Genomic DNA, 144179 nt, shown 5'->3' with positions numbered 1-144179 from the left:
GTGCAGCTTGCCATTCTCAGACTCTCATAGCTGGGAGTATTAAGTAGCCCAAGTACAGCAGAGACTTCAATGAGATTAATTGTGGGTTACGAGAGGTATGGCTTCAACATCCGAATGGATGATCTTTCCTTCAAAATTATCATTGCTCAAATGAAATTGAAAACAATTTTGTCACTTTCAATATCAGGTTTCTAGCCACCTGGTCTAGCATTATCAGAGTAGATTAAAACTGGTAAGAGGCATCCATAAAAGAAAAGTAGCTACTGCATTTATAGCCAGCTTGAAAGCATCTTGCCTTTGGCCCTGGAATTTCAGGGAAAGTTAGCAGCCTTCATTCAGTTTAACAGGAACGCTACCTTATTTGGTACAGCAAGCATGTATTTTTCTGAAAAGTCAATTATGTCCGGAAAAACCATTAAGTTGAATCGTATTGGTAACATGATCCATATTTTCAGCAAAACAGACTCTGCTTTTTCCATCAGGAGTGGTTATTGTTTCCTTACCTAACAAGAGACATTGTAAGTCAGTTCGCTTGTGCTGCAGTGGTTTTTATTGCACATAAACCAATGACATACAGTAGTAAACTGCACCCAGAGTATATAAATACATTACAAAACACATACACATACACACACACACACAGAGGAGTAGATGGGGAATTACAATGAAATGCTGAAGTCATAACAGGTTCACAGGGGTTCCTAGGCATAAAAAAGTAACTCATTAAAAATCGGTTTACTATAGATTTCTCTATAGTAAGAATATACTTACAGTACCTCAATTAAATAATATAAAATGCTTTAAAAATAAAAAAGTAGCATATCTACCAGCCAAAGAAATCCAGTCAGGGCTTGATGCTTTTAAAATCTCCTCATTTCCCAATGTGTGCGTGCGTGCATGTGTGTATGGAGGGGGCCTACAGAGAGAGAGAGCAACAAACTCTGATAACACTGCAAAAGAAAAACTTGTCTCGGTCTTTTCAAACATGCAGTAACATTTCTTGTGTTCCTGGCCATTTCCTTTTCATCTTTCAATGTGAACAAACTGCCTACAGAGGATCAAGCTCCCACCTCTGTTTATAAAACTAAAAACAGAACCCTAACAATACATAAATAAGCGGTTTAATATAAACACATTTTTCCTGTACAATATGCACAGCTTGAGGTAGATGTTTGTAGCCTGAATTGTCTCCTAGATCAATACGAATATCCCCCACCCACAGTCCCACAATGTCAATGGGAAAGGATCAAAACTAGGAGAGATTTGATTAAAACACAGACATGTCGAATTACAATATTACTTATCTAACCTTTTTGTCCAGATATTAAGGGGAGTGCGAACATTAGGTTATTAAGGCTACAAGTTAATGCACACTTGAGAGTAAGTTTAAACTCACTTTTTCAAAAGTGTAGGATCATATTAACATACTAAAACTCATCAGAATATTTTCCCCCATTGGCTATTAGAATAGGCTTTAGCATGGTCGTCAAGTGCCTGAAATTTATGCTAATTTCAGTGAAGATATGTGAGTGACCAGCACTTCCTTAAAAAACAAACAGACTACTTTTTGTGCCACTGAAGCTCCTGGAAGGAGTAAAAACAACAAAAGACTTATCTTCAGCTCTCAAGTCAAATTACCAGGGGCTTCATCTGTTTCCTTCAATATCAGGAAAGGACACTCCTGCCCCAGGCCTTTTAAAATAATTTTTAGGCTAATTGTCTGTCATAACTTCAGCTCTTCCTGAAACACTTCTTTTTCAAACTCCTGCAAACTTTTTTCTCCCCCTTCCTGGCACACCAGCACATGCAACCCGCCAATTTGGACAAAATGGATAGTTAATTGCCTTTGTTCTGTGGTCATTTGCTCTCCGTTTGCTTCAGTTTCAGATGAGTCAGAAGAGGTACTTAGGCTACATTCAAATTCACCTGCTGTTCACCTTGAGTAAATGCAATCTTCTCCCCATTTAGGCAGGCCAGTCTGGTGTGTGTGTGTGTGTATGCCAGCCAGTCTCCTGGTGGATTTATTTTTTCATTGTCCTGCCTAGTTTGGGAAGGAGGATCCCTTTCTTGAGCCACATTATTCAATATGCCCTCCCATTGCTTTGATCCTTCCCACCAACTGCCCTTATACCTTAGATTCTGAGTAGGAAGTTTTACTGTTCCTTTCCTCTAGGCTGGAATCACTACCATCCTGTGCACCACCATTGTAATCAGACCACGTCACTCCAAGGGTACATGGAGGAGCATTTTCTAGAGTACTGATGAAGCCCTCAGGGTAACGAGAAAGTTCCCCAGTACTGGCATGCAGCCTCCGGTCTGCTTTCCTAGGACAACATAACATCCTCTTGAAAGCCTTCCGAAAATCAGGGCTCCTGCAGTAAATGATGGGATTGAAGGCAGAGTTGGCATAGCCCAACCAGTTGAAGAAGACAAACAGCTGGTCTGGTACAAGCCCTCTGTTAAAGACCTTGACCACATTAACCAAGAAAAAGGGTAACCAGCAAAGAGTAAAGACCCCCATGATGATGCCCAAAGTCTTGAGGGCCTTCTGTTCCCTTAGAGCGAGGATTCGGGAAGTTTTCCTCCTACTGACTTGACCATTGCCCAAGATGGGCAGGTGCTGGGCAACCGGCTGAAGCTGATGCTGGTGACTATTGTAGAACCTTCCCTCACACCTGTCGATCTTCTTCATTTGCTCCTTCGCTTCTCTGTAGACCCTGATGTAGACAAAAATCATCACAAACAGGGGTATGTAGAAGGAGATGATGGAGGAAGCAATGGCGTAAGCTCTGTTCGTGACAAAGTCGCAGCAGCCAGGGTCATCATAACACTCCTTGGCCTTGGGCCCCCTGTCCCTCCACCAGTGCATCATGATGGGCAGGAAGGACACCAAGGCTGAGATGGCCCAGACGACGCAGACGATGCCTTTGGCTCGCTTTTTAGTCATGAGGCTCTGATAGCGGAAGGGTGAGGTGATGGCCAGGTAGCGGTCAATAGCGATGACGCACAGGGTCTCGATGCTGGCCGTGACACACAGGACGTCCACTGAGGTCCAGCACTCACACAGGAAGGAGCCCCACAGCCATGAGTCCCGCACCACCAGCGTGGCCCCAAAGGGCACCACCACGGAGCCCATGACCAAGTCGGCGCAAGCCAGGGAGGTGATGAAGACATTAGTGAGGGTCTGCAGTCTCTGCGTCCGGCTGATGGCGGCAATCACCAGCCCGTTGCCCACCACGATGAAGGTCACCATCAGAGACATCAGCAGGCTCATGCCCACCACCCACTCCTGGGATAGCTCCTCCGAAGGTAGGGGCTGGCTGCCAGGGGGGTGCGACCCAGCGGAGCTGTTCCCGCTGCTGCTGGTGACAAGCTGAGCCGTGGAGTTGGACCGGTTGCTGTAGAAAGAAGAGATCCAACCATCTCCCATGGCTGTCCGGCGAGGCGAAAGGGGGTCAAATTAGGGCATCCAGGCTGGAGGCATGAAGACGAAGCCGCGCTCCGTCCTCGCTCGCGCCGCCGCCGCCGCCGCCGCAGGAGGAGGAGGAACGGCGATGGACTTTCCGCAGCCGCCGCCGCCGCCGCCGCCGCCGCCGCAAGCGCCGCCACTCGCGCCGGGCTCCAGCATGTTTGTGAGCGCTCTCCGGCGGGCTCCTGCGCCCAGGACGCCACCCCGCGGGCCCTACGTCAGGTGCTCAGCAGCCAATGGGGAGCCGAGACCGCCTCGGCCATTCCGCCGGAGATCCGAAGGGGGGACTCGTCTGGTAGCAGTGACAGAGCGGGCCGGACGGGAGGACTTTCGGCTGCTCCCGGCATGGGGCAGCCGTGGGTGGGGGCAGCTCACCCCTGCCGAGCTCCTGGAGAGATGGCCCTGCTTGCGCAGAGTCTCTTTCCCTCCCCGAGGGCTCCTTTCGTGCCTCTCCCCGGGCGCCCCGTCTGTGGGGCACGAGACGCGCGTGGGGAAACGCGCGCCTCTGGGGAGGGCACCTTGCCCTCGCCGCGCCCGGCCGCCTCTGGAAGGTCAAGCGCAAGAACCCCGGTCGAAGCGGAGGGCAGTGGCGCTTCCGGCTTCCGAGGGGGCTCCCACCAAAGCGTCCTTGGCGTCCCTCGCTTAGAAGTCTGTGCCGCTCCTTCCTGCGCAAATGCGGCGCTGCGGCCAAGCCTCGTCCTGCCCGGAAACGGAGCGGAGGTGGGCACGGTGGCCGGCTTGACGCCGGAGAGCGGGTCTTCCGAGCGGAGCGGAGGGCGACGTGGCGAAGACTTGCCCCGCAGCGCCGCTCGACTAGCTCCGGGCGGGCCGTCGCTCGGACGGAGCCCGGCTGGCCGGAGTGGGAGTGGGCGAAGAGGGGAGGACGATGGTGTAGAGAAAGCGCCCGCTGCTCCGCTTTGCTCACCTGAGCGGGCGCAGCAAGGAGCACTTGGCATCTCGTCCGGGCGGTGCGGCAAGGCCAAGCGCCCGCCTGCCGCACGGTCCAGAGGGAGGGTAAGCGAGCTCCTGGCGGCCAGCCCACCCCGGGCCTCTCGGAGGGAGAGGGGTGGCCCAGGAGCAGCTGTTTCCCACCCCCAGGCAGCACGGAGGTCAGTCCTTTCTGCCGCGCTGCCCGGGGGGAGGAAGACGAGGGCAAAGTGCTTGTCGGCACAGGTGGAGGGCCGCTCTCAGCCCGAGACCCGCTTTGGAGACGCGCTCAGGAGCGCATTCCAGCGGCCGGTGGGGCCAGAGGCGAGGGGATGGGCCAAAAATAGAAAGGATAGCGGTCTATTGTGCTTGGAAGCGCTCCCTGCCAGTAACTAAGCCTTGAGCGACATTTCAAGCGTTTAGAATTGGGGGGGGGGGGGCAAATAAGCTGGGAAATATATGGTGCATGGGGAAAAGAGAGTGGGATCAGAGAAGGGGTAGGACCATGGGGAACCCTAGTTGGGCCAAATTGAGGTTTCCCACCTGGGCTGGGTGGGAAGCCCACCAGCAGGTTATGAAAGCCGTAGACTGGCCCTGCTACTAAAGGTCCAGTGAGGGGCTGCTTCAGGCAGCAAAATGGCCGTCCTGAAAGAGCAGCAAATTAGTCATTTGTTGTTGCTATACTGCCAGGGAAGGAGTGATTTTCTGCCTTGGGTGCTGCAGTCTAGACACGTTGATTTGGGTGGGGGATGCCATGTGTTTAGCTTTGCATGGAGGGCAGGTCCTCTCCCACTGTTACTCTTTGGCAACTTCTAGTCAGAGACGTCTTGCCTGCTTCTGATCTAGAGGCAGTAGTCTATTGGTATGGTTAGTCCATGAAGTTGTCTAATACTCTCTTCAGGTTGTATAAATTGGTGGCAATCACAACATCTAGAAGTGAATTCTATAATGGGCATTTTGTAAATAAACACTTTTGTCTGCCTTGACTCTTCCCATCATTCAGCTTCCTTGGATCACCCTGGGTTTCAGTATCATAGAAGGCACCGCAAAATGTTTCTCCACTTTCAACAAATCATGCATAGTTTTATAAGACTGCTATGTCTTGTCCTCTCTTACCGAGGTTGTGAGAAGAGTTTGCTTGCCTTGAGTTCAAGGGGTGCTATTTTGGTAGATAAGCAGGGTACAAAATAAATAACCCTGTACAATGTTTCCAGAGGGAAAAACATATTGTAAGAAAATGTCAGCTTTCTCCTTCTTCCTTCCCTCTGACCTTTGGGCCAGCAAGTGCTGTTCCTTACACTGGACAGTCATATAAATGGACCTGCAGATATTGCTAGACTATGTGAATAAGCAATAAAGTAAATCTTTACAGACAGAATTATGAGCAAATAGTGCATTTAATAAGAGATGAGGTAGGAGGAGGGAATGCTGCAGGTTTTAGCTGGTAAAGCAAAAAAAAAATAGAGTTGAAAAAAGGAAAGAGAAGGATTATGTTTAATTGCTGCTTTTATTTACTTCAAACTGAACTTCAGCAGTTGCATGAATCAGAGTAACAATATCTGCATCGTTTATTTCCCCCTTCTTTGCACGCAACCAGCTTAGTAGAAATGTGGCGATACTCCTTTCTGACACCTTAACACAAAGAAAGCAGATTGTGGTTTCTTTGACATTCTTTACAGCAACGAATCTATTCAAAAGTTCATAGATGCTGAGTAAAGATTTTCCTCTTAGCTTCAGAAGTTTTAATATCCTCTAGCATCTTCTATCCATATACATGGACAAGATGAAAAAGATTTTTAGTTCATTCAAGTGAACTGTCTTTCTTCTTTGTCCCATCCTATGAACCCAAGAGATTATTATAGAGTCATCACAATTTATGAGCACATGGAGTGCATCAGTTAAGAATCAATGATTCCCTACAGATTATTTTATAATCAGTTATGACCCCCTCCCCCCGAAACAAAACAGCAACAACCATTTCCTGGTGATGTTACCAGATGGTTATTGATGACTGAAGATAAACTAAGTTTTAGAAGAAGTGTTTGATTACATTTCAAATGTTCTAATTTTTTTTAAGTGGGAGCGCAGTGTAGGGGAAAAGATTAACCACCTTCCTGTGCACCGCAGTACCACTTGTGATAACATCCCACTGTGCCTGCCAGTTCTTTTAACAGACAAGACGTGTGACTTGGGTTGTGCATTTCCCATAGCATCACTTAAGGGGCAAACTCAACACGACGGTATTCGTTCCATTAGTGACTGCATAATTTTATAAAGAAAAGACATTTCCCCTTTCCTGATCTGAATTAGGACCAGGATTATGAGATGATTGGGAACTTGAGCTCTTTGGCTCCATAGTGGTCCTTACCTTTATGGTGTAGCAGACTTACCATTTGTGTTAGAAATAAACTCCCATTTAAACCAAAGAAACTTTTCATTCCAATGCAAAGAGCAGTTGCCTCCCCCCCCCCCCCCCCAAAAAAATCTGGATTGTGATCTTAGCAGGGAGCAAAGGGTTAAGCATCCCCTACTGTCCCTCAAGTCCCAGTATGGATCACCCCCCCCCTTTTTTTTTAATCTTGTAGTGAGATTCATACAATCATTTCTAGTTTGGCCCACATTTAATTTGTGGCATACATCCACATGGGGATATTGCTTATTTGAAGCATCTGTCCAACAAGCTGGGGAGAATTTACCAGAACATTTGAACTTGATCAGTAAGCTGCTTGAGCTGGGAGTTGTAGAACTATTTGCCACATGAGAAATTACTTCCACATTACTATATGCTCACTGTGATAAGTACCACTAGGTTACCACTCCTGAAGAGGAAAGACGGGTTTCACCATCTGGCTTATGCTTAAATAAGAAGTATGTGTGCAAACAATGGTTTTAAGGGTTTTTGGCAGTCTGTGAGTGCAAAATTCTAACAGTCAAATCCAGCGATCAGTTAAGCATGCTGTTTGGTTGAATTAATATGATTTAATGTGATTTACCACCACTGAAGTCAATTAGACTTGGAAATACAAGTACCCTGACCCAGTTGGCTTGAGGATTTCAAGAATGCCAAACATTTAATACAATTTAAATTGTTCTCTAATGACTGGACATGTTTTCATCATAGGTTCATTTGGACTCAATAAGCTCAAGTACTGCAGTGAGAATAATATTAGCAGCTGTGACTGATGTGTAATGAAACTGTAACTGTGTAGAGCCAGATTAAAGCTCATAAGTGATCTAGGCTTCCTGGTCCAAGCTCTAAACTCAGGAGTTTTGAGATCTGAGCCACCCCTGCCAGAAGCTTCTTCTGTCCTTCTTAAGGTGTATGCAAATCCACCCGAATGAGAGTTCACAGCTTAGAGAGCTGTAAAATCAGCACTGCAAGCGGTTTGGTGTGCAAAGGGCAAGAAAACTGCCCAAAAGACTGACTTTACCGCACCATTTTGCCTGCTGCTGTTTTTGCTACTTGCAAAATGCTGCTGTGGCTGATTTGAGAATATCAGTAAACACATGCCTCTTGATGAACATACGGCAGTAAGTTTTCACTACACAGGACTTCAGGAGAAATTTCACATCTAGAGCTGATTTTCACTCCCTGTGTACTCAGTAAAGAGGCAGCAACTAAGCAGCAGAATTAATTTCGTGGTATGTAGATATGGTGTATTGCAAAGGAACTGATCAATAGCCTACATCTTTCATGTTCTCTTTTACTATTTTTGCCATATTTGGTGCATACTGTGTGTCAAATGAAATCAGTCTAGTATGGATAGCCTGTGGGAGCAGCAGTGTTTATGACCTACCAAGTAGCTTGTCTGTGTTTGTTGATGGATAAGCCTAATCAGATACCAGGCCACTGAGTCTCAACAGCTCAGTGTTTAAGGATATATTCCAGTCTATTTAATATTCAGGTTGAGACCATTCCTGAAAGACTTTTTTTCATAAAAGATTAAGGAGGCAATCCTAGGCACACTCACTTGGGATTAAAACAAAGAACTGGAGCCGTCAACATTTTGTCACAAATACCTTATATAGTAAGACCATTCACTGAATTCAGTGAGCAAAGATATCTGTAATTGATTCATGTTGGAAGATAAAGCTGTGAACAGCTACCACTGACCATTATGGTTATGAATTACTTCCAGTATGAGAGGCAATATGCTGAGGATCTGGTTCTGTTGCCCTAACGGTCTGTTGTTGACTTCTCATAGACCTCTGGTTTGCTGCCCTGTAAGCAGAATGCTGGATTAGATAGAGTGGAGCTATCGCCTTCTGACACGACAGCCCTAGCGCGCTTTGCCCGCACAACAGCCCTGTGGGATAGATTGTGCTGTGTGGTTATGACAGCCCTGAACGCCTAATGAAAATGAGACTCTCGGTTTGACAATTGCAACAAGCTGTACGTGGGGCTGCCTTGGCAGACAGTTTGGAAATTACAGCGGGCTCAGGATAACCCTGCCAGGCTGTTGGCAGAGACCTGTTATTTGGAGCATGCAGTTATGTTGCTGTTTAATCTTCATTGCCTGACCCAGAGCAAAGTGCCAGTTATAACTTTTAAAGATATATATGGTTTCAACTTGGCATTTTTAAAGAGCTGTCTGCTCCTACTTCTCTATGCACCCCTTTTAGATCTTTTAATAGCACACTAATGTTTGAGGTGATTGTGGTACTGAGGCTCTGGATTTCTGTGCATGCAAAACTCCTTTATCCTTTTCTCAGTTTTCAAACAGGTGATTAAAAGTTGCAATCTTATTTATTTATTTAAAACTTTTGTATACCGTCATATCACAGATGTCTTGGGACAGTTCACAATCTTACACATGTTGAGATGGGAGGAGTCCTACAGTTCCCAGCATTCTCCAGTCAACTGTGCATACGATTGCACTGTAGAACAGTTTTGTTTCTCTAGAATTTCAGTGTTTTGTTTATGCTACTCCTATTTTAGGTCATTTGTTTTAAAACTGGTTTAATTGCAGTTGTGAGACACTTGGGAGGGCATGGGGACTGAAAAGCTGCATATAAATATTTATATAAACAAATGAGTGGGAATTTGACCCTGGATCTCTGTGATTCTAACCCAGCATTCTAGCATTATTTTAGCCCTACACAGTCTTGGGAAGTCACCATCTCCCTTGATCCCTCTGTCATTGTCAGCTTGTGGAAGTGACAGTCTAAAGAGGAGAACCTCTGTCCTTGGAGGCTGTCCTCATTAGCCAGAAAAACATGGAAAAATCTGTATTCTGGCTCATATGGAGGGCCTCCATCGATTGGGCCAGACCGATTGGGCCAGACACTTTTGTCACTTGTTAGAAACATACACACACACATACACATACAGCAGGAGTCTCAAAACTTTCTTGGTCCATAGGCACATTTGGGAATTTGAAAAACTGCTGTGGGCACTTCCACTGAATGCCTAATCAGTGGATCACACTTGGATGTCTACCTGACACATCTATGGATTTTAGGCTGCATTTTATTCAGCAAAAAATGTTTGTTTTATATTTAGTGGCCACTACAACATAAAAGGGATCATCTAACTCAACTAATTGCTAGCAGCGTTATGCAGCTAATGCTTCTTTTAAACATTGCTGCTTCTAAACAGTGCTGTATATCTAATGCTTCTTTAAAAGATACTTTTTTGCAATGTATGCTAATTGCTTCTTTTTGGGAAGAGGTTATTGCACAGATAAAATCTGTACTGGAGCAGTCTTTAATATTCACTAATGTGCACCCTTTTAAAATTCTTAAATTATTATTTATTTTAAATTAAAATGGAAGGGAAACTGATTTTTTGCACCTTTCTGACACCTAAAAGACTTATTAAAGAGTGGAAGGATAAACACTCACTTTTTATAATACTGGACTGAGGACCTTACAACATTTCAGATGCATGAATGGGTCGTTTATAGATGCCAGCTTCAAGTGGATATATGGTCAACTTTTATTGAAGCCTATGTATAATGGCTAGGAAGTTGTATACCTTTCACATGTATTCACTGCTATGGATATATAGAAATCCATGTATGTGGAATAAGGAAAAAAAATGGGGGAAATTTAAAAGCATTTTTTAAAATATTGGGAGCCCATGGGCACCATGTTGGGGACCTTAGCATGCAGTATGTCTCTTAACTGCAGCATGGTATTTGGATAACAGCTCAGATAGGACCACTCTTAGAGATGGAAGCCTCTGAAATTACAGTACCAGCTGTCATCACTAAAGTCCCTGCTGCTCCGAACAAAAGCAGGACACCTGTGGCTCCCCAGTTGCTCTTGGCCACTAATGTCCACCAGTGCCAGCTAGCATAACCAGTGGGTAGGATGATGGGAGCTGTAATCCAGTAACTTCTGAAGGGCCACTGGTTCTTCCTTGCATACAATATCCTTAATGTGTGATATATCATTGTTGTGAGACACTAATGGTACAGTCAATTAATTTGTGATTGGTTCATCTCGACGACAGAAATGGCCCCAGAGCTCAGCCTTGCTATACAGTGTTGCAACCTACTGGTGAATAATTTCTCTGTTTTTACTCACTATTTATCTAACCCTGACTCAAGGCCAGTGACCTTTTGCTGTTTGGCAATCTCAGTTCTCCCAGTGGACCTGTGAACTTCAACACTGTTCCATCTTCCCATGGCAGTATGAGACCATAAGCAAAGCCATGCTGGATCAGACCAGTTGTCTGTGTAGTCCAGCATGCCATTCACATGGTGGCAAACCAGCTGCCTACAGGATCACTCAGGATGGGTGCAAGTTCTCAGTTCTACCTGCCCAAATTCGACCTGCCCAAGCTGGCATATGCAGGCATGGTCCCTCTCCTCTGATAATGGAGACAGCACACAGCAAAAAAGGCTAGTAGCCATTGATAACTTCTTCTTCACAAATTTGTCCAATTGCTTTTAATACCCTGTAAATCACTGGCCATCACTACTTCCTGCAGCAGTGAATTCTATTGTTTATGTGTTGGATGAAGAAAACTTTTTATCTGTGCTGAATCTTCCGCTCATTAGCTTCATGGGATGATCCTGGCTTCTACTAATCATTTATGTATAGGTGGAAAAGCATTGGTTCTAATACAGAACCCTGTTGGATCCCACTTTTTATCTCTCTCTATTGGGAGAAATTGCCAATTTATCCCCACTCTCTGTCTTCTGTTCTTCAACCAGTTGCTGAGTCATAAGAGGACCCCTCTCTCCATATATTCCATGATTGGTAAGCATGCTTAAGCTTCTTTGATAAGGTGCTTTGTCAAAAACCTTTTGGAATTCCAAGTAAACAATGTTTACCAGATCACTCCTGTCCATGCGCTGATTGATACGCTGAGAGAATGCTGTTTAGGTTAGTGAGACAGGACTCACCTTTGCAGAAGCCATGTTGATTCATTTTCAGCAGGGTCTACCCTCTACATGTTTACTGATTTTATCTTTAATATATTCAACCAGTTTAATATATTCAACCAGTTTACCCAGAGCAGACATTAAGCTAATTGGTATGTAATTCCCTGAATCCCCCTGGATACCTTTTTTAAATATTGGTGTTACATTGTCCATTCTTTGGGCCTATTTACAGAAACTGATCTTGGGGACATATGTACCATTCACTTTGCAGTATGTAATATGCATGTAATAATATGTATGTAAAATATGTAAGAAGGTAAGCAATTTCATATTACATGGATTAACCTTGGATGGGCCTGGTGATCTATTTTTAGTTTGTCAAGAAGGTTAAGAATTTCATTGCACTACAGAATTTCTCTACTATCTGAGTGCATAAGTTCAGGAACAGGTTTCTGTTCTGTATTCTTAGCTATGAACACAGATGAAAAGAATTCAAGTCAGCTTCTCTACAATCTCCTTATCTTGCTTTATTCTCCAGTGGTCTAACTTTCTCTCTGGCTGGCTTCTTTCTTCTGAAGTGAAATAACATAAATAAGCTTAAAGAATTCTGTATTGTTGGCCTTGAGTCTTTAGCAATACATTCCTCAAAATGTTTCTTTGCTTTCTATTGTCTGCTTGTGTCTCCCTTACACAAGCTTGTTAACACTTTTGTTTTCCTGATTTGGGCAGTATATCCATTTCTTGAGGGAACACTTCTCTCTAACAGGTTCCATGACTCTGCTTGTTAACCATGCTGGTATGTTCCCCGCTCCCCACTTGTGGCATGCTGGTACAAACTGACTTGGGATGAGATTTTAATAATGCTTATTTTTCATATAGTAGACAGGTTTGGATGTCATATGTGCATCCCTGTGTAGCAACTTCCATGTCAGTCTGTTTTAGCAAAAGCAACAAAAAGTCATGTAGCACATCAGAGACTTACACATTTTTATGGAACAAACTAGCCTTCCCCAACCTGATGCCTTCCAAATGTTTTGGACAACAACACCTAGCATCCCCAGTGAGCATAGCCGTCGAGGCATAAGTTTTAGGGACTAGAGGCTGGTTCATCAAAAGAATCCACTGAAGTGGATTTTAGTCCATGAAAGTTTGTCATAATCATTTGCTAAGTCTTTATGGTGCAACCAGATATTTTTTGTTACATGTGCAACAGGTTTTCTTAAAATGATATATTGGCTGCCTACTTTTTGGTGAATGAGGCAAACAAACACTGTTAATTTCATCAGCAATAATTACTAGCTTGTTAGTATCCATCTGGAACTCTTTTGTCATCTTAGCTTGAGATCAAATGTGCAACATTAGCTTGTCACACTACACGATAAAGTAAAACAGATACAACCTTTTGCAAGTAAGAATCAATCTCAAACTGCTTTGAAGTCATGAGATATTTTTTTTTCCTGTGGAGGGTGTGGAAGGAAACATAGACTAGATCCATCAATTGCACATTGTAATCGGTGTTAACATTAAAGATGTTCTTAAATTATATGTTAAATTCTATGTTAAGTTTTGATACTGTTACCTAGCAATCCCAAAACATGCCTATTTGGGGGAATCTTATAATCTCACCCAAACAAAGATTTTTCACTCCTGATTACTCACCCCTAACCTCTCACACTGTGGTGAGGAAAACTTTCTTATGAAATAGCTTTAAAAATAACTTTATTAAAATTTGCATTGTGCACAAGTGGCCTCTAAGAATTTTTGAGATTATTTGGGGACAGAAAAATATTCACCGAATTTCTCCTAAGGAAAGATAAATTATCTAACAGTTTCTCACAAACAATACTCACAATTAGCAGGGGTCTTCCACAGCCCTGTTTTTATGTAAAGCTTTTTGGGTTGATGCTGCCATTTTTCTGCATTGTTCTCAGGGCATTTTATAATTTATTTTGAATTATTTTGCTGATGTTTTTGTGCTTAGCTAGCCACTGCAAGGTGACAAAAGGTCCTGCGTGTGTTTGTTTCAATTACATGACTCTCCTAGGTTGCTTGCATTTCTTGACCTGAAAAGGCCCCGTGGGAGAAATTAGCTCATAATGTCCTAACCCTGGGCTTGAACTGAAGTGTGGGTAGCTACACCCTGCCAGTTTATTGCAAAATGAAAGCCAGAACACTTGTGCACACTTCCTAGTCACCTCTGAAGTCAGATAATATAAGAACCCTGAACCCAACCCCTGAGAATTTCTCTGAAATTTCTTCTTTGATTTTTTAAAAGGCAATTTCTTTTCTATCAGTGGTCAGGGTGAAGCAGAAGGGTTTTTTTTTTCTGTGCAGTCCTAGTTGATATGTGTGAACAGGAGGGAATATGCAGGGTAGAGCAAATGTAGAAAGTGACAAAATAAGTGGGTATATCCAGTACGTTCTTTTATATTGAAAAATTGAGTAAGGTGACTAGAAATGTATGTGCTAGTCCAACACTGCCATGTGTTTTTGCCCATGATGGTGACCATTTGCAATGGATTTATCCCAGTCAACCATGTATTTGTCTGATGTACGTCAGGCTGTATGCTTAGTTTCAGTTTTCATGGTTACAAACCAGGAAGTTTAATAAACAGATAAAATAGCAGTAGAAAAACTAAAGCATAGTTTAAAGAAGAACAATTTATGCAGTAATTTCACTCAAGCAGGTGACCACACTTTTCCTAATCTGCAGTCATAAAAAATTTGGCAACATTTCCAATAACATAAGAAGATACATCCCTTGAACAAGGAGATACCAGCGTGGAAGAATTATTCCCATAAAGATCTGTTATTAATGGTTTAATCAATTTCTCTCCTCATTCCTTATAAAAGCTGCAATGTAAGAGAACATGCTTTGCTGTTTCTACTGCTCCAGGACCACAGGAACATATTTGATCATTGACAAGACCTTGTTAAATCATCCTTTAATAATGCTGGTGGCAGCTCATAAAAATGGTCAAGAGTAAATGCTGTTCTGTACCTTGGGAAGTTCGTGTGTACTGCTACGGGGCTGGAGTAAATGTATCATTATAGCAGTTCCTACAGTTAAGATGAAATAGTGAGGAACAAGTTTTACTAGCAGCAGTTCTCAAATATTGTTGATTCAGGCCTATTAATATTTGAGCAACAAGAAAGTGGGACTTCTCCAGGTTGGTCTGCATGTACAACTGAGATGAGCACTTAGGCCACCTCCAGCCAGCGGGAAATCCATTCCATTCAGGATTCCCTCTCTTGTGAAAGGGCTCCACATGTGTATGTTGATATGAGCATGGCTCTCTCACATGGTGGTCAAATATGTGGTGGTTGGGGCTAGCCAGTGCAACTGTGGAGCGACCTCTTTCATTCATTCTCAGTGTGTATTTCTGCATCTGGTGAAGCCCCTTACACAAGTTGATTGAGTGTGTGTGCGTGTGTGTGTCCAGGAATGTAAAGACGGGCCTTTCCACCAAGGCTCAAACATCATGAAACATGAGCTGAATATCAAGAAGGGCTATGATTTCTAAAATGGAAAGTGGTGGGACTAAAAACTACCTCAAAAGCACCTCTTGTAGTATTTTTATACTACCAAATAAACTAAGTTCCCTGTATTAATGATGTGAGCCGCCCCGAGGCTTCGGCGAATGGGGCAGCATAAAAATGTTTTAATAAAATAATAAAATTAATAAAATTAATATCCCACATACTACAGAGCAATGAAAATAAATCCTGCTTAGCTTCAGCCCTGCCCAGCCCCAACCTTTGTTCAAATTCAGGCCTGAAACAAAAGCTCATCTTTGTAATAAGAGGAAAATAAGGGAAGGATTGAGTGAGTGACCATAGCCCCTTTCATGAATACAGCCTTAGAGGTCTGACCTTTGAGTCGAACTGTGTGATATTTGCACATTTGAGCCCAAGCCCCTTGCTTCAGAATGGGGGGGGGGGTTGGGAAGCCTGGGACATTTTCGACCCTCAGGACTCCTCTTCGCTGAGCAGGGCTCCTGCCCTTGCTGCTGCGCCACTGTGCTGACCAGCTTCGGCTGCAAAAAGGGGATATACCACAGATTTTTGCTGGCAAACTGCTATGGAACACTCAAATGGCCAAATTTAGCAAGCTGCTGGGGATTTCAGCACCTTACATTTCAGGACAGGAGTGTCTGGAGGCAGCAGTGATCACATGGTGCCCGCAGGCCAGGGGTTGCTCACCCCTGCTTTTGGGGTTCACTGGTGCACATGGCTTTAAGCGCTCTGTCAGTGAGCACAGAGAAGACCCTTTTGTGGACAGTGGTATGGGAAGGCCCACACCACCTGACATGCAGCCTCTTGGCAGACGGTCAGCAAGAGATCTTGCTGGCAATGTAACTTATGGAGAAAGACGGTAAGCAAATTAACTGTGGTAAAGTGTATATTGTGTGGAATGGCCTTCTAGCCAGGAATGTTGTGGGGAACTTCTAACCATTGCATAACAGGGCAGAAAGACATGTAGGTAATCTGATATGTTCAAAACATCCATTTATTTGTATTAAATAGTAATAAAATGAGATTCAGTGTCAAAACAAGGGCCAGTACTTAGAATAAAATAATCTAGTTTGCAAACAAAGTTTGCAATAATTGTTACTTAGAACAAACATTTAAATCATTCCACCTGCCTTTCCTTTGCCAGGACTTGTTTCTTTTTCACATCTGCCTTGTATTTTCTACAGTGTCTTTACATAGTAGTATGACCTTGACCCAGTAATCTGTCATGAGGCCACTTGGCACAAACCAATCAGAAATGACATCAATCCCTCTCAGTCTGTTTATGTATTTACATCCATAATAGTATTATTCAGGGTACTGCAGATTTCATGTTTGCAACGAGAATAACAACAATACAACACTCTGCATATTAGATTTATGGCCCTAAAAATCACTCACTGTTCAAGGTATTCAAGCCTAGATATGATAAATTGGAGAATCAGTGGTTTTCTTTGTTTCTTTACATATTTATTCCTGTACCACTTCCTGTATTAACACTATACACTTTTAGCTAGAGTGTGCAAACACGCAGTTTCCTGCTTTTGTCTTTCGTGTTAAGAACAATCCCAAGTGAAAGACATATGGGATACACCCTTAACAGTTCTTGGTCATTTGCCAAATGCTAATCTCTGGTTTTAGGACGGTATGTATGGAGGAGAGGAAAGTTTTGAGCAAGTTTTATGTAGATTGGTAGAGAGATGGTACATCCTAGCAGCCAAAGGAACTGAGCTATAATTGAATCAGGGAACTATCAGTTTGAATCTCATCCCGCATTTACTGTGAGCTCCTTAACGAGCTCTTATGCAAACCCTTCTCTCTCTCTCTCTAAGATGCTGTATGAGGGTGGGTGGGTAATAACACTGACTTGTCTTATCCCACTGTCACAGGGATTGCAACTAATAAAGCATTTGAACTGTTGAAACCCCTATACAAATTCTAAAACATTCTTTGAAGGACTATTTTATATGAGCAAGCTATATGACATGGTGCTCCCCTTTGTATGCATGCTTTTCTCACCAACTGATACAGATTTTGGGAGTATATAAAAGGGGTTGGGAAAAGTTTGCCAAAGGAAGGTTACTTTCATAACAAATTTCCCTGTTTTCCCCCATATTCTAGAATATTGTTATCCACGAGCATAAAATATTTGATTTTTTTAATGTACTCACATAGCCCTTGCTTTGGGACAAGATGTGCTTTTAGAATTTATCATTTTGTAATACGCACATTCACAAACACATGTAGTATGGATCTCATTGTGCATTAATTCCTCCCCCCTCCTTCCCCGCTTTCGCTCAGCTGATGGACACTATGGGAGCAGTGTGAGCTGTTTCATCTGTATAGGTAGTTTTATAGTTTGAGTGAAAAAGGTGCGTCCCATTTCTCGGAACATTTCTGAGTCTCCTGGTTGTGTGTTTCATCATGCAACTTGACACGCAGTCGGCTCCAAGTTGGTCAGGATCGAAAAGCATTCTAGCAATATGTTAATGATTTAATTACCACCAAAAGCTAAAAATTAATGTGGTGCTAAAAATCGCGATGCTGTGCCAGCATTTTATTTATTTATAAGTTTTACATCCCACCTTCTTTTCTCACAAAGAACTCAAGACAGCTTACATCATTTTCCTCCTGCTGCTCTCAATCTTATCCCCACAACAACAACCCTGTGAGGCAGGTTGGGCTGAAAGTCTGTGTATGGCCCAAAGTCACCCGGTTGGCTCCATGGCCGAGTGAGGACTAGAACCCAGATTGCCTGAGCCCCAGTCTTGCACTCTTAATTACTATACCACAGTTGAAGCATTCTTGCCCCACTGCACCCCAATATGATTAAGAAGAGCAACTTCCTTTTCTAGCTGCTCATTCTTTTTCCTCCTGCAGACCAAGTTAAAATAAGTGATGAACCATAAAACAACTGACGCCACAGTTTTCTATTGCTTATTATGTCAAGCAAAAATTAAATTTGATCATGAACTTCAGTCCTAGTCCTGCCTGCAAGTAAAGAACGGAAAGGCAGTAAACAGTCCTGATTTGGTTTTAGATACAAAGCGATTTCATAAATTGACTTTCATTTTATTTATTAATTAATTAGGTTTCCATCCTACCCACCAGCCTATTCTCACTTTCCTGCAAGTAAATCCCTTTAAAAACAGGCCCTAATCCTACACAGGCACATGTAGGATGTGCTGCCAGTGAACGGCTTATGGATATTCTCAGATCTATAGGTGCCCTTATGTTGTCAGAGTTTTCTTTTGACTCTTTCATCTACAGATGATTTAACATTTGAATTCAGGGCAATTACTGTATCCATTACATGGGAAATTATATGCTCCTGAACTTCTTAGTGGTAAGACCATTTAGTATGAGACCTTGACTATGGGTTTGTTCAGATTTGGGATATAATCCTAGGCAAGTTTATAGTTCCCAGCATCTTGGGAGTTGTAGGACTTCTTTTCTAATGAAACCTACATAAGATTATATACTAGGCTGGATTCTCTTCAAAATCAATGGGATTTAAAGCTTCATTAACTTTCCACATGTATTTCAATGGGACTTAGGTGCAGCTAACTTATTCTGAAAGTCTGGCTGTCTATACCTGTGTGAACATTTACATTTGGTGTGTTAATAGAAATTGCTGAGTAGAAAAATACTAATTGTTATTGGTAAAACCTTCAGATTAACAGAACTGTAGTTGCATGTTCAAGCTCAGATATAGCACCATATTGGAAAATGAACAGATTCTGATATGGCAGTCACCCAAAGTTGGAAGGTTCCCTCCCCCTCCCACAACAAATTTATTTAAAGCTTTCCATATCAAATACAGTGACATTTCTCAGCCTTTTGAGCTTGATGAATCCAATTTTAGACATTGAAATGTATTCTCAATGGGGGCAACCATGTGCTTAATATACAGGCAGTTTTCCCACACATCTTGCTGGTTCCTCTGACCTGTCACTCAGTACTGGAGGTAAAGTATTTGAAGAAAAGCAATGTCTGTGTCAATACAGACCCTAAGGGCTCAATGCCTACAACTCCCAGCATGCCCCAGCAAGCCCAGTAAAAACACTAGGCCTTTTAACTGGCTAAAATTTATACAATTATGCCTTAAAAGTGTCTGTCTTCAGCTGCCTCCATGTTGTGTTTGTATAGCTGATCTTTTTATTGATATACTGAACAGACACAAACATTTTTTCCCTGTGGGTCAAACAAGGTACAGCTCCTGTTAACAAGCCATTCATCAACTGAGTACTTGTACATGTTTTTACTTATTTTTCCTGAGTAAATCCGTATTTCAACAAGTTTTATGTTGTCTGCGATGACCCTGCTGTCAATAACTCTTACATGGCCTTGGCTGTTTCCATGAATGAATTGCCAGATGCAGTTCTGATGCTTTCACTTAAAAACAAAAACAAAACACCCCCCACTAGAAATTAGTTGGATTGTTCAGTGATGAATATTTCTCTGCGACTGATGTAACATCAACTTCAGCTTGGTGATGCATGTCTAGACCACTCACTGTCCGATATCTTGGTAGTGATGGAAATATTTGCAGCCCTGTCATTTCACTATCACCTTTGGCTGTGGCATCACCTTATCACTTCAGCGTAGTCTAAACTTATTGCTTAGGAAACATGCTTTGGTTTGTGAATAACAAACTGACATGGGCTGATGCATAATGGGTCCCTAACCATTCGCCCATTTCTTCTGAGTTTGGTCTACAGTTCCCATGATCTCTTACCACTGGCTATATTGGCTAGGGCTCATGGGAGTTGTAGGCCAAAATACCTGAAAGCCCCAGGTTATTCATCCCTGGTTTAGATGAACCTCACAATATACTCTGAAGATGTTTTGACCTACCATTCCTGTCACCCTTAGACCCTCAAGATTATTTGGGCTACAAATTACATCATCTCTGACTACTGATCATGATGGCTGGGACTGATAGGAATTGAAGTCCTATAACATCCATGGGCAACAGGTTCCAATACCTCTTGGTTTATAGAATCATAAAGACATTGGATAAATTTCTGGCCATGGTCTTAGAAATGTACAAATTCTTCTGGACCTACAAGCCATACTGGGAATGAAGTGCTTCATGTGAAAAGGCTTAGCATTCCAGGAATCTATTAGTAGGTCAATAATTTTGTTTTCTAAACATTGTAGTGAAATATATATACACCCACATATATCACAGACAATGAATGGCATTTGATGTCTTATGCTTCTCACCAGTAATTCCTATCTCTTTCCACTGATTTGCCAAGTTTCAGACAGGTACATTTTTCTTTCCCAATTTCTTCCTCCATTTGGTATCTGGAAAATCAAGCCATGTTTTTTTTTTTTTTTTTTTTTTTGCTTTATGAACCTTACCATACAAGAAATCTCCCAGAATCACTTAGAAGAGAGCTTAGTGGAGCAACTGTTGCCACAGCAAGAAAAGTGCTTGAAATGCATCAGAGAAATGACAGCCACTTCTGTGTCTATCACCCAAGTGGTACTATAGATCCAGGTCTGTTTGGTGAGATTCTCTTGCGTTACTTGCAATGTCAGTAGAGAGGCTGAAATCATCACAATCTCACTGCGTGTTAAGCAGAGTATCGATAGGGGGCTTTCTAACATGGTGCTTAGAGCAAAGCTTTTACTGTACCATCAGTTTGCCTCATTTATGGAATTTTATGGGAGAGCCGGATGCTGTCATCTTTCGCTCATACTCCCCACGCCCCCATGCTTTCCTATTGCTTCTTTTGTCTTACAGCAGAAAATATGTTAAGACCACAAAATAAAAGGAATCGCTGCCTCTTGCCTTCTGATTGGTGGCACAAAGAGCCTCTGTCTGGAAACACTCTGATTCATGTCAGGAATCTGCAATAGAAATTCAGCTTTCTGCATTTTGAGTAAGGTCTATTATTTATGGATTTTATCTAGCCAACATTACACATTTTATGTACTTCATATTTCCAGCAGATTCAGTGGGGCTAAAAGAATAAACAAGTCAATGCACAGCCTTAAAGGCTATAGCGAAAATGTACAGAAGAACATCTCTGTGTTTTATGGCCAGGGCAAACCATGGGAGGTAGCTCAGTGGGATGTGCTTTGTGTGGGTTCAAGTTCACAGGTTCAGTGCTCAGCATCTTGCGGTGGGGCTAGGAAAGAACCCTGTCTGAAACCCTAGAGAACTGCTGCCAGTCAGTGTAGACAATACGGGCCCAGAGGGACCAATGGTTTGACTCTGCATTAGGCAGTTTCACGTGCTTACATGTCTCTAGAGTCAAACTTAATGTGTTGTCGCTGCAGCATAGGGAAAGGTTTCCGTGCATGTACAATAGGTCAAAACCAAGGAGGCACCCAGGTACCCTCCAGATGTGTTGGACTTCAGCTGCCACAGTCCCTTGCCATTGGCCATGCTAGTTGGAGCTGATGGGAGGTGCAGTCCAAAACATCTGGAGGACATTGTATTGCCTACCCCTGTTCCAGATGAAGGATGTAATTAACAGGTAATTGCTATGTCGGTCTCGTGGTATCTAATAAATTCATAGTGCCATTAGTGTTTGTTGCCTGCAGTCTACTTTGTGCTATCTAGAATTGCATGTGATATGTGCACACGTGAGTTGTGTGTGCACACATGAAAATATATCTATACACAGAGAGCTAGGTCCAGGATCTGCCTTTCATTGATAAAAAAAGTTCCACTCATGAAAGGTGCTATTGCACATTTTGGTAGATCCCCCTTCCCCAAAATATGGATTTTTCCAGTCAGGAAAGTCCCTACTATGTGTAGCAATTTTATGTAGTTGAAGAATGCCATGTGTGGATGAGGAAGCGAGGAATTCCACCTCTGCTGACTCATTTGCATGCACCTAAATGTAGTTCCAGTACATTGTTCCAGGGGGAGGGATTGTGTACAGCAAGATCAGCTTGGGATTTTTATTATCCTGAATTTGCTGGCCTTCTGTTATCCATGTCATCTCAACTAGAAATATCAATTTTTCTACATTAGGCAAATTATACTATACTACATTTGATCTTTTTCTTATTTTATTCTAAGGCTCAGGAAAATATATTCATATTATATGATTTCATTTGATCTTCAAAAGAACCCTATAAATTAAATTAGATTTTGAATTAGTAGCATTATTCCTCCTGCTCTCCCAAACAGATAATAATGATTTTCTGCTTTTGCATTTTTTGTTCTTGTTCCTTCAAGAAATTTATAGGATTATGTATGTATATGTGCATGTGCAGGACTTATACGAGATGGTTAGGTTTTATTATTGTTTTAGAATCCCATGTTGTTATAAAAGGGTGAACCAGGCAAATTCCTGAAGTTCATTCCAGTTCAATGCATTTATGTATTTGGTTCTATAAATATATCTTTGGCCATTGAGGGAACATCTCCTTTTCTTGAGTGTGTATAATGACATTTAAAGTGAAAGCAAACATGACCAGTGTTCTGACATGGCCTTTTAAGAGTGATCCTTTCATAACGGAGGAACCTTTTGTAACAATGCCTAAACTTTTACAACGGATTGAAGAATATGGTGAGGTTACGGGAATGAAAATAAATAGAGAAAAAACAAAACTATTAGTTAAAAACCTTACGCGAGAACAAAAAGAAAGACTCCAGGAACAAGTAGATTTGCAGATTGTTAAAAAGGTTAAACACTTGGGAATCTATCTTACAGCTAAATGTACTACTTTGAAAGAAGATAATTATGATAAATTATTGAAGGATATTAAAGGTGATTTGGAAAAATGGGCCAATTTACAATTGTCTTTGATGGGAAGAATGGCACTTGTTAAAATGAATATATTACCTAAACTTCTGTTTCAGTTTCAAATGATTCCTATAAAAATTGATAAAAAATTCTTTGATGATCTAAATTTTCAAATTTCGAGATTTATCTGGAGAAAAAAGAAACCAAGGATTAAATTAAAAATGCTTCAGGAAGCTAAAAGGAATGGAGGTTTTGGTCTTCCCGATTGGATGTTGTATTATCAAGCATCTATTTTAATGTGGTTAAAAGAATGGATAACTTTGCGAAATAGGAGAATTTTGTATCTTGAAGTTCATGACTTGCAGATGGGTTGGCCTGCTTATATGTGGTATGAAAAAACTAAGTCACATGGGTCTTTTCTGAGTCATTTTATTAGAAGATCTCTAATGTCAGTGTGGGAAAAACTAAAGCCAAAAGTGTATAATAAATTACCAAGATGGCTCTCACCTATGGAAGTTTTTGTATATCCAAATGTATTGAACTTTGAAAAGATCATAAGATATGACGATATCTTGGATAAGGATGGTGGCCTGAAACTGGAGCAAGAAATACAAGAACAGGGACTTAATATTTCCTGGTGGTATAAGGTGCAGATGCAATCGAGATATGCTAAAGACTGTAAAACATGGGGGTTTTATAAAGACCTAACAGAATTTGATCAAGTAATGTAAAACAGATGAGAAAATTATTAAAAGACTATATGATTTTTTACTTGACAGGAAAATGGAAGGGGAACAGGTTAAGGAAACTATGATAACATGGGCATAAAACTTTGGATTTAATATTGAATTAGAAAAGTGGCAAAAACTATGGGAAAGAAACATTAAAGTAACTTTAGCAACTTCGTATAAAGAAAATTTATATACAGTGTACTATAGATGGTATTTGTCACCAAGTTGATTAGCTAAGATGTTTCCAAATATGTCAAATAGATGTTGGAAATGTAAACAAAAAGTGGGTACCATAGGATGATGCCAGTTCCCAACCCAAGGCTACAGACACTGTTCTGACCTTGCAGATAGGGATCAAAATGTACATTTTTCCACATCCACCCTTGCAGTCACTACCAAATCAATCAGTTAAAAAATTTCTTCCAAGGATGCAATTGTGAGGAAGAAGGGAAGCAGGATAGTGGGTTGGCAGGCTTGGATCTGCTCTGTTCAAGGATGTCTCTGTTGCTGTTCCTGCTCCCGGGAAGATAAGCCAACTGGATAGGCTGTAAAAGTCTCCTCCCATCCTTGGGGCCATTGGTCTGTTGGGTTTCCATGGTTTAGGAGTGCACTCTTACTTGCAAAACCTAAGCAGTTTGCTCTGAATCCAGTACTTGAGCATCATGCATCCCCTTCCATATGCATTGCTGTGCACTCCCAGCTTCTCCAAGTGGCGAGAGGACTATTACCTAGTCTAGGGGTTTTTTTACATGCATGACTGCTGGAAGCTTAAAGTAGGTTGGTAATGCAAGCAGCAGAGCATAAGTGGAGTTCAAATGAGCAGTCCTCCAAGGCAGCAGCTTTTAGGGTGGACATGTTTCCTATCTTACAGAGGGCAGTTCCCCGTTTGAAGGGCTGCCAGAGCTCCTTCCTCTATGTTGAAGGTATCCTTTGTTTGAAGGGCTGTCCAGTCCAAGTCAGGTTTAAAGTCAAAGAACCACTGGAAGGAGATGCTGGTCCTTTAAACTGCCCACCAGCAGAACCTGGACAGCAGATTGTCCAGGTGAAGCACGAGGCACACAGGCCACCTGGCTGCAGGCTTCCATACTATAGTGAGATATGCAGTATTTGCTTATTTATCTGGCCAGGGTGACTTCTTTTATATTATTATTTATTTTATATTGTTAATTTTATATTGTTATTTTTGTATTTTATTTCTGCTGTGAGCCGCCCCAAGGCTTTGGCAAGGGGCGGCATAGAAATGTTTTAATAAATAAATAAATAAATAAATAAATAAATATTTCTATTCAAATTCAAATTATTCTTTCTAAATATGCATGATTTAGCATATGGAAGTGTTATGCAAATTGTGTTCCACTTTGAGATGCATGCAGTGGTGATGCCATTGCCCCCAGCAGTGAGCCTGAGGGCCACCTGAGGATGGGAAGCTATTCATGGGGCAGCTGATCCTGATTCCCATGAATCAGAAAGCTAACTCATAACTGCAGTTGCAATTATTCCTCTGTTCAAAGTTACAGATCAAAGCTTTTGTCCATAGGATGCATCCTCGCCCCCGCCCCAGGTTTATGGCCATATACAATTGACCCTTGCATGAGTGATACTGATCAGCAATCATGGATTCCTTCTTCTTCCCTGATTCGATGCCCTTGCTCGTTTTCTGGAGTGTTGCATACAATCCCCTTCTCTTGTGGTGACCCTTGTTGTCATGACAACACAGCCATGTTTTGTGGCATGGCACTTCACCATGCCCTTGAAACGGAGGCAACTGAACCTCCATTTCAGTTCTCATGATATTCAACATTTCATTCAAATATCATAAGAACTGCAGGGTAACAATCCTCGGACTTGAGCTGTTTGCTGTGATTCAAATAGTTAACCGCCCCATTGCAGTCCCATTTCCCAGTCCCTACACTGTGGGAAAGAGGTGAAGTGGTCACTTAGTCAAAACATGCAGAGCCGGCAAAGGCCAAAGAGGAACCAGAATAAAACAGGAAATGGCAATGAAGGGACAGAGGTTGGGATTACCCTCGGAAAACAGGGACAACTTCTTGAAGTTCAGTTTAGTTCTCCATACTCTTCTCCCCCAAATATGTGCTTGTTTTGTTGACTCTCTGATTGTTGACAGTTTATTTCCAGTGTGGTGTGTTCAAGCATCACATCACACACCCCTTAATTCATTTCATTTTAGCCTTCAGAATACTGAAGACAGAAATTACACATTGCATCCAGTCATGAACCAGAACAAGGATGGCTGGTTTTGGAAAAGTGCTGGACAGCAGACTCCACTCTTGGGTAGTCATGCGCCCTGCCTTACAGAGGACAGTTGCTTCTCTGAGGGATGCTCAGAAGGCAGTCCTCTAGCTGAAGGGTTAAACAGTCAAAGCTCAGTCTAGAGATTATATCCATAAAAAGACCCCCAACGGGCCTTAAAGTTGCCCATGAAAACAGCTGGGTGAGCGTAGTCTTTCTCACTGTGAAAGGAAGTATTATGTTTCTATTTAAGTTAGCATCCGTGCATATCATTAGCATATGGACATTCTATGTACCTTCTTTTGGCCTCTTATTTTGCTGATGTGAATCTGCTACCCAGCTGCATTCTCGTGTTCTCACCATTATAACCCTGCTTTCCAGATTTGGCCATTCTACTGATTTTAGTAATATAACCACGCATCTTGTCTTAACTGATCTCCCTGATGGGTCTACCAAATGAAAAATTACTGAGCAGCTCATTCTACAAGTTATGAGCTCCATATCTGTTATGCATTTTCCTTTAAGCCCCCTCCCTTGCTGCTGCTGCTTCCTCTTCCTCTTCCTCCTCTTAAACTGGGATACTGTTCAGACCTGATCATTCAACATGCAAGCATAGATCATGTTGATGAGAGTGAACAAGCTTCAAGCTGTGTGTCTAGTCCAGTCTTGTTTTCTCATCTTTCTCCACTGTTGCAGAAAGGCTAAATGCTGATATTCTTTGTAGCTGCAAAAGTTCCCAGTTTTACCCAATGGTTGCTGATACAAGGACTTCTCACTTCCATCCTTTCTGCAAAGAGAACACAATATGTTCGGAGGGGGAAGGGGCAATTTTTCATCTTCAGACCCCCAAGTCTTGGGAGGGATATGAAGGAAGTGATGTGAAGTCACTCTAACCTTTCAGCAGCATATCTTGCAATGTTGGAGAACTGAATTAGGAAGATCCTTATATAGCAGACTTTCCCAGTGCAGGGAACTCAAAATGTGTGCAAGCAGTTGCCATGCCAGATTTGATGGTAATTGTAGTCCAACACATCTAGAGTTTACTAGGTTGTGCAAAGCCTTTAAATAGATTATTGCCTCCAAAAGAAGGTACACTTTGGCACGAGCAAAATGGGGGAATATTCTAATACACCAAGATCCCGTTGGGATATTCTAATACACCAAGATCCAGGTTTTTCTGCCCACTGCTTGAAAAGGACCAGGGTTTATGAAGAGAACAAATGCTAATGGTGAGTGGAGGGGATTGGAATGTGAGTGTTCAAGGCCCAAAAGCCCTGTGGCAGTTAAGTGACCCCTGGTGCTTGCATTTTAGCCATGCCTCAGTGGTAGTGAGGGGATGTATGGCAAAACCTCATGGGAGAGTGTAGGGTTGAGTGGATATACCTTTTGCACACCAAGCTGAGATAATTAAATGATGGCAAAACAATGGATTATCACATATAGGGTGCAATGGAAGACTGGTTCTGCAACTTAATCCTGGAGTTCAGTACATGGAACTTCATAAGTTACGATTCCTGTTACTGCATTTGTGCTGTGATTCTGGAGTCTCCACATCTCTCTGTACTTTTGCCACTCTTTGAAGAGACTAAATGCAAGCATGACTGTTCAATCAAAGGCAGTTCAGGAAGATGTTCTGCGTTAGGTGCCCTCAGGTGAATGTCTTCTCTGATTAGGTCCAGCAGAGGAAAGGGTTACTATTGTAATTGTGCAGGAGAGATCCTTCTGGTGGGTTAAGCCTGCCATGAAAAGGTTGCACTTCCCCTTCCTTATTTAGCTGTCCAGAATCTATAGACTACAGTACACTGTCTCCTTAAAATGTAAAAAAGAATTACAAATGTAGACTATATGCCATATGTACATTCCATACTTTCCCTTTGCCAATGTAATCTTCAGTCCAAGAACAAAGCAAATATGAAGCCAGACCTGTATAATATATGGGATCTGCTTCACATTTGTTTTACTCTTGGATTGAATTCAGACATGCCAATGGTCATTCTGCAAGCAAAGCCTATGTTGCAAACACATCTGCTCAGACTTAGAAGAAAAGAGAACTGAGAGAAATATGTCAAAACAAAAAGGAATTTGCCATTCACAGACAAGATAGCATTGTTTTGACCCTTAATAGGGGTCAGAATGAAACCTGCAACATTCTTCCGCACTCATGATAAAAGTCATACATACCAAAATGTGCCTATTTACTTTGAGGCATCAGGGTTTTTTTTTTAAGATGAAAAAAGAAAAAGCATTACAAAGGGTGGCAAGGGGTAATTTATCCTTTTCTGTTCACTGCTTCCTGGTGTTTCCCCATTTCCAGTGCAGATATCTTCACCTGGAGAAAAACACATTTACCTGGGAGTTAGAGCCAGTGAACCCTTGAGGTTTACATCTGAGCAGGAGCACTGAAAGTTATCAGGCATATATATGATATACTTGGCACTTTGTGAAAAGTCAATTTATGGAAATAATCCTATTTGCAGAAATACTACTAGAAATGAAGTGTTAGATTATTGTAAGCCATCCTGAGAGGTTTGTAGGGGGCGGGATAGAAAAGCTTTAAATAAATAAATAAATAAATAAATAAATAAATAAATAAGAATTACTTAGGAACTGGCACTCCATGTTATTCACAGGTTTTAAGCTTTCTATAGGCTCTAATGAATTGATAACTATAGGGGCATCTTGAACATATTTTGCCATTTGCCTTGGGAAACTATTGAACTGCTTCTGCTTTGACAAGAGCTACCTAGGGAAGATTGGGATACAAATGTAACAAATGAATATACTATCAGATATTCCATAGAGAAATGTTGAAAGAAGGGAGAAAAAAGAACCCATGAATGTCAAACTGGCCAGAACTGAAAGCAGCCTTAAAGCAGTCTTCTCCAACTTGATGCTCTTCAGAATTTTTGGACTACAACTTGCACATTTTCTGAACCTTGGTGATCTGGCTGGGGTTGATGGGAGTCCAGATCCAAAAACATCTGGAAGGCACTAATTTTGAGCAAGACTGCTTTAAAGTGTGTGCAGGGTGAGAAAGAAAGCTTGGTGCTTGTTCACTAACCCTCTCCCTGCAGAAAAAACAAAAAAGGTAAGGAATTCAGAGACGTATCTTAGCTTTGAGGGCTCACAACCACCCTCTGATGTAGGCCAGTTTGAGTAATTGAGTTTTACACCCATTGCTGACTTTCTTGCATGTATCCAACACTGTGACCATGACTCCACACTGACTGCTACTCAAGCAAGGGATTATGGAGAAGGAAACAAATTGTAAACTCATATGTAAATAATATTGCATACTTACCGCAAAAAGAAAAAAGAGGAGAGGAAGGAATGAACAAAATGAAAAAAAAAAAGGTTTTATTCTGAATAAATTTAGCTCTCCGAAGTCTCAAAGCCTCAAACTTTTTATATTTGAGATATTATATTTCTTTCCCCGCCCATCAAGGGAAATATAGTTGCACTTTAGTAGTCCCTTAGAAATCAATTAGACAGTTTTGCTCCATTGCTGACAATTTCAATGGAAAAATATGATTCTTCAGATTGGACCCATGAAGCTTACAGGTTACTTAAACTAATCCTTGAACAATTAAACAATCCAATCCCCCTAAGTATAGAGCCAAACTACTGCAATTCCTGTGATTCAGTCAATCAGTCAAAAACTGATTAATGCACCTCTGATACTTTCAAGGAACAAATCATTTTCTAAATACACCCAGTCCCCCAGTTATGAACATCTGAGTGAAGAACAACAGCTGGTTAAGAATGAGTAAACCCAGAAGTCCTGCCCCATCCTTGAGGTGCCTGCGGGTGGCGGGCACTGAGTAGTGGGCAGCAAGCAGAGACCCAGGGGCATCGGGTGGCAAGGAGAGGGAGGAAAGAGAAAGGAAGGGAAGAAGAGGGAGGCAGGGAGGAGGGAAAGGGAAAGAGGAGGTGAAAAGCAGTAGGTGGCAAAGTTGGAACTAGAAAGTGACTCCAGGGGTAACCCCCATTCCCAGCAGCTCAGTCAAACCCTGTCTTTCCAGCATGAGGTCCATCCTCTCCTACACCTGTCCCATCTCCATCATCATCCAGTTAATGTTTGGCTTAATGTTAGTTCAAAAATTGCTAACCTTTAATAATCTTATTACTTTTTTTCTATCTTTCTATAGAAACTGGTTTAAGAACAGTGCTGTATGCCTACACACAAACATACAAATTCTCATTCTCTCTGTCTCTCTCAATTTACTTCCTGTAGTTACTCTATTATTGCTGTATTATCATCATTATTACACTGCTGTATTAGGTTTAGCATTTTTTAGTGTTTACAAAAGTGTTTCTTAAGTGCTTTATGTGTTTTTATATACGTGATCCGACTTACATACACATTTGACTTAAGGACAGTCTCAGGAACAGAACTCGTTCTTAATCTGGGGACTGGGTGTAATCAGGATCACATGATTTTTTCCCCCACTCATGAGGGATAGAAACCCTCAGCAGGTCTTGGCTGAATGCAACCAATCTATCTTTCCTCCTTGCAATGTAGTTCTGTGTCAGCATGCATACAATCAGGCTCTTAGGAAAGTAAATCTTAATTCCAGAATTCACTTTTTGATGTAAGTGATGGAATCATGTCTCTGAAGGCAGAAGCACTGTTGCCCCAGTGTCCCACTTGTGGGTTTGTGTGATCAGCTCGTTGGCCACTGTGTAGAACACATGGACCTTGGTCTGACCCAGCAGCACTCTTCTGTAAAGTGTAACATCAAGCCCAAGATTAGATAAGGAAGGGTGTCAGAAAAGAAGCTAACCTGATTTTATAGAAGATTTTGAGCACTAGTCCAATATTTCTTTGTTCATGTCCTGATCCTCAGGAAATCTGACACTGCCCGCCTAATAAAGCACTCAAAGCCTGGGAGCAAATAAGACATCAATGGGCCCAGGAAATGATGTCCAGAGATCCTGGAACCAGAAGGGTGTGGGCCAGCTTTGTCAACATCCAGGATTGGCATCAAGTAATATAGACAAGAGCTATGAGTCATTAACCAAACAAACATGACACTTGAATATTTTGAATCTGTTTGAAAAGATTCTCTGCACTAGTTATGATCCCATTGGAGAAGTGCTACTAGCCTTGCATAGACAAGGAACCTTCGGGTGTCCAATTACACTGCCTTATACAGTAGGTGACCTTCCATACCACTTTCGTTGCAATACCATGGAAGGACATCATTTTACTTATTATCGTTTTAACTATGATACAAATAAACACAAAATCCATGTATGCATTATAAGATATGATGAGTGCATGTAGATGCATAAAGGGCCAAAAGAGCTGTAATTGTGATATATTTATTTATTACATTTCTGTACCACCCAATAGCCAAAGCTCTTTGAGCAGTTGCTCCTGGGTGTTTATATAGCAGTATAATCATTAATACTCAGCAGTATTATTACTAGGTGAATTTTATTGCACGTGAGGTGGGCAAATGCAATTGGTTCATCTTCTGATATCAGCAATTCAATGGGTTAAATCATGTCACTGATGCGGATCCTACAAATATGCAACTGGGAAATGCAATAAGCCCTTTTTTGATATGTATGATCTGGAAACAAAATAAGGACGCTTTCATAGAATTAGTATTCTTCTCAATAAGAAAAATATGATGACAGCCAGTAATAGAACAGCATCCTTTGCAATGGCCAGGTGCATTGCCCCAAGGCTTTTTGGACATTCTGGTTAGGATGCCAGCCCTTGCTTGTTGCCTCCTCCCTCTCTCTCTTTACTTCAGTTCACCCCTATGAAGGACAGCAGTTCAGGTGTTTTGAATGTGCAGGGCACATTCTCCCTCTCTCTATCTCGAGCTATTTTGACAGTCAGCCATCTGGAATGTATTGGGTTTGCACAGGTCTGCTCTAAGAGCCACAGCCATCGGTAAGATATGCATGAAAAGTGTCAATCTGTGCACAATCTATAGGCGTTCAACATTTTAGATTCTGTTTGTTTTTCACCTATGTAGATTCTTCACCATAAATATTGAGCAATTCACACAAACAGAGAGGGGGGGAAAGGGTCAGTGCCCCAGCATTCCCCAACCTAAGGCTCTCTAGGCAGTGCGGACTACAGTTCCCATAATCCCTGACACCTGGCCATACTAGTTGGGTGATAGGAGTTGTGGTCTAAAGCACCGAAAGCACACTGGGATGGGAAAGACTGCACTGTCCTCAGGAAAAGCATACAAGAGCAGCAGGTTCATGTTATCTAATGTCTTCTCCTGTTAAATGTTGGCGAGGTCAAGGGACACAAATGAAGGCCTAGCTGTTTTGTTTTTCATCTGTAGACTTTGTTCAGGCTGTTTTATGGTTGCAGCTGGACTTTGAAAACCATACGTCTTGAACAACATGCTGGAGTGTCCTGTGGTAGCCTCCATGAAATAAATCAAAGACCATTTTAGTCCTGTTGCCCATTAACCCAGGCATGGGAAACTTGTGATACCCCAGATGTTGCTGGACTACAACTACCATCAGCCCTAGGGGTGGGGAAGGGAGAGGATGATCAGATCTGAAGGCAGGGGCCTGACAACTTCCCCACACCTCTCCAGGCACTAGATTCCTCTGCCTCCCTCTTCCAAGCAACCTGATGCTGATTTGTTGAAGAATTTATAGCCTAGTATGAGCACAGATATGGATCTTTCTTGTTTCTCATGCTGCATTTATCCTGCAGAAGCTAGATGGTGGTTGTCGTTGTTGTAGACCTGGGTATCTTAGGACAGTCTTTCCCAACTAGGTGCCTTCCAGATGTGTTGGACTTGCATACCCTATTCTTCCTAGCCAGTGAAATGGCTTGCTGGCTAGAAATAACAGGAGTTTCAGTCCAACACAGATACGAAGTTGGGAAATACGTTCTTCTATAGTACCCTCCGTGACATTTCTAATGTCTGTTTTAAGTTATCTATGCTATTTATTATTACAATTAAACCCCTCCTTTTTCTCTTGCAAGGAACCCAAAGGTGGCTCATATAGTCACCTTCCTTTCCAAGGTATCATCACAGCAATGTTTTGAGCAGGATAGTCACCCGGTGAGCTTCATGGACAGGTGGGGACTAAAGTGCAGATAGCCTGAATCCCAGTCCAACACTCTAACCACTACACGAAGCTCCTTACTATTGCAGGGATCTTGCCCAGCTGAAGCAAGGCTGGCATCTGCAGGGAGAGCCAGGGTTCTCAGTGGCAACACCGTCTTTGTGGAATGTTTTCATCACTGAGATCTTCCAGCCTGTAGGAAGCAAATAAATATCATTTTGTTTTGTTTTGTTTCCATCGGTCTTGAAGGATTAAGGTTTTAATTGCTCTGTTATGTTGGTTGGTTGGTTCCAGAGTGGTTCTAAAAATCAATTTGATGTCGGTGGTTATTGTCAGGACCCATGCTGAGCATCTAGGATTAGGTGGAGAGGCAAAATGGAGGGAATGGAATCAGTCATTCCAATGCTCTGCAGCACTGTTCACATGCAGCTCTCTCGCCGGAGCCTGCACGCTCAGTGACTTCAAAGGCATTGTCAATACCTCATAGCCATAATGCAGAAGATTTATGGAGGAGGAAGGATCAAATTTACATAATCCCCCTGGGAATCCTTCAGTTTTGTGGATGACTTCACAGACTGTGAACTCATGGAGTCTAAAACTAAGTGCATAGGTTGGCCGAGGAGCTGTGAGAAATTAGATCTCTTGTGTAACCAACATGTTACCTTTGCAAACCACTTACAGCTCATTTAACTAGGCATTTTCTTTGGAGGTTTTTGAAGAGACGTTCACAAATCTGTGTGGCTTGACAGCTGCTAAAACGACACCAGACCATTTCCTCATGCAGACTGCAGATCTGTTCTTGCAGCTATAAATAATATTGCATAAGTTGCTGCTTGGAGACTCCCAACCAAGCTGCGAGTTACCAGTTAGTTCACCCCCTGACATTGATTGTAGATAGGGGTGTCTAGAGCTCCATGCAAAAATGCCACCAATGCATGCCTAATAGATTTGGACAGGAACATTTGCCAGATGTTCCATCACTTACAGGAAGAAGTCATCACCCTTTGCTGAGTTATTCATTCTAGGTCAAATTATCTGCTGGTGTCATAGAGCAGAAATTGCTTGAGGCCAGTGGAGCTCTGTCTAACTATACCAATGGAAAATTTGACAGTTTGTGCTTGTTTCCTTGCAGCTTGCTAAACATTGCAAAGGTGAGGGCTAACAAAATTGAATGACTTGGAAGGAACAGCCACTGAGAAGCCTAACTAAGATTTATTACATTTACACTGTCCTACTCTTGAGAGGAGAAATTGATGAAAGTTCCTAATGCTTTGTCTGGTGAAATGACAGCATTGTGTATATCTAGGCTCCAAAACTCTGTTCCCCTAGAATTTGTGTCATGATGGTCACAAAAAGGCTATAAAACAAATCTTAACCCATCTGTTTTGGGGAAAAAAAGCTGTAAGTCAAAAGGAAGGCAAATCAGACATTGGTCTGATTTGCACAATCATTTTCAGCTGTGGCAACTACTCTGTGTAATGATTGTGTAAATCAGGCCATTATGGTTTGCTTCACAATTGGCTATTCCATAACCCAATTCCTGCGTGGAGGTTATTATGTCTGCTGAAACCAATGAGGGTGGGTTGTTTCCATGTGTAACAAACTACCCAGAATCTATGGACTGTTTTAAATTTGTACAACAATCCATCTTTGCTGGGTTGAGACAACAGGACAACCTATAAATGGGTTGGGTTATGGAATGAGCTTCTGTAGAAACCAGATATGTGCTGGAAACCATGGTAAATAATTGTGTGAATTTGTCCACTGGGTTGGATCCAGACCTAGTCATGCTTAGAGCAGAACTACAGAAATCAACAGGACTCAAGTTACTTATGACTGTTTTATTTCCAGATGCTTTCAATGGATGCATTCTACCCTAAGCATGACTTAATCTAGGTTCAACTCAGTGTGCTTGAATTTTTAGACACTGGGCTGGTTTGCATAATCAAGCAAGCCTCTGTTGCATAGTAGTGTCAATATCTTTGTCATCAGTCAGTCTCAGAGAAGTGGCTCAGAAAACCTCCCAGTGAGCTTCAGTGGTTGGGTGGTGTAGGAATTAATTAACTGATTGATTGATTAAAAGGGGGAAGGGAACTTTGTGGCATCAGTAGATGGGAAGTCACTGATAAGGAAGAGGAAGGTTGGAGACAGCACTAGCAAGACTGCAAAGAACAGCATGAAATTTTGGCTGCCCTTGTCAGGTGGTTCTGTGGCACCTTAGGCAAACCATATTGACTGGTCTGGAATCACAACAGTCTGCCCCATGAACAAGCTATTCTCAACAAGCCTACTATAAGCGATGGCTTCTCAAGCCTACTATAAGCCATGCTGACATGAACAAGACTCGAAGCCCTTTAGGGTTTATCATGTTCTTCACCCCCAGTAAGTGACCGAGTTGCATGACCTGACCACCCGTCATAAAATGTTACCCACAATTTGTGGTGACATGTGAACTTGAACTTTTCTCCCCAGACAGTGACTGGGGAGAAAAACCCTGGAGAACCACTGCCAATCCATGTTGACAGTACTGAGTTAGGTGGGCCATAGTCTGACTCTAAAAAGGGAAGTTTTCTATGTTCCTAATGGTTCATTCATTTTTAGAATGAATGGAAAATAAGATGAATGAACCAAACTTAAAACTCAAGAAATGAAGACAGAACAAAATGACAGGTGTGTCCATTCTGATTAACTGGAACCAGATACATGGGATGAATTATGAAAAAGTATTTATGGGATCTTCAGGTAGAAACCGCAATAAAAGAATAGCCGGAGCATGCCTTTATTTCCTGTTGCTAGAACCTTTTTGTGTCCCTTTCTGACTCAGCTACATTAAGTGCTAGTCTGGGAAATTTAGCAGTACTTACATTCATTCAGTGCTGAATACCGATACTTCAGAAAAATACGGAGGCAAAGCCAGTGGGGGAAGATAGCTGTGGAAGCTTTCTTTTTCCTTGAACAACTTCTACAAAATGTGTGCTGGGGAAAGTTTTTCTTTATTTCCGTGAGCCTCACAAAATAAATCTTAGTGCTAAAATTGAAGCAAAAGAAAAGTCACGCAGTTCCCTAATGGGTAAGGGCAATAGGAGTATCTCAAGGGGAAAGGAAAGGTAGCTGCTATGTTGTTTCTCTAGGATGCAGTTCCTTCAAGTTTAACTGAATAGCAAATTTATTGTTGACTCCCCAAGGACTTACCCTCACTGCACACAGCCAGGTTTATAGCTAAATCCACATATGCCATTGGATGTCAAAGTTATTGCTGTACTACACTTTTGACGATGCTTCAGCAGAATTCCACTGGCACAAGGACTCAAACAGAGCCAGGTTGGGGTGTGGTGGAGAAGGATAGGGAGTTACAATCCTAAGCTTCCTCACAAGTCAATCCCCCTCCCAGCAATAACACAAAGCTATCACAGCAAAAGAGGCAATGCTATCACAGCAATTGCCCCTGAAGTCAATGGAAGGCCCCCAAGAGCTCCCTTCCTGCCTATTCCTTCTCAGCCCCTTTGCCATGATAATTATTTCCACATTCCATGCACTGCAGTTCTACGCATTGTCCAGGTGCCCCTCATGTGCTCTCTGCATGCCACCTCATATCCAGAATTACTGGCACTCTGTCATTGTTTGGCACGGACAGTGATTTCAAGCTACCAGAACTTCTAGGGTTCTGGGGTGGCATGGAAACCATACCTACCACCCACTCTTGCTGGGTTCAGACAAGTAACCCACTTTCACTGTAGATAACTATGAAATGTGGTGGGATATGACCAGATCATGTAATGGGGTGGAGGCGGGGAGGGGAGGGGGGAGAAACCACCACAGTTTCTTTTTCTCCCCTGATCAGACAAATCCACTCAATGCCTTGCTAAGCAAAATGGCTATTCTAGCCCTCTCTTTCTCATCCATTACAGTAGGATCATTGTTTCAAGAACATTGTGTGTTCCTCTTTTAATGCAGAAGCACCAGGACATAACACTGGTTTCTTTTTGCATGGTGGTGGCACCCTATAATCCTCTCTCTTCCCAATTACATACAAGTCATATCCAGTAATTTCTTTACTCTTCATTTTGTATGATAGCTAAACATTTCATGTGTAGACACACTCTTATATAACAGTCGAGGCAACTTTTATAGTGGATATAGACTAGAATTCATGGGTGCAAAGAAACATTCTTACTATCAGTCTAGCACCAGATTAAGAGAACATTTGCATGGCTAATACTTCCATAATCTAAAAAGAGGATGTGAACAAAGTATAATGAGATTGGTTTCCTTAGCTGGTATGATGGCAAGTCACTGAAAAAAGGCATACCTCTTCATCTTACCACACTAGCCAATGGTAGATATGGTCACCTTTTGGACAATAGTAGTTTTGCCGCTATTGTCCTGGGAGCTTGCAAATCAATATAATAAGAACAGCAGCAATTTTTATATTTAGAAATGTGCTGAGACACTATTATTAACACCACATATTAAACAATACTATGCTATTCTATGCCTTTCTTCTTTGATTCCAACCAAAGCCTTCATTTATTGTTTCTTTGTCAGAAAGGAAGTTATTGAATGGGTGATTAAAGACATAAGTAAAATATGTTTGTACGTCATGCATATTCAACTCACAAATACCATCTGCTGTCTTCCTTGGTTACCTCCATGCACAGTATCCAGTTTGCAATGTATGACAAAAGGGCAAATTCCTTTTTCTCTCATCTCTTTCTTTCATTTCAATTTAACAAATAGCAACAGCAGCACTAGGCTTCACAGTACAGTTTAATTACAGTTTTTTATTAGTGAAAGACAGAGTAGTACAAAATCAGTTCTTTTTTTTATTATTTCCTGGACCTTCAGGAATAGCAGCCCAGCAACTATGAATTACTTTGTTTAGGATAAATGTTTCAATCCTAAGGATGAATCTGGCCATCCAGGGACAAAATCTGAGGATGAAGCCTAAAACAGACATTACTTTGAATCCATATCTAGCAGCCATGCCTTTTTTCTCGCTTTTTTATTCTGGAGTAGGTGGACCAGCCACAAGCAAAGCCTGATATGGGATGGGTGTTTAAGAGCTATTTTAATACTACCTTACTTCTGCATTCCCTTTGCTAAAATGCAGAATTAGATAGAGTTGTTTTTTAAGATGGAGCTTGCAGGAAAATGGCACCTCGTTTGGACATACCTGTTGGAGTGACTGTATCACACTGTTTCATTGTTAAGCCCACCCCTAAAGGAAGAACAGCTACTTTTCAGTACAAATCACAATCTACAAAGCTTTCTCTGTGTCACTGTCTGGATGGTGCCACATTTCAATGAATCCAAGGGAACTGCAGCCAACTGATTATATTTGTACTGAAGGTATCTTACATCTCAGGCTCAAAAGTCAAGGGGAATTGACATACAAAGAACATTCTATAGAGGGGAAAAATCAATCTTCCAGGCGCATACAACTTGTTGCTGACTGTATTCAGTCTAGGCACTCTAAGAACTGAAATAGACGACTAGCTTCCACCCACCCTATACTACGCATTCTTAACAGGATTTATCAGCTTTCATTGCTCTCTTCTATTAAATTACCCTATGGCAGACAATCTACCTAGAATCTTAGATCTTTTCCTTTGATCTGGCTCCCCTAATTCTCAGGAATTCTTTCCCTAAGCTTACATTTGTGCACTTAAGTATGTTCACACCCACAGATATCCTTGGCATCTCTTTTGCTGTTATGCTTTGAAACATCTAATGTAGTACTCTGGGAACGAAACTATACAGAGAACTGATTTCCTTGATATGGCAGCCCATCTAGGTTAAATAATATTTGGAAGGCTGCAGTGCACACTGGCCAACATTGTGAATATGCAGCCCCTGCAGGGATCAGTTGAAGGCTTAACAATCTTTAACTGTTCAGCAGACTATGGGTTATGCGAGGGTTGTGTAGCCTTCAAATAACCCAGGTTCCCTACCCTGGAGTTGTATATACATAAGGGTGGGTGGCATACATCGCAGCTCCTTGAGGGATGGTTAACCACAGAGAAGTACTATGTCATGATGTTCAGGGTGTCCACTTATATCTAAACTAAAAAGAGGAAACATACAGTACCACCAAAAGAGAAGACAAAAGAGGGCAGCATTTCAAATGTGCCAAACAATATGTATACTATCATTCCATTACATTTATATCCTGCTTTTTCTTCTTTTTGCAAGGAACGCAAGGCAGCTTACACAGTCCTGTGCTCCATTTTATGCTCACAAGAACTCTCTGAGGGACATTAGACTGAGAGTAAGAGATTAGCCCAAAGCAACCTCTTGAGCTGCATGGCTGAGTGGGGACTGGAACCCAGATCTCCCAGGTCCCCAGACCAAGAGTGTAACCACCGCACCACAGTGACTTTCCAGTATGGAGGCAAATGTGAAAATAATTAATGTATTTTTGATAGAAATGCAATACAGCTGATCACAGTGGACTTTCTCATGGCCCACCCTTTTCTGCAGGGAGGAAGAACAATTTTCAGGGGTTGACCAAATCTCCATGCGGTACTGAATTGGGGCTGTTGTGCACTCAGAATTGTACTAGTCTTGTGAAGCACACTTTTGTAAAAGTGCGCTTAATCTAACGTGTACTTTGGCCCTGAATGAGACCAGTTTTGCAGTCTTTCTTCCCAGCATGTAATTCATCATATTTTGCCTCACAAATGGACAAGTGCAAGTGGTGAGCCTGCATACATAGATCCTGCCTTTTGCCATGCTATCATGGAAACTTGCCATAAAGGAAGCGCACTCTTATTTCCATATAATGTTAAGTGAAGAGAGCTAATTAAAGTTAGCAATCTGCAGAAAAACAAAATAATTGATTCTCGCTCCCCACATAGCAGCTTAGTGTGCAGGGTGCTAATTTTTGTGTGTCTGTTTGCTTGCTTTGCTACAAATTGGCAATGGAACATACATCATGGCCTCTTTACCTGGTTGCTGCAAAGACACAGCGATGGAAGTGTTGCTTTGAGAACTGAAATTCAAAGGCAGGAAGAAGCTTGGAGCAGAAGATTTAATGTTATGCTGGGTTGTAGAATCACAATCTCTTTTTTCAGTGCAAGAGCTGCTTCATGAAGTTTCAGAATCACATGTTGTATCCAGTAATGTAGAATGGACACCAACAACATTTCAGCCTTCTCTCCATGTGTTAACCTTCCAAATCTAATCCATGTTGGAAGACTCTTTGGAACAGAATTGGGGCTATGAACAGTGGACCACAGGGTGTAGAATGAGAAAGGAAATCCCTGTTCCAGGAACAGAAGTCTGCTCACTGGATTTAGCCATGAACCACAACTCTTAGGCAGATCTTATAGCCGTACAGCAATGGAACCAATGACCTAGGGAAGTTGGGGCCTCTCCCACACTAGAGGCATTCAAGATGCAACTGCACTGTCATCTGAGAGAGATGGTTTAACTTGGGATACTGCACTGAGAGGGAGTTGGACCAGGTGGCCCTCTGGTCCCATCCAACTCTACTATTTTATGATTCTATGAACTGCAGTTCTCCGGGCCCGTTCCCCTTCATTATAGCTGGTACTCCCAGCATGCTCTGAGTACTGCATGGACTGCATCAGAGATTCATTATGCAAAATATCCCATGCTATCTGTCACAGCTAATAGTCATTAATACACTTAATAACCATTGATAGATGTACTCAAGTTAGGCAGATTCTTGGAAGAAAGTTGTATCAATGATGATTAGTTATGTTGGTAAAATTGAGTCTAAAGCCATTAGTGCTAATGTGCAAGGTCTTCTGGCAATGACTTCTGTAAGGTGATATTCTGTCTTATGCACTTGAATTACTTCCCTTTGCTTCTGTACCTAATACCCATTAATTTTACATGAAAGATCATTCTTAGTGTGTGGGGAGGAATTGGGGGAATTAATTTATCTCCATTTGTTCCCTGCACACTTACAATTTTATAAATTTTGTAGCTTTGGTAACCTCTCAAAGTTGAATTTGTAAAATACTTTCAAGACTTCTAGGGGTACAATTGCCTCATATACTATATATTTTGATTAACAAAGCTTAGACTAGTATGAGAAGATAAACCCTTGGCATGCTACAGTTAAGAAATAGAGTCTAGGTTTTAAAAGTTCAGCTGGGATTTGCTGTACAAAGAGCAGAGCTCACTGACTCTCTGATAGCTTGTTAACTGTGTGCTTTATTCTGCGTCAGCAAGCAAGCTATTCCCCGTTTAAGGCATTCACAGGACCTGAACATGAACCAAGCTCGCTCCTAGATAGTGCCCCAAGATTAGGCAATGTTTTGAAATAGAGTTGAACATACGTCTTCCATCCTCTGAGGAGTAAGCTATCATTAGTTCTACAAACAGAAAGGAAGAACATGCATTTCCCAGAGAAAAAGGTCCCTGTTTCAGCATATCAAGTCAAAACATCTTAGCAACCTTGTAGTATGCCTTGTTTGCTTTAGCTGCTTATCTCAGGCTACTGAAGGAATCCCTTTCCACTCAATGTTCAGACCACCAAGTGGCTAATGTAAAGCAACTTGCAATACGTAATATCACACCCATACAAAAACTGGATTTTCCATATGACAGAGTCTGACCTGGAGAGATACAGGGTCAGCCTGGTTCTTTCCTCCTGTGAAAGCCAGTGACAAAGGAGACTGCCCAAGTTTGGTGCTCAGCTAGGGATGGAAGAACACCACAATTTCATTTCTGACCGCATCTTCTTTCTATCACCCTTCTTGAATTTGCTCGTTATTTTTTTCTCCTTGTTCTGAATGATGTAGCACTGTACTCATACCTTTCGTTGTCATCTCATATATAGCTGGTTTGTAAAACTTTGGCATCTAAGTAGCTGTGTTGGCCCTGATGGTTTTGTTTCCTGAGTTTCAGCAATGTCATCAGATCACCTGTCAACAAGTGCTACCACGTGTCCTATACGGCCAGTTGTACAGCCATGCACACACCCACGCATCTAAGGGATCTCTTAACATATGGTTGCACCACATCTAGGCAGATTTGGTCCCAGTGTGCATGCATGCAGGCACTCATATCACACATGCACACAAAGCAGGGATGTTGGTTTATTAAGCATAAATTAAAGTATGCCTATGGGCAGTCATGGAAAATTAGGTCATTGCAATAATCACAGGGAATCTCTTGAACAAATTCTAATTTGGCTGAATTTCTTAAAGCAATAGCGTCATGTAATGCTAAACACTGGGTGAAATACCTCTTCTGCCCTGTGCCAAGCAGATTGGCAACACGTGCGCTTTTCAATAATATTCATTATCCTAAATCATTGGTTGTTTTCAGTAACTATGAAAAGAGCAGAAGGAATCTGATCTATTTTACTAAAAAAAAAGACATTGTCTAGGAGTAGGGCATGTCATTGAGAGCTATGTACCATTTGCTGTATTAACAGCAAAGCTGATGGATTCAGGATGGAGAGTGACCTGATAGTTTGGCATAGAGGTTCTTTTCATTAATCTACAAATATTGAGATTATGTTCCAAAAGGCACTCTTTATTTTTGCAGCTTGAGAGATCATAAACACAGTAGATTGGATCATAGTTAAATACAGTAGATCCTTTCAAATAAATGGGAACTATTTTAGTCGTGATTACTGTAAATCCTAGTGGGCTGGATCAAGATGTAAGAGTTAACCCATTACAATCAATGCAGTTTAATGTAATCATGACTAACTTGTTCCATTGGTTTATACTCCAAGGATGAATGTAAATTTGGACCAAGCCTATAGAATTTTTGCAGATTTATTCACCTATCCATAATAACTTGGATGAAAAATTAGTTCAATCATTACTGGAAGGCAAAAAGAAGACAAGGATCTTTAGATATATGCAGGTTGGATATCACAGAGTGAAATAGATAAAATTGAGGTAAATGCTAAACACAGATATTACGTGTATTCTGAAGTGGACATGCCCCCATGAGAAAAGGGACTTCTGAATGTGATTTTGAAGGTAATTGGTGTCCCTTGAAAAGTTGCCTGCAGGTCTACTCTAGGTACTGCACCAAAGATGCTCCATTCATTCATTACATTTCTGTATCACTTGACATCCAAAGCTTCCTGGATGGTTTACAAAGATTTAAACTACCCAAATAGATATACAGCAATAAAATGAGGCCAACAATTAATTTATAAAACATACTTTATGCATAAAGTCTGTGACTATTACCTTTCATTACAACCATTTCAAGATATCCCAGTTTTGCAGCACGCTCATACTTCTGAGAAACCTGAAGTTGTGCATTTCCCTCCATAAAAACGGAGCACAGCTGTTCATCGCTTTCAAGTTTTCTCACCATGAAATCCTGTGAAATCCATCTAAAAAGTGTTTCCCCCCATTTATTTATTTATTTTAGTGGGGGTGGGGGAGAAAATGTTGCTGCATATTATTTTTAAAGATGTTCCCAAAGTGTAGCTTTTACAGGCAATGAAGTACAGAAACTAATCTTGGGATTTTGTAGACTCTTCTGGTACACATGGATCATGGAGGGAACATCTCTTTCAGCCTGAGGACTGCATTCATTCTAGAAAAGTTCTAGAAGGTCCTATTTTAGTAGTAGATGGAGCCAATAACCAAAGGATGGGGTCACAAACACACCAAGTCCAAGCATATTTAACTTTAAGTGTTTTCTGCTAGTAATTAAGCTTCAAGAAAAGCAGCATTTTGACCATTTAGAATGCAATCCAATTGGGATGCCTATGAAGCCCCCAAACTCAGAAAGCTACAGGCATGGATCAGGAGTTATTTTCAGCTCGCAGTACTCCTACCCTGTATTTTTGCTACATTGGCTTTTTTTGTCTATCTGGCTAAAGCATCTCACTGGGGGTGGGAATGAAGTTGGAGTGACTTCAGGATATCCCAAATCCTGGCTTCCCCAGTCTCTTCCTTTCCCTGCATCCACAAAGCCCCTCTTTTATTTCTCTCTGAAGTAACTTTCCTGACCTTGAAGAGCAGCTGGAGCAGTCCTCGCTACACGAGTTACAAAGCATGGGAGGAGATGGACTTGGAGCTAATTTCCAGCTCAGAGATCAGACTGCTGTGTCCAGTCATGGATCTGGGAATCTGAAAGAATCTGTTGCCCTACAGATGCTGCCTAGGGACCATAGCATCACTGTCTCCAAGTAGGGAAAGGAATGTGAAAAAACTGGAAAATCACATGTTTTATCAGGAAAAAGAAGCATGGTCCTCTGGGGATCCCAAAGGGCCAGATATGACCCTCAGGAGGCCTGAGGTTACCTGGCAAAGACACAGTCTTCAGAGAAAGAGCTTATGAATATAGGCCACTTTGACAGTGTAGGGACCGACAAGAAAGGTGTGGCAACCGTGTCATCTTTGACAGGTATGAAAGAAGACCCAGAACAAATGATGATACAGCAGCGTTTGAGGTTTTGTAACCAACAAGATTCACAGAAAAGTTCTAAACTCTGATCTTGTACATAACTGTAAAAAGGGGGAAAACACAGGATTTTAAGAATATTTATTGTGCATGATTCTGTATTTATTTTTATACTTCACAGTAAGCACAGATATGTAGGCATCTATAGAATAAAGGATATGTGCTTTAGCATACCCTGAGCATTTGTCATGTCTGAAAGCCACCAAGTGCCAGGATATTAACATAATGTATGAAGTGACTTCTGCAAGGATTTGATATGAAGCCTAGGATCCAAGTATGAACCACTTAGCACTTAATTAGAAAGGTGGCAACCGCTCATTTGCCAGGTCTTCTTCAATGGTTCCAGCAAATATCTACTGAAGAGTCTTTCACAAACAGAGAAATGACAACTATCTGAGGAAATGACTGCTGGGATTCATTTTTAGAACCAATTTTTCCCCTCTATTATGTTGTTATTTTACTGATAGTCATTGGCACAGACAGAAAGCTCCCAGGTGTGAGGCTGACAGACAATGCACATTGAGGAGATCAAAGAAAGGTAATAACAAAAGGAATTCAAATTTGGTTGTTACCCTACCCTAACTTCCCACTTTTTGGCATATCAGGCACTTTGAAAAGGTCATTATATACAGTGAATTAGATGCAAATATTTTTTACTGCAAGATGTCTCAGCTGCTACTGTTAACTTGGAAATGAATGGGACAAAAACCTTTCTTGGGAAACTGCTATTATGTAAAGACAACCTTATGTAAAGACAACCCTCTTCTCTTGTGTGCTGTGTGACAGAAGACCTACTCACATGGTTCCTTCAAAGTACATTTTGGCCAAGAAAAAACTTGCTGGTGTTAGTTTCCAGCATCTGATCCAGTTTATGGAGAGGCAGTTACATGCAACCATGTTGGTGCATGAGAGAGGCAGCATTAGGCATGCTACTGCAAACTATGTTGCTGTTATCTGTCATCAGGCCGTTTCTGACTTAGGATAACCCTATGAATGAATGCCCTCAAAAATGTCCTATCATGGGCAGCCCTGCTCAGCTTGTCTAAATTCAGAGCTGTGGCTTCTGTTATAGTCAATTCAACTCATATTTGGTGATGGTCGGTAGAGAAATTATGAAACTTAAATGTGAAGGGTATCTACATTTTGTATGCTTTTGATGGGGCACGTTATGTTATGACCTGTGTCACAAGGACCTCCTCTTGCTCTCCTCCCCTCTCCAGCTCACATGCACCCTCAGAACAGCTCCAGAGGATCCCCCGATGCTCTGGAGCAGATCTGTGGGTCCTTGGGTGGGGGGAATGGAAGCTGAAGGAGCAATGAATTGATTGACAGGGAGAAAATAACTCAGGTGGGCAGCGTGGGCTACAACCCATTGGGATTCTTTTGCACTATTTATTTATATATCACCATCACAGAACATGGTGTCTTAATAAACTGCAAAACGACTGATCCCTGCCCCAAGGCGCATACAGTGAAAATGCAGTCGAGGGACCAAAAGAGAGAACAGGGGAAAGAAGAGATCCAAGCTAAGCAGCAGCACAATGGTAACAACGATGATTAATTGCATGTACCCTTTTCCCTCTTGTGAGAATATATATTCATTGCAGTTCTATGTGCTTAGTTGTAGCCCGCCACAAACCAGATGCCCTACCAATGCTTTTGACTACAACTCCCATGATCCCTGACCATTGGCCATGAGGGGTAGGTCTGTTGGGAGCCAAAGCTCAGAACATCGGAGGCCACTGTGCTAGGCAAGCCTGCTGTGGGGAAGTGGTGCCAAAGGTTTCATAAGATGGTGAGTTCTGAGGAGGAATTCAAACGGATTAATGGCTTGAGCCAGAGCATGTTTAGATTCTAAACATTCCTGCAATTCGCAACATACTTCAGCCAACCATGATTTTTTTCTCTCTCGTCAATAGGATTGCACCATCTGGGAAGTGTCCAGCAAGCCACCTGTTCTGGGAAGCCGTTCCAAGAAGAGAGAGAGGCTGGACTGAGCTGAGGACAGCAGCCAGGTCAGGCAGCGTCCCGCTGGATTCATGGCCCTAAGTGGTGGTTTTCTGCTTCTGCCAGCTACTTTCCCTTTTGTTATTGTCCTCCATGAGTCTTGCCTTCTCGTGATGTGCCCAAAATATGACACTTTCAGTTTTGTCACTGTGCTCTCTGGCTTGATATGATTTAGGACTCACTTGTTCATCTTTCTGACTGTCCAAGGAACTCAAAAAGCTGTCTTCCAGCACTATATTTCAAGTACATCATTTTTTTTCTGCCAGCTTGCTTCGCTGTCCAGCTTTTATGGGAATGCAATAGCATGGATGATCTCGGCCTTGGTCTCCAGTGAAACATCCTTACACTTGATTAGCTTTTCTAGTTGTTTCATCACCGCCTTTCTGAGTCTCAAGTTTTCTAATTTCTTAGCTTTAATCTTGCTCTGAATTGATGACTGGGCCAAGGTAAGTAAAAACTTTTATAATTTTCATTACTTCACTGATGATGGTAAAGTTCTGTAATTCTTCTGTAGCCATGATCTTTATTTGCTTGCTGTTAATCTGCAGTCCTGCTTTTGCACTTTCTTCTTTCACTTTCATCAGGACTTGTTCCAGTTCATTGCTGTTTTCTGCCAGTAGTATGGTATCATTTGCTTATCTTAAATGTTTGATTTATCTTCCACCAATTTCACTCCTGCGTCCTCTGATTCTAATCCAGTTTTCCATATAATATGTTCTGTGTACATACTGAACATATAGGGAGGTAAAATGCACCATTTTCTGATGCCTTTTGCTGTAAGAAACCATTCTGTTTCTCCATATTCTGCCATAACTGTAGCTTCTCGTCCACAGAATAGGTTACATATAAGGGCAATCAAATGCTGAGGCTCACCCATTTTTTTTCCAGGACCATGCCTAGCTTCTTGTGATCCATGCAAAGGATTTGCTGTGGTTTATAAAGCATAGATTGAAATTTTGACATTCTTTGGTGTGCTCCGGTATCCAGCATATTTTTGTGCCCTGAGTGCCTCTTCTTTTTTTGCAATCCAGCTTGAACTTCAGGCATTTCATTCCATATAGGGTCATATTCTTTCAACGCCTTAAGCATCACTTGGCTTACATGGGAGATCAATGCAATGATCTCAGGATTGCTGCACTCCATAGCATCTCCTTTCTTGGGGATTGGAATGTATATTGAATGTTTCCAGTCTGAGGACCATTCTTCTGTTTTTCATATTTCTTGGCATAGTCTTGTTGGGATTTGTACTAATTCAGTCTTTGTGAATTGGAATAATTCTTTGGAAGTCTACCTGCTCTGGGTGCTTTATTCCTTCTAAGTACTTTCAGAGCAACTTTCATTTTTCTTTCTAATATTGCAGGCTCTTCTTCATAAGCTTCCTTTTGAAGGAGTTTCTTATCCTTTTATCTCTTCGGTATAGTTCTTTCCGGTATAATTTCAACCTTCTCTTTATTTTCATTTGACCTTCTAGGATGTTCCCTTTTAGTTTTTTAGCACCCCTCATTTAGGTTCGAATTTCCCTGTGATTTCTTGGGTCTTCTGTAAGAGGTCTCTTGTTTTTTCTCTTTTTTTGTTCTGTTCTACATTTTGCCACATTTTTAGAGCTGCTGAAAAGTTGCATTCAGGATTCTGACTATATTCTTGAAACCTTTTGCCTTTGCTTCATGTTTGTCCATAGTAATTTCAAATTTTTTATCTGTCATTAATCTAGATTTTTCTTTGCTTTTGCTACAATAAGTTTAGTCTTTTTGCATTCTTTCCTAATAATGTCTCTAGTTGCAGTCCAAAATTCTTCTGGCTTCTGATCAATTGAGTTCAGTAATGCAAATCTGTTCTTTATGTGGACTATAAATTTCTCAGGAATGTTATCTCAGCTGTATTTTGGCACTATGTTTGTTTTAGTGATCTTTTCCAGCTTCATTCTGATTTTTTAATATTAAGAGTTCACAGTCACTACCACAATCTGTTCCTGGTCCTGTTTTGGCAGCAAGAATACAGCTTCTCCATCTTCTATTTCCAATTATGTAGTCTATTTGATTCCTGTATTGTCCATCTGGCAATGTCCATATATGCAATTGTCTGATTGGTTGCCTGAAACCAAAATCAGATGGTTGGCTTCTCAGACTTCCGTGAGTCATTTTTCTGCTTTGCTTCTGACTGAAGATCAAATTTCCCTCAAAGAATTGATTCTGCTCCCCCCCACCCCCACTATTACATTCCAGTCACCTAGGATTATATGTGTTGTTCTGGTATATTATCAATTTCTCTTGAATGCTTGCATAACGTTTTTCTATTTCTTCTCAGCATCTGTTTTTGGAGTATAGACTTGAATGATGGTCATGTTGACAGGTGTTCCGAGAATTCTCATTGATAGGAATTGGCCAGACCTTGCATTTTGCTCCTTCCTGCCCATTCAACATCTTGTCTCAGTAGCAGAGTTTCTGCATTTCTTCTGAATTTGTCATTTCCAGAGTAAAATGCTCTGGGTTTGTCTGGCTGAAAATTTCAATTCTGATCCACTTTACTTCACTCACACCAAGCACTGTGATATTTAACAATTCAGTTTCTTGCTTTATGGTCTCCAGATTGCCTTGATTCATATGTCTCAGGTTCCAAGTTGCAATTGTATGTGTTATGCAGCACTGGACTTTTCTTTCACCTCTTTGCATGTCCACCATGGGCATTTCTTTTGACTTTGATCTAAATGCACTGTTAGTGATAGCAGTATTTGTACTGGTCCTTTGCTCTTCGCCAGTAGCTAGTTGAGTGCTTTCTGACCTAGGACTCTCACACTTTGGCACAATCCCTTGTTTAATATTTGGATTGTTTCTTCATATGGTTCACACAGTGAGAATATTCAGAAGTGGGTTATCATTGCTGCCTTTTGTGCAGTACTAACCAGATATAGCTTGAGCATCACTGCCATTGTTGGTCAAAGATCCTCTGCTAGTGTTGCCTTCAACTACCTCTGCTGCCCTGTAATTGTCTCTCAGGAATTTTTCCTGCTGCCATCATTACCAATTCTCTTCTGCTGATGTGACTGCTACTCCAGAAGAGAGTAGATGCACCTAAATCTTGGGTGACCCTGCTAGGAGAACTGCCTAATGAGAGCTCCTGAACTCCTGACTCATGGAGTTCCTCATGTCTTCTCTGACACTTTCAAACCTTCTTATCATACTTCAATGTGTATCCAAGAGGGGGACAGCAAACTATGGGCGTGTATTTAATCGTCTCTTTAAAAGGGAGTTAAAATATGCTCAGCTGGATTAGGCCCATGGCTATTTTGAACCGTTGCTGCTTGGTGTCAAAAGATGAAGTAAATTCCAGCTTCAAGGTTCACGAGCAGGGCCAGGAGCCGTCTTAGTCCAGGCGTTTGCCACAGCCAGATGCTGGGATGAAATATGTCCCAAGAAATCCTACATTGTGGGAAACATTACAGGGGTTCCAAGAGCACCTTCTCTCAGTCTCATATAGTGAATGTAGATGCGCCCTGCATGCTTACCAGAGAATAGCCCTAGAAGCCTTATGGAATGGTAGGATTCTGTTTTTAGTAAACACATCTAGCCGGGGTGGGGAAGGGAAATCTGCAGAGGCACCTCAGGAAGCCTCTCTGTCCATTCTCTCCTCACTTCTGCCAATGGCATGCTCAGCCCCCAACTGCTCGGCTTTGTTCCTTCCCTGTCATCTCTGCTGTGGCCCCTTGTATTGCTAACATGTTGTCTCTGGTGCTTTTCTTGGCCCCCTCCACTTTCAGCTTCTTGGCTTCCTATTGGGCAGGAATGGGCAAGTTCCAGGGCCCTAGAATTCCCCCGGAACTCATTTCCAGCTGGCTCACACCACTGGCCCTGAAGACTCTGGTAACCAACAGGAGAATAGGGCTGTTTTTCCCTTTAAAATAAGGACAAACTGACCTTCTTTTGCTGCCCCACTGCAGAGCGTTCTGTTGTGGGAGGAAGGTACCCACTGCTGGGCAAGCAAGTTTTCACTGTGGGTGCGTTTTCTCCTGCTTTTCTTGCACCCGGCTCCTCCACCTCAAACTAGTTTGCTCTCCCACTCTCCTGCTCTCTTTCATTTTCTTCCTTTTACTGTAAGTCACTTTTAGGAGGCTCATTTTTCCTTTTTGGTCTTGCTGCCCTCTGTTGCTTTCTCATTTCTGAATTTGTGATCTGCCTCTCTGTTCTTTCCCTGCCTGCATCTTCAGCCAACATCACACTTGGCGATTGAATCATGAAATTATGGGCAGATTGAAACTCTGGCTTTGCATCCCAACATTATGCTTGCTTGGGTCAAATACGTAACTTACATGCTTTCCCAAGATTTTACTAGACTGCTGGCTTAGGCTTGATTTAGGAAATATTAAAGCGGCTACCTTTTGTTTTTGAAAAGGGAAAGCAGGGACTTTACACTTTTATTGCTCAAGGCTTTACAGTATTGCAGTAAAATCAAATATGCCTGGTACTACAGCCTCACTTTGAAGATTTCAGAGATCATTTCAGGAACTTCCTGCAGGAAGAAGCAAAGCACCTGGCATTTTCAAGATAAGAAAATAATATTAAATGCAAAATCCTGCCACACAGAATGCAGACTAAATAAATGCATGGGCCACTTTTTATGCATCATGGGCAAGTAAGAACAAGCAGAGAAATGTGCTGCATCTCTCTGTTGAAGACATGCACCAGGTAGAACATTCTGTACTGTGCTTGTTACCATATTCTCACCTGCGGCCTTAAGCGAGTTTCAACTGTTCAGGTTTTGTAAACAGTGACAAACTTTTCCTCAGCAAAAGACTGTGATGAATTTTGGCCTGGGTCCACACTCTGAGGGCACACTCTTCTTTCACGTTGTTTCCTTCAAGACCTTTTGGTGCACAAGTGCCAGCCCTCAAAGGCACAAACATTTTTTGTTCTTCAAAGAAGACAGCACAGTTGTGTCATTTCCTGGCCTGTTGTGGAGCTTGTGGTTTTATAACTTAGCAACCTCAAACAAAGAGGAGTGTGTTAGAATTCACTGCCTCAACTAAAGTCAATAATGGATGCCAATTTGTCCTGTGACCCTAGTGATACAAACAGGTATTGGGTGTACAGAGGGGAAACGGGGAGAGCCCCTCATTCCTGAATCAGCCCCTCAAAACAATAACAGACTCAGCTGCAAAAAAAGAAGATGTCCCATTCATTCTGTTTCCTTTCATAATGATCTTTTCTCTGCCTTTGGAAAGATGGGTGATCAGCTCACATTGCTAAACACTCTGGGATTGCATCCAGATTTAGTCAGAGTAGCCCTTTGGAAAACAAAAGAGCAAAAGTTGGGCACGTCCAAAATCTATCTCCTTTCTTTCTCTTCCTCCCCCCCTCCCACACACACACACACACACACACACACAAACAATTCTAATTGAATAGGGAATTTGAATACCTGAATAGGGCTAGTGTTATTGTAGGCCCCAGATTTCTATTAAACATGGACATTAGTTTCTTAAAGATAAGAGCATCCATCAACAAAACTGAGACCAACCTCTTCAAAGCCAGCAGACTGACTGTGAAGAGACATCCAAGAGCAGCAGAACAAGGTTCTACAGGATCATTTTGAAGTCAGAATTAGTAAAATAAGCAATATTAAAATATTTTGTGTGTGATAATTGGTATTAGATTAATTGCCTACCATATTAAGCATTACAATAAAATGTGTTAAAACCATGAAAAAGTGACTTATGGCTTCATAAATACTAAGGTTAGATCAAGACAGTCAGACTTAGAAAAGACTCATTGAAATCAATAGAACTGAAGTTGTGACTAACTTAAGACCCATTGTTTTTCTACTCTAAGCTTGGGTCCCAGTGGAACCTCCAGTGATGCCTACAAAATTCTCTACTTGCTAACCTCTTCAAAATAAAATAAAATTTAAAACCCTGCAAAATGTTAGGCTAGTCTGTTTTCCTCTCTCTTTATAGCCTATATTCTGTTCTTTATTTCACTTCCACTCCTTTAGCCTCAGTGCTTCTTTTCCCATTTTGCTGTTTCTCCTCCCACCCAGCCTCTGGCTTCCCTATTTCTCTCCCATGTTGCAGCTGAGTTCATGGTCGATTGTAGAGTGAGCTCCACCAGCATCCCACAGCATCCGTTCTGTGTCCAATCATGTCCTCCATGGACTGTATTTTGAGGTCACAGAAGTTCTGCACATTCCCTACAGTGCCCCTTGGTCCAAAAAGGTTGGGGTCTCCTATCCTGCACATGACGAGAGCTGGATTTGATTTTACTCCTCTGAAGTAAATTCCACCAAGCTCCCCACAGGTAAATAGGTATAGGCTTGCAGCTTTACAGTGTGGTAGGTTCTTCTGTGGGTTAGCTGCCAACACAATTCTGAAATTCTACCTGTCTCTGAGAGAGCTGCAAAGAAGATTTAAAAGGACAGAAGCAATGCCTTTACTTCCAGACACATAATAATTCATGTCAAGTGTCACTCAGCATCATTTGTGTGATTATGAAAAAGAGGAGGCATTGGTGAGGCTGGGATGAGAGGCAGAAAGAGGTGCAGCTACACACACACACACTCCCACTCACTCTACATTGGTGATGGGGGCTGGATCCCTGAGAAGATGACACTCTTGTGTTGGTGGGTGGTGGAACCTCTTCCAGTCTGAAGGCCAAATTCATACTAAAGACACTCCTGGGGCTACAGTGCAATGATGGGCCAAAGGCAGCAGGGTCTGTGGCCAGATACTAGGAATACCATGTATTTGGCTTAAAGGTCTTACCTGGGCCTCAAGAATTAAGCCCTTGGCAAGGCATTTCAGCCTGTTAGAACAGAAAAATACCCACAAGAGTTATAAGAAAACCTGGACAACAGGAACAAGCAGGGAAGTCGGCATGGACATCAAAGGGCCATACTGGAACCCAGGATAACTGGATTTGGCAAACTGGCATGAGCTTCCACACCTGTGTTGTGTTTATATTAGTGGTGAGGCATCAAGAACCCATGAAATGTAATTAGATTTCTATAGAGAACTCAAATATAGACAAGAGAAATCATAATGACTGTTCACAAGTAGGCTTACCTTGTATACATTTAGTGTTTGCCTAGAAATGTCACAGACGTTTTCACTTTCATTATCGCCTTATCTTACTGTTTACATTTCCCCTTCTCAGAAGCTGTTATCTCCATCTAGCCATCTTTAATCTGTCAATTGAAGATAACACTTCTTTCAAAGTGGGTTCAGGTCCACCAAATATTATTTGGAATAAATGTGTTACTCTTTCAGAGCCAACAATACACCAATATGTGATAGTATTAGCATATTTTGAATTGTTTTATTTATTTAACATATTTTTCAGCCCACCTTCAAGGGCAGACCCTTCTCAAGTCTATGTACAATATAAAAGCAATACATAAATATGCCAAAAATAAATAGTGCATTAACTATCCAAGAACATAACACAAATAAAACCTGCAGCCCACAGCTTATGGAAATGCTAGCAAAAACTGGCAGGTCTTCAAGCAGATGCAAGGAAGAGGCCTGATGTATCTCTGATGGAAGGTGATTCCAGAAGGATGGTGCCACCACCAAAAGGGCCCTCTCCTTTGTAGTTCCTAAGTTTGGCAGCAATGGAGAGCACCGATTCAGATTGGAAATGGCACGTTGGTGGAGAAAGGCTTAATCCATCCTCTGTGCCATGTCCCACAATGGAACTCCCTCCCACCTTGCTGCTGAGGCTTCTACAAATGCAGACATAAGCTTTGGAGGGAGAGTGATTGTATTCGGAAAAACAGAAAGAGTTAAAAGTTAGCTTATCCCTCCTCTTTGCCACATGATCTAGAACAGGGGTGTCAAACTCGACTTACCTGGGGGCGGCTGGAAGTAGAATCTGGGTGAGGCTGGGCCGCATCAAGTATTCCACCACTGCAGCGGTGGTGGGCCGCTTATCCCGCGGCTGGCCCGGGCACCGCTGGTGCTTTGAAGGCCGCAGGGCCCCTCCCTGTGCCCCGCCCATCCCGGCAATTGGCCTGCGGGCCGCGAGTTTGAGACCCCTGATCTAGAAGCTCCCAGCATGTTAAATAAATAAATATATTTACATATGCAATCATGATAATAAGGTATGCTTGGCCTTAGACTCTTCCTTTGTGATTCATGTAACTGTAGCGGAAGCAACAAGGTGAAGGCTAAAGAATTGCAGCGTGGGGACTATTGCACAAGTAGGAACATATCTACTTCTGCCACCCTTGTGGAAATCCCTGTCCCCATGAAGCTTAACTGCAATCCACACAGTGGCAGGAGGAAACTGCATTTTCCCAGGAGCAATATTTTGGAGTGGCTTGGCGCTGAATGAACAATTAAGACCTATTAGCTTTATAAAGGACCTGCTCCTGTCAGATATAAACTCCCAGAGTGGGTTTGTAGACACGGAGCAACCCAGCTTCCTGCAATCTGCAGGGCATGGCTACCGGGACTTTCAAGCCTAGCAGAAAGACAAATGAATATCCCACCACCCCACTGGATGAGCAACATTCCTGCCATGCTGAACAGGGATAATGACATTGTATCACAAGACATCTCTCCTCCAGCGCCATCACCCACAGCCATCCCTCCGCACTAGATCGTTCCAAGGTGCTGGCCCAGGACACCAACTTTCATATGCTAATTAATATATGCAAACATATGTGCATAATTAGATTTTTATCACCAGCATCATCATTTGCAGGACCCTTAAAAAACCAGGAAAGGTATTTTGCCCCACTAGCTGAAGCTTACGGACCAAGAGGAAAATAAGCTCACCCAGCCACTCTCTGCCCCTCCTCTCTTTCTATGGAACTCCAATGATGCTTAAGCCTTCACTCCCTTCCTATCCTAAATAAGGCAGCTGATCAGTCACTGCCACAAATTATGAACAAGCACTCAGACGGTGGTTCCTTTGCTGATGCTTTCTTTTTTCAGTCTGGCCTTGCATTTCTCCTCTTCTCTGCCCAAAAAAGAAAGGGGGGAACCCTCCCGCAAAAAGATTCAGGGCCGAGTGGCAAAGACTTAGGGCCATGAATCCAGTGGGACACTGCCTGACAAGGCTGCTGTCCTCAGCTCAGTCCAGCCTCTCTCTCTTCTTGGAACGGCTTCCCAGAACAGGTGGCTTGCTGGACACTTCCCAGATGGTGCAATCCTATTGACGAGAGAAAAAAAAAAATCATGGTTGGCTGAAGTATGTTGCGAATTGCAGGAATGTTTAGAATCTAAACATGCTCTGGCTCAAGCCATTAATCCGTTTGAATTCCTCCTCAGAACTCACCATCTTATGAAACCTTTGGCACCACTTCCCCACAGCAGGCTTGCCTAGCACAGTGGCCTCCGATGTTCTGAGCTTTGGCTCCCAACAGACCTACCCCTCATGGCCAATGGTCAGGGATCATGGGAGCTGTAGTCAAAAGCATTGGTAGGGCATCTGGTTTGTGGCGGGCTACAACTAAGCACATAGAACTGCAATGAATATATATTCTCACAAGAGGGAAAAGGGTACATGCAATTAATCATCGTTGTTACCATTGTGCTGCTGCTTAGCTTGGATCTCTTCTTTCCCCTGTTCTCTCTTTTGGTCCCTCGACTGCATTTTCACTGTATGCGCCTTGGGGCAGGGATCAGTCGTTTTGCAGTTTATTAAGACACCATGTTCTGTGATGGTGATATATAAATAAATAGTGCAAAAGAATCCCAATGGGTTGTAGCCCACGCTGCCCACCTGAGTTATTTTCTCCCTGGCAATCAATTCATTGCTCCTTCTGCTTCCATTCCCCCCACCCAAGGACCCACAGATCTGCTGTGGAGCATCGGGGGATCCTCTGGAGCTGTTCTGAGGGTGCATGTGAGCTGGAGAGGGGAGGAGAGCAAGAGGAGGTCCTTGTGACACAGGTCATAACATAACGTTCCCCATCAAAAGCATACAAAATGTAGATATCCTTCACATTTAAGTTTCATAATTTCTCTACTGACCCTGGATCTGACTCTTAAAGAGTATCACGTCTTGGACAATGGCACTTTTCCTGCTATTGTAGCACCTGAGCATTTCTCGGAAGTTCCCAGCCTCTCTTAATTGCCCGCGGAGGAAGGCAGGAAGCCTGTGATTCTACGATGAAGTACTACTTTTACCATGTTTGCTTAACACTTCTCCATTACTGCTGCTGCTTGCTGAAATGTCTTCATCACTGAAAATGAAACGCTTTAGAAAGAGCGAACAGGACAGTGCTATTATTTCCGTTTCTAAGAGCAACCACTTAGCTTTTCCAGTGAGTGGGTGTTGCAAGTATGACAAGAACATGCCAATATTTCATCCAGCAATAAGAGAGGATGATGTGGCAGGTCTACTGGAAGAGTGGAAGCTTGGAATCCTTCCCTACCTGAAGCAGTGGCTGTCACCTCAGGAGGGAGGCTGGCTTTGCCGCATCTGCAGCTCTTGTCTTACTGAAAGATGGTTAATGAATTTATTACTCACAAAAATGAAGGGGATGGTTCTTACGTCAGCCAAGGTGGAGAGGTGCTGGTAGAAAGAGGTTTGTTCATTTTTCTTCAGGCTAGGCAATTAGAACCCTTGCATGACAGATAATTTCCCATTTTTGATTCAAGTCAGCCAACATTGTCTTTCATTGTTACTGTACTTATTTGCCACAAATACTCTGTGTAGGTTTTAATATGGGCTCTTTTATTATCATTATTGTTTGGCTTTGCTTAAATCTTTAATTCTGATGTTTTCTTTAAACATCCTGGGAAAGTGACGTAAATAAATACGTGCACACCAAGGAGCAACATCAAGGCTGCCCTTTAAGGCAGTAATATTTTCACATGTCTAAAGCAGATGCAGGACTGAAGTGCTTGAAATAGCATTTTGCTGCAGTATTGTAAGTGAAACGGGGGCAAATAAAATTCTCAGAAAATTATCTGCTGAGAAACCTCAGCTCAGTTAATACTGAGCAAGGATGAAGCCAAGTGCCCTCTGCTGCAGCTGTGTGTAAGCCTCTGAACATAGAGACTTGCCCAGTGCTTGCAATGAAACATGGTACTGGCAGTCTCTTTCACTTCGTGCTGTGCCTTTAATTTAGACCACAATTTCTGGGCATCTAAAGCACCAGGGAGGGGGAGGGAATATGACTGGGACACTGATGGGAAACACCATCAGCCATCACCTTCCTCCTGCTCCATTCCCCGTTCCTTTTCCCTGATGCCCAGTTGCAGCCTTGGAGAGGCCGGCAGACCAGTTCTTCCTGTGCCATTTGCAAACGGACATGGTGGGATCTCAGCCTTCAGATGAGGGACCTCAGTGCTGCGGCTCCATATAATCCTTTGGCCCACCAGGCAATGTTCGGAGGACATAGGAGGACATTTTTAATATCATGCTGATGACTGAAGAAGGAATAGACCCCTGCTTCAACCCTATGATTGGTTATCTTGGAGTAAGCACCACTGAACTCAATAGGCCATATGGTGAGCATTTGTTCTAGGACTGTTATTAGAGAGGAGGACAGGAAGGTGTACAGGCCAAGCCCGTTGTTTCTTCCAGAATATTTAAATAATATTGAACAATATGTAAACTGAATCTGCAGTCACACCCACATTCCCTGTTATCTTTGTGGTGGTTGAATCTTCCTGAACATGAAAACAAAATTCTCAAATAGTCCAGGGGGGTGTTTTCTAAATAACATCAAGAAAGAATATATACAGAATTTTTTTTCTGAGAAATTTCAGTCCATTTCCAAAATAGATTTTAGGGCAGCATCCAATGGTTTCCTGACATCACCTGGGAGACCACACGCTTGTTTGGCATCTAAGCGCTGAGGACCTCTGACCTTAGTGGCTGGACTCTGAAGGTCGAGCCCTGCCTTGCCCTGTCGAAGCCAGAGAGGAAAGAGGCTGCAGCAACTGCCCCCAAGGTCACTCATGGGCCTCAAGAAGGGGAAAAGAGAGGCATGTCATGGGTGGGGAGGGTGGGATTGAAGAGTTGCACAGAGTCAGCACCCCGGGCTCCTCCTCTGCCTCTCCCTGGTGCTAATCTCGACAACTGAAACTGATAAAAAGCAACCCATGCATGAGGTGCAGAGGTGACAGAAATGGCTACTGCCACACCTTGTACCTTGCTTGGATGCTTGCGTGCCTCTGAGCTTGGAGGGTTATGAGCATCTGCCACGAGTGTGCCAGCATCATCCCTAAATACTAAATATAGCCAAAGGAATGATTCATTCCTATATCATGCATCTATCTATTACCAGTTGGTGGTTGAAATGGTGCTGTGTCCTCTTATGAAACAAATATACACCGAAAGACCAGCTTGTCACACTATGACCAAGGAACATCCTGAAGAAAAGATTTTCAGTATCTTCTATGACTTATGGCATGAACAAGAGCTTGCAGTCAGACAAAAAAGGCAGAGTTTATAGCATCTAGAAATGTCTTGAGTTGATCTGCCCCCTTTATTCATTTTTCTTGTGTATATATTTATTTAAAATGTTTCTATGGCACTTTTCAGGGCAGGAGCTCTCCTAAGGTGGTGTCCTTGCGTTATAAAAATTACTATGGTATTAAAAATGGCAACAACAGCAAGCAGGCCTCTTGACAACAACAAATACCAGCAGGAAAAGGAAGTGGAGTGCATGCAACTAGAGCTGGGCTGCTGGAATAGAATTAGGGGTACAAACATAAGGGACATCCTGCTGGATCAGACCCAGGGGGCCACCAAGTCCCACAGTCTGTTCACACAGTGCCCAACCAGGAACCCGCAGGATCCCACCAGCAGGACTTGGGGGCAACAGCATCCTCTTGCTGAAGTCTTCCAGCGACTGGCGCCTGCAGGCAAGCTGCCTCTGCTACTGGGTGTAGCATAGAGCCACCAGGATGGGTAGCCACTGATGGCCTTCTCCTCCACAAGCAGCCGAGAGTAAAGTAGCAGCTCTGCTCAAGTAGCTGCATTTAAAAATGATTAAACAGACCATGACTGGTATGTTGATCTGGTCTGAAATGTGAAGTATCTGCACCACTTGATTATAATACATGTGGTATCATTTGCTCAGATGCTGTTTATCCAAGTGGCCACCAGAGGGCTTCTATTTGGAAATAATTAGCACACAATATATAGTCGTTATTCTGACTAAAATGTACACGTGGCTTATGTCTAATGAAAGAAATACGTACATGCACAGACACACACATGCACCTCCACATATGCATATAAGTCAACTGAGGTTTGTTCACAAACTGAAAACCTTTGGTAATAAGGAAGGATAAGATCAACATCTTAAATGCTCCAGGCCACAGTCTATCTGCAAAGCGGTTCATCATCATACTGAAGTATAAGTACATATCACTACCTAGGTTCAGGGAAGAACTAAAAGACTAGGCTAGGCTAGACCTTGCACAGTGGCCAATCCCCTAACAATGAAAGAGGCTCCATGTACAAAAATGATATAACAAGAATGAAGGAATGAATGAAGATAAACTTATGAAATAGTATATTATACCTTAGAAAACTGGTTGCCTGTATCATCTGTTAAGGATAGTTTATCATTTCTCTGCTAGTCCAGATTTCTAGCCAGCTTCCAGCATGCTAACATTCTCATTGGGGTTATTCAGGCTTCCAGGACCAGCATCAAGAGTGTCCATGAATGGGCATCTGCAAAGGGCTCATATCTCAGCAGAGGCCTGGTGACAAAAGTCTCCTGGATTTGCTCCTCCCCTCCACTGTTGCAACCTGCCTCTCACTCTGCCCCGGAAGTGATGGTGGAGAGGAGGAGGAACAGTGGGTCGCACTGCCCAAGTGTTCACCGGCCCTCTGTTGGCCAAAGGAGTAAGTGGCAGCAATAAGGAGAATTCGGATGAGGAGTGAGAGCAGCTGCGACAGTGGCTGTGGCAAGGTAGACTCACTGGGAAATAGGATCTATATAAGGTGTCCTGCCCAAGAGCCTTGAGCAGCCTGGAGCTGGCACTGTGGGCTTAGTTCACACGTGTGTCACCATTAGAGATCTCTAGTCAAGATGCAGTGTTTTCAGAAGTTACAAATGTAGTCCTCAGAGCCTCAATTTGGTTTTGTCTGATGCCAAATAAAGATATGCATATACCTGGTTTGTAAATTACCCTGTGTTCACACAAGTTGAACTCTCCAAGCCACTAGACCATCTCTTATGTGTGTGATTATGTGTTACAGTTCCAGAAGAGGACTGTACCGCTTGAGGTCTTGCATCCATGTTTGAATTAGCTCTTATTATCTTGCTGGAAGAAAGACATCATGCTTCTTCCAGTACTGGACATACACTTCTATAGAGGCATCCCTTTGAAGGTACCGCTTGTAGAATGGTGGCTTTTAATTGCACTCTTACTGCTAAGAGCAGCCTTCCCAATGTGTTGGATCGAAGCTCCCATAATTCTCAGCCAGCGTTGCGGCAGTTGAAGTCAAGCACATCTGAATTCCTAATTTGCTGAAGCCTGGATATGCATAAGCCACAGTTCTTGCATTCTTCAGATGGAACAAATGATCAGCTGGTCCAGTCCCAGCTTCTGTGAACTGCGAAAAATGTGACTATTGTTTACATGTCATCAGTTCTGGAGTATGTAGAGACAAAGCCAAACTGCTGCAACTTTGCAAATCCAAAAGATTCACCAGCTGCAAACTCATGGAAAGCAATCCATTCAAATTTGTCATGTATTGGGCAATATTCCATTTTGTTGGATTTGTCTGGAAAGTTGACGAAACTATAATCAACATTAGCACTGCTGTGAAAAGTGCTAATGGAAACCCGTCCTATGCATGTGAGAGGGACAATGAGCATTTCAAAATACCATTGCACTGGGGAGAGCTTTTCTCCTGCAGAGTGGAGCATAATGAGTAGAGCTATTACTCTGTGCCCCAGGAGGGCTTTTTGCTTAAAGTAAAGGCAAGTAAGAGAACCACAGGAAAAGATGAGGGATTTCATGGCTGGAAACCTAGAAGTCTGTGGAATTAATGCATGCTACACTAATACAAGCTATTTACTGCCTTATGGATTTCAAGTTCTTCTAGTCTTAAAAGTATTTTGTGGTATGTTTTAGTATTCCTCAGAAGCAACCCTCCCACCAAGTCTTTCATTGAAATTCCATGCCTTGTTTTATATATATTCATCTCAAGTCTTTATTACAGGTATTACAGGGCAAAACACTTAATACCTGGGTGCTTCCACTACAGCCACCCCCATGGCCAAGAACCTTCTATATTTATTGTAATTCATTCAGCAAAGGTCCTTTCCAGTGCTTTAAAAATATATTTAAACAGGTTTTAATATAAATCCATGAATTTCTAAACATCCATAGCAATAAAAACATATGGAAAATACATTTTCCTATTAATTATACAAAGGCTGCCATGAAAGTGAGCCATATATCTAAACAAGTATCTATTTGTAGGTGGCACCCCAAATCTGCCCTGTGGGTTCTTTGAATGTCCAGAGCAGATGCCGATGACACGAAAGGAGCTGCAAAGGAGGGGCAGTCACCGCTCTCTCCTTCCATCAACAGAAACTGTTCCATTGGCAGGAGGCATTGCTTAGATTCTACGCCTTACTTTCTGGCCCTGGGTGTTTTGTCGCTTCCTGTTGCTCGTGGCTGGAGAATTAGTAAGAAGCAGCCCATTAACTGCCCCTTGAGCAGGTTCTCTTAATTGCAGCAATGTCTATTTCTGCTCGAACAGATGAGGAGAGGAGAGAGAGATTCTTTTGTTCTTGTTATTTCAATAACGAAATAGAGATATTTTGCTAAAATGAACGATTTACAAATAATGCAAGGAAACTAGCAATTAAAGCCTTTCAGCCAGTACAAGGACATAACCAGACACTGGACTATTGAAGAAAGACTGTTGAAGGGGCAATCAATAGTACCCTCACCCTACCCTGGCAAGCTTCAATCCACAGGAAGTCACATAGGAATGAGATCCTGCAAACAAGACTCATAAAGGGTGCACTCCTATCGGACAATGTGGACCTCCCTCTATGTGGGCAGAGAGGTTGGTCCTTCAAGCCTCCTTGTTAGAAAGTTCTGTCACTGTGGCTCCTCTACTTCCACTGGGCCCCTGTTGTGGTATGGACTGAACAAGGGTGGGCCAGGGATGTGCCAGGGAAGGCTTGGATGCAAATAGATTGTGGAGGAAGGTAACTATACCAGTCCTGAAGCTGGCATTTTCAATTTTCCCTCCCCTTAGAAGTAAGGGGAGGGAAAATGTCGATCACCACCAGCAAAAATGTTCAAAGGAAAAGTTGCTCTTCCCACTTTGCCGTCGCTGGTGGTTGCATCTAGATGTTCTCAGTATTTCTTTTCTGTCTCAATAAATGGTCCAAACTGGAAAGGCTGGCATTAGAAGTACAGTGTGTGTGTGTTGCAAAATGAGTGAATAAAATAACCACAAGTTAGGGAGAAAAGCTCAGAAAACACTGCACAGCAACAATCTAGCATTGTCTGGATTTTCATGACAGGTGAGTGAGGAAGGATTATAGAGAAAAAGGGCTTTCACACAAGCAACCATTGGTCAGATTGTTCAGTTTCAATGTGCTAGAGGTAAGAATTAAGATATTTTCTTATTAGTATCTTTAACATTTTTAATGATCACAGAAGACTAATAAAACATATCACTGAACTTTTAGAACAAAATTACAATTACATTCCAGCACATTACATGCTCTGTGAGTCAGCAACTGCATTCACCGTGAATATCTGTCATATGAACAGATTCCCAAGGTAAGACCAATGACCAAATTATTTTTAGAATCTGTTATTTCCTTGACACAATGTTTATTTTCCAGTTATTATGAGATCTCAAGCAATAACTTCCTTGATAGGTCAGACTTGAGAAAAAACCCACAAACAACCCTTGTTGCAGAAGGTACAACTGGGGATTTGTGGTGTGATTGTTGAAAAGAAAGAACTTCTTAAAGGCTGTCAAGCTCCAGGTTTCCAGTCTGTATGGCTGATTGTTGTTCTTCAGAGGTATGAATGGGGCCGAACTGGCTTTTCTAGAAGGCTTGAAAATTTCCTCACCCTTTTAGTGCAGGATGAAAAGAAGAAGAAGAAGAAGAAAAGAATCTCCTGCTAGGCTAGATTTGGAACAAACCATTGCTTTCCATCCTTTCCAAAATGAATAGCGCACATTCATTTTGAATGAATTGAATGCAGATAGCAGGTGGGAAAGAAGACTCCAGAGACTGAAACCTCTTGTTTATTCTCAAAACAGACCACATTTTTCAAGACCCTATACATTTCTCCACATGCAGATTACCACTGGGAGAAATAAAATGCTAAGCTTCTTCACACCTTAGCTGAGACTGGAAATTGTCTGTTTGTGATGGAGGTTGTACAATCTTAGAACTGAAAAGTGGTCAGGCCAGGAAACAGCATTTTTAAAAACATTTCAATTCACAGCTGTCAGTGACCCTCAGTTTACTGCTCCTTAGTAGAGCATTCCTGGTAATTGAACATGAGGCTGAAATACAAAGAATCATGGAATCACAGAATAGTAGAAATGGAAGGGACCATATGAAATTTTATTTTAAAATAAAATAAAATAAAAATGAACTCCTGCTCATTGCAGGACCCCAGGTTAAAGCATCCCTGACAGATGGCTGTCCAGCTGCCTCTTGAATGACTCCAATGTTGGAGAGCCCACAAGCTCCCTAGGCAATTCGTTGGCACTGCCATGCTGTTCTAACAGAAAGTTTCTCCTAATGTCCAGTTGGGAAACTGACTTCCTGTAACTTGAGCTCATTATTCCATATCCTACACTCTGGCACAACTGAGAATAGATCCTATACTCCTCTGTGAAATAACCTTTCAAGTATTTGAAAAGCGGTCTCACATCTCCCCATATTCCAGGCTAAGCACGCTGAGTTCTTTCAATCTCTCCTCATAGGTTTTTGTTTCCAGATCCCTGATCATCCTCCTCACTCTTTTCTGAACACCGCACCCCCCCCCCCCAGGCTTTCTACACCCCGTCCTTCTTGAAGTGTGCTACCCAGACTGGGCACAATACTCAGGACGAGGCCCGGCGCTGTATAGGGGGGAACAAGTATGTCATGAGATATTGTGGCTGCAGTCCTCTGGGGGGTGAGAGTTTGTGCTCTGAACTGAGTTTGTGCTCAAATTCGTGATGGCTAGTAGCAGAGAAATAATACATTCAAGGGTTATTTGTTTAAATCATTGTGGAAAATGCTGATCCATGTGCACGCTTTAAATTTTACTTTTCTAAAAAAACAAATCTTGCTGTTGCACCAGAAATGTGTGCACCATGGATTAAAAATGCATACAAATGAACTTTAGAGAGCTATTCCACTTTATGCATCACATTTACACCTTATGCATGACCTTAATACACGCCTCTCCCGCAACACAGTGGAAATTGCTCTGAATTCATTCACATGCACGTCAGCCGTGATTAATACATCCTGAACAAATACCTCGATCGTGCTCCCTGATTAATGGAAGGAGCTCTAGTGTAGATCCTCCCCAGTGTAACTCCACTCCTTGTACCTATTTTGCTTGGACCTGCTGCTTGTGTACCTTTGAAAGCAGCTGCAGTCTTTATCCAGTTCCTATTCCATGCTAGCAACCTAATGGGACTATATCCAAACGAGAGTGCTCTGGATGCTTTGCTAGGCACCAAAATGTCATTTGGCAATCATTATTTGAGTGCTAAAATGCTTCTGGAATATTTCAGCCTGCAGAATAGGAAACCTGACTAAGATCGTATGGCCTGCATTTTCATAATGTTTGCCAATTCTCAAGAAAACTAATAAGGATTCTGTTTTATTATGGTAGCAATGATTTTCAGAGTCTTCTTACCCTACGATACCGTTTGCTTTCAATATCCTGTGCAGGATGTCTCCTACATCTATGGATGACTAATACTGTTCAGATTTAACATCCAGTTCCCAAAACATTTTTTGGGGGGTGGGTGGTTTCCCTGTTATGGCCATTTGTTCCAAGTATCTCTGCTCTGTTGTATCAACTCAGATTGTAGTGTAAGACATCTCATGCGGGCCAAAGGAGATGAGTCGTGGCCATTTGCTTTTCTAGAACATGAAATCAAACAAGTAACACCTCATTATTTTCCCTGTTATATTACCCTTCTAATAAAGATTAAAGGGCCAGGCATGCTGTGAGTCAATCACTAGTTTTACAAGAGAGAGTGAACAAAATAATAAAAGAACCATTTGAGCATAAGGCATGAGTAAGATGATAGGCTGCATCCAAAAAGGTTATGCATCTAATTTTTTCTTCTTCACAGTCTTAATAAGTGCCTTCATTTTACTCCAAACATCTTTAGCTGTAGCTGTGAAAGGCGCTAAGAAAAGCTATTGAAAATGTTTGACCACGCGTGTCATGCTACCCTTAACAGGCCATGTGCAAAGAGGATAATTTTAATTAGAGAGTTCTAAATGCTCTTAAAAGAGTCTGAGAAGCTATTTGAAGCTTATTCCAGGTTTCAAACAGACTGTAGCTGACCAGTGGAGTACAGGAACTGAAAAATGACTATGATATCTGTTATATTTTGACAGAATAGAGCGGCCTGTTATCCAAAAAGATGTATACCACCTAAGCAGAGCACAGATTTAATGCATAATATCTGCATGTGCCCAAGTATATGCATACATGAGAATTTTGAAACAATAAGCCTAACTTTAATAGAAGTACAGCTCACTGTGATGGGGAAGACTGACCAGGGGACTGGTGCCCTTGCTCCATCTGCTATCTGGGCAACGATGCTTAATGGGCAGCTTCAGGGCCCTAGTCTTCATTCTTAGGGTTCAGCTTTAAGCCAGAGCTGAGCTGGAACAGCAGGCTTCTTCAAATAGAGGATCATCCTCTGTGAAGTGGGAAAACTAGCCATTTTGTTGCAGGGTGGGCCCCTATCAAGAGTTCTACTGATTTCAAATTCTTCCCAATTCTCATTCCAGGTCAGTTGTTGGCTTGTATGGTGAAAAGGAAAGGATTTAAAAGCATGTGAGGAGAGTCTTGCCACTCCAATACTCAGTCTTCTTTTGGGCAAATCTGAGTTCCCACAAATGGTGCTTTTGTTCCTACTATAGACCGATTTACCATCTCCTTTCAAACACAGCCAGACAGTTTAAGCAAGATTTATCACATCAGAGAAGCCCTTGTCTTGTAATGGAGCAATCTCTTCCTTTGTCTTGGCCTTTAGTAAATCTTCTGATAGTTCTGCTGGTTTAGTAAATCCTGTTAAGAGAGGCATTCTTAGACTTTGACCCACACAAAGATAACCCTGAATTATCGTCATTGCAAATCTAGAAATTCAAACACACAACTGCCACATCTGTTGCAAGAGGTTCATTGCAGGGTATGCATTGCTGTTCCCTTCTACCTTAAAACACACAGAAAAGGCAACTAAGGAATGCACTGTGTTTCTGCTGGGGGCCCATGGCTTGGAGGCTGAGCACGTGCATTTCTGGGTTCAGTCTCTGGCATCCATGGATAGGGCTGGAAAGATGCCTGGCTGAAATTTTGGACAGCAGCTGCCTGCCATTGTAGCAGAGCAATACTGAGGTAGGCAGACCAATGTCCTGACACTATATAAGACAGCTCCGTTTCTGGAACATTGACTTTTTTCCAGGTGATGACCCAGCTCCGTTTCTGGAACATTGACCCTTTTTTCCTCATGTTATGGAGGACAATTACAGATGATAGAAGTGTGGGGAACCTTCAAATACAGTCTGACATTTTATAGGTACACCGGAAGTTAAGTAAACTGCGTGTACCTAAAAGGTATGAATTGAATGTGGTCTTTTGATTCATGTACTCGTAATCTCTAGTGCTACCTTCGAGGCCAAGGAAATGATCTATCCCTGGACAAAAAGTCCCCTTTATTGAACAAGTTCCTATTTTTATGTCGGTTGTGCAAAATTTCTAATTTTCTCCACTGTCTTGTAGTCCTAAGGTATGTAGTGATGTTCTTATAATCTTGTCCTGAAGGTTCTATCCAGCTTGTAGTTTCCCCTTTCAAGTTCAAAGGAATTTGAAAAATAAATGTAAGAGTTGGAAAATACAGGAAATCAGGGGTTTACTTTATCCAGGGCCTGAATTAAAGTACGATTAGTTAAAATGTCAGCTTTCTATTTAAAGTTCTGAATATCTAAGTCACAGAACAGCTGCTGAATATGAGAGTAGTTGATATAATGGGTTGATGCTGGTTCTCTGTTGACTGTATTTTCTTGTATAGTGAATGTTGGTGTTCTTGTAAAATATTAAAGTGGCCTGAGAGAAAATACCAAGAATAAATTACTTTCACTGTAAGGAACTGACAACTGCTCCAGGCACCCAAATCCTGTAAAATGAGCTATTACTTTCTTAACATGGAAGTGCGTGTAATTGTTATCATTAATTTTCAAATCTGTGACACAAAGGTTAATCAAAAAGTGTAACTTTTAATTTCCCTTTTTAAAATCTGCATGCTTGTGGGTTGACACTTCATCTGAATTATATGTCAGCTGTGGATGTTCAAGCAGAACACGAGAAGACAGGGACCCTAGTGCTGAATGCTCATTTTATCCCTCTCAGATCATGGAATGTGGGGAGAAAGAGTTTCTACAGTGTAAGTAACACTCCTGGATGCAGCTGATTTAAGAAGTTGCTAGATATGGAGGGATGTCAGGAAGTATGGTTGCGAGAAGTTGTGAAGCATTTATGGACAGAACAATACCTAAAGCTAAAGTCCTGGCTTGCCTTTGTCAATGGATGCCTTCAAAATCATTTCCATTCTGGGACTGTTCATGGGCATATAGTAGAAGGTGAAGCTTGACCAAAAGACAGGAGTATTTATGGTATGCATAACTAACAAGAGATAGAATACAATGCAGAATGCAGTGATAGAGCTTAATTCACATACAGGTGTAGGCACATAGAGCTTTTGCTAGGAGGGTCATGTGTTCTATTTTAGATAGGACAGTTCTCTATTTTAAGGGCTGTCCGAGCCCATCCTCTCTTTTAAAGTACTGCCTATTAGAAGGGGTGTCCAGTTCACATCTTACTGAGAGGCTTTGGGCTAGTATAGTGGAATAAAAGTTGAATAAATAAATATATGCATAAATATAACCAACGGAAAGAAGAGCAGGGGCTTGGATTTGCCCATTAGATTAGGACAGCAGAGAGAGCAGGCAGGCACGCAGGTCACAGGGCCACAGTCATCCCAACAAGGGTGAGTTGAGCTGGGCTCTTAATAAAATTATAGTAATTATTTTCAAATGCGCATCCACACATATCAATTAGCAAATGCATATTTCATTCAAATCTCCCTCTTTGATCCTTGTTTTTGCCAGCGCATCTCCTCTTCCTCTTTGAGATGCGTGAGCAGCCACCTTGCTTTGCTCATCAGTGCCAAACACGGCCAGCCAGGAATGTGGCCGGTGTGAGCCATGGCGTTTGGTGCCGTGACCAGTGAGTGTGCTGCCACTTCTCCCATATATTCTGTGTGTGTGTGTGGCTCTGAGAACATCAGCAGAGCCCTAGACTTTGTTTCTTTCTTCAGTCGATGCTGAAATGTGGGCACTCATCATGATGGCTCCAATAGCCACACCCTTAAAGACAGTCCAAAAATTCAGGCAGTTGTGCTGAATGACATTAACAAATCAGTTCTAACTGTCTTCCTTGCCCCTGGGAACACAAGTTTTGCAAACCAAATAGGTCTTAACCACATTTCCTAAACCAACCACCCCATCCAAAAAAAATACTTTGCATCACAACAGAGCACCTTGTCTCCCTGCTACTGTGAAGATTGCAGTTGAGTTTATAGGCGACAGGCAAGTTGTGCTTCTAGCGGCAGTGGAAGCAGATCAGGTTGGCATCCCTGCAGCTGAAAGACAGGCCAGCCCTGTGCTCCTGGGAGCTCCACTAGCCCACTGCTTTCAGCCACAAGCCTTGAGCAGCCCCTGGAAAGTGCCACACCTGAGCTGGCTTGAAAGTGATATATTCCTAGGTTCCCCCTTCATTGTTCGCCCTGCATTTTTGCATTGCTGCAGCATCCAAAGTTGGCTGCTTTTGCTATTTTGTTGTTTTGGAATCAACAGGCCCTTTTAGGAATGTTTGGAGCTCTAACATCTGTTACTATTCCACTAACGAGTGTTTGAGATGCGCCTGTTTCACAAACTCTCGGCACACCTACCACACAATGTGTCAGAAGAAATGTGTTTACATTGCCAAAAGCAAACACGGGCAGCGAAATGGAAAACTGATCACAGGGCAGACATAGTTAGGAACTACGGTGCTTCTGAGAGAAGCTATTAATAAGGAGTGCCACTGTGCCAAGATTTTTTAAAGAAGAAAATGCATTAGAACATTAAAGATGGTGTTTTGTTCTTCTTCATCTCTCATGAAAGTTTGGCTCACTGGGTGGGAGAGCTTCCCTGTAGCTATAGAAAGAAATGACAGTCAGTCTTTACAATCCTAGAATTCCACTGGCCTAGTCCTAGGCTGTTTTTCAGCCAATAGATGACAACTTCATCTAATTTATTGCATTGTTTTGAATATCAGAATGAAAAAATGGATAAAAACAACCAGGGTCTGTGTTTCTTAGCACAATGAAGCTAGAGTGAAAATGCACACAGTGTTTGACCTTGTTATGCAGAACTCACTTGAAAAACCATTATGTCAACAGGCTGTTTTTCCAGGACCCTCATTTCAATAAGGTAACACTTCATCTGCAATGTTCTGGAGAGACAGAGAGATACACTACATTTGCATTTTAAGGACATTAATACACCAAATGTATGTGTTGCTGTCGGAATGGAATGGACTGGTGTCCTCTTTTACAGAGGACAATCTTCTGTTGGAAAGACTGCCTCAATTGGAAAGACCACCCAGTCCAAGAAGGCCAAGATGGGAGGGTAGGCATGGCCCTTGCTTTTGCCTACCAACAGCAGACTGGATAGCAGTCTAACCAAGCAGACAGGTAGGACAACAGCTTACAATCTTACCCATTATGGTCACATGTGCAGTATTTCTATTTCAACTGTAACGATTGGGTTGTATCCAATATTAGCCTAACTAAACTTCCAATCAGTTCAGTGTGCCTACTCTAGGAATAGCACTGGGTGCAAACCATTGGGCATTATCCAGTACATTGTACACACTAATGTACATTGCCCTGTGCTACTGTAACAGACCTCCAGTACTGCACCAGTAACAAGATTCCCCAGAAAACCTGGTGTACCAGCTAGTGCTATTGCCATTGCCATTGCTTGAGGTCCCTTATGCTAGTACAATGTAATTTACATTAGGCCTCATGTTGTCTTGGATATCTGTGTTTGCATCCATACATTTAAATTGGCAAATGCAAATGCTATGCAAACCAGTATGCTTGCTGGTTGCTTTTTTGGTGAACCATAAGTAGCCACTCACTGCAAAGAAATAAAGATGGCTTGCAAAACCAGGGCTTCCCCTTTTCAGTTCGGGGCAATTCTTTTTGACTTGACAAGATAGAAAAAGAGGTCCATAGTATGTGCAAAGACTGACCCTAAAATATTTTTGTTGCAACTTTTATTTGAATGAAAAATCATTTAATAATACAGATGCTGCACTCTTTGATTATGGTACCTAGGGAATTGCGTGTGGTGTACTGGAGGAGTATGCAGATTCCAAAGCTGAGAAAAAGGATGCCCTGGACAGATGTAAGGGTGATTTGTGTGATCAAAATTGTGTGAGTGGGGAGAGCAGGTCGGCACTTGCTAGTCCTGCTTCCTTATTACAGTCAAAGACCAGCTCAATTCAAATAAATGGATGAATAGATTTTTAAATGAATAGATTTTTAAAAAGAAGAAAATACATTAAAGGTTATCTGTCATAAAACCCCAGTCAGATTAGTAGATACTTGAACAAAATATACTGCTACTATAGTTCATATCAGTCATCTTGGGTGAGTGGCATTCCCAGACTTTGTCTTTCATCCAGCTTGGTAGAACCACACTTCCTCAGGATCCTTTTTCAGACACCCATCATGGCCACACACTCAGTAGGGATGGTCTACTCATACAGGATCTGTGAAAGACTTAAAACACAATCCTGCAAGGTTCTAAATCATGTCTCAGGCTGCAGTGTGCTCAGTGTGACAAATCCCCCCTGCCTGCCCTGCTTCACATCTTGTCCAACAACACCTGAAGCTCGGGATGTTGGTGAATCTGTTCTGTCTGTACTGCACAGATTGCCATATATCTTCCATTCCGTCATCCACAACGACAAAGTCCATTTTTTTTTGAAAGAAAGCTAAGTGGAACATTGTTCTGCTTGTGCTAATCTGCATTACTTAGTTAATTAACTAATTAATTGTATTTGCATGCCACCCCATAGCCCGAAGGCTCTCTGGGTGGCTCACAGTGCAATAGTGAAAAACTGGTCCACATCTCCATGGAATCCATACAATACAGAAAGTGTCAGTATTCTGACAGATTCCTCCAACATCCCCACCTGGAGGACGGTGAGGCCATCAATTAGTATGCCAAAAGGGGCAGGATCAGCAACTACAGTTCCTTTCCTCACTGTTGCACAACGCCCAGCAGGGCATTCTTAAACGGTGGAATTGAACAAACTGAGCTGATTGCAGTGGGTTCGTCAGGCGATTCATAGTGTTCATTTTGCTGAGTAGTTTATTCACATGCAAGGACGATTCATGGGTTTGTTGGAGCCATAGAAGACAGCGAGGGGGCTGCCTCATGACTGTCGCTTTGGTTTTGTTTCTGAATTGCGAGACGACCCAAGAATGCCCAGGAACGCTGCTTGAGAGTTACTGCAGCTTGTGCTGTCATCCAGAAATAAAGTGGAAGCAGCGGGCAGCTGCAAGGCCGTGCGTCACTTTCCCTCGCGTGGTCCCGAACGGCTCTCACTGGGTGTTGTTGTTATGTGTGAATGGAATTCCTTTATGCACCAGCCTTTGCTAACCTGGTCCCCTCCAGATGTTTTAGACTAAACTGCCTGCATTCTTGACCATTGGCCATCTTGGCTGGAACTGACGGGAGTTAAAAAGCAATGACACGGTGGAACCTGGTTAGGGGAGACTGATTTATACATGACTAGAATTCTAAGCAGAATAGCATAATTGCTGGTGCTTTTCTGTAGTTACGGCTGTATTGATGGGAATGAAGAGAACATAAAAATAAAATGAGGCAAAATGCCTCAAGGAGGGGAATGGAAAGGGTCTTTTAAATATGAGACAGCTTTCTGCTGCACTGGAATTGTTAAGTGCAGGTGGGGCATTGGTTTCCACAGTCAGCTAGATGCAGAATTAAAGGAAGTTCTATAAAACATTTAGGGGGAAGTCTTAGAGAACTTGGGGCCTGGTTGGGCTCTCCATGGGTGCCTCACACATCATGGAGAGCAAAGCTGGGTGGCTTCCATTCCATGTTGGAAGTGCTTGACAGATGTTCAAGTAATTTCCATTCTAGCATCCTCTCTGCTCAGTCTTCCCATTGTTGGGACGTATCCCATCAGCCTCCATGCCAAAATTTCAGTCTCATCCTGGATGGCTGGAGCACCTCCTGCAGTTGCATACCAGGACCATGGAAACCACAATGCCAGATGCAGATGACTGGAGAAGCCATGAAGAATGTGGATATCATTGAACAGATTGTTCCTTTTGTTTGTGGTTTCTAAAAACCAAAAGCACCACACTGAAATTCCACAACAATGAAGCTGACTCAGCAGGCCGTCCTGTGTGACCTGTTGTGTTATATCAGTAAGGGGAAAAGAGGAATGGTCCAGGCCATATCAGAGTAGAATCGGGGGAAGTCCTTGGATTCATGGGATCCAAAGTTCCCTTTTTCAGTCACATCCTTGGAATCAAAAAACTATACTAGCACTGTCATTATTTTCTCTCCTGTTGGAATCAAGTGGGCTAAGGAAGGAGAGAAGCATTGGCTGTTCTCCTGGCGCCTGCCTGGGAGGGCTTAAGGATTGTATATTTCTATATAGCAGAAATACTGTAATGCTATACCATATATAGACAGTATATGAAGCAATTTTGGATTATGCTTCAGCTGATTTCAGTTGCTTACTTCGCATTCATAGTGCCAGCATAAACACAAACCTGAGCACAGAAGTGTAGGCCATTTCAGAATACTCTTGCTGACACAAATAACCTTTTGGAGGGGGGTGGCACTGAAGGATCTTTTGAACACTTTTATTTGCTTTGATAGACCAAAGACCTAGTTTGGCTTTCAGGAAATGGCACTTACTGCTGGGATGTTAATGCATAGCATGCTTTAAAGTTGATTCATTTGATGCATGTATTACTTCAATTTCAGGTTTTTTATAGATATTGTCAGCTTCATTGGGGACTTGGAGAATGAGAAGTAGGGAATAAATGGAAAGGGTGACTGGACCCTGCTTTAAGCCTCAGTATATCAGCCCAGTCTTATCTTCACTAGCTGATGGCCACTCTCCAAGGAAAGGTCATTCTCACCATTAATTTAAACTCAAGATACCCAGGATGGAATGCAGGGCTTTTTGCATACAGAGCAATTTTCTACTAGGTGGCTGTGGTTGGCTTCCCGACCCCAGAAATGGGTGTATATTATCCATGGCCAATCAAGTAATTTTGGCAGCTGAGCCAGGCAATTGCACGAGTAACTCTTTTCATCCCTGACAGTAAATATGCAACAATAATAAATAACTATCCTTTGTTCTTTCCTGACACCCCAGTTCAACCTCCTGGGGCAGTTGACTTACTCTGTCTAATGGCCAACCCAGTGATGCACAGATATGCCTTATCACCAACTCATGCCAAGATTCATTTCCTACTTAAATACTTTGTAATATGCAGATTTACCAGACTCTTTGGGAAATGGAGTCTTCACCACCTCCATGTTGGAAGAGCCAATGACTGCAGAATCAGGCAATGGCTGTTTGAAAGACAGACAGCTCCTCAGATGCAGTGGAGCTGAGTAACCTCAGATCAGCCAGGCTTCGTAAAACCCAACAGACCTCTGTGTGTTGCTGAGACAACAGCTCCTTCTGAGTGAGTTCCAGACACCATAGATCTCTTCTATATAAGTTTCTCTGGGTGTTGTTCTCTGCTTTGTCCTTCTAAGCAATGGCAATTGCTTCATATTGGTTCCCCCAGGAATCAAGAAGTGATTCAGACACTTGAAGAGTTGTGCTGTGTAGATATGGCCAAAATATGTGTTTTGGACAGTAATAGCATGCAGTTTTCACATGTTGAGGGAAAGTTCCCCCAGTGTGGAAGGTCACAAGATAGATCAGATGCCACACAAAGGATTTTCAAGTGATTTTCATGTGTTGATCGTAACGTGTAGATTAGTGTGAATCTAGTAGGTCTTATGCAATCACATGAATTACAAAAACAATTTGGTAAGTGACATGCACAGGTTTTTAGGGGTGATCTGATGGGTATGACTGTTTGCACAGGTGGAAAACACTCAGCACACTCACCAACATGGTGCATTAGTTACCACCTGGAACTGAGCCCAGGCTCAGGATCTTTGTGCATATATACCAGCTGATAAAGATATTGAATCAGCAGCTAGCAAAGCTATTAAAGGCATTGCATTCTAATTGATAGGTGTTTGATCAGACAGCAAAGCATCTGTTAATGCCTTGTGTATTACTGTTGGGACACTACCCCCTTTGTTGCCCATGAAGTGCAGGGTGTGCCTGGAGAACATCTCCTGTGATATGTACCTTGCTAAATAAATTGGCTAGTTCTGTACTTGCTTTAGTGAATTTTGTAGGAAACCCGTCTGCACTCGGAGGTTGCCTATATGGTGCTTAAAAGTGTGAAGTGGGCTTACAAAAATAAGAAATAAGACAGACTTCATTTCTGGGCTGAAAGATGGGGAGAGGAAGAGAAGGAGTGAAAAGGAAAGAAATCCAAATGAGGAAATGCCAGGATGAAGAACTGTCAAAATAGATCAGCAGAAAAAATGCTTTCTCCAAGGGTGGCTGGTTTTCTTCTAACAGAGGATAGTCCTCATTTGAATGGCTGCCTTCTCCAATCCTAGTTTAGAGGTAAGACCTGTTGCCCCTTAACAATTAATACCTGAAGAAAAGGCATGCCAGTCACTGTCAGGATCTGGGCAGCTTCAGGGCTCCCCCTGCTGGCCAAGCACCCAAATAACAGCCCTGGTAGTTGCAGGACTAGTCCCAGGTGCTACTGCAGCTGCCAGGGTCTTCATGAGCACCACCTGGGAGCCCTGGGGGAAGAGTTATGTAAGAACTGGCTCTTTTTGCCAGAAGTTCCAAAGTTGTATTGACTCCCTAGTTCCTGACTTCTGGTCTGCTGTGATTATGCTCTTGCTTTGTAGATTACATTTTGTCTTGCTCCCGTATTTGCTCCTGGCTCTGACTTAGCTTGTTTTGGATTGTGACTTGTACTTGATTTGGACTGGTGATTGGACTCTGGCCTGGTACCATACTGACTGTGTTGCCTGGGTCTTAGTCCTTTTGTCTTGCCTCTTGTTGCTCATGCCCTGGACTGTTACGGTTACTCGATCACAGTTTTTGCCCTTATGATGAAATGCACTGCATTTCTATTCAAATTAAAAGAACTATTTCTATTTGCACCTATATAGCTTAATTAGCATATGAACATTTGGTGCAAAGTATTCTCCTCCATTATCTTATTTTGGGTGATGTCTTTCTTTTCTTCAGGGATTATGTTCTCTGTCCCATGTAGGGTAGTTGGTTCTGGGAGGAGTGCAAATGGGTCAAGCAGCCTCACAGAAAGCATTCCATCCTCTCCCCTTCTATTAATCTGCAGAGGGACTGCCTGCTGATGGAGATGATGTTTAATTCTGTTCTTAGTCTCCTCCGCTGGGTTGAGCTCCTCGGTTAATTAAGATATTGGGTTATCCATATCATTTTTAATTCTCCAAGAGCTAAGAGGCTCTTAGGCTTCAATCCTCTTGTACATAAAGCCAGAAGTACATCCCAGAGTATTTGGCTGGTTACTCCTGAGTAGGCATGTATAGGATTGCACTGTGTGTTGTCTAATGTTCTGTGTAATGGCTCTGTAAAGCTGCATTGATATCAGATAGATACTAACAAGAAGAAGCAATGGAGGAATGTAGCTTTCTGTGTATCCTTTTAGTGCCCATTTCTTTACTCAAAGTAGTCCTGCTTAATGTATGAAAAAAGGTTTGAACTCTATTATAGAGCAAAGAATTTAAATCCTTTTCTGCTGCAATCAGTTTTTGCAAGTGGCTTTCTTTGGAAAGCATTTTCTTCTAATATGATTCTCATTTCTCTGCTGCACTAATCTCCTTTCCCATTTGTCTCCTTGGCAGGGTGGCCAGTTATATATCACCAAAAAAGAGGATAGATTGGCATAATATTTGCATATGTATAGATGCAGATTTTGAAACATTTTCAGTAGAAACATAATGCACGTCAGAGTGGGGAAGATGGTGACCAGGTGAACTGCATGACACTTTGTAACCTCTTTTAAATCCCAGTTTTAATCCTTTCCTGAAGTTGGGCTCTAACACCCTTTGTAGCCGGATCCCAGGAGATTTGTTTTGCTTTGTTTTTTGGAGAGGGAACTCGTATGTCGAAGAGTCCTTTCACTTTTACATTTGAGCCCAAGATTCTACCATCTTAGAAACAAAAAAGGAGAAGACTTTACATTTTCAAGATGAACTAACTTGACGGGTGTTAAAGTGGGGACTTTGTCTTTAAGGAGGAATTTCTAAAGGATTAAAACATGCAGGTATATAGAATCTAACTTTCTATATAGAAAGTTAGCTTCTAGAAAGTATGCAGGTATATAGAATCTAACTTTCATGCTAAAAAAAAATTAGTTTAACCTTTTAGAAATTCCACCTTAAAAACAGAGCTGGGCCGTCCAATAACAATTACCCCTACAAATGGGATCCCTGCTAGTCCTGTATTTTCCTGAGCTGTTAGCATATCAGAGACCTGAAAAAAATCAGGAGACCGTGGTGGCACATGAATTCTTCTCCAGAAACCTAACATCTTGCTACCACGAATAAGGATTGCATGTGACTTTGGCAGCTTTTGGCAGATGCTCCCAAAAGGGACCTCCTTCTTTTTATCCTGCCTCATAGCTGAAGAACTCTGGGTGGTTTACAACCCTTCAAAATTCGCTGCAGGCAAGGGCTGGCATTGCACAGGGTGGGCATCTCTTTGGCTTGGCTAACAGGCAGCTGCCAGCACAGTTCCCCTCCCAGGCTTTCAGTGTGCACAAACCGTGTTACTCTGGCGTGCTGGATTTGCACTGGATAAATTAAAAAAGATACTATGCAAATATGTGTGCATATTATGGGGTGATTTGATGTTTTTAAGGAGTGGAAGAGCTGCTCATGGGTGCTAAAATGGGCATCACGAGGGGTTGACAGTCAATTTTTACAGTTCCCCCAAAAGCAAAACCCTTCCCTGCAGGTGGGGAGAAGACATACTGAAAACAGCTCAAAGTTAGAGAAGGGAGTGTGGGTGGTGGTGGGGAAGCATCTGCCAGACACCCCAATGTGGCAGTTTTGAGGCAGGAGATGGTGATCTCCTGATAGTTGTGAGCAGCTATCACAATTTCAGGAGGTTTCTGTTGTTCTTGCCAAGCAGCTCACTTGCTGATGGGGTTGACCCACGATGGGGCATATTTGAATTTAGATGACAAAAGGGCCCATTATGGAACCCCTGTGAGATGCCACAAGTTTTAGTGTGGCTTATAACCAGGTTTAAGTTGGTTATAAGGTTCTCATGGCATATGTGCTCACTGCAGCTTTTTAGCCATGGGCCATGGAGTGTTGTTGTGTCACGTGAACCCAGCCATGCTTTGTCTTTAAACTGGATTGGGAGAAGGACATCCCTTCAAACAGGAGATTTTCCTCTGTAACATAGGTCACCCAGTCATCCTACTTCCTGGTCCTGTTAGGGTTTGCAGGGCACCTAGAAGGCATCCTACCAAAATGGGAGGGGGGAAATCCTGATTTGTTTTCTAGAAAATACCTCATTTTTGAAACTGTTAATTATATTCTTGTTAGTTAGCAGCTGTTTCATCTCTATGCATGCAAAGCTGGACCTTGCGTTTCTTTTTCTGTTCAGATAGCAGCAACATATTTGCATACCATCTTTACTAGGAAGTGTTTTAGACAGTAAAGACTGTAATATGTTGAACAGAGTAAAGAAAACTTGGCTTTTCTGGTAGGATTTCTATAAATATCTGGTGATCAGATATAAATTATGAACATGTTCCTACAAGGGCTTATCTTATACCTGTTTACTTCCCCAGCACAATCCTAGGCACCTTTACTCAGAAGTAAGTCCCACTGTGTTTAATGGAGCTTACACACAGGAAAGTGCACATAAAATTGCAGTCCCTTCCCTTGCATCCAACCTGAATTATGTCCTAATCAAAGCAATTGATGTCTCATTAGTCTTTAAGAAAGAAGGTGCTAGAAGACAGGATTGTCAAAACCATGCAATTTTTAAAAACTGGGTTCTGGGTAGAACAATTCTTCCTTAGTAGGAAGAATAAAAGTAATTTATTACATTTATATCCTGCACATTCCTCCAAGCAATCCAAGGTGATGTACCTGATCCTCTTCCTTTCCATTTTTTCATAACAACCCTGTGAAGTATGTTGGGCTGAGAGTCAATGACTAGTCCAGTCACTCCATGAGCTTCATGTCTGGGTTAGAATTAGAATCAACATCTTTGCCCAGGTCCAGCGCCTGGCCCCGTGGCTTTCAAGCTGTCTTCATTGTATTTTACTGTTATTTTCAGGAGTAGGTTTAATTTCAGTGCCTCAGCACACTGCCTAGCAGATAGCAGCCCAAAGCCCTTCTCACAACATAGTATACTTGGCAGTGTGCTCAGATCAACAGCAACTGAAGAGCATATTATACAGCACTGGTAATTGATGGGAATTATCTGAGACAGCATCAGTCTGGACTAGGACAGCATCACAATTAATCACAAACACTAAAGTAACTCCTTTTTTAAAGGGTTTTCTCCCACTTTTAGCCGGATGCTGGTTCAAACCCAGACATCTGGTTTCCTCAGGTTATGATATTTGAATTCTTGGCCATTAAAATATTTTTGAAATAAGGCTTGCTTGGAAACATTTGATGTTGATACCAAAGAATTGGAAAAAGAGATCTATTCATGACTTAGAGAACGATTTTACTTTTTGAAAATGTTGTCTCTTGCTTGTGTGAATTCTTTGTTGGATATGGTAGCAGTAGAAAAGGAACAGAATAAAGTCCTGGACTCCATGAGGTGGTGTTGATCAGATAAAGCCATAGATTTAATTTAAGCAACTGCCTATATGGAAGAATGTCTAGGAGCCACATGCAAGTCACTTTGACCAATATGAAGAAAGAACAGGGTATAAGGTTGCAATCCTAAAGATACTTCCTTGGGAATAAGTTCCATTGAAATCCATGGTAGGGCTGACTGAAAACATTTTGCATTTGAGTTGGAAGAGCAAATGATGCCAACCTTCCCCCAAACTCATGGTGTTATTGTTAGCCAGCAGGGGAAGAAAATCTCATGAACACCTCCTTTCTGGAGTAAAAACACCATTAAATAACCAACAATTGGCTATCCTTTTTTTGACACTGAGAATCTGTGCCCTGAAGTACCTGCCTCACTCTATCCAGGCCTAGTCAGTGGGCTTTACTTCCAAGAAGACATGCATTAGATTGCACAAGTATAATATATTTCTAGATCAAAAAGCACATCATATAGTGCTGTAGCAGAAATGGAAAAATAGGTTGGAATGCCACTCTCTGCATAATCCAAGAAAATAAATTTTACCTCATGGGCACATGGAATATTTTATTCTGAGGGAGACATGGGAAGGTATGTGGAATAGGGGAACTCTGTGTCCATTTGGAGATTATGAATTTCCCCACAGGGGATGTTACATGGAATATGTGAGCTGCTCATATGTTAAGTAAAATCTGTCCTGCCTTTTCAAATACCAAACTAAAAAGAGACTTTCTAGGAAAAGAAGTCAATTTCTTGGAACTAGATGCCTTTCAATACTGAGAGAATTACTTAGCTGGTTCTAATACCCACCTTGAAGTAGCATCAGCATTGCCCTCCAAGTCTTATCCCAGAGCCTTTTCTTTAATGGTATTCACTGAGGAACAAAACTAGCTTATTCATAACATCCTCAAAACTCCCTTAAAAGCTGACACTTGCTGAGACAGGATGTCAATGTTGGCTTTTTAGAATTTCTGCTCCCCACATGTCCTTGGATTCCAACGCTCATCAGCTCTCACAACACAATCAATATTCGGGGAATATAGAAAATATTGTCCAACAACGTCTGGAAGGCCACAGGTTTCCTATCCCTGCTTTAGAGAGATGGTACACATGGGTATTGGATGCAGCATTACAGGAAAAATGGTCTCTTGCATCAAATGGATGAAGGAATGGCTTCTGTACATTCTGTACAAAGAGGCATCCCTTTATCTCCCTAATGAGTGGTGATGCTTCTGTCTTCTGGAAAGGCACTGCATATTGCAACCATTAGTCCTTTTTGTGTATTTCGTTACACTCTTTATATCTGCATCTTTAATATCTTATCCATTTGATTCATCTTGTGGGTCCCCCCTACATTTACATTTTCAGATTTTTCATTCTATGCTTCTGTTTTCCACTCCTACAGTGCTCTCATTGCTGACACTGCAATGTTTGCATCAGTTCTTAAGTAAATCTTTAGGGTTATTTTCTGACTCTGGTTCTTTCTGGGTATCACCACTAGCACACTGCAGTAAGCTCCACAAAGCTAAAATGAGAAAATCTAGATTCCAACCCAAGCCACCATGGCCAGGGATAGCAGAAGCTGTAATCCAAAGCATCTGGAGTGGCCAGTTTTGAGCAAGTTCTGCTCTCTAGGGAGCTCCAGTTTTCAGAAAAGGCATATCAGAATTCATCTGCAACCACAGGTTACAATGATCCTATGAAGATGAGCTTGTGGCTCACTGTAGTCTACATTGCTTGGTTTCTGATTTGATTTTGCCAGGCTTTCTGCTTTTGTTGGAAATGGTACACGGACAACCTTGTGTTCTGCCTTCAAGCAATGGGCAGCTCATTGGATAAGTCATCAAAGGATAGTGAACTTCCATATAGCCTGAAGTGCCTGATCCTGCCTTATCTTGGAAGCTAAGCATGTTCTGACCTGGTTGAAATCTGGATGAGTGACCTAAATGTTGTGAACTGCCCAGAGAGCTTTGGCTACAGGAGGTATAGAACTGTAATTAATAATAGTAATGGATACTCAGATTAGTAATGGGCACAACCCAGGATATGGCATCAAAAACATTGCAGACATCTACAAATCCCGATCATTCAGTTTCTTACACCTCCTCTATTATTCACGTTTATAGCCCATTTTCTTCCAAGGAGTCCAAAGCAGTGTACACAGTGACTTTCTGTATTAAAACCCTGATTTCCTGAGTCCCACTCCAGCACTCCTAATCACTATGCCGTATCACCACTCACTCATGGCACAGTTCAGGGGACTCTTAACATTGTCTTGCAGGGGCAAATCTGCAGTTTCAGCTCTGAGGTCCTTTGGTAAAGCAGTGGGCTAAACAACTCTTGTAAAGAGCCCTACATGGCTACCCAGAATGTTCTGGGTCGACACATAGAGGACTGCAATATTAGTTTGTCTTTGCATGTGGGGATGGGTTCAATGAGTGGAGGAAAGTAAATCCTGAGCATTTCTATTAATTTCTCAGAGTTCAGATGACAGAGAGATCTTTTGACGGCAATATTTAAGTAGAACCATATATCTGTCATCAGATTTGACTACGCATAGTGAGTTCTTGGCTCTTCTGGAAAGCAGTCATCTGTAGCCAAGTCCTATCTAAAGTCATAACTTAAATAAAAAAAGACTTGTATTATATGCAAAGGAGCCCATTATTATTGGTGTTTATGATTTTTATTGGTGTAGCTCCTTGAAAGAGCCAGCTAAGAGCTCAAAGCCACTGATTAAGTGGCAAGATTACACTCTGCAGTTAAAGCAAGCACAGAAAAGATATGCTTCACTTTCTTTTCCAAAGTCCCTAATTGTTTTCTCTAGTTCCTTCTTGCCAAATTGTTCAATGACATAATATGGCTGCAATAGAAGAGGGCAACATAACATAAAGCAAAGATTTGTTGCCAGCTGGTTGTGTTGTCGCCTTGCTTCTTTTAATGTGTGATTTCATGAACTGGTCCTCCTTTGACTACACTGTCACTTTTTTTCCAACCTAATTAAGGAATTATCACAAACACTGTACAGAACTATTAACTGCAGACAGAAGGAGCTGTTGTAATATCTTGCCAGGTGTTCATATGGCTTTGCTGTCTTATAGGAAGAAATTAAACAAGGGCTGAATACAACAGGGCAGTTCAAAGTAAATGCTGATGGTTTAATGGCAGGTCGGATCATTAGCTACTCTGATCATTGCTTGAAAATGTTAAATATACATTTATTTTCCCCTGCGTTTGCATACTTTAAATTAAGTTGGGGCTGATTCTGAAGATTTAGTACAAGGTTGGATAAATGTCAGGCATGGGTAACACTAGGAAGAGTGATTTGTGATACTCACATTTGGGTCAAGATTTTTACCCAATATCTTTAATTACAGATGCAAGAGCTAGGTCACAAACTGCTGTTAAAACCTCTAGTGTAATTGTCATTGTTGTCTTCTAATAAATGGTATATAGCCATGAGGGTGCAGTGGTTCTATATGTAGGAGAGTTAATATGGATTCCAAATGTATTTATTTTATGCACTATTTTCCAGTAGCAGCAGCCAATGCTGGATTGCGGGATATTCTGCAATTAACAAACCCTATCTTTGGGTAGCAGTCCTATCCCTTGAAGGTCAATTTCCATCAACCAACCATCCCTTCATAAATCAAAGCGTGTTGGGGCACCCCAGACTTGACTTTCTATCCTATTCAGGGTTACTTGTTTTGTTGTCTTCTTTTCAGTTGGTCCTCAAAAGTAATCCGTTTTTCTGCAGGAACTCTAAACTATAAAGGTCATTAGGTTAACATTAAAAGTACCACTGACAGCAGAAGCATGTCTACAAAATACCACATGGTACCACAAGCAGAACATTATTGGAAAGTCCATTCCAGAACAATACAGAGCACAAAAAGAGTGAATATAAAGAAGCTTAAAAGGTATTATAAAAGAATCTTCATTTTACTACAGATTGCTCTCTTCTGCTGTAGGCACATCTATTGCCTAATTTTTAGGTTTGTAACAAATTAAGAATGGAGACTGTGAAGCTATATGGTTTCTCTCAAGAAAGTTATTGCCTGCTATTTGCTTCTGCTTCCCTATGTATTTCCACTAATTTGATTACCTAATTCATTTTAATAAGCATAGCAAGCTCTTAAACGGCTACTTGAGTATTTACCTGCAAAGAGAAGTGTAAAAAATTATTCACCTTGCCATAATCATTAGTCCAGACCAAGGCATGGAAGTGGCATATGCTTGTGAAAAAGTCCAGATATTTCCAATGTTTAGTTTTGTCAACCTTCTTCATACTGCCCTGGGAGTCCCATGTGGGACTATTGGGTGTGGTATATAAATTCAATAAACAGAATAATTGTGAAGGTGCTCCAAAAGATTAATAGGTTATCCTATACAGACTTATCTGGAAGTAGGTTCCTCTGAATACAACGGGACTTAATTTTGAGCAGATTTATATTAGATTTCCCAGTAAGAGGTTTTAGAATAAACCCAGTTTTTGCTACTTTAATGGGCTTTTTCCACCAGGGGATGCAGATACTGTGCCCCTTTAAATGGGGATCTGACAGTTGCCAGAATCTCTGATCATTGCTACTGCTGGACATGGATTATGGGAGTTGAAGTCTTACAACCTGGAGAAGAGCAGGTTGCTTACCTGTAACTGATGTTCTTTGAGTGGCCATCTGTGCAGTTACACATATGGGTTCTGCGCCTGCGCAGTGCCTTTGGCCGGAAGATTAACAGCTAATGGTTTTTGGCAGGAACTTGGCTCCCCCTCCCCCCTAGCATTATATAAGGAGCAGAGTGTCCGCCATTTTCCAGTCTTTGCGACCGCCGTTCATTGTGCCTCATGGCACAGAGGCCATGATGAAGAAGCAGAGGTTTTCCATCCCAACTTTAGACCCCAAGAAGAAAAGAGATCTTGCAAGAAATGTATTTTAACATATGATTCTCTTTAACTTTTAAATTAACATGTGTTTCCAGTGCTGTGGTAAATTTTTAACATCAGATACGAGGTTCAGATAGACTGGAAGAAGACTTGTTAACATAGCATGGGAAAATATTGTGTTTTGTTAACATAGTCTGGGAAATACTAAACCCATGAAATGCTGTTATTTGGTAATGATAGGGGAATCTAGAGAAGAAAATAGGCACATGTTATATTTCCTGGGAAGAAAATCAACTCTTTCTCTTGCAGTGCAATTTGAAATTTGAATTTGAATGTTAAATGATCAGCAGAGAAATCCTATTGCCCCTAGACAGCATCTAGAAGCCCACAGGACTTTTTGGCTTCCCAGAACTGAAGTTGGAAGAGACCTGTTTCAGATGCTTTTCTGAGGCTGTAACAGCGACCTTAAGGAAAAGGGCTTCAGGGAAGAGGGAGGGGAGATCAGCGCTGCTAAGTTATGACCAATCCAGGCAGCATCTCATTCTCCTTTCCTCCCCCTCAGAAACGCTGCAGTGGAAATTGGTCTAGCTGCTTGGCAGACCAGGAGGAATCTTTGCCTCCGTGCAACTCCCACTCTGCATAGGATCCTGTAATTCTCCAAGTTCAGAGAGTTATAAGCATCCCTGTGGGACTGTACCAATAATTGGTGGATTGTTGAGTAATTGCAAACTGTATATATTTTCGTATTTCAAACCCCCATGAAATTCAAATTTAAGTGCTGCTAAATTCTCCTTGAGGGTGCAGCATGATAATTTGAAAACTCAAGAATATGAATAAATGCACACTAGGGAAAATGTTCAGGATAGAAAGTGGACATTAATATAAGGTGATGAATGATAAATCAGTACTACAGCATTCAAAATTAAGGCAGTTGTTTAAAATAACATGGCCCTAAATCAACTTTACTTTTAACAAGGAGTGACCTTCATGCCTATCTTGTAAGTAGGTTAAAAATGCTGAGTTTACTTTCATGACTATTGTTGCTACTAATGTGTATTAGTTTTATGAGGTGTAATTTTAGAAATATTAACTGTTTCACATATATCAGTTTAGCAGTCCTTATGATTAAGTAGGTTTGTAAGATGAGTTTCTTATGGGACACGGTAAAATTGAGAGATTGGTTTCACCAAGGCAACCCTCGTTCACAGGTATGCTGAGCCTGGAATCATGGATTTCAAGATCTTAGCTCAGAATATATGCATTATCTCCAAGACTGTACAGACACAAAACTATATACACCATTTTATTCCCACTTAACAGCTTTTTGAAGCCACTGGGAACAATCATTAGGGGACTGGATCAAAGTGCCATCAGGAAGCTGATGACACTCAGCTTTTTGCAATGTCTGAATCACAAGAGACTCTGCAAGTCTTGGATGCAGTGTTGTATAACTTTTCATCTCAACTGGAGCATGGGGACTTAGGTGAACAATGTAAGTTTTGCATTACCTTCAATTTATTTTATTTCAGAAGTTGGCTTTTGGTCAGGGTTAGAGTTGTTCTAACAAAACATTTAATGGTACTTAATCAAACAAGTACAAAATATAGGCTGTATTTCTGAGAACCATTCCCATACAAGCTCATCCTTATTCTGCAAAACAAACTGAGTCAAACCAACAAGAGTTGCAGCACAAAGAGAAAGGACAAATGAGCACTTTCCTGCTTAGGCAGAATTACTTGCAGAGAGTAATACATATTTGTAAGCATGCCGGAGGGAACAAGAATTTTACGTATGTCAATGGATGTCACAGCAGCTTATGGACTGCTGCCTCCAATGGTCAAGGCCACAGAAAGTTTTCAGTACTAGATTAGAACGGCCATCATAGTACTGGTGAGAGATACTAATGTCAAGCTTTTTCAATGCTGATCATATCTTTCTTGGATTAACATATTGTTTTTGTGAATTTTTATGGAATAGGGAGAAAAACATTCCTATTTTTCTTTCCCAGCTGCTTAAATATTGAAGTATAACAAGCTATCTGCACTACATAAAAACATAGAGGTTGAAAACTTGGGGTGTGGAAGGGATGGGCCAAAAATGGGTAGACAAATGGGAAGCTTGTGGTTCTGAAATAAGAACTATAACAAAATGTATGTATACTACTGCTAGAGATTGTTCACTAGAGATTATCTGTTGGTCCCCACTTGCTGATTTGTTCCAAATAGTAAGATGCAACTTCTCCAGTGAAGCAAAGATAAGGGGGACTTGCTGCATTGTTAGCTCAACTAAAAGAACTCTTAAAATCTGAGCATTTTCATATGCAAAATAGGAACCACTACAGGTAAAGAACACCTGTGCCACAAGGAACATAACAGCTCTCTACATCGAAGCTGAAAATACAGTATAATGGTAAAACCCTCTAAAGCAACATCAACTTATACAGAATTTGATTGCATTCTTTCAAATGTAGATTATGTGATTAATATTTTGTAGTACATTAGAATAAACATTAAAAATATCAAATGGAAAATCACAAAAAAACAAATTACAGCCAAACATAGTTCATGTTGTTCATTGTGAGATCCAATCATATCATTTTCTAATTTGCTCTCTTTTGAAGTATTGCCTTCAATTTGGGCTTTCCTAGTAATACAGGAGTCCAAACAATCACAAAACAGACCTATCTTAATTGGGGATTGCAGTCTTCAAGTTATTCTGGTTTAATGGAAAGTGAGCTAGATGAAAGGAAAGTTTCTTCATTACAGCACCGAAGTTACATTTTAACTATGAACCACTTACTTGACAATGTCCATGCACTTTGGCAGAGCTTAAATGAAAATTACTTTTAAGAAACCTTAACAACACCATCATAATCTAAGAACTGGCCCAGTTCCTTCAAACTAAACCATTAGCCATTTTATGAATGCAAGTTATAAGGGGCAACAAACAACAAAGTTAAAGAGGGTGTTTCCATATGTATGAGATGTAAGTTATGTGCATTTGTTTTTAAAACACCCAGGTAGTCACTTTTGGTTGCCTTTATTCAGCACAGTACATCATAATTTAGCATGATGAGCAAGCAACAGTAAGCCTCAGGCTTTTGATTTAAATTTACCACACTTTAGTACTGTCATGTGAAGCCTAAATTATTATTAAGATTAACTGTGCTTTATTTAAACAAGCCAGCTTCATAATTCATGCTTTGCAATCAGACTGTTTCAAACACATCATCATTGTCTGCCAGGCTTGGATGCTAGAGCATGTGCAAATAAACTGCAGAAGAGAGGACAGCATGAGCACAAGGTTCACTGTGGTCTCCTCACATCACAAAACTATGGATTTACATATTTGAACTCAGGTGATATGACAGAAAATGGAACAAATGGTTCCTATGTCTATCGGGTAAATAAGTTAGGGTAAATAACCCTTGAAACTACAGCCAGAGCTGAGATCATGATGTTACAAATTTGCTCTAAGAGACAACAGCTCAATAGTAGAAGCTACTTGATCGGTTTAGAAGCTGAAAAATATAGCTGGACTACCAATGAGGGTGCATGGTGTGAAGTCTGCAATCGTTACATCCATGTATCTCAGAATTTGTCCCGATGAACTCAGTGCCATATAATTCTGAGTAGTCGGGTATAGGATTGTTCTGCAAATCCTATTAAAATAATTCTTCAAAGGTGTTCCAGGGCACACGATGTAGCCACTTTGTGGCAACTGCATGTGTCTCGGTTTGGTTATTGTCTGTGCACATGACCAAGAAACCACACATGAAATCCCTTGAGTTTTACATTGGTAGAAAAGGAAAAAGATACACCTAATAAGTAAGTAAATATATAAATAATGCTCTGAAACTTTTTGGTACTATTATTTTGAAATATATTTCAGGGAACAGAAAACTACTTTCGGTCTAACACATTAAATGGAAATAATGTAAGATGAAGAAGCAATTTTAGTTTTTTTTTTTTGTGGAATGCAACTGCTGTTGAAATTATTAGCTATCTTTACTGGTTATATTTTAAACAATTTTCTCACTTTTAATCATGAAAAAAGAGGAGAGACATTAGACTCACATGAAAGTTAATTTTATACTCTAGTATTGATTAATAACTTTAAAATTGGGATTGAATAGCAAGAATAATTCTGATTATGTTACCAGAAAACTTATTCATGGAGTGTTATCAGCCTTCTCAAACCAGAAGCAATGTTCAGATGATTTAGATGTCAACTCTCTCAATTACAGTCAGTTAATTCTGGGAACTGGGGTCTATAACATCTGGAGGGCATGTGGCTGGGAAAAGCCTTCCTATATTCTCCTCCCCCTCTGCAAAAGTTCATGAGATTTAAACACAAGAATCTAGAGTAGCTTTTATGTCCCTAAGTCCTGATGTTTATGCAATAAAGGGATCACACATCAAATTTAAGGCTATACTGCTATGTAGCCCATACTGCTTTTCAACACTCTTGGTTCTACCGATAAACAATGGAAACCGTTTTGTGAATTCATGGAATTGATTAAATCAACATTTCTACTATCCAATCCAGTAGGAATGGAAAAATTTCATTAATTTCCTGAGTTGAGAGAACTGTTCTGCTCAGAAACTAACAAATAACTTCTTAAAAATCTGCTGACTGAAAATATATAAATTAGTTCCAAGACTCTAAGAAGGCATTAAAATATAAACAGTATAAAAGGAAAGGACAGTTACATTATTAAAAGGCAGTCAGTTTCACTAGTCTTGTTGCTATGGAACAAAGCATATTTCCTTTTTTAAAAAAAGCCTTTCAAAATAACAAAAAACACTCCATGCCTTTGTCACGTGTATTAACTTACTTTTAAAAACCTGAAATCTCGCAAGAATGGGAAATATTCAAATTCTATAAAGTGCTAGAAGGAATAGTGTAATTTTTCTGATCTGAATGAGCTTTTAACTCTAAGTTATGTCACCAAGTGATCCTGAACCAGCCATACCTAAGTTCTGGCAATTATCCTTTGATAATTCTTCCAAAACATTTTAGAGCTGCAGGAAAGGCAAAATCTACAATCAATAATATCAGACATTTAACCACCAGGTGTTTAGATGTGAACAAGTTCAGATGAAAGTTATACAAATGAATTCACAAAGTTTTTATTGTGCAAGAATCATTTCTTCAAATATACCTCTTTTAAAAATCCTGTTTTGTGAACACTTTAAAATGCACTTATTCATTTTTATTTTTATTTTTTTCATTTCTGCTTATATATAAGGACAGTGATTGAATCTGAAGATAGTTTTCACTGGAGCTTTGTATCAAATCCACCAAGAATTTCAGCAATTAATTATTTCTGTGAATAGCAGTTTTAATGGACACTTGCCAGAACTTATGCATTAACAAATCAATTATGAAAGAGTACTATTTCATAAAACAAATGGATTTTTTCCATAGACTTTAATGCATTCTGACAGTCTCTTTGATGGTTAATGTTCCCTTTGTTTTATCATAGCATTGTCAAAAACCCCATGAGAAATCCTAATATCAGTATACTGTAACTTTAGCCTAAAGCTGTTAAATTCTGAAGTTTCACCATTATATGTGAATGGGCAGAGAGGTAAGAAAAAAATACAGAATGCCAGTGTTATGTAGATTTTTCCTATTTTATAAAGCAGCAAACTCTGCTTCCACTAGCTTCCACTATTAGACCTTTCATAAATAGCTCTTCCATAAACATAAGGCATAAATATTAGTTTTATAAAGCAGACCATGTTTTTATAAAAATAGGCCTATTGCATTTTTGGGTCATTCTGAAGATGCCTATTTCTTAAATGCCTCTCATACTAAGATGAGAACACACTGTTCATAATCTAGGAAAACCCAATAGTTTGTACATTATCTATTGACGAAGAAAACTATTCTTAGGGATTTTGTGTATGGCTGCCCATACACAGAATATATTTCTTATAAATGGTTATAGCATTATGAATCTACATTCAAGGTGGGACAGTTGAAACTATTCACAGTGTCCCAAACCCACTTCAACAGGTATTGTTTATACTATTAAAAATTAAAGACTAGAATGTATTCTGTTTTTTCATGATTTGGCACAACGCATTCAAACTACATCTGATGAAGCATATTTTTCATAGGCATTCAAGGTGAAATTGGAACTGAAATATATGGCTGAGTTTGTTACTCTGCTGGAAGACCATAAGTTTAAAAATAAGAAAAGGGGAGGAGCCCACAAGTGCACAAATGCATCTTCTTGGTTGTTTTCAAGTGTGTCTTATTTTGCTTTGGTTTGATTAAAATGCATATATGAGCTCAATTGGAGCTGTGCTACCTTGGTTTACATTAGCTATATGGAAAGGCTGGTTGAATGAGATTCCTGCCATCATACAGGCACTGCTGTCCTTGCTACAGTAATATAGGCACACTTTGACTGACACTTCAGCTTCAGTAGATAGGCAGCTTGTGGGTATTTGCAATGGGATTACAGGCTGCTTACAAATGTCCTCAATTTCTCCAGATGTGTTCTGTTCTTGAAGCAACCACTCGCTGCCTAGAAAAAAAAAAAGGTTATTCTTTTAGGACTGCATTAAGAACATGTTGGCATTTCTCAGTTCATTTATTATTGGAATAGTATTATTGTAAGTGAAATATGGATTCAAAGAAGGAAGAAATCCATTAGTACTGTTCCATGAACGCTTCTCACAAGAGTTGGTGAATTTCTTGCAGGATGTTAACATAATGTCTCACAAGTTGTGTTACAATGCAAATAATGGTTTATATGGTTATTGCCATGTATAAATTCTAGAGGTTCATTAACAGATATACTCCTTTTACTTTTAAGGTTACTTGTCTCATTTAGCATGCTTCAAGTCAGAAACATCTCTTCTATAAGTGGGACTGCTTTTTGATTCAATCCTCTATCTGCAACTCATATCAAGATACTATGTCTCAAACTTTGGAAGGTAAATGGAAAAAAAATCACAGTAATTTCAATGGAAAATTATTTTTATTCATTTTATTTATTTAAAGCTTTTGTATGCCGTCACCACATGCCTCAGCATCTCAGATACTGAAATACTGAAGAACTTTGCCATTTCACTAGTGAAAATGTTGCATTAGCAAAAACAAGGGTTTACATGATGCACAAGAGAACTCAGCTGAAATTGCATTTGCACAAGTACAGTTTGCACAACCAATTCTGCACATAGCTGTACAGCTTGCTGTGCGAGTATTGCTACATAAACACTTGTGCAATAGAAAGATCTAACCGAGTTGCTAGTTCTATTTGAGGGTGAAGAATGAGAATCCCTAATCTGAGCAAAATCTAACCATAAGTCATTTTTCAGAATGTTGACCTTAAAACTACACAACAAACAACCATATACAAAAGTTATACTGACTCTGTACATTTTTGATTCAATTAGAAATTGAGGTCTTGGTTTAAACACACACATTTTAACTAGGCCATCATGTATACAGTATTGCTTTGCATTGTTGGACATATCTTACTACCATCAAAATAAAAAATATGGTGACGATTACCTTGGTTAAGAGACAGAACACTGCAAGATTCAGCACATATTCACTCTAAATAGCAACTGGGGTACTTTACCTTCTGATGTAAGAAACCATGCACTTGGAGCTTCTCCAGTCAGTGTGGTATTTGGAGGAAGGCTGAGTTTCAGGGTGAAGTGAAGTGCTTGTCCAGGGCTTACAGTACGTGAAGGTAGCTGAAGGTTTGGAGCAGATTTAGGCAGCTTTGGTAGTTTTGCTGTATTAACATTTTGTACACACAGGCTATCTACAGTGTCTGCTGGATCAACCTTTAGCAGAGGTAGCTATCAAAAGACAAGAAAACAATATTCATTTGAAAGTCTAATCTCATATTCTGAGCTTTAGAAAAGCAAGTTGCACTGATCAGTTTCGTACCCTTATTGTACAGAAACCACATTGTCTTTCAGAAGCCAAGTGTGCTACTATCAGTGCAAACCTATACAGGGCTACTTAGATCAATGGGGCTTATTGCAAGGAAAGTGGATACAACACGCCATAATTGTATTTGGCTTCTTCTGCTTGAACAATCTATATCTAGCATCTTCTGAGTTGGTACGGCTGCTGCCTTCAATATGAAACTACCAAGATCAACATATGTAAAGGAATGGAAAAAACTGGATTCAAGCCAAACACATGTTTCACCTTCTTTATTATGTCAGTGGCAGTTTCTTACATGCCATAGTGATAGTATACAGAGATGAAATCATAGCATTGCAGAGAATGGGAAAGATTTGGCATACAGCAGTTCCCATATTCAAAAGGAGCTTGCATGTTTGACTATTCAATAAACATCATGATTAGGTCATTGGCCTTTGCAGGATCAAGTTCTAAACTGCCTGAATAACAGATGAATACAAAGCACACAAGCAAAACAACTGTCTTATTTGCTGTGAGGCCAAGTGGTCTATTCAATCACACATTTTTTTAAATTTCTTAAAATGACATGAATAATCATGTTTTAAACAAAGATGTTTGGTACAAGTTACTTACTATTAAGGAGATGTTCTAAAATCTGGCATAGTTTATACTTTTCCAGTGTATTTATCAACTTTCATGCCAAGCAAAAGCATAAATACTACTTTTCTTGGCAGTTCTGACTTGTTTAGATGCACATGCTTTAGTGTCTAAATAGCTGTTAAGAGAACTACTATTGGTGACACTGAGTATGTTACTAATCTTAGGAGATTCATTTCTTTTCCTGGTAGTTTTACAACATGATGCCACTGTAGGTTTGTCAACTTCAGTATTCAGTTAAAATGACCTAATATATTCTATGAACATTTGTATGTCAGATGATACTAAATGATAGTAAAGCTGAATTCATTTGAATTTGCTGAGGAAGCAGCAGCCGTTTAATAGTTGATAAGGGCCATCATCATTGAGATGAATGCATTCCTTTGATCTGTTTTGCTTGTACATATTAGTACAGCAGAACCAAAATCTACAGAAATGTGTATTGTAGGTGTTCTATTTATGAAATATAGTGAACAGTTTCAATTGCTCCTATTAAATGTAAGCATTAAAATTAAATTTTGAGTTTTGAACAACTGGACAATATCTTCCTTTATATAAACTTTAATGGAATATTAGCGGCTGCAAAGAAAATTCAGGCCTTATTCCTTATGTTCAGAATGCAAAATGATCTAGTTCAGCAGTGCAGAGCCTGTTTCAGTTTGAGAGCTGAATTCTATTTTGGAGGCATTGCCAGGAGTTGCACTTTAGCAATGCAAGGGGCCAAAGGAAAAAAAGACAAGGTGAAAATACCAGCATAAGTCTTACTGCCAATAACTTAGAAGAAACCTCTTAACTTTTTAGAATGTAGAAAATAATCCACAAAACCCTTCAAACCACCAAGCTATCATTGGGCTGGTAAGGGAAAAGTGGTGGGGCAAGGGGAAAGGCTCATGTCCTTCTGAGGCGCATGAGATTGGGACCCCAGGCAGGACAGGTTTGGCCCCTTTTGGCTGAGGTTCAACTTCTTGGCTTGAAGTCTCCAATGTGAAGAGAACTAAGGATGTTCATTTACAGACATTCATAGCAGTATGGCACTCTATACTACTCCCGCCTCCCACCCTATACTAGGTTGAGGCTCTTACTGCCAGTAACCAACTCCTTAGTGCCAACCTTTTAGAAAAATGCATGCACACACACACGGGCCAAATCACCACACTGGTTGAGGGAAAGAGTGTGGGATAGAAATGGCCATGGACTTGAGATTCTACCACTGCTCTAATCTCTAATCCATGGTCCTTTTAGCACTGATACAACAAAAATGAAACATTTTTATTAAGAACGCTTAATAAAAATGAGTCAGGCCTCATGTAATTTCAGATGGTAAGACTAGACTTATAGAGGTCAGAATTATTGTTTAGTGTTAGCATTCCAGTTTTATACAGAGGTCAGCATATATAAGATATTATGCAATCACTAACTATTATGGGCCTAATGCCATCTTTTATGCCTGATATTATGATCTTCTGTGCTCAATACCTGTTATTGTATCCACTTAATTCTAGCTAAGTTGCACTTTCATTGAAGAAAAAAGTGAGCCGTTTGGGGATATTGTTAGACCTGAAGAGGTCTGATGGTGATGAGCACTTTCCATGAATTTCCAGATGTCTTGAGAGCAATGAAAACTCCTCAGCATCCTCTGAAGTTTCATTAGGAAGCTTGAGAAATGTAGCTTTTAATTACTCCTTGTCAGTGTTGTGAACAGGGAATCTACAGTTTTTATCCTTGTTTTCAAATGATGATTTAAGTTAAGACTCAGACCTCTATTACCATAAGGTTTCCCTCACACCCCCATCCATCCTTCCTTATATCACAACGATAACTTTGGGAAAGTAAAGGTATGAGATTGTCTAACACCCATTATGACCTTGGTCTTGGTTAATGGTCCAAGTGCCTTAGATCAGGCAATTCCTGAGTTTGCTATTATGAGACCTGGTGCAATCTCTGGTTGACAGAAGCAAGAGAAAGCACCTGTAGGTGATTATAGTGGAGATACCAGGGCCTGGACGATGTTCCACTGGTACAGATGTGATATTTACATCTTCCAGAGCAGAAATATTATCATCCTCCTGCTTCAGTTGCAGGAGCTTGCTAACTCAATAAAAAAATGAGGTTCAGATTTCCTATGGTATTCCTGTGGTAGTGAAATGGACACCTAAAGTAACGGGAACCAGCTGTTTCTGAGAAATATGAGCAGCAACACTACTTTTTGGAATGGGCTAAATCAGCAGAACTCTCAGATGGGAGCTCTGCTGATGTAGTCAATTATGAAAATGAGCATTTTCTCTTCTTTCCATACATATTTTAGAACCTGTTAATTCCTACTGCATGAGCATTGCATTTGACTAACAAAACAGAACTAGAGGAAGAAAAGTGGCAATGCAGGATATTGGCCCTGATGAGAGAGGTTATTTATTTAATAAAAGACTTTAGAGCATATACAAAATACTATGTCTATCTAATTCATTTTCTTCACAAGAGCACACATGCTGGGGCCTATTTAATTCTATTTATGGAAGGAAGAAGTAGATAATACAGATATAATACAAATGCAAGGTCATTTGTTTAAATGAAATGAAACATTAATCAGGTTCCCCATATCCAATTTCAACAACCCACTGAAAGCTGATGTTTCTGTACCTCAGCTTTCTCCAACTGCACAAGAGTCCTTTCCAGCCTCGTAAAACCGATGGAACATTTATTTTAAGCCTAACAGGATATCCTTAACACAAAAGCTGTGCTGTTTTCCAGATCATTATAAAAGACTGTAAGAATGCATTTAGTGCCATGTTTCATGCTGTCCAGGAAGAAGCACTGGGATATCTGATGAAATATCACCAAAAATAATACTTTTCCCTGCATAAAAGTGCTATATAACATTTTGTAAAGGTGGCTTACCAGTGAAACAATTTTGGTTTCTATATCCAGCACTTTAATTTGATGGTTGTTTGTGTCTGCAACATAGAGCAAGCGCCCTCCCTCTTCAACACAAAGGCCCCCTGGTTCATTAAAAGTTGAGGAGGTGAAACTGGAGCCAATGATATTGCTTGCTTCTCCTGTACCTGCCAGTGTAGCACAATTCTTCATTTTGGGATCTACAAATTTAATCTACAGAAAAACAAAACACAGCAGACTGTTTAATTCAAAAAAGGGAACAATGCATAGTCCAAGATGATATAATAACAAGTTTTATTGTTTCCATTTTGGCATTAATGGAAGAATCTTCAAAAACAAATCACTAGAATGAGACTGATCTCCCATGACTGCTTGGTCAGGAAATTTAGAGCAGAGTTTTTCAGTATTTAACAAAGCACTAATCAAAATTAAAAGTGGGGGGGGGGGAAGGCTCATCATCAGATAATACACGATTTAAGATTGGCTAGTATTACAATGATCCTAGCCATATTATGTTGGCAGTGAAATGAAATTAGCTTAAGGTTTGCCTCATACACTACATTTTAATGCAATAAACCAAATAACTGATGTAGATGACATGCATATGTGTTTTGTGCAAGTGCATTTCTACAACACACAAGTGTAACAAACTTGCATTTATCATTTTATCATACACTGTCCCACCCCTGAAACTGGCTGTATCTCCCTGTTGCCAGCTGTGATAAGCACAATTGTGTCCTACTTAACCCTTGTTTACCAAAAACCAAGAACAGGACAAAGAAATGGAACTGACTACCTATTCCACTAAGCTCATATAAATAGAAGAAAATTTACTTTTCTTCACAAGGAGCTAGCAACACCAAGAGGCAGCACTGAGATTTAAACACCACTAGAATGCCCCCAATTACACCTATTTAATTTCCCCATATAATAATAGTGTTCGGTAATTTGTAAAAAGCACTGCACTTGGGGACACAGTATGCTGGATGCCTGCCTTCAAAGAGCAGAATATTGCCAACTTCTCTTCTTTGACTCTGACATAAAGAGATGTTTTCCTAGTATGTAACTTCCCACTTGATAAGATGTTACAGACCAGTAAGAGTTTGCATGTCACCTGAAGGGCTATTTGGACAACTTACATGGTATTTTTTTAAAGGAAGCCACCCCACTGATCATTTACAGAAGAAATAGGGCGGCTGCTGAAATTGCTGGAGGAAAAGGCCTGCCAAAGGAATGGTAAATAACAGGCCCCAACACACCATCCGGGGGAAATGGGTTACTTTAGATTCCCAGATCAGAGGCTGGAAACTGAACTCCAATCCTGGAGCTGCACTGATTGCAATGACTGTTCTCCAATCCTGGAGCTGCACTGCACTGATCTGCACTGACTGTTCACTTCATTCTCACAGTGAGAGGGTGATGGCGATGAATGAACCATGCCAACTGCCTGAGACTGAAAAAGTGACCTCAGAAGGGTGTACAGAGAGCTGCAAGTGGGGTGGGGACAAGAGACTGGGGCTGCCAGGCTGAGGTACTTTGAAGCTGACCCATCTGCGTTCCCTCCCCCTCTGAAGCCCCTTAGCTGCCACCACACCTTCTCCTTTGTACTGGGTTCTGCTGCTGTGTATGAATTCCATACTTTATGGAATGTATGTGCTGCACATAATACTTTATGGGACCTCAAGTAGTCAGCAGCATACCAGCTGATTTTGGGGGCTCATATGTGAATTCAGCCTTTACTGGTGCCAATATATTGGGTTAGGTGATCTCTTTGTGTTGTGGGCACACCTGACAATAGAAGAAACTGTCCAGGTCATCACTATGCAATGGCTACTATGGGAGATCTGACAGAGGAAAAAGAACCTGCGTGAGTATAATGTAGCAGTATTAAAATTAAAAAAGTAACTATAACAATGTACAAGGAAGAGATAAAATTAATTTAACACAGTTTTCTACTACTGAAAAAATAAAAGCTGCATTATGAAAGCTTACCTTATGATTGTAAGAATCTGCAACATAAAGGAGGTTTCTTTTCTTGTCCCAGGCTACTCCTAAGGGATGTTGCAGCTTCGCATTTATCCCAGCTCCATCAATATCACCAAAAGCAAATAAATTCTTTTTTTCAAAGGAAAAAAATAGGAAAGTTTTAAAGCACCAGTGTCAGAAGCTTGTTTAAATTAGAAGGAGTTGAAAAAGAGAGCAGGTCTTGTAACAGTAGCAAATGGTATGAAGGTGCAATCTTACATGCATGTAGCTGAGACAACAATGAAACCAAGTTCTCAGCAGACATGTGTAGGATTGTACCATCAATATTAAAAATATGGCAATTTTGTGAAATCATCTATGCTCCTTGCTGATTTACTCTGAAGGCACAAAGAAACAGTAAAGTACAGCAATCATCATGGAACTATCAACATGAAACTAGATTCAGAAAACCCAAATGTTGCTAACCAAATATAATATCTCAATTCCATGCCGGCAATGGTTACATGGTTATGTCTCTACCAAGAGAACTTCTTCCCATGTCAACTTCACAGCACCAATTTGGCTGTGTACAAATGTGTACAGATGTGTGTATTTTTGGGGGAAGAGGGCAATTTGGGAATGCTATTCAATATAAAAGTGTCCCAACTTTGCTGGTAAAAGACCTCAGTTCTAAACCCTGACATACCAGATTTCTCTTTGACGTAGCACTCATACTGAAAGGTGCTGAAAAGGTATGAATCATGCACTCTCTTCTCAGAACTTAAATTGGCCTGTTTTCCCAATCACAAAAAAGATGAACGACAAGGTTCCAGATGCCCTTCAGTCATATATACTGCATACTGACTAATATGATTGTTTTTCTCTTCCCTTTTGGTAAATTTGATTAAAGATAGATCTTAAGGAACACTGCTTTAATTTTGGTGTGAACATTGTGACTTTATGCTGTGAATTTGTAAAATGTATTTTAAAATAAGTGTTAAAAAGATGATTAGCAATCTGTAATGCTTTTCTGACCATCATTTAGTTATACATGTCTTTCTCTTCAAAAATTAGGGCAACTTAAAAATACTGTATAAACTTATGTTATTTTGCAGCAAACTGCTTGTTTACCAGTTTGTATATTAGCAAACTCAGCTTCTTTTCCTAATACACATCTTGGAAAAAGGTGGACAACAAAATCTTCCTTCTTGTTGGGGTATTTTTTCTGGCTGCTCCTGATGCTTACCCAGCTTTGAACTATCCACAGCAGACCAACACAGCTGTACTGAAAATTACAATTTCTGAATGGCAAGGAAGAGTGCAAGAGAGTGCCACAGCGAACAGGATTTATATTAACAATATTTTGTTTTTATTGGAAGTCTTGAGTAGGACCTAAAGGAAACATCAAGAAAAATACATTTAACCCACCATTGGATCTCTTTCTCCTCCAACAAGGTGTTTCACAGCTCCATCTTTAAGGGAAATTGTTCTCACAGAACTGCTCTCACTATCTGCTACAAAAAGACAGTTCCACGGCTCTTCAGCAGCAACAGACAGACCAGAAGGTTGTGCAAAGCCTGCTTTGAGGGGATATGCATTGTTTCTATTCTCTTCGTTTCCACTCCCAGCAAAGCGGAGGCAGGTTCCTTTCTTTAAGTCACTAGGAGTACAAGGGGGCAATTATATTAGTCCCACCTAGTTATTTTATACTGTCACTTATATTAAACAATTTTAATCCTGTGAGCAAAGGAAAGAAATTTCCCTTTCTGTTTTTCCTGAGTTAAAACTAGATCCTCTGCTACCAATGCTCCAGTAAAATACAAAGAAACTTTGTCCCCTTATCTCTTCATCCATGTTTTTCCAATTATACTAAGCAAGGCATGCTGAACATGAGCTGCATTTGATTTGATGGAAGAAGCAGCTCATATGGACCAAATGCCCATTAAATCAAAACAGTTCAGATGTACAAGCAAAGCATGAGAAAGGAAAACTACAAAAGGCATTAGCAAGAAGTAACAACTAATGACACCAAGATCCTGCTCCAGACCAATTGTTTCTGTGACAGGTCTAACATTCTAGCTTACCTTCCCTTGGGTAGTTTTCCACATTCCAACATGAGGGCCCAAATTTGATGTGTGCCTGCCATAGCAATCCACAGAATGTTGTCTTCATGGTCTGCTGAAACTAAAGAGATCACAACTGATTAGCTCTTGTTACCTGATCTTTTGTAAGCAGATTAGCTAGAACTGCCTAGAATCCTATAAAGTGGCTAGAATCCTATTAAAAGAAGTTTTGGGATCAGAAATTATATTATACTGGGGTGACAGTTAAATATTTTATAACTGTCACAATTTTAGGTCATTTTTGAAAATGAATGGAGATGAAATTGGAAACTGACACCTGCTATATACTACTTATTCAGATTTTTACCAGGCACAGAGTTTGTGATGGGTAGCAAAGAGTGAACAGGGAACATACTGTGTGTATCTGAATGTGGTATCTTGCTGACCTTAAAAAGCACTTCAGTAAGATCCAGCATCAAGTAACATAGGGCTTTTTAGTTTCTTCAGTGCTTGTCAAGGTACTTGGAGAAAGATGGAGTCTTATCAAACATCAAGCTGAAAGATTAAAACAACTTCCAAGCCCTCCTTTCAGCTGGAAATGGTGGGGTTTTCTTATGTGCTCACACTACAGCATACGTGAGAGAAACTGGTCCCTTCCAGAACCCCACTGCTAGAGGTGTGGAGCAGAAATGGTAGCAAAGATGGCTAGGTCTTGGCAGGTAAGCCAAAGTGTAGTATCTTTAGACCACTTCTGATAATTACAGAGCAGTTGCTAAAAGAACTTTTACTTTGTAAGGCAAGAGAAAGGCAAGGATAACTCCGAGTCATTGTCTCAATACACTCTCCAGTTGCAGGAGCTTTCTCAATTTGCAATTCTGAAACGGTTTCAATTATGATCACTGTGGCATTGAAAAAGCAAGAAGACAAACCAGGCATGCTTTCCCAGACTGGGCCAGGGAAACGGCAAGAAACCAACCACACCTCTCACTGTTTTGTTTGCTTTGCTTGCAGGTGGGAAGGGGAAGATATACAGTGTCCCCTCTAACTGCTTTCAGAGAGGCAAATTCTGATACACTGTGCTCCTTCGCACAAGAGTCTGTCAGTAGAGAGAGACTGAGCCACAGAGAAGCACTATTTCCTTTCTGTACAAGAAGGTAAAAGGTATTCTGGAAAACCATTCAACATGTCCCTCTTCCTTCATGATGACTGTGTATAGTGGCTGCCGCCCCCACCACCTTTCCACTGTATGCTTTGCAGTCTGGAAAAAAAGAATGTAGAAACTTGCATGGCCTTGTGGTTCCAGTTCAGAAATCTTTGCAAACTTTCTTGCACATTCCAGAAAGCTAAATATCTGAATTTGACTCATGTTCAAATGCTGTAATAAACAAGCAATAAAAAGTTCTTGTCAGAAATGACATCATCAGTTAAACTTGGGTTAACTCTGTGATTTTTCAACTATTGTGAAATATATGTCATTCAGTGGCAGAACTAAGAAGAAAACTGTACTATTTTTGAAGTGCTATTTAGATTTTCCTCTTTTTTTCTCCCTCCTGTGATGAGTACAGGAAAAGGAAGGGAGAGAAAGTAATTATAATTTCCTCTGTGGAAGTGGCCTCTGTTAGCCAGTGAAAGCAACAACAGAGGCAGATATATGATTTAAGATACTCACTAGCTTAGCTATGTACATCTTGAAAGTCTTTTAAGTGCAAGTGGGATTCCATAATCCCCCAAAGGAATAAATATTACTAAAAAAAGTTATGTGTATTATATAATAATGCCACAAAGATGATTGTGTTCATTTTCTATCAGCATTTACTTAAACAATATAATTAATAGCTCTGAAAAAGTAATACACACTCAATGTTCCCCAAAGGATCCTCCCTTTTCTGGAAAAACAACAACTATTTCTTCCCTGAAAAGTGATCAACGGATGTATTCATTGTAAAGGAATAATTTGAAAACAGAGTGCATGCTAGCAGATTTTATCAGGAATTGGCATCTAGACTCAAATGAGAGCGCTCCTGTAAACCTGTCTATACTTACTTGGAGATATGTCCCACAGAAAACCAGTGGAGCTTAACTGCAAGAAACAGGCATTAGATTGTACTGCCAATATATTTTATTTTTCTTAGCAACAGTTTTCTATGTAAAGCTGACCTAGATGAGGAATTTCCTTTCCTGCTCCTCTGAACCCTGTGTCTCCTCAAAATCTGATTCAACAGTTATCCCAAGCTCTGGAGCAGATTATGGGGTAGAGTGGAAACTGTAGGGGACAAAAGATAATTGTCCTCTCCCCGCTAATGGAAGTTTTCCAATGGTGTAGCAATGCTAGCTGGATTTCACCCAGATGATACCAATATGAAAGTAAAGCATTTTATAGGTATATTTTAAATGTATATTTAAATAATTTTAAATGTATATTTAAATATATTCACAATAATATATTTTAAGTGAAATTCCAAAAAAAAGGTAAGGAAATAATTCCGTGCTTTTATTCTTCGATCACATGTAGCACACTAACAAAGACAAGCCTTTCCCCTCCTCAGTTCTTAGTTAATTGCACTAAGCTGAATGCATTAGTTCATCAAAGCTTCCTGTACAACCAGATTGCCTTAGATATATTTCAGCTCAAATGAACTAGAAATTTATGCTAATAAGTATTAAGTGGAGAATATATTTACTTAGTTTCTTTCCCTCAAGAGTATGGATCGGTAATCTCAGATGACACAGTATTTTCCAAGCAGTGGTCTAGGGGCCTGGCATACTAAGTTCAATATACATTCCTATTTAGTATCACAAAGAGTTCTTTCCAGGCAGTTGAAGAAAAAAATAGACTCTGTTTTTGTCAGCAACACACTCACTGATCTAGAGCCAGTTCTCCAATATTTCATGCCTATGTAACAAACATGTGAGAGTTTTAGTGGGTGCTATACTTCAACTACTTGATCTTCAAATTAATTCAGGAGAAGCATATTCAGGAAACATGAGAGAATACACATATAAAGACTACTCCAGTTTTCTGTTAGAATTTACTAATTTATGGGTATTTAAGGAATGCAGGTGGCGCAGTGATTTAAACTGCTGTGCTAGTTGATCGAAAAGTCGCTGGTTTGAATCTGCACAACAGGGTGAGTTCCAGTTACTCCGTCCCAGCTCCTTCCAACCTTGCAGTTCGAAAGCATGCAAATGCAAGTGGATAAAAAGGTACCACTTCGGTGGGAAGGTAACAGCATTCCGTGCACTTTGGTGTTTAGTCATGCTGGCCACATGGCCACGGAGACCGTCTGCAGACAAACGCTGGCTCCCTCAGCTAGGAAACAGAGACGAGCACCACCCCCAAGAGTCAGACATGACTAGACTTAACATCAAGGGGAAACCTTTACCTTTACTTATGGGTATTTACTAATCTGAATATTTAATTCCTCTAAACTGTTAGCTGATTTGTGTGTGACACATAAACAGAACAGCCAGTGTGATGTAGTGGTTAGGGGTATGGGACTGGAGATCTGGGCTCTAAACCCCATTCAGCCATGGAGCACACTGGGTGACTTTGGGCCAGTAACAGACTCTCAGTCCAATCTACCTCAAAGGGTTGTTGCTGTGATGATAAGATGGAGGAAGAGGACAATGTAATCATCATTCCTCAAAACAAAAATTATGTGGAACATCTCTTACTGGTTGCCTAATTCAGTTCCCACTGAAGATGTCCAAAAGTCCAATGAACACTCTACCTGCTCACTGATATTCAAGTGAAGATCACTGATGCCTATAATCTTGAAATTTGCTAGTGTTGGGCAGTTAACAAGGGACTGCTCTTAAAATGCAGGTTGTTACACATGAAGAATATAACATATAGTCTGAAACAGAAGGATGGATAGAATCTCTCTTTGTATGATGTTAAGTTCAAATCAAAGTATATGTTTCCCCAGGGCTTTTTTTTGTCATAGAACGCACTGGAATGGTGTTCCGGCACCTATTTTGACGGATTTTTTCCAGTGGCTTTTTCCAAGTGATTTTGAATCGCCCTGTTGGGCGTAGCAGGTCGGCAGCAAAAATCATTAAAATAGTGCACGCGGGCTGCTTGTGTGTCCGCACTGGTTGTGAGGGTGCTGCTCAGCTTGGGAAGCTGCTCGGCTTGGGATTGGTTGTGTGGTCGCGTGCTGAGTGCTTACCGCTGGCGGTGACCATTATGTTTATATGTGTGTAGAGTGACTGGCTACGTGCAAAAGGTAAATAAGTTCTTTATTTCAAAAAAAGTTGGTGAATTGAAATTTTTTTTAGTGTAAAAGTGTGACCCCAAGATGAGAGTTGCAGCACCTTTTTATTTTTTTAACAAAAAAAGCACTGTGTTTCCCTAATAAAGTTCCACCCACCTTTCTATTTTTTATCCTTTTAAATTAGGAATTTAAATTCCTATTTCAACTTAGCAGTGAAAAACAGAAAATCATAATGAATACCATGTCTGCAAAATGTTATGGTAATTAAGGCCTAGATTTGTTCAAATAACATCTCTAAACAGATTGCTAAACATACCATTACAGGGAAACATTTTTTTTTAAATAAAATCACTATTTTAGATGTTATGAAGCATTTAAAACAAGAGAGTATCTTTCAACAGAAGAAGATAATGCCATAAGAAAAAGTAGCTAAACTTCCAGTAAAACTAGCAAGATAAACTAAAAGGAACATAACTCCACTGTAGTCACGTAGTGCTCCATATATGCATTTCATTACATGAGGTTACCCAACCAACATTTTTAAAAAAATCAAAGAGAAAACTGAATTCCCATATATAGTTGCATCTCTAGCAGTATTTTACAAAACACTTAATGTATTCCACAATTGCAAACATAATTATCTGTGAGATTTTTGCTGATTTTATAATCTCATGCAAGATGATGAAAAGTACTAACAGCTTACCACAGCACAAGTACCATTAACGGCCCAAGGACCCTAGAAATATTTGGCTTCATTCAGTCTCCTCAAAACACAAGCTGAAAAAAGAATTTGCCACAGAACTATTTTATACATAGCCTTCCTTACTTTAAACAATGGTGCTTCATACAAAAAGTTTTATCTTTTCCATAACCAAGGAATGTTAGTTCTAATCTAAAGTGGATACACTGTAGCCTTTTTTAAAAATGGCAATTAGGTCTTATTGAAAAATCCCACAAGAAGCCAAAACATTGTACTTATACATGCCTCTTATTGGGACAGTAGAAAGTCCAGATACACTCTACAATCCTTCTATGGTAAAGATTTACCTAAGGTACTTTTACTATAAAATAACTATTCAAATAAAAGAGAACAACATAATTCTTTCACTTTTATGTAATTAAACTCCACATTCCAAATGGGGAGTAGTTTCAAACCCATACCCTTATTAGGGTATGCACATTCTCACTGCCACTGCTGTTTGCTGTATCAGAGCAAAGTTCTACTTTGCAATGATAGTCATGGTATAAGTATGCATTAACAATAAATCACAGCTTTTGATCTAGTTTATCAGCCCCTATGACCACATTCTTTTTACCTTTACTAAAAACAGTGCCTGTTTTACTACAGTTAAGACTTCTAAGATACATAATTTTTACACCAGATAAGCTGTACACTTAGATACGCTGTATGCAGTCCACAGGACTTATCTGCTTCATCACTTTTTCCTCCTGTTGATTGTTACAACTCCAGGTTTCTCCTATTAATTTGGGATGTGCCATCAAGTCATCTCTGACTTATGGTGACCCTATGAATGAAAAGCCCTCCAAAATGTCATATTTGTGGGAGCCCTGCTTAGCTCTTTTAAATTCAAGGCTGTGGTTTCCTTTATAGTCAAGCCATTTCATATTTGATCGTTTTTTTCTTCTTCTGCCTTCAACTTTTTCTACCATGATTGTCATCTCCAGGGAGTTTTGCCTTTTCATGCTGTGTCCAAAGTATGAAAGCCTCAGTTTGTAATTTTTGCTTCTAGGGAATGTAATCTAGGACTCACCTGTTTGTCTTTTTATTGCTCCAGGGTATTTGAAAAACTCCTCCCAGCTAGTAATACTGTGTATCATATAATTCATCTACCAAAAATTAAGTCTCCCTTCCACTACTGGTTCCATTACAAAAGGTCAGGGCTACTCTACAAAAAAAATGAAAAATAAAAAATGCCAAACTGAGTTCTCTTGCACAATCCTACTTGGCCTGTGCCTACAAAACAGTTGCCAGGAGTGCCTCAGGTACATGCTGGTACTAGGAACATTTTCAAAAAAATAAATGCATTTTAGAGACACCAAGAGCTAGGGTCATGTAGTGGTTAAGAGCCCGGGACTGGAGCTCAGGCAATCTGGGCTCTAGTTCCTGTTCAACCACGGAGCCAACTGGGTGACTTTGGACCGGTCACAGACTCTCAGCCCAGCCTACTGCACAGGGTTGCATTTGTGGAGAGGAGGCTGAGAGCCAGAGGATGAGAATGACATAATCCACTTTGAGTTATTTAAAGAAGAAAAAGGCAGGATAATCACAATACAATTCAGTAACATTACTACAAATTACACTTAAGCCTCTGAGGTACACTTCACTGCCAGTGAATTGTTGACTTCAACAATGTATAATAATTAATATTTGTTTAACTTGAAATTGCATTGTTGTACACTTAATTCAGTGCAGACAGGAGCATATATAACATCTAATGTCATGTAACAATTTTCATGATAATTAATACTACAATTTGCTCCCATTTCTCACTTTCTTTGGATGTATGCTTGTGTAAGGGAAACTAAGGCACCAGAAGCTAAAAGCAAGATTGGCTATACAGCACCTATGTTTTTCTAAACAGACTGAAAAATATTAAAGAACATTGTTTTTTAAAACTTCTCACATTTCTACTTCCATGATACAATGTTAAGGTAAAGTTTATCTTAAAGCAAATTTGATTGCATAATCGCAAACAGCATATATGCAAATTATGATACTGCAATGCAGAAAAGGCAATTGTTCCTTAAATTTTCCCATAAAATGTATGGCAATAGAGATAAAGAAAATCACCCCAATATTTCAAATCTTTATTAATGAAACCCGTGGAGTTTTTCTTTACAAATTACTAGATATCTTTCAAACTCCAAACCTACATCATGGAAGTTAAAAAACTGATTCATTTATTGCTTTTGCAATGAGTTCTGCAGTTTTATTACTGCAAAGAAACAATGTAAGCCTTCATATGAATTAAGGCAAACAAAACTTACAAAGGTAGACACAACTAGGAAATTTATGTTTCTGAATGGATGAATCGGGCAACTATTTTGCCTATTTAATTTGAATTTTTGTCTCTTCTGAACCACTGAAAAATTAGTTTCAATTATGACAAGAGATTCAGATAGCCACGACGTTACTTTTCTTTTCCTCTGTTCTGCACTTTAACTTCATAAAAATGGTTCAGGGGAATAGAACAGAAAGACATTTATTCCTGATCCTGTTCCTGCTCCTTACTGTGCTACTCACAGGATCACCATAGCATCAAGGTACTTTAGGGTGCAATCCATTTCAAATTCCCATAAACCTCCAAATTTGGAAGCTTGCAGGAATCCTATGCAAAGCAGAAGTGGCACAGATGATCTTTACTTCTCTCTTTCTCAAATACAGTGTTAGGAGGCAGTCCACCAGGGCTGAAGCCTTGTATAGGTGGGGTAGAAGGCATGCTTTGGAAGCCTTCCTCTCTCCCCTTTCACTTTCTGTTTCTCTATGGTGGTGACGATTTTCTGCAGTAGGCCACAAAACTCCAAAAGTTCCCATATTCATAATTACAAACTGGTTGTCTTCAACTCAAATTTTTAAATTAAATGTTTTATGAAGTTCATTCATAAGTATGGATGTTCATAATTTGGACATTTGTCACCTGGGTCCTGCCTGTATTTACTTTGTAGCATCACTCTACAAATGATACAAGGTTGCAAATTGGGCAGAATGTGACAACAACAATGCCAAATTGGCATTTCTAAAATTCAAGCTAAATCACCAGAATCCATTCTGCTATTACTTAACTCACAACTAATTTAGGCATAGGCACTACTTTGGCATATAAGAAATTCATATCCAAAGGTTATGTTCATGGTTTTCTAAGCACAAAGTATTCATACACATAATTTCAATTTAAAGCACATGTTTTATATATTTATATTTTTCTATGTTTTTAATTTGTTTTATTGTGTTTTAAAATTTTGTGAGATGTTCCCAGGAATTTCATTGAAGGACAGATTAAAAAATCTGCATAATAAAATGCAATCCTATGGGCAGAAAAACATCATACAACTCCCAGCCAGCCGTGATGTTGCAGGACATTTTTTTCTGTCTAAAAACACATAAGAAGTTTCTAATAATTTCTTATCTTATGCTTATACATGCTTCTAATAAAAAGTTGTTCTTGTATATGCAGATACTTAATTTTATTAAAAATCAATTGTTCAATGAACTATTTTAGGAATTATCTCATATCACACAAAAGTAATCGTAAGAAATTTTGGCAATAAACCACAAGAAAGCTCCTTTAATGTTTATCCAACTTCCTTTTTGCAACTTAATACATCCCACAGAAATTAATATTGCTCTCATTCTCTTTGAGGCAATATTGCTTATGAGGAACAAAGCTAGGATAGATTGCAAGATCTTTCAAAACACAAAAAATTCCTAATGATATGTCCTTTGACTTGGCCATTTTACCACTATATTTTTCAAAAAGCCCTCTAAGTTAGCAGGGGCTTTAGTTAGAAAACATTAACAACTCTTTTCCCTGAAGTAATTAGAAACTTGATGTCCATGTATGTCTCCAGTCTAAGGATATGGTAGAAAAAGTAGAGCTGAAGACACTGGTTAGATCAGGAATCATATACACATTGATAGCAAAGAAACAAAAGGAAATACAAAAGAATTGGGATCTAAGATGTTCAGCACCTGGAAGCTCAACTTAAAGACTGGATAAAAAGGGACAAATGTGAGATTCCATGAAAAAGGAAGAATAGTGTTTGTAAGGTCACAAATGTGAGAGTAACTTTTGAAAAGGTATAACCATGTGTAAGTGAGTAAGACAAAATGTACAAAAAATACAGCTCTTGGATACATGGGAAGAAAAATCATTTTTGAAAAACATCTTTCCAAACTTGCAGATTAACATGAGCCAATGATGCAAGACCTTTTGTATACCACAGAGAGAGGAATGTCACATGTGTTTGACACTCTCTGCTTTGATACCAAGTTCCTGACAGGCTTGCTGTCTTTATTTCTGTCTCTCTGTTTTAATCTCAGCTCAGTGCTCCACCTCATTGCTGCCACATTCTCTTCCAATGCGTGCATATATCTTGCTTCAGATTATAAATGTAACTTAAAAACTGATAAAACCTGTTGCCCTGTAGTTCCTCGTGCTACCTCCCTTGCTGTTCAAGAGAGTCTCCCAACATTTTGGAGTACATTTTTAGGATGCAGAGGCCACATAAGCAGGAACTGATGAAAACTGTCTCTCCACCCTCTTCTACTAATGGGAACACTCCATCAACAAAATTCTATTCACAGGCAGTGGAGATACATCCCCATGTATATCAAGCCTATATTGTCTGCTACACTTCAAGTTTTAATACCATTTACTTAAAATCATGTGTGCTGGCTGCATTTTTATCAGTAATTGGTAATTGTGCACAAAAAGCATGCATTTCTGAATCACAGCTATAGATGTATAAGCAATTACAATGCCTGGGTCATAGCTTTGTGCCTTTTAGAAAGAATGCAGCTATCAAGAACATTTCACACTTCAATCAAAAGTGCATTTAGCACTGCTTGCTTTCAACAGCACTGCATAAAAATAGAAGAGTACAGAAAGTTGAAAAGTGCATGGTCATTAATATGGTGTTAAGACTCTTACGCTATGTATATAACATTTCTATTCTATTCTATTTCTATTCTAAATCTAGTTGAAACAGGCACAGAATAAAGTAGTAATATATTAAGTCTAATATGCAGAAACAGGCTAGCAAACTCCTGAAGCCATGGACACTTATATTCGTATAAAACACACATACAAAATGTACCATTTGTGTTCCTAAGAAACACTATTACTCTCTTGTTGCTTTTTGTGGCTCCACACTTAATTGCTAAATCATTTTTGCTGTAAGAATACTGGTGCTGTGTCCTAATGTTTATGACCATGTATCTCCCAACTTTCTATACTTTCCTTTTCCATTTTAGTTCAGAGTTGTTTAAAGGGAAAAGTGCTAAAGGCATACTCTCCAACTAACTCATCATTTGCATTTTACATGACTGCTGAAGAAAACACTGATCTGCTTTGTAAAATACATAAGGTTATTTTTATTACTGTATGAAATTTAATAACAATAATAGCTTCCGTATAGCCTGAAGTGCCTAATCGTGGAAGCTAAGCAGAATGGACCTGGTTGAAATCTGGATGGATGCCTTAACATGTTGTGAACCGCCCAGAGAGCTTTGGTTATGGATGGTATAGAAATGTAATGTAATAATGCCTATGGAATGATTTTCACCAAAAAAGTTTTTTGAATTTTGAAATCATAACTATCAATGTATGTATTTCAGTGAGCTTACTTACATAGTTGAAAATAGAAATTCAATATCATTTTCTCCTAAACTAATACAACATACCAAATCATCTAGATAAGTTTAATGTTGCTATACTGTGATTCAGAGTGACAGTGCTTAAAATTAATTCCCACACAATTTAACTCTAAATTGTGATGAGGCAATAGTTAATTTTAGCCTGTCGTTTTAAAAAGCCATGAACTTTTCTACATTATACAAACAAAAAGCCTAAAAAAGAACTGTCTTCCATAATAAACAAATCAAAATATATAAAAGAAAGACCTGATTCAGATCTATATCTGGTCCAAAAAACCAAACATGCTTTGCTGGTAATACTGTGTGTCTGTTCATTCTCACCTTTCCTTTCTCCCTCCCTGGTATGCCAAGTTTAAGGCTTCTTAGTGTGTTAAACTACACTTTGCTATGACATCCAAACTGAAAACTGTCCTGAAAAAATCAAGATTGCAAACAGTTTAGCAAACCAGGAAGTCATGAACTAAGCCACATATGTGAAGGAGAAAGAAAGTGGAGGAGGATGCAAGCATTTATACGGTTCACTCCTGATTCAACAAACTATGTTCATGTAAGAAGCAGGCATTCCATATGTGCAAGATCAGAGGTAACCACTGAGATGTGCAGTGCTGTCAAGTTGTCTCCAGCTTATGGCAACCCTATGAATGAATGCCCTCCAATATGTCCTGTTTTTGACAGCCCTGCTCAGTTCTTGTAAGCTCAAGGCCATGACTTCTTTATCCAACTCATAGTTGGTCTCCTGCTTCTTTTTCTGCCTTCAACTTTCCCTATGGAACTTACTCCCTGGTAAAAGAGGGTATATTTCAGCATCAGCTTCCCCTCCACGATTATTTCATGCTTTAGTATTTGGTCTTTTAGCATTACTAAACAAGAAGCAAAGACAAACAAATAGAAAAATGAGCATACTTAACTGTGAATAGTGCTTCTGTTTGGCATAGTCAGTCCCAAACTACACAGAGATGCACAGAGCTCCTCTTCAATATATACTCTGGCTACTGTACTTACAGAGGTAGACTTCTCACTCTGACCTTCCATTCCAGCCCCATGAAAATATTAAATGAAGACTCAGAGGATCCTGCTGAATGTCTTAAGGCCAGATTCCATTCTGGAGAATCTTTCAGACATAACATTCTAGTGCTGGATAAAGCCAAAAGGTGTACACACCTGTAGAAATCCATCCTGTCCAAATCTCATTGTTATTAGTTTATGGTAGGAAGCATATCTACTTGGAATTAACATGAACAGTGTGTCTCCTTACAAGCATATAGGACAAGCAAGCCTCTGAAGGTCATCTCAGAAGTAACCAGGATTTAATTACTCAGTGGAACTTTCAATTAACATCCCCCATAACAAACCTATGTATATTTACTCTTGAAACACTATAAGCATCGTATCTGCTCACAAGCAATCAGGGCAAATTTCAGCATGCTTAATCAGAAGTAAGCAGGTTAAGCTTCTGCAAGTCAAGGTTCAGAAGGAAGAAGGACTGAACCACTCAGTTATCTCCCCTAAGTCCTGATCAGGGATGTGTTTTCCCCTGCTAAATTGAAAAAGGAAACTTTTTCAGTGCTAAAGCTAGGAAAAGCACTTGCCTTCCACCAACCACTGATCAGAGATGAGAACATGGCAAAGGCTTGCCTGGACAAGAAACTGTGGGTGAGAAAATTTCATGGACCTGATAGCTCTTCAGTGTGTAAAATATGGCTGTTGCCTAGGGCTATACATGCTGTTGAGGTGCAAACACATCCAATTAGATATTGAGGGATGGGGACCTGATGGTTGGTTCTAAGTAATGAATGAAATAACTTCAGAGACTAACAAGCAGACTATTAAGTTTATCAAATCAACATAATCAAAATGAAATGTGAAGGTTACAACTTCATGAAAATACCTGAAGTTCCAAAGGCTACATCCCATGGTGAACTAATAGGCTGTTCTTCTCCTTTGGCGCCTCCTTCCTTATCCATGCCTTGCTTTCCAACTCCTGCAACAGTGCTCACAATCTCTAAGTCCAGGTCAATCTAGGATTAAATCATGATTTTTATTTAATTCATAATCACAAACAGTAGTGATATTGTTGTGTAAAATATCTTGTTAAAATTTGTTAACAATATCCATTTTGTTAAGATCTCATATATGATTGGGCAGGCAAAGAAATCTGCTTTATTGCATTTCTCTACTTTAAGTCTTCACATGAGAAAAGGGGAAAAAAGCCAGCTGCCCATGGAGTAATTTGTATATTTAATTCTTGAATGACTTCACTTTGAAATATTTTGGTCTGCACGATCAAGGGAATAGTTACTGGCTCAAACAGAAATATAACAGACAAAGCAATGGATCCCTTTCAAACCTAACAGTGGGCTTTATTATTTAGAGGAGCATTATGGAACTGAATAAATATTTCAGCATTGAATAAAAATTCAAATTTATTCAGCATTCACATGCCTAAGTTATAACCAATGGGAAACATTAAAGATACCACACAGTAACTTAAACTCTGGGTTTAAAATGTAAATACTGAAATTCTAATTTCAGTCTCTTGAATAAGACAAGGTATAAGAGATTTGAGTAATGAGAGACTTGGTCACAATTTCTCATCCTTCAATTAGGTAGAAAGCTTTGGTTTGGACACTTCTGGTTCTTGTCTTGTAACACACTCAAGGTGATATGAGTCCACTTCAAGGTGCTAGATATATTGTGCCATACATATGCCGTAACTAGGATTCAAATGAGCTGGATTATATTATCAGTTGCATTTTTGCTCCCAGTATCATGCTTTACTGATTAATTATCAGTGAAATCAGCTGATTTGTCCTGGCAATGAGCATAAATTGAATTAAGACTTGCTTATATTCCTAAATATTTCCCAGGGGGAAGAAAGACAAAACACATGATTCTGTAGAGCCAAAATATCATTAACATTTAAATAGAAAGAAGAACTTAGGGCACAGAACATTGGTGCATTCCTTCTTTTTTATAAGAACATGCAAATGTTCTACGCAATCACTTGCCTTAAAAGAATATACAAAGAAGAACATTTCAGATACTTAGAAAATACATTTATAAATGTCAGTCAAAATTCTACCTTCATTTACAGTGTATAGTCCTTGAATAATTGCATCATTTGGTATCCATGAACTAGGGAGAAGAATGTAGTCATTATCTTCTTTTTTAATAGTAAAGTTTACCTTCCTAATCAAATGGTTTTCTGTATCTGCTACATAAATGATATTGTTCTTTATGGCCACTCCTTGTGGTGAACTGAATGATGCTTCTGAAAATGTTCCATCTTTTCTTCCACTGTTTGGTCCTTAACAGAACATACAAAACCACAAATCAGCAGAACAGTAATTTGAAAAACATCAATAGACATATATTTGATTCCAGGTTAGGCAATAATCCTTCATCCATTTCTAAAAACTTAAATAGAGGTCTGTAGTTTTTAAATCTTAGAAATCAGCATATAGATAAATTTAGAATTTATCAATTCTCATTATTCAACACATTGGTCATTTCCCTTCTTCAATTAAAATGCTAAATGTATTTCAAAGAATGTATTAATTTTTAAATGGCACATGTGGCCTTGGAGTATAATTTATACATTTCCTGAATACTTATATTTTAGCAGCAATTCCAGCACAACAAACCAGTAGCAATTACACTGATTTTCCTTATAACAAAGTCTCATGCTGCAGTATGCATAACGTAATAATAATATTGATTTCAAAATTGTAAGAGCTTGAAAAGATAATTAAAAGGATCTATGCAGTTAGGTACATGTCCACAGTAAGTAATAGTTCATTCTGCTTACTTACAAGCCACTTCGTAGATCTACTGTTTAAGCCTCAGGTAAGAGGGCTGAAACTTTTGTTTTCTTTTTCTTTTTGTGAGAACATATGCTTCTTGTTCTTATCTGCAATAAAGCACTTCTGTACCTTACAGTCTTTGCGTATAAGGAAGCAATTGCAAAGATACACATGGAATGTATCCATATATTATAAGAAGTCAACTTTCCAAACTCTGGTCATTATGCTTATTTGCACCCCACCCCTCATGCATGGTCTAAAACCTTCAAAAACTTAAAAACTGAGTTGCATTTCTCTGAATATCAAAGTAAAATCCAATTTCTTGCAAAACCTTTTAACGGCTCTTATGTTCAACCTGTTTCATTAAAGTCCCATCAAAAGTTGGCCAAATGTAAAAGCATTATCAGTATTTTTACAGAAGAAAGACTCCCTTTCCCCGAAGATACCATCTTAACATTTCCATTTTTAGACAGTTATAAGTAGCACCCAGTTTCAGCCCACTGCCATAGCAGTCAATAACTGTTAGTAATATACAAAAGGTATCTCTGAAGGTGGGAGTGATCTAGCTTAACAGTGTTATAAACTGGAGAAAAGGATTAATATTACTGGAGGAGCATCTCTTATGAAGTGGATTAACTAACACTGAAAGTGTTAGATAACTTTATTCATTGGTTTTAATATTGTTTACTGGTCCATGAACAAGCTGAAATAAGGAAGGGTTCATAGAGATGAGATTTTTTTGAGAAATGAATGAAGTTCAGAAGAAAAGTGTCCCTCAGAGTATATGCTGAACCACTACCAAGTGTGAATCTAATTGTAATAAAGGTATCTCAACACTAAAGATACCAGATTTAAATAATAGGTGAGTTGTTTGTAGTGTCTTTCTTTCCATGACCAGCCTAATATTCTCTGGGCAACATGGAGACACAATTAACAGCCAATTATTCACCTGTTTGCAGGACATCATATACTTAACAAGATAGCTAAAGTAGCATTCTGTAGGCTTGGAAATTAATTTTCAATGCAATTTAATGTTTTCTAGCAGTTGTACAAGCAACACAGGACTTGAGATCATCCATGAAAATTTTAAAGCTAAAAGACAAAATTTTAATAAATTTAGGTTATCCTTACCTCCAACAATGTGCAGAATTTGACCATTTTTTCTGACAACCAAAATCCTATGATGTCCAGTATCTGCTATTACCAATCGGTTTCCAGAGCTGTCCAGGGCAATTTTGCCAGGAAACAGCAAAGATGAAGGTGACAAAGAATCTCTATAGAGCTGTGTTTTAATTTTATTAGCATTTATTTGACCTTGCTCCTTGTAATACTTCAGGGCTATGGATGCAAATAGAAATAATTTGTCCTTGTGTCCTTCACCAACCAGAGTGAAGAGCATATTCCCACGGGGTCCAACAATGACCAAGGTTGGCCAGCAGGTTATTTCAAGCTCATGCCAGAGGGTTGCATCAGCATCATTTACCACGGGATGAGTGATGTTGTATCTTAGAACAGCACTTTTGATGTTATTCAGAACCTTTTCATTTGGAAATTTTGCTGAGTGCACACCAACAACAAGAAGTCCATCTGAAAGTACATATTAAAAAATGACACACATAATAACAGCTGTTATTATAGAATAGATAATACAACAAAATTACGCAAAGCGTGTGGATAATGCTAGCTCCAAAGTAAATCCTCTGATCTGGACATGTTAGTTTTCTGCCATATGGTAGAATAGTTCATAGGCCCAACTTCCAGTAATATGCATCTAGAAGCAAGCTGGATTATACTAATTACATTCACTGATTTACTACATGCAAAATATATACTATTTACTACAGTTTTAAGTCAGGATGTGAAATTAAAACCTCCTCCTCCTTCAATCTCTGTCATCTCAGCTATCCATTTCCTGAACTGGCTGAATTTTTGCAGTCCCTGACCTTACATATGTCACAACCAACCATCCTATGAAAGCAAGATGTTTTCCTAGCATTCCATACAGCTCCTTCCGACACCTTCCTGAACTACTGCCTACTGTGATCCATGCCTTCAGCGTCCCTACTTTTCCATCCGCTCTCCTACCAACAATACTTTGACCATCATGCTCATAGGCAGAGTGCTTAATTTCGAGCTGTTAGAACTTGAACCTTCAGTTAATTCATTCTCTAGCTTACTCCCAAATTAAGAATTATGTTAAAGTTACTCAGTCATGAGGGAAGGGCACTTAGCACATGATTACAGGTAAGTTATTGTGCAGAGAAGTAACAGTACAAACAGACTTTAGAACAGTGCCATGGAAGGTCCTCACTGAAATTAATCATTTAATGTGCCCCCTTTCTCTTCAAACTTCTACTTTCAATGAACCAAATTTACTAATTGTCAGCACTCCACAGCATCACCAATAAGGCTCCAAACAAATATCAAAGGAATAATCCTAGGTATGTTGGCTGGGACATGACAGGAGTTGTAGGGATTTTCTGTCTAAACATGCATAGGATTATGCCCTAAGACTTCAATCCTATGGAAGTTTAGACAGGAAGAATAAATAAATCCTACAACTAACTCCCAGTATTCTCCACCCTAAGGTAACAATGTATGTATTGATCTGGGAGTAAAGATCTACCAAATTCAGCCAGTCTTACTTCTAAACAGATATGAATGGAATTACATCGTAAGCATCAGAGAGCCAAATCCAGTATAAAGAATTGTAAATTATCTTAACAACAGAAATACTATAGTAACTTTGAACAAAAGTACTCAGCAATGTAAATCACATCTTAAAATCAATTTAGTAAATAATGATATAAAGTATTAAATAACTTACAGCCTACTCTCTTCCCTGTAAACAACTCAAATGCATCAACAGTTCAACAAATGTGCCCTTGCAAAAGGGGGATGGGAGAAAATGAGAGAGAGAGTAGTTTTATTTCAACTTTTTAATGACATCTATTTTCTCTAATGTCATATCACCCTTCTAGTACCTCAAGCATAAATGTTCACAGGAATCTTCCCTACCCTTCTGTTAGGCAGTGTTGACAGAACATTACCATAAATAAAATTCCACCATTCTGCTCTGTTAACAGGCAGAAACCTAGATCCAAGTGATTGCAGAAGGTGATAACTATCTGATTTCAAGGGCTCTTCCCACACACAAAATATTTTAAAATAGGAAAAGCAAGACCATTTCTTTAACTGCATAACATTTAATTAAGGCAGTTTTATCTTTTATTAATTTTGAACTCAACTTGCATCTCCTTTTGCTTTGGACAAGACAACACTATTGAGAACAGGTGGAATAAAATGGCACAATATTTGAATCTGTCATCCAACTTGCCATAAGAGTTCACTAGTAATGAGGGCTTTGGAGAGAATTTGTGCATAATATAATCTTCACCGAGCTTACACCCTGCTGTCATAGTCTAAAGACATGCACCATGGCAGATGCTTTAACAGACATTCTAAAAGTCTTTATTCCTTCTCCTTTCCCAGTCTTCAGGAATTTACATTGGGTTCAAAATTAGTGGTGCAACTAGACTACTCTAATCTCCTTTATCAAAACACTTATTTGCTTCCTTGTTATTAAGTGAAAGAAAATAGCAATCCTGTGTACACTGTAGTCAGTGTGACTTAGTTCTGCATACACAGGATCTGAATGCAAGGAAGAAAAGTATCAGGAAATGTGTCCTTAGAAGCAGCTGAAGAAATAGGAATGAGACCTTAAACAATGTCTATGTAGAACTGTAATCATTAACTTCAAACATCAGGGCTGATCTTACTGTAAGAGGGCGCCACTTTAGCCAGTTTATTATTTGTTTGCATGCTTACTAACAAAAAGGGGGATTTTGGCTTCCTTTAACAAGGTAACTTGACTTGCCTTGAGAAGACTCTTACTGGGGTGGGGAATGGACCAGTGTATGACAGAAAAGGTATCAATTTCTGAAAACACTAAGAGGTTCGGTCAGCTTCCATTTCAGAGATATGTAGGTACCACATGATCTGATCTATCTTATCTCTTCACCACATACTACAGTAGTCAAAGCATTAAGACACACAAGCACCATGGTATTTTAACTCTGGTCCCATCTCCAAATAGGATGTATTTACACAACAATTTGTTTAGGATAATAGCCTTGGTAATTTAAGAAAAAATAAATTAGATGGAAGGATGCTTACAGCAGCAACAGAACTTGGAATGGTTGTAATCTCAAAAGTAAAATTCTAGCACAAATGAATATACTCGGATTCAAATCCGTACACAAAACAGCAGCAAACTGGCCATCTCCCAAAGTATTTCTATCAAGAAGCACTTCCTCATACAGCAATCCAACAGGCCATTTCTAGACTGTTGATGTGAAATGAATGTGCATTAGTGCTTAAAATAACCTTGCAAATGCCATTCTCAATGCAGAAATAGCACTTGCCATGATAACAGCAAGAACATATCTGATAAACATGCTGGTTGGTATTAATTCCAATGGAAATTAATATTTGTTCCAAGATGCATCTACAAAATTCCAGATGTGCATGTGTTAATGGTAGAATAAGTGATCTTGACAATATCATGCTCTTTGTGCTTAAGCAACTGCTTTTAGACAACATAATGATGAGAGCTTTGATATGACTGCAGCGTAAGAGTATAAAATGTGCATAAGAACAGCAAGAGATTTTCTGTTGGAACACTAAGCCTAAAATAGATTTCTCAACAAAACGAATACCTTTGCTTTCCTCAATCCAGGGATTTCTACTCAGAGGAGCTATTCACACAGCATGACAACCTGCCAGGCATTATTTAACTCATGTTGAAGCTTTAACACAGACACAACATATACAAACACCATTATGAATATGCAATCCCTGGTTGAGGATTGTCATATAATACTAACCCTGCAAGTGTCGTTTATGCGAGGAGCATTTAGTTTCTCACAACCCATGCTCACACAGCACAACTCCCAAGCTGAGGCCAAATTACAATGAGTGCATTGCCATGCACATGGTAGGCATGTCATGAGCGGACCTGGCTGGAGCTGGGGGTCAGACTAGATAGCCCAGGATGCCCTTCTGACTTGCTCTTCATTGAGACACTGGGCCAGTTGCTTCAGCCACATGACAGGTTTATTGTGAAAAGAACATGGGGTGGAACTATGAGCTCCTTGGGATAATGCTAGCATAAAAATATATAATGAAATAAATAATTCCTTCCTGTTTTTAAGTTAACGTTATTGTTCCACAATAACAGCCATATAATTTGTGGGGCTTGTTTTGTAATTGGGTTAAGTATGAGACTTGCTGATACCATCTTTGTTTTTCTTGTAAGATTACTCTTTAAAAATACTTTACCATTATTTGACAGCACTTGACTCCTAAACTGACCAAATCTTTTTTGGACCGATCATATGCCTAATCCTATGTTAATATGCATTTATTTTTATAAAAAAGAAAAAATATAGTCTTAAGCATTAAAAATCATGTATGAGGATATGAATGCATAAACAGGGGGAGAAGGGCAAAGTGCCTCAAGTGTAGGATTAACAAATTTGATTTTCCCCAATCCAGGCATATTAAAATGCATATTATTGTACCATTATCAGTCAACTCTTCTGCATTTGGTCCTAGAAACTACATCAAAATGTCACTGGGAAAGAATCAGAAAAATATGCTTTCACCTAACCAACTGCTCATGCTAGGATAGTTTTGGTTTTTTCTTAGAAAACAGCAGTAGAAAAACTTATCAGGAGAGCTGTAACAAGCTACCGGGTTTTTATATACAAAACAGCAAACTCTGGCTTAATGCACATGTACTATTTAGGATATTACACTGTGTTCAAACCATGCTTTATGATCTGGGTTAGTGACCTGATTCACTTTACTGAATTGTCAACCAACATTTAAGCCAGAGTTATTGGGTTAGATGTAATGGCAAACTCTGGCTTAATACAGGCCAGTTCATCATGCTGATGTGGCAGGGGCTGGGGGGAAAGCTTGGCCCTTACAGTCATTACCAATTTAATAAAACATGGCACCCCCACCTTCCAATTCTCTCTATAGCATTTTTTGGTGGGTAAAGTGCTTTCAGACTGTTGGAATTCCACTTCAGCCAGTTCAGTTCCATGTGCCTAAATCTGGATGCAACCTGTGTGTCATTTCCTATTTTCATACAGTATTTATTGAGAGAAAAGAATTACAAAGTGAAGATGAGAAAATAGAAGATTACCAAGAAAGAAGGAATAATATGATCTTTCTTTAGAGCAACTGCAGCACAAGCTTTTACATTTTACTCAGAAATAAGATTCATTGACTTCATTGGAATTGTTACTTCAGTCAGTATGCGGCTGACATTTAGAACTAGAAATAATACAGTCCTATTATTATAATACAGGAAGGTTTGCCTAGACTTCAGGATAATTAACTAATGACAGTTTTTGTTTTAATCTCTTTTAACAGGAGTAATAAGAATATTTTGGAATTTCATTTGTGGACTAAAATTGTCATCATCAAAAATCCTCAAGATGCCATCACATCAAGCCTCAGGGTTTATATATCACAGATATGCTGTCTAAAACTTTAAGCTTTAAAACTTGAAATAAAATATATTTTACCCTAAAATTCATGTACATAAGATAGTACTTGTATTACAAATAATCATTTGAGTTACTGGAGATTTTAGTCTTTTACTATTTTTCCTGAATGCATAACTAATCAGTCATTCTAGAAATAAGTACATAGTGTCAATGTTTTTAAGAGCAAAAATTCAGAAGTGTTCAGCCAAATATTTAATGATAAACTATGCAACTTAGAAACTCCATCTGTAACAACTCTAAAAAAATTTATTCTGAACAAATGAATGACTAGTTGATACCTGTAGTAGAGTACTTCTGTTCTAACTCATGGAGATCAGGCAGGAGGTGGATACAATTGATGCAGCAATATGTGAAGAAATCCAAGACCACCACTTTCCCACAAAGGTCTTTGTAAAGAGAAAGGGAACCTTCAAAATTCAGCCATTGCAAATCTGAAATCAGAAGGTGGATTACTACATTATTTTCAAGAAGTACAAAAAAAAACTAAGATATTTCAGAATGTTTCATGAAGGTCAAATAACAAAATAAATATGCTTAACATTTTATAATCATCAACTGTAATTCTTCATAACACCAATCTAATGTAAGGCCAGAAATCTAAACTATTTCATATTAAAACTTACCAACTCCCAAAGACAGTTGAACATCACAACCTACTTTTCATTCTGCTCAAGAATCTTTTGTACAGATTTTGAAATACTATCTATGTACATTTAGTTCTATTACTATTCTTGTTGAAACTACAGAGGAAATCATAAACGTTCTGAACATGACATTGCCAGGATACAATGCTACTCTTAACCTACTAGATAATACATACTACTACTATTATTACATTGCCATTATATTCCACATTTTTTCCTCTTGCAAGGAACTCAAAGCAGCTTACGTTCCCCCCCACTCCATTTTTATTATCAAAACAACAATCCTGTGATGTAGGTTAGGTAGAAATTCCATGCTTGGCCCAAAATCATCCAGTAAGATCGATTGCTGAATGGATACTTGAACCTGTATTGCTGTATTTCCTGTACTGCTGACCACTGGCCATGCCGGATGCAGATGATGGGAGTTCAAGTCAAAAACATTTGGAAAATATTCAATTTTGTCTTTTACTTTGTAATGTATTTAGGCAGTTTTGGTTCTTGTTTAGAAAGGTCACAGAAAATAAAGTTAAGTTTAGGACAGACAGACAGACAGAATGAAACAACTATACGAAAAACAGAGTTATCCTGTTAACCACAAATATATAGCATTAAATATGTCTACAATCTATTCTCAAAAGAATTCCTTATACAGAATTATCTAACTATCCAGTCATACATAATGGTAAGGAAAAGACTGGATAACTGTATAATTTAGAATAAATACACTGATCTCTGATTTACAGACATAAAGTAAATCTTCAGAATACACACTGCTCTGTTGTATACTCACTGCTTTGTAAAAAAGCCACAACATTACTAATCTGCATTATTTTTTTACAGTGTGTTTCCATGCTGACTACTGAGAAAGGAAACCCTTTACTCCACAGAAATGCAAGTCACTAGAATCTTAGAAGATAAGTTGGAAAAACAACTTTTATGAAGAAGCTGAATAAAAGGACAGAGCTGAGAGACAGGTTCCCTTTTTCTGCAGCCAGCATTGATACCAAGTGGACTGATAAAGGGAAATGGAGCGATTTGTCCTTTCCTGCCAGCAGACTGTTGCCTAATAACCAACACACAGGCAAATAACCAACACATATGACTGTTATAACTATCTGAAAAATAATACTGTTATGCCCATGTTTTACTTGGCTCTCTTTCCTTGTGTAGACAGAGGATGGGAAAGGGTGGGTTGGAATTCAAAAAAAGCACATTTTCTACCTGCTTTCAGAAACTTCTTAGAAATCTTTTTAATCTACAAACTTTTGTCTTAGTAAATTCTAGAGACTACATAGTAGTTTCACACATAATGCTAAGCAATGACACGTGGTAACCATGCAGCATGTCCTGGGTCTAAGCAGGTGCTTGGTTTCCATTTATGCATGGTTTCCATGCATCTCTATCTAATGGCAGCCAGTATCCCACCAGTCCGCATGGCTCTGAATCAATCTCAGAGTACAGTGCTCCTGCCTCTTCCTTATTGGCTCAGACACTTCTCTGGGAATGGCCTCAGGTAGCTTCCCCCTTTCTTTTTTCCAGTTCAGTGAAGCAACTGCCTGCCCACTAGAGTAGCACTGCTGTGCTAGAGTAGACTAGTCCAAATCCTAACAAGATGTCAGCCAATATGGAAAACAAAACAATGGCCCACAGATTGAAAATGTTCAGTATCCAGTAAAGGAAAGGCAAAAGACTGCAGGAATCATAGGACATGAATCTCCCACACAAGCAAACTGATGATCAAAGTGTTGCAACAAAGAATAGTACTCCGTATGGAGTGAAAAAGGCTAGATTCTGAAAAGGAAGAAACATTATACTGCAAATATATGTTGGCTACTGCAGCACATGAAAGAATTTCAGAAAAATATCAGTCTACGCTTTATAGACTACAGCAATGCCTTTGTTTTGTGAATCATGAGAAGGCATGAATGGGTGTGCCTCAGCACTTATTTGTCCTGATGCATAACCTGTATCATGGACAAGAAGCTACAGTTAGGAAACAACACAGAGAAAAATAATGGTTTCTCATGGATAAAGGTGTCAGACAAGCATGTATTTTATCTCCCTATCTGTTCACACCATAATAAAAGCTGAATGATGATTTATTGACTTTGTTTGGAAGCCACCTGTTCAAATTACGCTCTCAAAGGACCAAAGGAAAGAGTGACAAATGACATAAGGAACATCACTAATTTAAGATATAAAGCAGTAATAAATTGAAATTACTCCTGATAAAATGAAAGAAGATAGTGTTAAAGCAGGGCTGCAGTTGAATATTAAAGACAACAAAAATCCTGTCCACAGAAGTATTACACAACTTTAATGAAGAAATTGAAATTGTGAAGTATTTCACAATCTCAGCTCAGTCATCAATTCAAAAGGAGACCATAGCCCAGAAAGTCGAAGAAGACTGAGACCTGGAAGGGCAGCAATGATGGAACTATTAAAGATCATCAAGTGCAAAGACATTTTACTGGAGACCAAGGTCAAGATCATCCATACTAATGTATTTACAATCAGAATCTATGGGTGTGAAAGCTGAACTCTGAAGAAAGCTGACAGGAAGAAAATTGATGTGTTCAAAAAATGGTTCTGCAGGAAAGCTTTGCAAATATCCTGGACCAGGAAAAAGAACAAGTGAGTCCTAGATCAAATCAAGCCAGAAATTTCCCTAGAATTTTGACATGTTAGTCAGTTGCAATAAAAGGTGTCGTAACTACTGGGTATGTTTTCCTAATTAATCTGTCTTCGCCTTTTATCTGCATAATGTGGATTTTCATAGGACTCAAATGACAGAAGCGAGCAATGCTATCCTGTCGGAGTTCTTCTGGAGAATGAAACCATGCCGACAAGCAGAAAATCAAATAACTAAATAACGATGGAGACACGGCGGATAAAGTAAGACTCATCAACTGAGGCTGAGGATGCAATCAAGGAGTCGGGATCGGGGAGTGTTTTGATAAGAAGCTACGCCCTCGTCCATGCTTCCTTCTGGCACTTTAGCCAAATTCACAGCTCAGCTCACCTGTTCCGAATTCGGGAACTCTCAGATCGCATTCCCGGGTATCCACCTTTCGCAGGTACTGATATACCAGATTTTCCTTCTCCTGGGGTGTCGTCGCATCCTCAAGCGCAATGTCCAGCTCGGATTGTGTGGATAAAAGGCCGACCAAGCCGCCAAGCGCCGCCATTTTCCCGCCTTCCCTAAAGGGAATTCTAGAAGGAATCCGCTTTGTTTACTACGCTGTAGTTTCAGTCTCAGCACATTCGACAGTCGATTCTGTATGGTGTAGTTAAAAATAAAAGACAAGGTACCGTTGCACGTGGAAAAATAATTTAGCAATGCTTCACTACAAACAAAGCTGAACAGATCTCAAGCTGAATAGTTATCTTCCTTGGTTTTTTTTTTTTTTGAAGTAGTTTTGAAGGCAGCTAGAATCACACATGTGGCAACAGATACCCAACTGTAATTTTGATTCAGCATATTCGGAAGAAATAAACATGACCGTTATAACTGGAAAAATAAACAAAAGAAGACTTTAAAAATGGGTTTATGATTTTACAAAATATTATCAAGCTTTTTTTAAAAAATACGGAAACAATAAGGAGCTGGGTAGTTGCGAAAGCAGAGAACGTGTTAGAAAGATAGAGGAGGCGGAGGCGGTAACAGCTGTCAAGGAGGGAATGGAAGAATGGAAGAATGGAAATCGGTGCTGGCCTCAAAGGTGTGAGTGAGATCTGGGATGGGGATGCTTCCTATGTGTGAGAAATGGGGGATAAAAATAGCTTGCACTCTTATTTGGTGTCTCAGAAGCGCTGATGGGGCTTCCTCTCTCTTGAGCAGACGGGCTATTCATTTAGAAGAGGCCCTAGTCCAGACTCTAAGCGCAGTACTTAGAAATATGAAAGCGGCCCGGATATACCGGGTATTCCTCTTGGACTTCACAAATCCAACTGCTGCTTTCTTAATCATTTTGATGTCAGGATATTTTTCGTGTATTCCTCATTTTCACTAATATGAAAATACGAGCAGGAGCCTTTGACCTTTGGATGCTGTTGGAATACAACTTCCATCACTCTTGATCAATGGCTGTGCTAACCAGGGCATTTTGGAGCTGATGGGACTCCAAAAGTTTGGAGGGCAGCCGGTTCCCTATCCCTGTAGTTCAATTGTATAGACTACTGAATCAGGATTAGCTATATCTTGCAAATCTGGCTTTTTCTTTAAGCCTACAGAAACTTCTTTGAACACTTGCTTGGAATGAACTTTCTGTTTCACCCCGATACAGTTTTCACTGACACTAACACCACAAACAGATTCTAGGACAGGGCCACAGAGGGTCTTGCTTAAAATTAAATGTTGCCTAGATTCTGTGTTCAGTGATATTTACATCCTAGTCCTAAGCATGTTTATTTCTGTGCAATAAATTTCTGTGCAAATTTCAAATGCAAGCAAGATATCAATGGCTGCCATTTATAAGAGTAAGAATTCAGTCGTCCTGATCATGCGGTGCTTATTCAACAGAGTGAGAGACAAATCTGTAGTCTTAACCAAACCTACTTGAATTAATTCAAATTGCTGATAAATGGTAAATTCTACACTTGTGTGTGAAAAATTACTTTGAAATTTGTTCTTTCTTTCTCAATAATGGCCAACAGCAAAGTATCACATTCAAATGTTAGTCTTTAAGCTGCCTAAACACATTAAGCTCTATAAGAGAGAGCCATACTTTTGGATATTTTATACTGCATTTAAGTGAGGGATTGTAGAATTAATCTTGCTATTTTGTATTAATCTGTATTTCAGGAGCATTGAAGAAAGCAAAAAAAGTCAGTGGAACAGTTCTGATATCTTCTAAGCAATCTTCCCATAAGCTGTGGCTTGTAAAGATGTACTTCATGGATGGATCAGTAGACAAAGAAAGAATATCTTTTCCATGTGCACTTTACTTTGTTTTTAAATGTAATTCATTTTACAACAACAAAAAATCCAGAGCTTTTTATAAAGCAGAAATTTCAGATTCTTAAAACCTACTTTTATGATTTTAATATGTGTATGGACCAATCTGATTTTTTAAAATGGTTTAATGATTTTAGTTGCCTTTGTCATACACATCAAGAAGGCAAAAGCTAGCATAATAAGAATACTATACATTTAATAGTATCACACTATTATAAACTTTGAAGTAGTTTTTCTTGGCAGGGGTTGGATTATCATGTCTGAAGATGAACTCTTAGAGAAGGACATCTGGGAGTACAAATCTATTAGGAAGCTAAAGTCACCAGGTTTGCATTCAGAAGCCATCTGTACAAATGTACAGAAAACAGATGACAAAAATGGTAAGCCACAAACAAGCAGAAATAGGAAAATATCAGAAGCAAAGGAAATCCCTAAGAAGACAAAAAAAGAGCCAAGACAGAGAGCTAGCTCAGTACCCTTAAAATCAGATCTACACTTCCGAGTTTCCAGTAATGAGCATCTTGCAGACTTAACTTCAAGCAAACAAAAGAAAAAACAGAAAGAACAAAGCACTACAAAGGCACGAGCAGTTTATGAAGGATACTGTCCAAGTTGCCAGATGCCATTCTCTTTGTTGTTGATTCAGACACCTCGGTGGCACGTTGCAGAATGTTTGGATGGTTCTAGAGCTGCCAAGAAAGGTACAGTTGGGTAGTAGGTGGGGAGAGGGTGCATTTCTGTTACTTATTCCCACGTCAGTAATATGGTTCCCTACAAAATTTCTGTGTTAGACAGCTATCAAAACACAAGACAGGCCCAATTAAAGACAGCAGCCCTACTTTCAAGTAAATAAAGTGGCCTTTAAACAGCTTCTAAAAATGTAGGTTAGACTGAAGATTGGAATGGCAGATGAAAGGATTGTATTATTTCATAAGGTAAATCTATATATCAAATTTTAGAGAACAAAATTATCAGTTACAGCCTCCTGGCTGGTAACAAAGAGGTAGTACTTAACTACCAACTGAAACAAAGTTCCAAATATTATGATTTATTTATACAATTCTGGCAGTAGCTTCAAAGCTACAGTGCCAGCCTGTATCTAGGGCAGACTGTTAATGGCATCTGCTACATTCATTTCTGGCTAAGGAAATAGTTGATCAAGCTGAATGGTGGCAGTTGGAAAGTTTTCAATTAAAACGTTAATTTAAAACTAGCTGACAAGTTGGGTTATAATAACCCAGTTCTGGAGTGAAATTCAATTCATTTCAAATGAAGTTTTACTAAGTAAGGGTGCATGTTTATGTATGTTTAGACAGAAACAGTCCTAAAGCAGCCAGGAATATCTTCTAAATGAACATGCATAGGATTGTATCCCAAGAAGCTTACGAACCCCAAACCTAACCCAGGCCTAAGAATTTTGCCTTAGCATTTGCACGTAACACTAAACCCTGGAGTAGGTTGTTGCATTCTGGACTGCCATGATGTGTGAACCTAGCCACTCTACTCAGACAACGGTTAATCATGAACAACCCAGAAAGGAACCCCATGGGGGTTGTTTGGCCAAGCAACAGAGGAGGCTACCAAGAGCTATAAAAAAGCACTCTACATACCAGTGTAAAATGCTATAAAGGTAGTTGGGATACAGGAAGGAAGCAGGTGATGGACAAGGGAAACAATCTAATTAAAAAAAGCAATAAGAAAGCAAATCATAGTTTATACAATTATCTGCCAGAAAAATCCTGGGTAGGACAACAAGCCATTAATTAAATAAACCATAGGTTAGCATCATATGCAGACCAAGTTAGTATAACTCAGAATAACTAGGTATTTCTTTTGTCTTTTGATTCATATTGAAAAGCACCATATGGAATCAAAGTCTTCCATATAGTATCCATATAATAGATTCCTACAAATCAGATACTGTCCAGAAACATTTTTTTAAAGTCTTTGGAAGCCATGGTACTCCATATGGAATTGTACTAAAATGTGGGTGTTTTTCCTTCAGTACTGATGGTTCCCTTCTCTTTTCTTTTCTTCTTTTCAGAGTGTCCTGATGGTCTGCTCTGTACTTCAACCATTCCTTCTCATTACAAACATTATAGCCATTTTCTTCTTGCAGCAAGCAGAGCAGGAAAATACTTTGCTGAATTCTCCTCATCAAGCACAGAGAACAACCTCTATAGGTCCGATGCTGCTCCATCCTTCAGCTGTAATAGCTTTGAATCTGAGAAGACAGAGGATCTGAACAACTCCCAGGATATGAAGAAACCTCTGGAACAGTTTCCAAAGCAGAGTTCAAAAGCTACATGTTCTATGATCATAACCAACATAGAGGCGTCCTCCTTGAAAAATATTAATGGATCTGAGCGTGGAATACAGTCTATAAATAGTACAAAACAGGTTGAGTGCTCTGTTCCTCTGTCTCAAGAGTATGAAAGTGGTGAGGACCTGGACAGTCAGCATGATTCACATCGATTAAATATGTTCGTTTCACAAGCTGAGTTAAGTGACTGTGACATTAGTTACTCTCCACTTAATACAGATGAAGAGGCTATACAAACAGAGGAGGAGGAGGAGGAGGTGGAAGAGAGTACAGCAATGGTGGCAGCAGCACAGATGAAAAGTTCTAGAAAACCATTATGTGATATTGAAAAACTGGAAGAAAGGAATGGTGGAAATGAATGTTTCATATTAAATAAACCACTTTGTGCTTCAGAATTGAGGGAGTTTGAGCATAACAATCTTAAAATCATACAAGCTTGCAAAGCAAACATGGAATCTCGTGACACATCAAAAGCCATCCAAAGTGCAGATGGAATTTCTTGGCCTCTCTCCCAAGGGAACATGCTCAGCAGAGTGTGCTGTTCAAAGAATCATCCTGATCAGATGAAACATCCCACAGAAATCTTCACTATCCCTGTTGAATGTAAAAGAACGAAGGAAGAGCTGGAACAGAGCTCTTCTACTTTTAGGACAGGTGAATGTGGGTGGGGCAACTGTAATGAGTATAATAGGATCTCTAAGAATAAAGTAGTGCCTTCAGAATCCAAAGAAGACAGTATTATGCCTCTCCTACTTAACAAAAGGGATACTGAAAAGGAACCCAATAGTAGGTTAGATAGAAAAGCTAGAACTGTTACTGGTACAGGTGGAAACAAATTGGCTTATAATAATTCATGCTCAATAATAAAAAAGGAAGGAAACATTTGTAATAGCATGGCTATGCCTGTTTTTCCTTGTGCAACCTCTGAAACATTGCAGTGTGTTCCTTCTGCAAACACTGGAATGCAAACAATTCCCACCAAGGAATTAAAACAAATGGATATTGGTGTTTTCTTTGGGTTGCAACCCAAAGCAAAGGTGGAGAGTAGCCCGAAGAAAAGTCCTTGTGCAGGACTACAGACTTCAACTCCATCCACTGCTGCCGGAAAAAAGCCCAGTTCTCGAAAGAGGAAAGCCGAAGGATCTGTGGGAGACTCAGATGCAATCACAGAAAGTTCAAGCAAGAATGCCAGACCTGCAGATCCCACATCTGGTGGACACAGAAGATGGAGAAAAAAATTTAAAGAGTCATGTCCTGCTGAGGAAGGAACAAGAAAAAAACAGTGTCCCTTCTATAAGAAGATACCAGGTAGCAGGCCTTATATATTTGATTATGGATGCGTCTCTTACCCCCATGTCACTAAATTTTCCCATGAAGTATAAAAAAAATCAGTTAATAATATATGAAATGTTGTTTTTAAAAATCTATGGCTTTCAACCCATATGAGTTAAATGCAAAATGAAAATGTTTAAGGACGTAAAATGTAGAAATGTGGATACTTTTTAAAAATGTGATACAAGTGCCCAGAATAGATCTAATATTGTGGGAAAGTGTGCAGCAAATATTAGTTTGTTTTCTGGAAGAATTGGACAAAAGGAAAGATGTTTAAAAATTAAAGGAGTTAAGAAAGAGCATGCTATTAAACTGCATTTCTGAACTTGAAATTTACTCAGACTACAGTCCTATGTCTACTTTCCATGGAGTAAGTCCTTGAGATTGCAATGGGATTACTTCTGAGTAGACATTCACAAGATTGTGTGGTAAGTGCTTCAACATGCTGCTCTTACCCGCCTGAAGTTCTGCATTGAAATTCTATACATGTATGTGCAAAAGTAATCCCATTGAGCTTCAGTCATTAGGATTTGCCCTCAATTAGTTTTCCAGTCTTCTCAACTCTTCAGGTTGTCAAATAACTGCAAAGTTATCACATATGAAAAAAACAAAACAAAACAGTTCATACGAAATGTAGTATAACTTACATTTTCAAGGTTACTTATCTGACATGGTTAAGTTGATGAATTTCATATAGATTTATATGAATTTGACTCTTGTACCCAAAACTGGAAACTATTCCCCCCTTCTTTGAATTCTCCCCAAGTCTCCTTAGCCCATGTTCTTTAATTTCACAGTCACTTGAACTTTTATTCTGTGTCTCTGATGCTTGCGGTCTCTGCTTTTGAGACCCATACACAGAATCTGGGGTTCTGTGTTAAAATCCCACTGAGTTAAATAATGTCAGTGGAATTTTTTTATTATGCATATCTAATTCACTTAAAAAACCTTCTTTTTCCATTTGAAATGATAGTATTTTGTGGGTGAGGTATAATTCAGGAAGTGTAAAGAAGAGAAACTAAAATAGGTAACACACTATCCATAGGAAAAGACATTAATGCAAATATTGATCTTGGCAGTCCTACAAAATGGGAGAATTGAAACAGATAGTGTTTGCTATTGCAGTTCACCATTGTGTTATGGCCTACTTTAAAAATATGGCTTTAGGGTATAATGATTAAATTTCTTTTATTTCTATTTAGACTTTTAAAAACCCTTGTTACCAGTACTAGGGTGCAATACTATGCATTTTTAGATAGGAAAAGCCATTTGGCTGCCTGGGGCATGCTGGAAATTATGTATGACTGAAATATACATAGGATTGTGCCCTTAGTTATGCACTGGAATTGATAAACCTATTAGCTAACTGACTGTTCTTGTATTGGTTTGTTATAGGAACTGGATTTGTAGTAGATGCATTCCAGTATGGAGAAATTGAAGGATGCATGGGCTATTTCCTCACACATTTCCATTCTGATCATTATGGTGGACTAACTAAAAAGTTTACGTTCCCAATATATTGCAATAAGGTATGTTTATTGTGGATTTCTGTGCAGTACACAATACTGATACCAAAATGGCGTGTCTAATTCTCAAGCTCAATTGGGCAAACATTTTTTTTTTATTTTGACATTTATCTATGCTGCGTCAGCACAAATGGTAGACAGGAGTTATCAGAATTTCTTATACCAATCTTCACTTGCTTGTGTTTTTTTTTCCAAAGGTGCCCATGCCATTGCTTTCTTCGCTACCACATCCCATCTCCAGTATTTTTTATTTTATTTTTATTTATTTAGAAAGCTTCTGTGCCACCCCATTCGCCGAAGCCTCGGGGTGGCTCACAACAATAAATAAATAATAATATAAAAACAATATAATTGGAGACTGTGGAATAGTGAAGTGTAACAGTGGGGAAAAGAGGAAAGTTTTTGAAAACAGCATATTGCAGAGAACACAATGTCTTTTATATTAGAGTAGCCAGCCCATAGGATCCCTATTGGAAATATTTTTGCTGTGTAATTTTTCCATCTGTGGCCTACACATAATGTACTAATCCACATAATCTAGGAATGTATAAAGAAAATGAAAAAATGGCTTGGAATAAAAAGGTAGCTGCATCAGGGGAAGAGAAAACAAACCATGTTTTTGATAGTATGGTGAATTGTGTAGAATCCATAGAGGGTTTTTTTTAATCACCAGATATTCTGGGATTGATCCCTTATTTCTCTTTTCATTAAAAGTATTCATAAGCTACAAGATTCACTTGAGTTACTGGGAATACAAACTGCATTCTTTAGTTCATGCCAAATGTCCTGCAGCAAGGTTGTACTGTCCCATGGCTTTCAATGGTGTAAGCTCTGCATTCCCTAAAGAGACTTCACCAGTTCCCAGTTGGTCATATAATGGAGAGAATAAAATGTAGGGCCCTTCTCATATACACTGCTTTGACCTGTCTCTTGTGGCTTTACGTGCAGGTTTTCAGTCAGCCTTTATCTACACCTGAGCTCAACTAGTGTGCATGGATGCTCTAAAAGTAGAATCTGTGGTGGCTAATATTTGTCATTTTTGTCCCACCATTGTATATAGATTCAAGTTTAAATTAGTACCTGTATCTTCATTACTTAATGACGATAAAGCAATCTCCAGACTATAATATGGCCAAACATTTGGAATGCCAAGAGCTTTGAACTGTAAAGTAGTATAAAGAAAAAAAAAATAAAAATTAAAAAAGAAAGCTCATTCCAAATCACTGCTTGCATCAGGCTGAGGTATCCAGCTCCCTTTCTGTCTCATTGGCCTAACCAAACTTCTACTTATAGTTTATATTGATACAGTTATTCAATCATGACACTCAAATTTATCTTCAAAGATACAGACAGATTTTCATGACCTACTCACCAGGTTGTTTTGAATCACAAACTGAAATGGAATTATATGAATTCATAAAGGAAGTTTATAATTTACTATGTATCTGGCACATCTGTTGTCAAAGGGAAATAAGCTTGTATTAGGTCTTGCAGAACATGTAGCAGAAAACATAATGGACAATAGTTTTCTGATTGCAGCTGAATATTGTTTTTTTTCTTTGCTTTTACATTAATATGTTTTGAATAGAACTCTTTTCATTAATAGCCAATAGGTAGCAGGATTGGAAAATTGTTAGCTCACAAGAAAAACAGTTTCCATGATATGTCATCCCTTAAAACATTAGATACTTTGCTTAGTTTCTCTCTCTCTCTCTGTGTTTTGCATAATTGGCAAATGAAAACTTAAGGAGCTGATAATACAAGTGCTAAACACAGTGTACTAGTGCTAAACACTTTCTGTTATTCAGATAACTGGAAACCTGGTGAAGAGAAAACTTAATGTGCAAGAGCAGTTCATCCATATCCTGCCAATGGATAGAGAATGCATAATAAATGGCATCAAAGTAGTGTTGCTTGATGCTAATCAGTAAGTATCTTTGACAGAGCCAATGTATAATACGATGTCATGAACCAGAAACCTGTTGCCAAAGTTCATTTTTGGAGCTTTGTGGATACAAGTTAAAACATCTTTTTATTCTTTCTTTTCTCCCCCATCCTTCCTTGGCAGTTGTCCTGGTGCAGCAATGATTCTTTTTATCCTTACAAATGGGACAGTTATATTACACACAGGAGACTTCAGGGCAGATCCTTCTATGGAGTGCAATCCTTTCCTGATTGGCCAGAAAGTTCATACTCTTTATTTAGATACAACGTAAGTTATATTTCCTTAATGAAACATGTATATCCTTGATTTGTAAAAACATAAACAAACATACTGTTAAACTATACAGTGCCTTATTTTTATCCCACAGCAGCATGCTGAGTGCTATCCTATAAAATAAGAGATGCTTGTGAAGCTGAGCTAAGGAATTCCCATTATTTCCGTACCATGTTTACTTACTCTGTTGTTCCCTTTCCTATAACAGAACAAATCACTCAAGTACCTGTTCCATATATAGTACTTTGCCTCTTGCATTACACCCCAAGAAATGCAGTGGCTGGAAAACTTGTAGCAGATGCCATTGTGTTCTTTCTCACTCCATAGGAATCCATCTTAGTTCAGTGGAGTAAAGGGCCATTGGATAAAGTACTGTATCCTTTAATCTGTTCTCTTTCCATCTCTTAGATACTGCAGTCCTGAGTATACTTTTCCTTCCCAGCAAGAAGTGATTCAGTTTGCTGTCAATACTGCCTTTGAGGCAGTGACATTAAACCCACGTACTTTAATTGTTTGTGGCACGTATTCTGTTGGAAAAGAAAAGGTCTTTCTAGGTATGTGAGTGACCCTTTCTCAAGTACAGAAACGGTGTTAAGAGGTTCCATGCTTGATGTATTTCAGGACAAACAGTCAGAATAATCTGTTCTGGAAAAAATAACTTTTTAAAGGATTGCAGCATTTTTGTAAAGTACTTAAATCTGAACACATGAGCCTTCTTGATGTAGAATAGAGAGATGTAACAACAGATGACATGAACTGATTGTTAATTGTTGTCCTGTTTTAGTAATACTACAGTTTTAAAATGCTGCAGCAGTAAAAATAACCTTGTAAATGTAATAACTTTTAACCTCAGCTTCTTGGTATGTGCATTAAGTTTCCAAATACAATGTAATTTTATTTCTATGCCCAGTTGGAAACAGTTGAAATGTACATGTCAACACTTACTGAGAACTATTCCCTGTAACTAAATGAATCTTTCAGCCACTTCCTGAAACCTTTCATAGCCTTTATTTAAATCATGGCACTTTTAAACTATAAAGTTCTATTAAATGAATATTTTAATCAGTTAGGCAGATATAGCTTTTAATATTTTAAGGAGGAATTAGTGCTATTGGATCACTCTTCAAAAAGGTTGTAATGAAAGAGTTGGTCTCCTCTTTAAAGCAACATATACAAACTGCCAGCTTCTAAATGAAATATTAAATTTCTTCATTGAATTGGAATATTTTATAATAGCTATATTTTCTCTTAGAGAAATCTTGACTGTAATTCTTAAGTTTCTAGACTGAAGAAATCAGACTTTGTTACTGTTTTCCAGAAATTTTATTGTTTATCTTTAAACAAGTGGGTGGACATGCAGCCAGTGAAAGAAGCTGATGGATCTGGTGGAATTTCTGCTAACTTAGTCTAACTTCCTATGAAACTTCATTATCTAGAACTTTTGGATTAGCTTGTGTCACTCAGTTTTTAGTCTGCCAGGAACAGAGCACAGAAAGGAATTTTACCCCCCCCCCCAAAAAAGTTCTTATAATATTGTCAATTAAAGGGTTGTTTTGTCTATCTCTTATTTTCTTTGCTCGGGTCTGTTTTTGTAATGTTATTATTTTTCCTATTAATTGTGTAGCTATTGCTGAAGTTCTGGGCTCAAAAGTAAGCATGTCCCAAGAGAAATATAAAACACTGCAGTGCCTGGAATCAGCAGCAATAAATTCCCTCATCACCCTTGACTGGAATAATACTTTGCTTCACCTCATGTCTATGATGCAAATTAATTTTAAGGTAAGTTTAAAAGCTTCCACTTGAGTTTAGCATACCAAATTAAGACCAGCTGGGGCTGAGACACTGCTGTCATTTTACTCCTATCATATTTGGTTAGCGCTTTTTTGGTAACTAACAACCCATCCAGGACAAGGAGTAATGGAAGTCTAATAGCTATTAGTGTAATTCACTGGATGTGTTTTCTTTAATGCAGCTTCATGGAATAAGCATTTCTTTCAAGAACATGTGGGTCTTTTTTTGAAGTATTTTTTGTAAACTCTATATTCTCTTTCCTGGTAACTACCAAGATGTTGTAATTTTCAGCCTTTCCTTCTGCCTTCCAATTATTTCAGAGTTTTAGAAAAACCAGGATAAAATTGGGAAAAGTAGAGCCTATTAGTACAACCTGCAAATGTATACAGAACATGCAGTCACCCTGCAGAAGTATGAGGAATTTCAGACTGTGGCAGTGGACTTTCAACCGATCTCTTGTGCCCATTTTCCAGCATGTGGTTATTGACTGTCACATTTGGAATGCTGATCACCACATACCCTTCCCCCCCCCCAACTGCTGAGCCTGCTCAGCACCATGGTTCATTATTGGGAATGTAATCAGATAATAAATGGCTGAGATTAATTATGAACAGGTAGCAAAGGATGAAAAGAAATGTTCTCCACAGGGAATAGTTTTAGGGACATCTGCTGATAGAATATTGGGATATGCTGTTTGCATCTTATGATAACACACTTGCCTTGTAGCTCTGTTGGCTGTAAATGGGATTTTGAAATTTGATATTATGCTGCTGTGGTAAACCACTGTGGTAAACCAAGCCTTCCATTTCTAATCCCAACTACAAACACACTGGTACTGTCTAGTTTTTCATTAGCATTGCTTGGTTCATTTATGTGGTTTGAAGTTCATATGTACCTCTCAGCATGCCAGGAATTATACAAGCAACAGTGGATACAGAAAGTGGGGCTGAAAAGCTATTTCTATAGCAAAACAGAAATAACTTTTCAGAACTGCCTAGTTTTGTTTCTTCTACATCTGCTTGCTTGACAGGAAGCTACCATGTCATAAATCCTAACCTACCTCATAGGGTTGTTGCTGAAAGGATAAAATGGAGAGGAGGAGAACCTTGTAAGCCTCTTTGAATTATTTGCTACTGAATATCAAGTCCCATGGCTAATAGTTATTTATGGATGTATCATCTAAGTCATTACCTGCAGACCTAAAAGGATGCATGATGAATTAAAATTACAGTCTGCTTCAAAACTGGATAAAATGCAGTTTCCAAAATTATTTAGCAATAACATTCCCACTGGCACCATTTGAGATACTATTCTTTTTTATATTTTGTTTTAATACCATCAAAGGGGAGGAAATGTGGTCAAACTTTGCTTTGTATCATAGAGTATTTATTGATTCAACATCGAAGTGTGCCTACATGTCTTCATACACAGCACCACATGACGACAACTCTCCTTTCGTTAACATGGATTCATCCTTCAGAAATAGTGATTTGGTCGCTGGAGTGGCTCATGTCACCATTTGCTTATCGGTAAATTGAACATAGCACAGTGCCTTAGCCTGAGTCAGAGCATCTAACTGACTTGGGATGGTCCTGTTGACTCATTTACGATGATGCTAAGTGGTAGTGGCTCTCTATGTTTTTAGACAGGACTTTTTCTGAGTCATTCCAAAGGATGCCATCTACTGAATCTGGGACATTTTTCATGCAAAGCATATGTCCTACCACTGAACTGTAGTCCTTCTCAATGTAATGAGAGATACACAGCATCCTAACTTTTACACAGTGAAATATCCTGGTCATATCCATTGTTTTTTTTCCAACAGTTTCTATATGAATAGTTTAACTTTCAAGATCACTTTAACTAGTGTTCTGTTAATCATCATTAGTTTTTGATTTGAAAACATAGCTTTTAGCATTGTTTGGCAAAATTAGTCATTGTGAAATATTGGGTTTTAGTTACTAATATCCATAAATACTTTATGAAATTATGACTGGCAGTCTGAGCCTAACAATGTTTTGTTGGGAACTAATTTCCGTAGAATTTACCTTTGAAGTAAATGCTGTTAGGACTTGCAGCAAAGTTCTATAGTGTCTATTCAGAAGTTAGTCCTAATAAATTCAATATACTCCCAGGTAAGTGAGTATACTACATCCACTTGAATAACAAAATGGGTTCAACCTTATGAGCAATTCTCTTATTCCAGTTATTCCATGTCTTAAATACAGAGCTAGTTATTGCACTGGGTCATATGGTAAACTTTAAACCACCACAGATGCACCAGTGTCATTGTTTAAAAGATAATTCAATGACTGCAATTTTAATTTCCATTTTCTCATTTGTATTGTGTATATATGTTTCAGACTTAATAGTTAAACTGGTCAATTTGTATCACTAACTGGACAATTCTAAGACTTCCCAATTCTGTGACTTATCAGTGGGGAGGGTGGACATAGGATTAATCAGTACCCCAGCTCTGGGGTCCTGTAACCTTGGAGCTGGGACTCTGAAGGCCAAGCCCAGACCCTGTCCCCTGCTCAGTCAGTGTGGAAAGAACCAGGCGGCTGCTACCCTGAGGACCCAACTGGGCTTTGGGGAAGATGAAGAAGGATGTGGCAGGGAGCAAGGAGTGGAGGAAGCTGCATCATTTCCTTTACACTGATTCTTACCTGCACTCCAGTTTCCTTATGTTGCCCTCCCTGGTACTGAATCCATAAAGCTTAAAACAGCTGCCTAGAGAAGATACATGGGATGAATTGCAGCAGTACTGAATACTGGTGCTGATACTGGTATTAGCATCCCCATGTATTGGATCCATATAAGTTTCTGAGTTCTAATGATCTTTCCCAGCTGTGCCCTAATGGACTTTGTCAGCTGCATATTTGTAGCATCTGTTGCTGGTTCACTTGTCAAGGACTAAATAGCTAATCTATCTGTGCTTCCTTTCCTGCCTTAATGCTAATTCTCCTGCTTCTGGTTTGATACAAAGTGGAGAATGGCCGTCTTTGTATGTACAATGAAATTCTATTTGTGCATCAAAATTACCAATAAGGAACAGATCTCACAAAGATAAACTTTTATTTAGTTTTGTGTTTCCTGACAAATGCAGACAAAATTTGTTTCACCATTTTTAAACTATCCAGTGCGTGAAAGTAGTATTAGCAGAAAGCGTCCATTGATATTCTGGCAATCCATAGCAAGATCCCAGAAAATTCTAATCAAACTGAGTAAAACTATATATTGTGCAAGTGGAAATCTCTTTTTTTTAACAAAATTTTATTAAAATTTTAAACTACTACTAAAAACATCAGTTCTCATAGACATTGGACTTACTGGGTCAGCCCCCTACTACATATCTTTTAACATTCTATAATCATATTCAAATCAATTTAAAATAACTTGAAGACATCTTCAGATCAAAACCAAGTCCCGTTTCTCCAGCCAATAAGAAAAAAAAAAAAAAGCAATTCCAAATTTGATAGAAGTCACTATCTTCCTTCTCCTTCATCCGTAAAATCAGTCCACCCAATTCTTGCAAAGTCCTGTTTCTCTTAACCAATATTAAAGGAAAGAATCTCCAAGTTGGATGAAAGTCAATATCTTCTTTCTTCTTCACTAATAAGTTCAATCTAAACATTTCTAGACAATTCAAAACCTTTTCATTTTTCTAATAGTAGACAAATAGATTCCTCACTACCACACTTACAGATAAAGTCGGAAACATTCATTTAACATCTTTAAAGACATCTTAGCTAATCTATTTGGTGGCAGCTAATACCTATAATATCCTTTAAACAGGCTTTCAGCTAAGTTGCTAATGTTTCATCTACCTTAAACATCGTCTAATCATATACAATTAACTCCTTACGAAAGCTAAACTCTTTACCATCTTTAAGGTATCTCACTTATATCCACCCCTTTTATCACCAGCAATAGTAGCTTAGCGTTTCTATATCACATATGAACATGCCCAACCTATTTGAATCATCCGTTTTTAAAATAAAAAGAAAAAATTCTCTTATTTTTTCTTTACACCTCTGTCCAACCTTTCTTCTTCCTTTGTTTTAAATCATTGTAGTGCCTGTAGTAAATCATTATACATCTTCAATTGTAGTGCCTGCAGTCCAATAGACTGCAGTTCCTTCGTGCAAGTGGAAATCTCATTGGGCACATTAAGGGAGTCTCAGAAATTGCTTAAAGTTGGTTTATTAATTGAATTGAATTGAATTGAATTAGAATATTGGTTACATTAAGTAGTATGTGGCACTACATGTAGAGAGTAGGGATGTTGTATAAAATAACAAGAGCTTCCCATTTATCTCTGAAAGGTTTGATCATGCATTAGCAAGAACTACAAAGCTCTTTCACATTATTTAGTCCACATTGATTTTATTGGAAAATAGCATTTTTGCAAAGATGTGTTTTACATTTTGAATAATGAGCTGTGGTTTTCCATCAACAGAGTTTGCAGAGCCACTTGAACAAATTCTGTGGAAGTTTTGATCACATTTTGGCTTTTAAACCCACTGGGTGGACTTACTCGAATGGTTGCTGTTCTTTGGGTGATATCCAACCTCAGACCAGAGGAAGAATCACTATATATGGTATCATAATTTCATATGATTTAATACATTTATTTGTCTTCGGTCAACCTTTCACATAATAAGTCGGATCCAGGGTAGCATCAAGTAGAGTTTTTCATATACTGGAGGGAGGGTGGTAGATTATGATTCCTCCTTTTTCCATTCTACCTCTGCCTCTTGAAAACCAGCTTGGGATTACTGAAGGACCCTTTGAGGCCACATGAGAGGTGACATGAGAGTATAGAGGGAAGCTTTAATTGGGTCCCAATGACTTTTATGTATGCAAGGAACTCTTTGTTTCATGGAACAGCCAATCTGCATCCAACCCATTACTTTCTCCTTATGTAAACAAAGTCAAATAGTTTATTCACAAATAAATTACATTTCATACTTTAACAGATTAATGCTTGCAAAATGATTTGTTCTTTTTAAACATCATCATCACTGTTTGGAAATTACAGCTAAGCCATTTGTGGCTGGATCAAGAATTCCTAGGGAGTAGCTCAGAGGTTCCCATTCTTGCTGTGCATTTCCTGGGAACCTGCCTGCAGAAAGATTTCTTCATCTCAGCTACTTACATTGGGTACAGGATTAGTAAGAACCTTTGAGCCCTTCCCAAGTTAATTGTGTTAGAGAAAGGCCTTCTTGGATTTGGCTCCTTATCAGAGAGTTTAATTTCATCAAAGAAGGGCTGATAACTAATTGCAAAGATAAATGTTGGATAATTCTTTCCAGATTGTAGCTTGATGCGCAGCTTGAAGGTCAACTCACTGTTTACTTAGAATGTTTGCTTCAAGCCGTCTTTCCCTTGTGCTAAAAAAGTCTTCTGTGGTGTCTTGTTTGCAGGCATCCCTTACAGTGAGCACAGCAGCTTTCTTGAAATGAAGCGATTTGTCCAGTGGTTGAAGCCTAAGAAGATCATCCCCACCGTCAATGTGGGTGACTGGAAAGCCAGAAAAGAAATGGAAATGCATTTCAGGGACTGGAAGTTGGAAACTACAGAATGGAACTAGAAAGATAAATGGAAGTTACACTACAGTAGGTGTATGATCCAAATTCCATTTCAAGTTTGCTGTCTTGTTCTTTGTGACCCATGCAGAAGGAGTGGTACAACACAGGAGTTCTATATTTGTTAATCATGAAGATATTTTTAGTTTAGTTGTAATAGCAGAAGTTTCCTTTAAGGGGTAAAGCCTAGAAAAGCACTTTAAAATGTGCCAAAGCATCTGAATTTGCGGATATTCTACTGATAAGCAAGTTTCTTGAATAACAAATTCCTTTGGATAGGTAAGAAAGTGATGCCTCCTGAAATCTCTGCTATATCAAAGTGTCTGTTTGCAGTCTGGTGGTCAAACAAGGGTGTCAGTGGGGGATTTCATGCTACGTATTTTGTTTCCCCAGAAAATCGGCTCAAGGTGTCCAAATGTAAGGTGTTGTCTTCTAAGACTGGGTCTTACATTCCATCAATCAAAGGCCTGGGAAGTATTTATTTGTTTGCACTGAAAATTCCAGAAATCTTGAAGACCAGCTGTTCTCTAATGAACAATGTCATTATGATGAATTATATGGGACTAACATTCCCATCTGCAAGACATTCCAGAATACATGGCATGGATCTGAATTCTGCCCTGCGTCTGAAGAGGATCTGAATTCTACCTCTGAAGAATGATCAGTATCTTTCCTAGCAGCCAATTTCAGCAGCTAACTTCTTTAACTCATTTACTAACTTTACATTGTAACTATAGGACAGAACAGGTCATTACTGCACTGCACACAGTGGTACTGAGTAGAACTATACATTTAGAATGATATAGATGAATGATTCTCTTTTATGTTCTACAGCTTTATAAAGAAATATATTTTTAATGAACCTTCTTACTGCATTGGTATGGCAATGCTGTGTGAAACAATTGAAAATTAATAAAGATGAGTTGAAGGTTTCCAAGGTGTTGCGGCAGCTTGTTTTTGTTGTAGTGATGTCGTAGTTTTGTTGGAACTGATCATAACAGTTGTGATGTACTAGAATGGGTTTTGCTAAATCAGATAAAGGGTCCATTTACGTGTTATGGCTACTAATGCTTTCTAATCCCCTTTGAAGCCAATGGCCATCTGCTGCATTTAAACTTTCGCTGCATCATATTTTATAAAAAGCCATAGTCACACCGGCTGTTCTTTCTATTCATTGCAATTCTGTAATGCCTAGTAGCCAAAGCTTTTGGGCAATTCACAAAACTTAACTTAAAACCATAAAATACACATTTTCAGTTCCTTTTCCATTTCAATCCCAACACGGAATTTCATGTTTCACTACCACAACACATTGCATAGAGACAACCACCATGCGCCAGACACATTTCTCTTGGATTATCAGCCAATTCTTGCATGTAACATAACATAAAATTTTATTACTGAGTTTCTCAATGTAGAGTTATCCTCTGCTTCTCAGTCTATCTGGGTTTTCACTACTTTACTACTCACCTGTGACTCTCAACCACTTATTAATTAACAAAAAGTGCCTGTTCCTCTAGCACAGATTCTTGGGGGCAGTCCAAGAGGAGACCTGTCTATTTTCCTGTCTCCTTGCAGTTGCTTAAGCAGTAACTCATTCTTAAGGGGAGGCCTGTAGTGTTGCCTGCATACTAACTTCATTCACCCAAATTTAACTTTGTCAAACACTTTTGGAAATAAAGTATGATATATTCATTGAACTTCTATGCGCCTAACAATTCCAGTTTTAATTACATTTTCAGCCAATCTTAAGTGGTGCAGATAATAGGCTTGTGATTTCCTAGCTGCTTACTGATCCATTTTTTAAGAAGTTCTCGGTTAACAATGTTCCATTCCACTGGTAAGGTGATGATAAGACTGGTTTTTCAGAAGTGTGATATTGAAATTTGTAAGATTGCTCAAATCTAACCTACCCAGGTGACTAATATAATTTATAAATATGTCAGTTAGTCATAAAACTTTAAAAAATGCAACTGCTGAGTATTCCAGTTTGTGTTATATTAGAGTATGCTGGAATGGCTATAAAATTAGGCAGTCAGGTTCCTTAATAATGGATACATTTAATTGGACTAACAGGTGTTCAGGTTGCAAGCTTGAACAGGAGGGAGACAACCAATTGACACTATCCCAGACCACTTATACTTTACTTGGTGTTGCAAAAGGATGAGAAGGTCTGAGAAAGCAGTGTTACCTTCTGTCTGAGTGTGAAATGTCGTGAGCTGCACAGAATCAATGAATCTACCCCAAGATGAGCTGTCCAGACACAGAAGAATCTTGGCAAATAATGTGATTGGCAGGAATCAGTGTCACCATTTGTCACTTTTTAGCCAGTTAATTTTACCCTCATTAGTGTGAGATGCCAACAGACTTTATCTCTTATTTATTTATGAAGTGTATTACCAGCCTTTTATTATAAACTAATCCTGAAGCAAGGCAGAGCTGATGAAATAGAATAAAGTCATAATACTTTGATCAAAAGACTGGGTTCAGACAATATAATAACCCACATGTAAAGGTTGATTGTGGGTTGTGCTTGAACCATGGTTTGTTTTTGAACATGAGTCATGTCTGAACCCACCTTTTCTAACACAGAAACAACCCATAGTTTGTTTGTTTATTTTATTTATTTAAAGCTTTTCTAGACCATCCCTTACTGAAGTCTCAGGACAGTTTAACAATACAACAATGTAAAATAAAACATAGAGTTCTGAACTCAACAAACCATGGTTCTCTCCATGGGTGGTTTGTGGTAAATTTGTTAGTGCAGCTGTGTTCAGACAATGATATTACCTATGGAGAACTAC

At 39.8% G+C, this 144179-nt stretch overlaps 3 protein-coding genes and 2 long non-coding RNA genes across 7 annotated transcripts in view; 3 read left to right on the top strand and 2 right to left on the bottom strand.

Moving 5' to 3' along the window:
- ADRB1 (adrenoceptor beta 1) overlaps positions 1-3577 on the bottom strand; it is a 9113-nt gene extending 5536 nt beyond the window's left edge. Inside the window, exons 1-2 of one of the 2 annotated variants that reach the window (XM_044439315.1) lie at positions 2132-3577; positions 1-503 (exon numbers count right to left, since the gene is read on the bottom strand). The exon at positions 1-503 is cut by the window's left edge and continues 319 nt beyond it. In XM_044439315.1, the coding sequence (XP_044295250.1) occupies positions 489-503; positions 2132-3430 (1314 nt within the window). In that variant the 5' untranslated portion in view covers positions 3431-3577 and the 3' untranslated portion in view covers positions 1-488. The remainder of the gene's footprint in view (positions 504-2131) is intronic. The other variant, XM_044439306.1, reaches the window with a different exon arrangement.
- A 3440-nt stretch (positions 3578-7017) lies between these two features.
- On the top strand, positions 7018-48188 carry LOC123027929. The gene is made up of 3 exons (XR_006415595.1): positions 7018-11605; positions 46032-46205; positions 46330-48188. It is a non-coding gene; the product is annotated as an uncharacterized LOC123027929 (long non-coding RNA).
- A 35038-nt stretch (positions 48189-83226) lies between these two features.
- LOC123027933 lies at positions 83227-98007 on the top strand. The gene is made up of 4 exons (XR_006415597.1): positions 83227-83554; positions 85837-86008; positions 91349-91469; positions 97124-98007. It is a non-coding gene; the product is annotated as an uncharacterized LOC123027933 (long non-coding RNA).
- NHLRC2 (NHL repeat containing 2) lies at positions 86021-124858 on the bottom strand. The gene is made up of 11 exons (XM_044439280.1): positions 124660-124858; positions 121272-121424; positions 115544-115999; positions 113795-113916; positions 112498-112627; positions 100017-100116; positions 99361-99592; positions 97960-98082; positions 95971-96180; positions 92120-92345; positions 86021-91057 (listed from the first exon to the last, which is right to left on the bottom strand). The coding sequence occupies exons 1-11, from the start codon at positions 124823-124825 to the stop codon at positions 90801-90803; spliced, it is 2175 nt and encodes a 724-aa protein (XP_044295215.1). The 5' UTR covers positions 124826-124858; the 3' UTR covers positions 86021-90800.
- Positions 124817-142312, top strand: DCLRE1A (DNA cross-link repair 1A). 2 transcript variants are annotated; one of them, XM_044439260.1, is made up of 11 exons: positions 124817-124945; positions 126442-127295; positions 128639-130225; positions 131645-131778; positions 133584-133702; positions 133844-133987; positions 134402-134547; positions 135618-135772; positions 140247-140388; positions 141214-141405; positions 141769-142312. In XM_044439260.1, exons 2-10 carry the CDS (start codon positions 126851-126853, stop codon positions 141378-141380), a joined length of 3039 nt encoding a protein of 1012 aa, XP_044295195.1. In that variant the 5' UTR covers positions 124817-124945; positions 126442-126850; the 3' UTR covers positions 141381-141405; positions 141769-142312. The 2 variants fall into 2 exon arrangements, with proteins under 2 accessions (XP_044295195.1, XP_044295204.1); XM_044439269.1 differs by lacking the exon at positions 124817-124945 and adding an exon at positions 125301-125359.
- The last annotated feature ends 1867 nt before the right edge of the window (positions 142313-144179 follow it).

This window comes from Varanus komodoensis, unplaced genomic scaffold (assembly GCF_004798865.1).
Source record: "Varanus komodoensis strain SLA01 unplaced genomic scaffold, ASM479886v1 scaffold1, whole genome shotgun sequence".
NCBI classification, from domain to species: domain Eukaryota; kingdom Metazoa; phylum Chordata; class Lepidosauria; order Squamata; family Varanidae; genus Varanus; species Varanus komodoensis.
This window is presented reverse-complemented; position numbering and strand designations above follow the sequence as displayed.

Excerpts from the sequence above, each read along its gene's own strand:
- NHLRC2 (XM_044439280.1), bottom strand. The coding sequence starts at position 124,825 with ATGGCGGCGCTTGGCGGCTTGGTCGGCCTTTTATCCACACAATCCGAG. Across the intron at positions 100,117-112,497 it reads TGTAGCCTTTGGAACTTCAG|TTTCAGCAGACCATGAAGAC; the intron begins GTATTTTCATGA and ends TGATCTCTTTAG. Across the intron at positions 99,593-100,016 it reads GGAAAACTACCCAAGGGAAG|TGACTTAAAGAAAGGAACCT; the intron begins GTAAGCTAGAAT and ends TTGTACTCCTAG.
- DCLRE1A (XM_044439260.1), top strand. The coding sequence starts at position 126,851 with ATGTCTGAAGATGAACTCTTAGAGAAGGACATCTGGGAGTACAAATCT. Across the intron at positions 127,296-128,638 it reads TTCTAGAGCTGCCAAGAAAG|AGTGTCCTGATGGTCTGCTC; the intron begins GTACAGTTGGGT and ends TCTTCTTTTCAG. Across the intron at positions 140,389-141,213 it reads AGGAAGAATCACTATATATG|GCATCCCTTACAGTGAGCAC; the intron begins GTATCATAATTT and ends TCTTGTTTGCAG.